Genomic DNA, 144,179 nt, shown 5'->3' on the forward strand with positions numbered 1-144,179 from the left:
GAAATCTCCCGTGGGTCGACGGAATCTTCCCCCTGCAACCGCAGGCACCAAAAAGCTGCATTACCGGTCCCTTGGGTCTCCTCTCAGCACGACGAGCGAGGTCCCTTGAATCCAGCGACGCTGTCCAAGTGACCCCCACAGTCCAGTGACTCTTCAGCCCAAGTTTGGTGGAGGTAAGTCCTTGCCTCACCTCGCTGGGCTGCATTGCTGGGAACCGCGACTTTGCAGCTACTCCGGCCCCTGTGCACTTCCGGCGGAAATCCTTCGTGCACAGCCAAGCCTGGGTCCACGGCACTCTAACCTGCATTGCACGACTTTCTAAGTTGGTCTCCGGCGACGTGGGACTCCTTTGTGCAACTTCGGCGAGCACCGATTCACGCATCCTTGTAGTGCCTGTTTCTGGCACTTCTCCGGGTGCTACCTGCTTCAGTGAGGGCTCTTTGTCTTGCGCGATGTCCCCTCTCTCTGCAGGTCTGATTTGCGACCTCCTGGTCCCTCCTGGGCCCCAGCAGCGTCCAAAAACGCCAAACGCACGATTTGCGTGTAGCAAGGCTTTTTGGCATCCTTCCGGTGGGAAAACACTTCTGCACGACTCTACAAGGCAAGAGGGATCCGTCCACCAAAGGGGAAGTCTCTAGCCCTTTTCGTTCCTGCAGAAACCTCAGCTTCTTCTGTCCAGTCGAAGCTTCTTTGCACCCGCAGCTGGCATTTCCTGGGCATCTGCCCATCTCCGACTTGCTTGTGACTTTTGGACTTGGTCCCCTTGTTCCACAGGTACCCTAGATTGGAAATCCACAGTTGTTGCATTGCTGGTTTGTGTCTTTCCTGCATTATTCCTCTAACACGACTCTTTTGTCCTTAGGGGAACTTTAGTGCACTTTGCACTCACTTTTCAGGGTCTTGGGGAGGGTTATTTTTCTAACTCTCACTAGTTTCTAATAGTCCCAGCGACCCTCTACAAGGTCACATAGGTTTGGGGTCCATTCGTGGTTCACATTCCACTTCTGGAGTATATGGTTTGTGTTGCCCCTATCCCTATGTTTCCCCATTGCATCCTATTGTAACTATACATTGTTTGCACTGTTTTCTAAGACTATACTGCATATTTTTGCTATTGTGTATATATATCTTGTGTATATTTCCTATCCTCTTACTGAGGGTACACTCTAAGATACTTTGGCATATTGTCATAAAAATAAAGTACCTTTATTTTTAGTATAACTGTGTATTGTGTTTTCTTATGATATTGTGCATATGACACTAAGTGGTACTGTAGTAGCTTCACACGTCTCCTAGTTCAGCCTAAGCTGCTCTGCTAAGCTACCATTATCTATCAGCCTAAGCTGCTAGACACCCTATACACTAATAAGGGATAACTGGGCCTGGTGCAAGGTGCAAGTACCCCTTGGTACTCACTACAAGCCAGTCCAGCCTCCTACAGTAAGTAGTCTCAAGCACTTATCCCACCACTGCACAACCAATGTAGGAGGCTGGAATGGCTTGTAGTGAGTACCAAGGGGTACTTGCACCTTGCACCAGGCCCAGTTATCCCTTATTAGTGTATAGGGTGTCTAGCAGCTTAAGCTGATAGATAATGGTAGCTTAGCAGAGCAGCTTAGGCTGAACTAGGAGACGTGTGAAGCTACTACAGTACCACTTAGTGTCATATGCACAATATCATAAGAAAACACAATACACAGTTATACTAAAAATAAAGGTACTTTATTTTTATGACAATATGCCAAAGTATCTTAGAGTGTACCCTCAGTAAGAGGATAGGAAATATACACAAGATATATATACACAATAGCAAAAATATGCAGTATAGTCTTAGAAAACAGTGCAAACAATGTATAGTTACAATAGGATGCAATGGGGAAACATAGGGATAGGGGCAACACAAACCATATACTCCAGAAGTGGAATGTGAACCACGAATGGACCCCAAACCTATGTGACCTTGTAGAGGGTCGCTGGGACTATTAGAAAATAGTGAGAGTTAGAAAAATAACCCTCCCCAAGACCCTGAAAAGTGAGTGCAAAGTGCACTAAAGTTCCCCTAAGGACAAAAGAGTCGTGTTAGAGGAATAATGCAGGAAAGACACAAATCAGCAATGCAACAACTGTGGATTTCCAATCTAGGGTACCTGTGGAACAAGGGGACCAAGTCCAAAAGTCACAAGCAAGTCGGAGATGGGCAGATGCCCAGGAAATGCCAGCTGCGGGTGCAAAGAAGCTTCGACTGGACAGAAGAAGCTGAGGTTTCTGCAGGAACGAAAAGGGCTAGAGACTTCCCCTTTGGTGGACGGATCCCCCTTGCCTTGGGAGTCGTGCAAAAGTGTTTTCCCGCCGGAAGGACGCCAAAAAGCCTTGCTACACGCAAATCGTGCATTTGGCGTTTTTGGACGCTGCTGGAGCCCAGGAGGGACCAGGAGGTCGCAAATCGGACCTGCAGAGAGAGGGACGTCGAGCAAGACAAAGAGCCCTCACTGAAGCAGGTAGCACCCGGAGAAGTGCCAGAAACAGGCACTACGAGGATGCGTGAAACGGTGCTCGCCGAAGTTGCACAAAGGAGTCCCACGTCGCCGGAGACCAACTTAGAAAGTCGTGCAATGCAGGTTAGAGTGCCGTGGAACCAGGCTTGGCTGTGCATGAAGGATTTCCGCCGGAAGTGCACAGGGGCCGGAGTAGCTGCAAAGTCGCGGTTCCCAGCAATGCAGCCCAGCGAGGTGAGGCAAGGACTTATCTCCACCAAACTTGGGCTGAAGAGTCACTGGACTGTGGGGGTCACTTGGACAGCGTCGCTGGATTCGAGGGACCTCGCTCGTCGTGCTGAGAGGAGACCCAAGGGACCGGTAATGCAGCTTTTTGGTGCCTGCGGTTGCAGGGGGAAGATTCCGTCGACCCACGGGAGATTTCTTCGGAGCTTCTGGTGCAGAGAGGAGGCAGACTACCCCCACAGCATGCACAAGCAGGAAAACAGTCGAGAAGGCGGCAGGATCAGCGTTACAGAGTTGCAGTAGTCGTCTTTGCTACTATGTTGCAGGTTTGCAGGCTTCCAGCGCGGTCAGCGGTCGATTCCTTATCAGAAGGTGAAGAGGGAGATGCAGAGGAACTCGGCTGAGCTCATGCATTCGTTATCTAAAGTTTCCCCAGAGGCAGAGACCCTAAATAGCCAGAAAAGAGGGTTTGGCTACCTAGGAGAGAGGAAAGGCTACTAACACCTGAAGGAGCCTATCAGCAGGAGTCTCTGACGTCACCTGGTGGCACTGGCCACTCAGAGCAGTCCAGTGTGCCTGCAGCACCTCTGTTTCCAAGATGGCAGAGGTCTGGAGCACACTGGAGGAGCTCTGGACACCTCCCAGGGGAGGTGCAGGTCAGGGGAGTGGTCACTCCCCTTTCCTTTGTCCAGTTTCGCGCCAGAGCAGGGGCTAAGGGGTCCCTGAACCGGTGTAGACTGGCTTATGCAGAATTGGGCACCTCTGTGCCCAACAAAGCATTTCCAGAGGCTGGGGGAGGCTACTCCTCCCCTGCCTTCACACCATTTTCCAAAGGGAGAGGGTGTCACACCCTCTCTCAGAGGAAGTTCTTTGTTCTGCCATCCTGGGCCAGGCCTGGCTGGACCCCAGGAGGGCAGCTGCCTGTCTGAGGGGTTGGCAGCAGCAGCAGCTGCAGTGAAACCCCAGGAAGGGCAGTTTGGCAGTACCAGGGTCTGTGCTACAGACCACTGGGATCATGGGATTGTGCCAACTATGCCAGGATGGCATAGAGGGGGCAATTCCATGATCATAGACATGTTACATGGCCATATTCGGAGTTACCATTGTGAAGCTACATATAGGTAGTGACCTATATGTAGTGCACGCGTGTAATGGTGTCCCCGCACTCACAAAGTTCAGGGAATTGGCTCTGAACAATGTGGGGGCACCTTGGCTAGTGCCAGGGTGCCCTCACACTAAGTAACTGTGCACCTAACCTTTACCAGGTAAAGGTTAGACATATATCAAATCAAATCAAATCATTAACATTTATAAAGCACGCTACTCACCCGTGCGGGTCTCAAGGCGCTAGGGGGGAAAGGGGGGATTATCGCTGCTCGAACAGCCAAGTCTTTAGGAGTCTCCGGAAAGCGGAGTGGTCCTGGGTGGTCCTGAGGCTGGTGGGGAGGGAGTTCCAGGTCTTGGCCGCCAGGAAGGAGAAAGATCTCCCACCCGCCGTGGAGCGGCGGGTGCGAGGGACGGCAGCAAGTGCGAGGCCAGCGGAGCGGAGGGGGCGGGTGGGGACGTAGAAGCTGAGGCGTCTGTTGAGGTATTCCGGTCCCTTGTTGTGGAGGGCTTTGTGTGCGTGGGTGAGAAGACGGAAGGTGATCCTTTTGCTGACTGGGAGCCAATGCAGGTGTCTCAGGTGTGCGGAGATGTGGCTGTTGCGGGGTACGTCGAGGATGAGGCGGGCCGAGGCGTTTTGAATGCGTTGCAGGCGGTTTTGGAGTTTGGCTGTGGTCCCGGCGTAGAGGGTGTTGCCGTAGTCCAGGCGGCTCGTGACGAGGGCGTGGGTCACGGTTTTTCTGGTGTCGGCGGGGATCCAGCGGAAGATCTTACGGAGCATGCGGAGAGTGAGGAAGCAGGCGGAGGACACGGCGTTGACTTGCTTGGTCATGGTGAGAAGAGGGTCCAAGATGAAGCCGAGGTTGCGGGCGTGGTCTGCGGGGGTCGGTGCGGTGCCGAGGGCCGTGGGCCACCAGGAGTCGTCCCAGGCGGACGGGGTGTTGCCGAGGATGAGGACTTCCGTTTTTTCAGAGTTCAGCTTTAGGCGGCTGAGCCTCATCCAATCTGCGACGTCCTTCATACCCTCTTGTAGGTTGGTCTTGGCGCTGGCGGGGTCCTTGGTGAGGGAGAGTACAAGTTGGGTGTCGTCGGCGTAGGAGGTGATGATGATGTCGTGCTTGCGTACGATGTCGGCGAGGGGGCTCATGTAGACATTGAAGAGTGTCGGGCTGAGCGATGAGCCTTGAGGTACGCCGCAGATGATCTTGGTGGGTTCTGAGCGAAACGGAGGGAGGTAAACTCTTTGGGAGCGGTTAGCGAGGAAGGAGGCGATCCAGTCCAGGGCCTGGCCTTGGATCCCGGTGGAGCGTAGGCGGGTGATTAGGGTGCGGTGACAGACGGTGTCAAAGGCAGCCGAGAGGTCGAGGAGAATGAGGGCGACTGTTTCACCGTTGTCCATCAGGGTTCTGATGTCGTCTGTGACTGAGATGAGGGCGGTTTCCGTGCTGTGGTTGGTTCGGAATCCGGTTTGTGAAGGGTCGAGCAGGTTGTTGTCTTCCAGGAAGGTGGTCAGCTGTTTGTTGACGGTCTTTTCTATTACCTTGGCTGGGAAAGGTAGAAGAGAGATGGGGCGGAAGTTTTTCAGGTCGCTTGGGTCAGCCATAGGTTTCTTTAGTAGGGCGTTGACTTCAGCGTGCTTCCAGCATTCGGGGAAGGTAGCAGAAGAAAAAGAAGAGTTGATGACGGTCTGGAGGTGCGGGGCGATGATGTCGTCGGCTTTGTTAAAGATGAAGTGCGGGCAGGGGTCCGAAGGGGCGCTGGAGTGGATAGAGTTCATGATGGATTTGGTTTCTTCCGTGTTGATGTGGGTCCAGTTGTTGAGGGTGATGTCCGGGGAAGCGGGTTCAGTGGTGTATGGTTGGGTCTGGTGTCCGAAGCTGTCGTGGAGGTCGCTGATCTTGCGATGGAAGAAAGTGGCGAGGGATTCGCACAAATCCTGTGAGGGCGTGACGGCGTTGGCGCTGGCGCTGGGGTTGGAGAACTCTTTGACGATGCTGAAGAGTTCTCTGCTGTTGTGGCTGTTTTTGTCTAGTCTGTCGGTGAAAAAGTTCCTTTTGGCAGTGCGGATCAGGTGGTGGTGTTCGCGTGTAGCGTTCTTGAGGGCGGTCATGTTGTCAGCGGTGTGGTCCTTGCGCCAGGCCTTCTCAAGGGCACGACAAGTTTTCTTTGATTCTTTGAGGGTGTCAGAGAACCAGAGAGGTTTTTTGGTGTTGGTCTGTCGATGCGTGCGTTTGAGGGGAGCAAGGTTGTCAGCGCAGTTGGAGATCCAGTTTGTGAGGTTGAGAGCTGCGTCGTTGGGGTCGGTGGTGAGGGTGGGTTGGTTGGCGGCGAGAGCGGAGAAGAGTTGCTCTTCAGGGATCTTGTTCCACTGTCGATGAGGGATGGGTTGAGTGCGGAGGTGGGAGGTCTCGCGTCGGAATGTGAAGTGGACGCAGCTGTGGTCGGTCCAGTGTAGGGCAGAGGTGTGGCTGAAGAAGACGTGTTTGCTGGCGGAGAAGATAGGGTCGAGCGTGTGTCCGGCGATGTGGGTGGCGGTGTTCACCAGTTGTTTGAGGCCGAGGTTGGCGAGGTTGTCGAGCAGGGTGGTGGTGTTGGGGTCGTTGTTTTGTTCCAGATGGAAGTTGAGGTCGCCTAGGAGGATGTAGTCCGGTGAGGCGAGGGCGTGCGGGGAGATGAAGTCGGCGATGGCGTCGCTGAAAGAGGCGCGAGGTCCGGGAGGACGGTAGACGAGGGATCCTCTGAGGGTGGTCCTTGGGTCGGTGCGAATCTGAAAATGCAGGTGTTCAGCGGCGAGGGGGGGGTCTTCGGTGGAGGTGGTGACGCTGATGGAGTCTTTGAAGATGATGGCGACACCTCCTCCTACTTGGTTGGTGCGGTCTTTTCTGGAGATCTTGTAGCCTTCGGGGATGGCGGGTAGCGATGTCTGGAGCAGAGGAGGCGTTCATCCATGTCTCCGTGATGAAGTCGACGTCCGGGGCTGTGGAGTCCAGGAGGTCCCAAAGTTCAACGGCGTGCTTGTGGACGGAACGAACGTTGATCAGGATGCACTTGAGGTGGTTGATGGCGCGTGGGCTTGTGGTCGTGGTAGTTGCGTGGTGGAAGATGCGTTTGCAGGAGTTGCAGGCGAAGGGTCCATGGGTGCGTTTGGGGTGAGCTAGGAAGCAGGTTTTGGAGCGCCCTGGGTTGAGGGCGTGGAGGGTGGTGGGGTCGTAGCGGATCAGCGGGGCTTGGGGGAGCTGGGGACCAGGGGTCGTGGCGCTGGGCGCGGGCCAGGCGCGGACGGGCGCAGACGGGCTTGCCTCTGGCGCGCCTCTGGCGCGCCAGCGGCGTGCCCGCTGCGCAGTCGCGCAGCGGCCGCCATAAGAGGTAGGAGGGGGGGGGAGGGGTCAGCTGGGGGCGAATGGGAGCTGGGGGGCGGGGGCGTGCAGGAGGTCGTGGCGGGAAAGCGCGAGGGAGGGGGGGGGACAGGTAGAGTGAGAGGAGCTGGGGGAGGGGGTTTAGGGTGGAGGAGGGTGAGTGTTAGGAGGTTTGGAGGTTAGGGAGAGAGATAGGAGTAGGGTTGTGAAGATAGGGGAGGGGGGGTTGTAGAGGTGGGTGAGGGAGAGAGGTAGAGTGAGAGGATAGGGAGATAGGTAGTAGAGGGGGTGGCGGGAGGGGGGGAGAGATAGAGAAATAGATAGAGAAAATAGATGGAGAAGTCGATAGATAGGGAAATAGATAGATAGACAGATAGGTAGGTAGGAGGAGGTGGAGAGTGGGGGAGTTAGATAGTGAGATAGGGAGCTAGAGAGATAGGAAGATAGGAGGAGTGAGGGAGGTAGATAGCGAACGGGTTAGCTAGGGTGAGAGAGGGGGAGGCGAGTGAGGGAGGGGGATGAGGAAGGAGCAGGAGGGCAGGCTCGGGGGAAGAAGACGGAGGAGGTAGAAGAGCCGAAGACAGGAGAACAGAAGACAGAAGAACAGAAGACAGAAGAACAGAAGACCGGAAGAGCAGAAGACAGAAGAACAGAAGAACAGAAGAACAGAAGAACAGAAGACAGAAGAACAGAAGACAGAAGAACAGAAGACCGGAAGAGCAGAAGACAGAAGAACAGAAGAACAGAAGAACAGAAGAACAGAAGAACAGAAGATCGGAAGAGCAGAAGAACAGAGAAGAACAGAGAAGAACACAGAAGAACACAGAAGAACCGAGAAGAAGAACACAGAAGCACCGAGAAGAACAGAGAAGAAGAACACAGAAGACCGGAAGAACACAGAAGAACAGAAGGGAAGAACAGAAGAACAGAAGAGAAGAACAGAAGAACACAGAAGAAGATTGCAGAGGGGGGGCGAGGAGGAAGAGACAGAGAGGAGGAAAAGAAGCAGGAGCAGGAGAGAAGGTGAGTGGCGCGGGGCAGGGCGAGGGGCTGGGAGGAGGGGGGTACTTACAGTTAGGTGGGTCTCAGGAACACAGGAACTCGGGAACTTGGAGGAGCTGCAGCGGCAGGGGGAGCGACCTACCCTTGGGTCAAGGGTCGCTACCACTGTCGCGCAGCGGCCGCCATAAGAGGTAGGAGGGGGGGGAGGGGTCAGCTGGGGGCGAATGGGAGCTGGGGGGCGGGGGCGTGCAGGAGGTCGCGGCGGGAAAGCGCGAGGGAGGGGGGGACAGGTAGAGTGAGAGGAGCTGGGGGAGGGGGTTTAGGGTGGAGGAGGGTGAGTGTTAGGAGGTTTGGAGGTTAGGGAGAGAGATAGGAGTAGGGTTGTGAAGATAGGGGAGGGGGGGTTGTAGAGGTGGGTGAGGGAGAGAGGTAGAGTGAGAGGATAGGGAGATAGGTAGTAGAGGGGGTGGCGGGAGGGGGGGAGAGATAGAGAAATAGATAGAGAAAATAGAGAGAAGTCGATAGATAGGGAAATAGATAGATAGACAGATAGGTAGGTAGGAGGAGGTGGAGAGTGGGGGAGTTAGATAGTGAGATAGGGAGCTAGAGAGATAGGAAGATAGGAGGAGTGAGGGAGGTAGATAGCGAACGGGTTAGCTAGGGGTGAGAGAGGGGGAGGCGAGTGAGGGAGGGGGATGAGGAAGGAGCAGGAGGGCAGGCTCGGGGGAAGAAGACGGAGGAGGTAGAAGAGCCGAAGACAGGAGAACAGAGACAGAAGAACAGAAGACAGAAGCACAGAAGATCGGAAGAGCAGAAGAACAGAGAAGAACAGAGAAGAACAGAGAAGAACACAGAAGAACCGAGAAGAAGAACACAGAAGCACCGAGAAGAACAGAGAAGAAGAACACAGAAGACCGGAAGAACACAGAAGAACAGAAGGGAAGAACAGAAGAACAGAAGAGAAGAACAGAAGAACACAGAAGAAGATTGCAGAGGGGGGGCGAGGAGGAAGAGACAGAGAGGAGGAAAAGAAGCAGGAGCAGGAGAGAAGGTGAGTGGCGCGGGGCAGGGCGAGGGGCTGGGAGGAGGGGGGTACTTACAGTTAGGTGGGTCTCAGGAACACAGGAACTCGGGAACTTGGAGGAGCTGCAGCGGCAGGGGGAGCGACCTACCCTTGGGTGACTTATAAGTTACTTAAGTGCAGTGTAAAATGGCTGTGAAATAACGTGGACGTTATTTCACTCAGGCTGCAGTGGCAGGCCTGTGTAAGAATTGTCAGAGCTCCCTATGGGTGGCAAAAGAAATGCTGCAGCCCATAGGGATCTCCTGGAACCCCAATACCCTGGGTACCTCAGTACCATATACTAGGGAATTATAAGGGTGTTCCAGTAAGCCAATGTAAATTGGTAAAAATGGTCACTAGCCTGTTAGTGACAATTTGGAAAGAAATGAGAGAGCATAACCACTGAGGTTCTGGTTAGCAGAGCCTCAGTGAGACAGTTAGGCACTACACAGGGAACATACACATGCACACCTATGAGCACTGGGGCCCTGTGTGACAGGGTCCCAGTGACACATACATATAGGCCACAAACCTATGAGCACTGGGGTCCTGACCAGCAGGATCCCAGTGACACATAACAACCATACTGAAAACATGGTGTTTTCACTATGAGCACTGAGGCCTGGCTATCAGGATCCCAGTGAGACAGTGAAAACAGTGACAAACACCCTGACATACACTCACAACCAGGCCAAAAGTGGGGGTAACAAGGCTAGAAAGAGGCTACCTTCTCACACAACCCCCCCCCAAACGAAGGACAATAAGGCTAACCTTGGCCAGTTGAGACTTTATTGTCTAAGTGGTGATAAGTAGAGAGTAGCTCTGCAATAGACTGGTTACTCCCTTTATCATCCACTATATGGTTACTTCCCTGTGGGGATGTAAACCACCCTGTTTGAAGTTTTTTAGCTAAGCAACAATGTGAAGATGTATTTTCAGAGTTTCTATCAGTAAGTTTTAGTTTAGAGCAGTGGGAATTGTCCACTGAACCTATTTGTAGTGATGGAAATGCCAGACAGGGATGCTGTCTCAGAAAAGCCATAGCTGGGCAAAAACTTTGTCCATCTGGCTGGAAGAGAGAACAGGGATGCTGTTTCTCTTGAGTTGGAGCAGGGCAGGGATGCTGTCCTATGAGCTCCACACTAGGGCAGGGATGCTGTCCTAAGTGTTGTGAGGTAGTGCAGGGTTTCTGCACTAAAGTTTCTCTGGGAGGGTTGGAGGGATGCTCCATGTTAACTAAAATGGTGCTGTTTTTCTCACCAATGTTAGTTATCCCACAGAGAGGTACTTCCACCTCAGGGAGTCCAGCTTTGCCAGCTGATGATTCCCTTGGAACAGGTGCCACCCCAGGAGAGGTTTCTCCCACCACAGGAATAGTATCCTGAATGGTAGGGTGGTTAGGGGATACTGTGATACCCTTTTTACCTGTTGATGGAGAGGGATCCTGAGTTTTCAGGCCTTCTCTCCTTTGCTTTTTCATTTCACTTGAAATGAGAGGGAACAATTCCTCAGGGATGCCCAGCATGGCTGCATGGGCATAAAACTCTACATCAGCCCAACCTGAGGCCTCTAGGTCATTACCTAAGAGACAGTCTACAGGTAAGCTAGGTGATACCACCACCTGCTTAGGGCCAGTAACTCCACCCCAACTAAACTGAATTATAGCTAAGGGAAGAAACTTAGTGGAGTTATGGACATCAATAATCTTATACTGGTGTCCAATGATGTGTTGTTCAGGAGGCACTAGGTTTTCAGTCACCAAAGTGAAACTGGCACCTGTGTCCCTGTAGGCCAAGGCCTCAACACCATTTATTGAAACTGTCTGCCTGTACTTATCCATTGTAAGGGGACAAGCAGCCAGTGTGGCAAGGCCAATGCCACTAGGTGTGACAGAAACTGTCTTGGGACTGATTACATCAGTTTCCACTATGGACCCATAAGTGAACCCAACTACACCCTTTGCTTGACTGTTGCCAGCAGTCCCACCACTAGTACCACTACTGCTAGGGGCACTAGAGCTTGATGTATTAGTGGTGGTAGGCTCAGGAGGTTTACCTGGACAGGACTTATCCCCTGGCCTATGGCCTCTGTTTTTACACACAAAGCACCAAGGCTTTTTAATGTGTGCAGGTTGGGAAGAAGAGGAAGAATTTGTTTTATCACCACCCTCTGAAGAGTGTTTAAGATTTGAAGTGGGATCTTTGGTTTTACCCTTATCCCCATGCTTATCTTGAGATTTTTCACCATCTTTCTTCTTATTGCCATCTTTGTCACCCCCTGTATGAACTTTTCTGTTCACCCTTGTTCTGACCCATTTGTCTGCCTTCTTTCCCAATTCTTGGGGAGAGGTCAGATCAGAGTCTACCAGGTACTAGTGCAACAAATCAGACACACAATTATTAAGTATATGCTCTCTCAGGATTGTGTTATACAGGCTTTCATAATCAGTAACTTTACTGCCATGTAACCACCCCTCCAAGGCCTTCACTGAATGGTCAATGAAATCAACCCAGTCTTGTGAAGACTCCTTTTTGGTCTCTCTGAACTTTATCCTGTACTGTTCAGTGGTTAAGCCATAACCATCCAGGAGTGCATTCTTAAGAACTTGGAAATTATTAGCATCATTTTCTTTTACAGTAAGGAGCCTATCCCTACCTTTTCCAGTAAATGATAGCCATAGGATAGCAGCCCACTGCTTTTGAGGGACATCCTGTACAGCACAGGCCCTCTCAAGTGCAGCAAACCACTTGTTAATGTCATCCCCCTCCTTATAAGGGGGAACTATCTTGTGCAGATTCCTGGAATCATGCTCTTTTGCAGGATGACTATGGGGAATACTGCTGCTGCCACCATGGGTATCTAAACCCAACTTCTCTCTTTCCTTCTCTAATTCTAAAGACTGTCTATCCAAATCCAGCTGTTGCTTCTTGAGCTTCAGTCTGGTTTGTTCCACTCTCAATCTATTGAGCTCCCTTTCTAACAATCTGTCATCAGGGTGGGTGGGAGGGACATTTCTAGATACAGAGGTATGATGGGAATGAACAGAAGGAGACCAGTCTCTTACAGAGGGCACCCTAACAGCTTGGCTAACAGTATAATGTGAGAGCACACCATCAGTATGGTGTGATTCAACCTCTGTACCAACTATGCTAGACTGTCTAGTAATGGGCAGGCTGAGAAGTTTCTTTCCTGAACTTTTTCCTGGGGGAGTCCCTGGATCAGATTGAGAACCATTAGCTGCTTTTTCACCAGATTGGGCACTTATGGCCTTATCCTGTACTCTAAGCATGTTAATTAACAGTTCTAAGGAAGGATTCTTCCCTACACTCAAACCTCTCTCTATGCAGAGACTCCTTGCTCCTTTCCAGCTAAGGTGATCATATGCAAGTTTGGACAGTTCAACATTTTGGCCTGTGCCAGACATTTTTTTTGAGAGAGTTAAAGTGATAGACAAAGAGAAAAAAGTTTTCAGAACTTTTTTGGAAAGACAGAAAAAAACTTTTTAAACTTTTAAGAACTTTTTGAAAGTTTAGAAGTACTTTTCAGCACTTTAGAAAAGAGTGAAAAGAGAAAATGCAAAACTTTTTGGCTATGTGTATATACACTGACCTTGTTTTGTATATTTTTCTCTTATGAAAAGTACAATGACAAGAGTGGTAAGTAGTCTCAAGCACTTATCCCACCACTGCACAACCAATGTAGGAGGCTGGACTGGCTTGTAGTGAGTACCAAGGGGTACTTGCACCTTGCACCAGGCCCAGTTATCCCTTATTAGTGTATAGGGTGTCTAGCAGCTTAGGCTGATAGATAATGGTAGCTTAGCAGAGCAGCTTAGGCTGAACTAGGAGACGTGTGAAGCTACTACAGTACCACTTAGTGTCATATGCACAATATCATAAGAAAACACAATACACAGTTATACTAAAAATAATTGTACTTTATTTTTATGACAATATGCCAAAGTATCTTAGAGTGTACCCTCAGTAAGAGGATAGGAAATATACACAAGATATATATACACAATAGCAAAAATATGCAGTATAGTCTTAGAAAACAGTGCAAACAATGTATAGTTACAATAGGATGCAATGGGGAAACATAGGGATAGGGGCAACACAAACCATATACTCCAGAAGTGGAATGTGAACCACGAATGGACCCCAAACCTATGTGACCTTGTAGAGGGTCGCTGGGACTATTAGAAAATAGTGAGAGTTAGAAAAATAACCCTCCCCAAGACCCTGAAAAGTGAGTGCAAAGTGCACTAAAGTTCCCCTAAGGACAAAAGAGTCGTGTTAGAGGAATAATGCAGGAAAGACACAAACCAGCAATGCAACAACTGTGGATTTCCAATCTAGGGTACCTGTGGAACAAGGGGACCAAGTCCAAAAGTCACAAGCAAGTCGGAGATGGGCAGATGATCAGGAAATGCCAGCTGCGGGTGCAAAGAAGCTTTGACTGGACAGAAGAAGCTGAGGTTTCTGCAGGAACGAAAAGGGCTAGAGACTGTCCCTTTGGTGGACGGATCCCACTTGCCTTGGAGAGTCGTGCAGAATTGTTTTCCTGCCGGAAGGATGCCAACAAGCCTTGCTACACGCAAATCGTACGTTTGGCGTTTTTGGACACTGCTGGGGCCCAGGAGGGACCAGGAGGTCGCAAATTGGACCTGCAGAGAGAGGGGACGTCGAGCAAGACAAAGAGCCCTCACTGAAGCAGGTAGCACCCGGAGAAGTGCCAGAAACAGGCACTACGAGGATGCGTGAAATGGTGCTCGCCGACGTTGCACAAAGGAGTCCCACGTCGCCGGAGACCAACTTAGAAAGTCGTGCAATGCAGGTTAGAGTGCCGTGGACCCAGGCTTGGCTGTGCACGAAGGATTTCCGCCGGAAGTGCACAGGGGCCGGAGTAGCTGCAAAGTCGCGGTTCCCAGCAATGCAGCCCAGCGAGGTGAGGCAAGGACTTATCTCCACCAAACTTGGGCTGAAGAGTCACTGGACTGTGGGGGTCACTTGGACAGCGTCGCTGGATTCGAGGGACCTCGCTCGTCGTGCTGAGAGGAGACCCAAGGGACCGGTAATGCAGCTTTTTGGTGCCTGCGGTTGCAGGGGGAAGATTCCGTCGACCCACGGGAGATTTCTTCGGAGCTTCTGGTGCAGAGAGGAGGCAGACTACCCCCACAGCATGCACAAGCAGGAAAACAGTCGAGAAGGCGGCAGGATCAGCGTTACAGAGTTGCAGTAGTCGTCTTTGCTACTATGTTGCAGGTTTGCAGGCTTCCAGCGCGGTCAGCGGTCGATTCCTTATCAGAAGGTGAAGAGGGAGATGCAGAGGAACTCGGCTGAGCTCATGCATTCGTTATCTAAAGTTTCCCCAGAGGCAGAGACCCTAAATAGCCAGAAAAGAGGGTTTGGCTACCTAGGAGAGAGGAAAGGCTACTAACACCTGAAGGAGCCTATCAGCAGGAGTCTCTGACGTCACCTGGTGGCACTGGCCACTCAGAGCAGTCCAGTGTGCCTGCAGCACCTCTGTTTCCAAGATGGCAGAGGTCTGGAGCACACTGGAGGAGCTCTGGACACCTCCCAGGGGAGGTGCAGGTCAGGGGAGTGGTCACTCCCCTTTCCTTTGTCCAGTTTCGCGCCAGAGCAGGGGCTAAGGGGTCCCTGAACCGGTGTAGACTGGCTTATGCAGAATTGGGCACCTCTGTGCCCAACAAAGCATTTCCAGAGGCTGGGGGAGGCTACTCCTCCCCTGCCTTCACACCATTTTCCAAAGGGAGAGGGTGTCACACCCTCTCTCAGAGGAAGTTCTTTGTTCTGCCATCCTGGGCCAGGCCTGGCTGGACCCCAGGAGGGCAGCTGCCTGTCTGAGGGGTTGGCAGCAGCAGCAGCTGCAGTGAAACCCCAGGAAGGGCAGTTTGGCAGTACCAGGGTCTGTGCTACAGACCACTGGGATCATGGGATTGTGCCAACTATGCCAGGATGGCATAGAGGGGGCAATTCCATGATCATAGACATGTTACATGGCCATATTCGGAGTTACCATTGTGAAGCTACATATAGGTAGTGACCTATATGTAGTGCACGCGTGTAATGGTGTCCCCGCACTCACAAAGTTCAGGGAATTGGCTCTGAACAATGTGGGGGCACCTTGGCTAGTGCCAGGGTGCCCTCACACTAAGTAACTGTGCACCTAACCTTTACCAGGTAAAGGTTAGACATATAGGTGACTTATAAGTTACTTAAGTGCAGTGTAAAATGGCTGTGAAATAACGTGGACGTTATTTCACTCAGGCTGCAGTGGCAGGCCTGTGTAAGAATTGTCAGAGCTCCCTATGGGTGGCAAAAGAAATGCTGCAGCCCATAGGGATCTCCTGGAACCCCAATACCCTGGGTACCTCAGTACCATATACTAGGGAATTATAAGGGTGTTCCAGTAAGCCAATGTAAATTGGTAAAAATGGTCACTAGCCTGTTAGTGACAATTTGGAAAGAAATGAGAGAGCATAACCACTGAGGTTCTGGTTAGCAGAGCCTCAGTGAGACAGTTAGGCACTACACAGGGAACATACACATGCACACCTATGAGCACTGGGGCCCTGTGTGACAGGGTCCCAGTGACACATACATATAGGCCACAAACCTATGAGCACTGGGGTCCTGACCAGCAGGATCCCAGTGACACATAACAACCATACTGAAAACATGGTGTTTTCACTATGAGCACTGAGGCCTGGCTATCAGGATCCCAGTGAGACAGTGAAAACAGTGACAAACACCCTGACATACACTCACAACCAGGCCAAAAGTGGGGGTAACAAGGCTAGAAAGAGGCTACCTTCTCACACAACCCCCCCCCCAAACGAAGGACAATAAGGCTAACCTTGGCCAGTTGAGACTTTATTGTCTAAGTGGTGATAAGTAGAGAGTAGCTCTGCAATAGACTGGTTACTCCCTTTATCATCCACTATATGGTTACTTCCCTGTGGGGATGTAAACCACCCTGTTTGAAGTTTTTTAGCTAACCAACAATGTGAAGATGTATTTTCAGAGTTTCTATCAGTAAGTTTTAGTTTAGAGCAGTGGGAATTGTCCACTGAACCTATTTGTAGTGATGGAAATGCCAGACAGGGATGCTGTCTCAGAAAAGCCATAGCTGGGCAAAAACTTTGTCCATCTGGCTGGAAGAGAGAACAGGGATGCTGTTTCTCTTGAGTTGGAGCAGGGCAGGGATGCTGTCCTATGAGCTCCACACTAGGGCAGGGATGCTGTCCTAAGTGTTGTGAGGTAGTGCAGGGTTTCTGCACTAAAGTTTCTCTGGGAGGGTTGGAGGGATGCTCCATGTTAACTAAAATGGTGCTGTTTTTCTCACCAATGTTAGTTATCCCACAGAGAGGTACTTCCACCTCAGGGAGTCCAGCTTTGCCAGCTGATGATTCCCTTGGAACAGGTGCCACCCCAGGAGAGGTTTCTCCCACCACAGGAATAGTATCCTGAATGGTAGGGTGGTTAGGGGATACTGTGATACCCTTTTTACCTGTTGATGGAGAGGGATCCTGAGTTTTCAGGCCTTCTCTCCTTTGCTTTTTCATTTCACTTGAAATGAGAGGGAACAATTCCTCAGGGATGCCCAGCATGGCTGCATGGGCATAAAACTCTACATCAGCCCAACCTGAGGCCTCTAGGTCATTACGTAAGAGACAGTCTACAGGTAAGCTAGGTGATACCACCACCTGCTTAGGGCCAGTAACTCCACCCCAACTAAACTGAATTATAGCTAAGGGAAGAAACTTAGTGGAGTTATGGACATCAATAATCTTATACTGTTGTCCAATGATGTGTTGTTCAGGAGGCACTAGGTTTTCAGTCACCAAAGTGAAACTGGCACCTGTGTCCCTGTAGGCCAAGGCCTCAACACCATTTATTGAAACTGTCTGCCTGTACTTATCCATTGTAAGGGGACAAGCAGCCAGTGTGGCAAGGCCAATGCCACTAGGTGTGACAGAAACTGTCTTGGGACTGATTACATCAGTTTCCACTATGGACCCATAAGTGAACCCAACTACACCCTTTGCTTGACTGTTGCCAGCAGTCCCACCACTAGTACCACTACTGCTAGGGGCACTAGAGCTTGATGTATTAGTGGTGGTAGGCTCAGGAGGTTTACCTGGACAGGACTTATCCCCTGGCCTATGGCCTCTGTTTTTACACACAAAGCACCAAGGCTTTTTAATGTGTGCAGGTTGGGAAGAAGAGGAAGAATTTGTTTTATCACCACCCTCTGAAGAGTGTTTAAGATTTGAAGTGGGATCTTTGGTTTTACCCTTATCCCCATGCTTATCTTGAGATTTTTCACCATCTTTCTTCTTATTGCCATCTTTGTCACCCCCTGTATGAACTTTTCTGTTCACCCTTGTTCTGACCCATTTGTCTGCCTTCTTTCCCAATTCTTGGGGAGAGGTCAGATCAGAGTCTACCAGGTACTGGTGCAACAAATCAGACACACAATTATTAAGTATATGCTCTCTCAGGATTGTGTTATACAGGCTTTCATAATCAGTAACTTTACTGCCATGTAACCACCCCTCCAAGGCCTTCACTGAATGGTCAATGAAATCAACCCAGTCTTGTGAAGACTCCTTTTTGGTCTCTCTGAACTTTATCCTGTACTGTTCAGTGGTTAAGCCATAACCATCCAGGAGTGCATTCTTAAGAACTTGGAAATTATTAGCATCATTTTCTTTTACAGTAAGGAGCCTATCCCTACCTTTTCCACTAAATGATAGCCATAGGATAGCAGCCCACTGCTTTTGAGGGACATCCTGTACAGCACAGGCCCTCTCAAGTGCAGCAAACCACTTGTTAATGTCATCCCCCTCCTTATAAGGGGGAACTATCTTGTGCAGATTCCTGGAATCATGCTCTTTTGCAGGATGACTATGGGGAATACTGCTGCTGCCACCATGGGTATCTAAACCCAACTTCTCTCTTTCCTTCTCTAATTCTAAAGACTGTCTATCCAAATCCAGCTGTTGCTTCTTGAGCTTCAGTCTGGTTTGTTCCACTCTCAATCTATTGAGCTCCCTTTCTAACAATCTGTCATCAGGGTGGGTGGGAGGGACATTTCTAGATACAGAGGTATGATGGGAATGAACAGAAGGAGACCTGTCTCTTACAGAGGGCACCCTAACAGCTTGGCTAACAGTATAATGTGAGAGCACACCATCAGTATGGTGTGATTCAACCTCTGTACCAACTATGCTAGACTGTCTAGTAATGGGCAGGCTGAGAAGTTTCTTTCCTGAACTTTTTCCTGGGGGAGTCCCTGGATCAGATTGAGAACCATTAGCTGCTTTTTCACCAGATTGGGCACTTATGGCCTTATCCTGTACTCTAAGCATGTTAATTAACAGTTCTAAGGAAGGATTCTTCCCTACACTCAAACCTCTCTCTATGCAGAGACTCCTTGCTCCTTTCCAGCTAAGGTGATCATATGCAAGTTTGGACAGTTCAACATTTTGGCCTGTGCCAGACATTTTTTTTGAGAGAGTTAAAGTGATAGACAAAGAGAAAAAAGTTTTCAGAACTTTTTTGGAAAGACAGAAAAAAACTTTTTAAACTTTTAAGAACTTTTTGAAAGTTTAGAAGTACTTTTCAGCACTTTAGAAAAGAGTGAAAAGAGAAAATGCAAAACTTTTTGGCTATGTGTATATACACTGACCTTGTTTTGTATATTTTTCTCTTATGAAAAGTACAATGACAAGAGTGGTAAGTAGTCTCAAGCACTTATCCCACCACTGCACAACCAATGTAGGAGGCTGGACTGGCTTGTAGTGAGTACCAATGGGTACTTGCACCTTGCACCAGGCCCAGTTATCCCTTATTAGTGTATAGGGTGTCTAGCAGCTTAGGCTGATAGATAATGGTAGCTTAGCAGAGCAGCTTAGGCTGAACTAGGAGACGTGTGAAGCTACTACAGTACCGCTTAGTGTCATATGCACAATATCATAAGAAAACACAATACACAGTTATACTAAAAATAAAGGTACTTTATTTTTATGACAATATGCCAAAGTATCTTAGAGTGTACCCTCAGTAAGAGGATAGGAAATATACACAAGATATATATACACAATAGCAAAAATATGCAGTATAGTCTTAGAAAACAGTGCAAACAATGTATAGTTACAATAGGATGCAATGGGGAAAGATAGGGATAGGGGCAACACAAACCATATACTCCAGAAGTGGAATGTGAACCACGAATGGACCCCAAACCTATGTGACCTTGTAGAGGGTCGCTGGGACTATTAGAAAATAGTGAGAGTTAGAAAAATAACCCTCCCCAAGACCCTGAAAAGTGAGTGCAAAGTGCACTAAAGTTCCCCTAAGGACAAAAGATTCGTGTTAGAGGAATAATGCAGGAAAGACACAAACCAGCAATGCAACAACTGTGGATTTCCAATCTAGGGTACCTGTGGAACAAGGGGACCAAGTCCAAAAGTCACAAGCAAGTCGGAGATGGGCAGATGCCCAGGAAATGCCAGCTGCGGGTGCAAAGAAGCTTCGACTGGACAGAAGAAGCTGAGGTTTCTGCAGGAACGAAAAGGGCTAGAGACTGTCCCTTTGGTGGACGGATCCCACTTGCCTTGGAGAGTCGTGCAGAAGTGTTTTCCTGCCGGAAGGACGCCAACAAGCCTTGCTACACGCAAATCGTACGTTTGGCGTTTTTGGACGCTGCTGGGGCCCAGGAGGGACCAGGAGGTCGCAAATTGGACCTGAAGAGAGAGGGGACGTCGAGCAAGACAAAGAGCCCTCACTGAAGCAGGTAGCTCCCGGAGAAGTGCCAGAAACAGGCACTACGAGGATGCGTGAAACGGTGCTCGCCGAAGTTGCACAAAGGAGTCCCACGTCGCCGGAGACCAACTTAGAAAGTCGTGCAATGCAGGTTAGAGTGCCGTGGACCCAGGCTTGGCTGTGCACGAAGGATTTCCGCCGGAAGTGCACAGGGGCCGGAGTAGCTGCAAAGTCGCGGTTCCCAGCAATGCAGCCCAGCGAGGTGAGGCAAGGACTTACCTCCACCAAACTTGGGCTGAAGAGTCACTGGACTGTGGGGGTCACTTGGACAGCGTCGCTGGATTCAAGGGACCTCGCTCGTCGTGCTGAGAGGAGACCCAAGGGACCGGTAATGCAGCTTTTTGGTGCCTGCGGTTGCAGGGGGAAGATTCCGTCGACCCACGGGAGATTTCTTCGGAGCTTCTGGTGCAGAGAGGAGGCAGACTACCCCCACAGCATGCACAAGCAGGAAAACAGTCGAGAAGGCGGCAGGATCAGCGTTACAGAGTTGCAGTAGTCGTCTTTGCTACTATGTTGCAGGTTTGCAGGCTTCCAGCGCAGTCAGCGGTCGATTCCTTATCAGAAGGTGAAGAGGGAGATGCAGAGGAACTCGGCTGAGCTCATGCATTCGTTATCTAAAGTTTCCCCAGAGGCAGAGACCCTAAATAGCCAGAAAAGAGGGTTTGGCTACCTAGGAGAGAGGAAAGGCTACTAACACCTGAAGGAGCCTATCAGCAGGAGTCTCTGACGTCACCTGGTGGCACTGGCCACTCAGAGCAGTCCAGTGTGCCTGCAGCACCTCTGTTTCCAAGATGGCAGAGGTCTGGAGCACACTGAAGGAGCTCTGGACACCTCCCAGGGGAGGTGCAGGTCAGGGGAGTGGTCACTCCCCTTTCCTTTGTCCAGTTTCGCGCCAGAGCAGGGGCTAAGGGGTCCCTGAACCGGTGTAGACTGGCTTATGCAGAATTGGGCACCTCTGTGCCCAACAAAGCATTTCCAGAGGCTGGGGGAGGCTACTCCTCCCCTGCCTTCACACCATTTTCCAAAGGGAGAGGGTGTCACACCCTCTCTCAGAGGAAGTTCTTTGTTCTGCCATCCTGGGCCAGGCCTGGCTGGACCCCAGGAGGGCAGCTGCCTGTCTGAGGGGTTGGCAGCAGCAGCAGCTGCAGTGAAACCCCAGGAAGGGCAGTTTGGCAGTACCAGGGTCTGTGCTACAGACCACTGGGATCATGGGATTGTGCCAACTATGCCAGGATGGCATAGAGGGGGCAATTCCATGATCATAGACATGTTACATGGCCATATTCGGAGTTACCATTGTGAAGCTACATATAGGTAGTGACCTATATGTAGTGCACGCGTGTAATGGTGTCCCCGCACACACAAAGTTCAGGGAATTGGCTCTGAACAATGTGGGGGCACCTTGGCTAGTGCCAGGGTGCCCTCACACTAAGTAACTGTGCACCTAACCTTTACCAGGTAAAGGTTAGACATATAGGTGACTTATAAGTTACTTAAGTGCAGTGTAAAATGGCTGTGAAATAACGTGGACGTTATTTCACTCAGGCTGCAGTGGCAGGCCTGTGTAAGAATTGTCAGAGCTCCCTATGGGTGGCAAAAGAAATGCTGCAGCCCATAGGGATCTCCTGGAACCCCAATACCCTGGGTACCTTAGTACCATATACTAGGGAATTATAAGGGTGTTCCAGTAAGCCAATGTAAATTGGTAAAAATGGTCACTAGCCTGTCAGTGACAATTTGGAAGTAATGAGAGAGCATAACCACTGAGGTTCTGGTTAGCAGAGCCTCAGTGAGACAGTTAGGCACTACACAGGGAACATACACATGCACACCTATGAGCACTGGGGCCCTGTGTGACAGGGTCCCAGTGACACATACATATAGGCCACAAACCTATGAGCACTGGGGTCCTGACCAGCAGGATCCCAGTGACACATAACAACCATACTGAAAACATGGTGTTTTCACTATGAGCACTGAGGCCTGGCTATCAGGATCCCAGTGAGACAGTGAAAACAGTGACAAACACCCTGACATACACTCACAACCAGGCCAAAAGTGGGGGTAACAAGGCTAGAAAGAGGCTACCTTCTCACACTTACCACTCTTGTCAGTGTACTTTTCATAAGAGAAAAATATACAAAACAAGGTCAGTGTATATACACATAGCCAAAAAGTTGTGCATTTCCTCTTTTCACTCTTGTCTAAGTGCTGAAAAGTACTTCTAAACTTTCAAAAAGTTCTTAAAAAGTTTAAAAAGTTTTTTTTCTGTCTTTCCAAAAAGTTCTGAAAACTTTTTTTCTTTTTCTATCACTTTAACTCTCTCTAAAAATGTCTGGCACAGGCCAAAACGTTGATCTGTCCAAACTTGCATATGACAACCTTAGCTGGAAAAGAGCAAGGAGTCTCTGTATAGAGAGAGGTTTGAGTGTAGGGAAGAATCCTTCCTTGGAACTGTTACTTAACATGCTTAGAGAACAGGATAAGGCCATAGGTGCCTCATCTGTTGAAAAAGTACCTAATAGTTCTCAATCTGATTCAGGGACTCCCCCAGGAAAAGATTCAGGAAAGAAACTTCCTAGCCTGCCCATTACTAGACAGTCTAGCATAGTTGGTAATGATGATGAGCCACACCATACAAATAGTGTTGTCTCACATCATAGCAAAAGCATTTATTCTCACCATACTGGTAGTAATGTTTCTGTTAACCAAGCTGTTAGGATGGCTTCTGTAAGGGACAAGTCTCCTTCTGTTCATTCCCATCATAGCTCTGTTTCTAGGAATGTCCCTCCCACCAACCCTGATGACAGAATGTTAGAGAGGGAACTCAATAAGTTGAGGGTGGAACAAACCAGACTGAAGCTTAAAAAGCAACAGCTGGATTTGGATAGACAGTCTTTTGAATTAGAGAAGGAAAGACAGAAGTTGGGTTTAGAAACCCATGGTGGCAGCAGCAGTATTCCCCATAGTCATCCTGCAAAAGAGCATGATTCCAGGAATCTGCACAAGATAGTTCCCCCTTATAAGGAGGGGGATGACATTAACAAGTGGTTTGCTGCACTTGAGAGGGCCTGTGTTGTACAGGATGTCCCTCAAAGGCAGTGGGCTGCTATCCTATGGCTATCATTTAGTGGAAAAGGTAGGGATAGGCTCCTTACTGTGAAAGAAAATGATGCTAATAATTTCCAAGTTCTTAAGAATGCACTCCTGGATGGTTATGGCTTAACCACTGAACAGTACAGGATAAAGTTCAGAGAGACCAAAAAGGAGTCTTCACAAGACTGGGTTGATTTCATTGACCATTCAGTGAAGGCCTTGGAGGGGTGGTTACATGGCAGTAAAGTTACTGATTATGACAGCCTGTATAACTTGATCCTGAGAGAGCATATTCTTAATAATTGTGTGTCTGATTTGTTGCACCAGTACTTGGTGGACTCTGATCTGACCTCTCCCCAAGAATTGGGAAAGAAGGCAGACAAATGGGTCAGAACAAGGGTGAACAGAAAAGTTCATACAGGGGGTGACAAAGATGGCAACAAAAAGAAGGATGGTAAGTCTTCTGACAAGGGTGGGGATAAATCTAAAAATGAGTCTTCATCAGGCCCACAAAAACACTCTGGTGGGGGTGGTGGGCCCAAATCCTCTTTTAATCAGAACAAGGAAAAGAAACCATGGTGCTATTTATGTAAAATAAAAGGCCATTGGACAACAGATCCCAGTTGTCCAAAGAAAGGCACCACTGCTCCTACCACTACAACCCCTACTGCTACACCTAGTGTCCCTACTAATAGCAGTGGTGGTGGGAGCAAACCTACTAATAGCCAATCCAAGGGAGTAGCTGGGCTCACTTTTGGTAATTTAGTTGGGGTTGGCCTTGTTAGGGAGGCCACAGAGGCTGTGTTAGTCTCTGAGGGGGCTATTGATCTAGCCACCTTAGTTGCTTGTCCCCTTAATATGGATAAGTACAAGCAGCTACCCCTAATAAATGGTGTTGAGGTTCAGGCCTACAGGGACACAGGTGCCAGTGTCACAATGGTGATTGAGAAACTGGTGCACCCTGAACAACTCATACATGGACACCAGTACCAAGTAACCGATGCTCACAACATAACACAAAGCCACCCCATGGCTGTTGTAAATCTCAACTGGGGGGGGGGTAACTGGTCCAAAGAAAGTTGTGGTAGCCACAGATTTACCTGTAGACTGTCTACTAGGGAATGATTTGGAGACATCAGCTTGGTCAGATGTGGAGTTGGAGGCCCATGCAGCAATGCTGGGCATCCCAGGGCATATTTTTGCTTTGACAAGGGCTCAGGCCAAAAAGCAAAAAGGACAGGGAAGCTTGGATCCTGGAACAATGGACCAAGTGCTCCCTAAAGCTAGGGCTAGTAGAAGCAAACCACTTCCTACTATCCCTCCCTCTACAGTGGATTCAACTTCTGAGGAAGAAGAATTCCCTCCCTGTGCAGAACCTACACCAGAGGAGCTGGAAGCAGACACTGCTGAGCTTTTGCGTGAAGGGGGGCCTGCCAGAGAGGAGCTGAGTGTGGCACAGCAAACCTGTCCCACATTAGAGGGTCTCAGACAGCAAGCTGTCAAACAGGCTAATGGGGATGTCAGTGACTCTCACAGAGTTTACTGGGAGGACAACCTCTTGTACACTGAGCATAGGGATCCTAAACCTGGAGCTGCCAGGAGATTAGTGATCCCTCAGGAGTACAGAAAGTTCCTCCTAACACTGGCACATGACATTCCCCTAGCTGGGCACCTGGGTCAAATGAAAACTTGGGACAGATTGGTTCCATTGTTTCATTGGCCTAGGATGTCTGAGGACACAAAGGAATTTTGTAAGTCCTGTGAAACCTGTCAAGCCAGTGGCAAGACAGGTGGCACTCCAAAGGCACCCCTTATCCCACTGCCTGTGGTTGGGGTTCCCTTTGAGAGGGTAGGGGTTGACATAGTTGGCCCCTTGACCCTCCTACTGCTTCAGGCAATAGGTATCTCTTGGTGGTAGTGGACCATGCCACAAGATATCCTGAAGCTATTCCTTTAAGGACCACTACAGCACCTGCAGTGGCAATGGCCCTCCTGGGAATATTTTCCAGGGTGGGCTTCCCAAAGGAAGTGGTATCAGACAGGGGAAGCAATTTCATGTCTGCATACTTAAAGGCCATGTGGAAGGAGTGTGTTGTAACGTACAAGTTCACAACACCCTATCATCCACAAACAAATGGACTGGTGGAGAGATTTAATAAAACTCTCAAAGGCATGATTATGGGTCTCCCTGAAAAACTCCGCAGGAGATGGGATATCCTTCTACCATGCCTCCTTTTTGCCTACAGGGAGGTACCCCAGAAAGGAGTGGGCTTCAGCCCCTTTGAACTTCTTTTTGGACACCCTGTTAGGGGTCCACTCACACTTGTAAAGGAGGGTTGGGAACAACCTTTAAAAGCTCCTAAGCAGGACATTGTGGATTATGTACTTGGCCTCAGATCAAGAATGGCTGAGTACATGAAAAAGGCCAGTAAAAACCTTCAGGCCAGCCAAGAGCTCCAGAAGCAATGGCATGATCAGAAGGCTGTTTTGGTTCAGTACCAACCAGGGCAGAAAGTGTGGGTCTTGGAGCCTGTGGCCCCAAGAGCACTCCAAGATAAATGGAGTGGACCCCACACAATTGTTGAAAAAAAGGGTGAAGTCACCTACTTGGTTGACTTAGGCACTGCCAGGAGTCCCCTTAGGGTGCTCCATGTCAACCGCCTGAAACCCTACTATGACAGGGCTGATCTCACCCTGCTCATGGCAACTGATGAGGGACAGAAAGAAGACAGTGATCCTCTACCTGATCTCTTCTCTTCCACAGAACATGATGCTCTTGTGGAAGGTGTAGTTTTGGCAGATTGTCTTACTGCTGAGCAGAAAGACCATTGCATAAATCTCCTAGGACAATTTTCAGAACTCTTCTCTACTGTGCCAGGGACCACTTCTTAGTGTGAGCACACTATAGATACTGGAGACAGTTTACCTGTCAAAAGTAAGATCTATAGGCAGCCTGACCATGTCAGGGACTGCATAAAGCAAGAAGTTCAGAAAATGTTGGAACTAGGAGTGGTTGAGCACTCTGACAGTCCATGGGCTTCTCCTGTTGTACTGGTACCAAAACCCAATTCTAAAGATGGAAAGAAAGAAATGCGGTTTTGTGTAGACTATAGAGGTCTCAACTTGGTAACCAAAACTGATGCTCACCCTATACCCAGGGCAGATGAGCTTATAGATACACTGGCATCTGCCAAGTATCTAAGCACTTTTGATTTGACTGCAGGGTATTGGCAGATCAAATTATCAGAAGATGCTAAACCTAAGACTGCATTTTCTACCATTGGAGGACATTACCAGTTTACTGTAATGACTTTTGGTTTGAAAAATGCACCTGCCACTTTTCAGAGGTTGGTGAACACGGTCCTGCAAGGGCTGGAAGCTTTCAGTGCAGCATATTTGGACAATATAGCTGTCTTTAGCTCCAGCTGGGATGATCACCTGGTCCACCTATGGAAAGTTTTGGAGGCTCTGCAAAAGGCAGGCCTCACTATCAAGGCTTCAAAGTGCCAGATAGGGCAGGGTAAGGTGGTTTATCTGGGACACCTTGTTGGTGGGGAACAGATTGCACCACTTCAGGGGAAAATCCAAACTATTATTGATTGGGTTCACCCTACCACTCAGACTCAGGTGAGAGCCTTCCTAGGCCTCACTGGGTATTACAGGAGGTTCAGAAGAACTATGGCTCCATTGCAGCCCCTCTTAATGACCTCACATCCAAGAAAATGCCTAAAAAGGTATTATGGACAGCAAACTGTCAGAAAGCTTTTGAGGAGCTGAAGCAGGCCATGTGCTCTGCACCTGTCCTGAAAAGCCCTTGTTACTCTAAAAAATTCTATGTCCAAACTGATGCATCTGAATTAGGAGTAGGGGCAGTCCTATCACAACTTAATTCTGAGGGCCAGGATCAACCTGTTGCTTTTATTAGTAGGAGGTTGACCCCTAGAGAAAAGCGTTGGTCTGCCATTGAGAGGGAGGCCTTTGCTGTGGTCTGGGCTCTGAAGAAGTTGAGGCCATACCTGTTTGGCACTCACTTCATTGTTCAGACAGACCACAAACCTCTACTTTGGCTAAAACAAATGAAAGGTGAAAATCCTAAATTGTTGAGGTGGTCCATATCCCTACAGGGAATGGACTATACAGTGGAACATAGACCTGGGAGTAGCCACTCCAATGCAGATGGACTCTCCAGATATTTCCACTTAGACAATGAAGACTCATCAGGTCATGGCTAGTCTTATTGTCCTTCGTTTGGGGGGGGGGTTGTGTAGGAAAGTACCATCTTGCCTGGCATGTTACCCCCATTTTTCACTGTATATATGTTGTTTTAGTTGTATGTGTCACTGGGACCCTGGTAACCCAGGGCCCCAGTGCTCATAAGTGTGCCTGAATGTGTTACCTGTGTAGTGACTGTGAGAAGGTAGCCTCTTTCTAGCCTTGTTACCCCCACTTTTGGCCTGTTTGTGAGTGTATGTCAGGGTGTTTGTCACTGTTTTCACTGTCTCACTGGGATCCTGATAGCCAGGCCTCAGTGCTCATAGTGAAAACACTATGGTTTCAGTATGTTTGTTATGTGTCACTGGGATCCTGCTGGTCAGGACCCCAGTGCTCATAGGTTTGTTGCCTATATGTATGTGTCACTGGGACCCTGTCACACAGGGCCCCAGTGCTCATAGGTGTGCATGTATATGTTCCCTGTGTGGTGCCTAACTGTCTCACTGAGGCTCTGCTAACCAGAACCTCAGTGGTTATGCTCTCTCATTACTTTCAAATTGTCACTAACAGGCTAGTGACCAATTTTACCAATTTACATTGGCTTACTGGAACACCCTTATAATTCCCTAGTATATGGTACTGAGGTCCCAGGGTATTGGGGTTCCAGGAGATCCCTATGGGCTGCAGCAATTCTTTTGCCACCCATAGGGAGCTCTGACAATTCTTACACAGGCCTGCCACTGCAGCCTGAGTGAAATAACGTCCACGTTATTTCACAGCCATTTTACACTGCACTTAAGTAACTTATAAGTCACCTATATGTCTAACCTTTACTTGGTAAAGGTTAGGTGCAAAGTTACTTAGTGTGAGGGCACCCTGGCACTAGCCAAGGTGCCCCCACATTGTTCAGAGCCAATTCACTGAACTTTGTGAGTGCGGGACACCATTACACGTGTGCACTACATATAGGTCACTACCTATATGTAGCTTCACCATGGTAACTCCGAATATGGCCATGTAACATGTCTATGATCATGGAATTGCCCCCTCTATGCCATCCTGGCATTGTTGGTACAATTCCATGATCCCAGTGGTCTGTAGCACAGACCCTGGTACTGCCAGACTGCCCTTCCTGGGGTTTCACTGCAGCTGCTGCTGCTGCCAACCCCTCAGACAGGCAGCTGCCCTCCTGGGGTCCAGCCAGGCCTGGCCCAGGATGGCAGAACAAAGAACTTCCTCTGAGAGAGGGTGTGACACCCGCTCCCTTTGGAAAATGGTGTGAAGGCAGGGGAGGAGTAGCCTCCCCCAGCCTCTGGAAATGCTTTGTTGGGCACAGATGTGCCCAATTCTGCATAAGCCAGTCTACACCGGTTCAGGGACCCCTTAGCCCCTGCTCTGGCACGAAACTGGACAAAGGAAAGGGGAGTGACCACTCCCCTGACCTGCACCTCCCCTGGGAGGTGTCCAGAGCTCCTCCAGTGTGCTCCAGACCTCTGCCATCTTGGAAACAGAGGTGCTGCTGGCACACTGGACTGCTCTGAGTGGCCAGTGCCACCAGGTGACGTCAGAGACTCCTGCTGATAGGCTCCTTCAGGTGTTAGTAGCCTTTCCTCTCTCCTAGGTAGCCAAACCCTCTTTTCTGGCTATTTAGGGTCTCTGTCTCTGGGGAAACTTTAGATAACGAATGCATGAGCTCAGCCGAGTTCCTCTGCATCTCCCTCTTCACCTTCTGATAAGGAATCGACCGCTGACCGCGCTGGAAGCCTGCAAACCTGCAACATAGTAGCAAAGACGACTACTGCAACTCTGTAACGCTGATCCTGCCGCCTTCTCGACTGTTTTCCTGCTTGTGCATGCTGTGGGGGTAGCCTGCCTCCTCTCTGCACCAGAAGCTCCGAAGAAATCTCCCGTGGGTCGACGGAATCTTCCCCCTGCAACCGCAGGCACCAAAAAGCTGCATCTCCGGTCCCTTGGGTCTCCTCTCAGCACGACGAGCGAGGTCCCTCGAATCCAGCGACACCGTCCAAGTGACCCCCACAGTCCAGTGACTCTTCAGCCCAAGTTTGGTGGAGGTAAGTCCTTGCCTCACCTCGCTGGGCTGCATTGCTGGGAACCGCGACTTTGCAAGGTTCTCCGGCCCCTGTGCACTTCCGGCGGAAATCCTCTGTGCACAGCCAAGCCTGGGTCCACGGCACTCTAACCTGCATTGCACGACTTTCTAAGTTGGTCTCCGGCGACGTGGGACTCCTTTGTGCAACTTCGGCGAGCACCGTTTCACGCATCCTCGTAGTGCCTGTTTCTGGCACTTCTCCGGGTGCTACCTGCTTCAGTGAGGGCTCTTTGTCTTGCTCGACGTCTCCTCTCTCTGCAGGTCCAATTTGCGACCTCCTGGTCCCTCCTGGGCCCCAGCAGCGTCCAAAAACGCCAAACGCACGATTTGCGTGTAGCAAGGCTTGTTGGCGTCCATCCGGCGGGAAAACACTTCTGCACGACTCTCCAAGGCGTGGGGGATCCATCCTCCAAAGGGGAAGTCTCTAGCCCTTGTCGTTCCTGCAGTATTCACAGTTCTTCAGCCTAGTAAGAGCTTCTTTGCACCAACCGCTGGCATTTCTTGGGCATCTGCCCCTCTCCGAGCTGCTTGTGACTTTTGGACTTGGTCCCCTTGTTCCACAGGTACCTTCAGACAGGAATCCATCGTTGTTGCATTGCTGATTTGTGTTTTCCTTGCATTCTCCCTCTAACACGACTATTTTGTCCTTAGGGGAACTTTGGTGCACTTTGCACTCACTTTTCAGGGTCTTGGGGTGGGTTATTTTGCTAACTCTCACTATTTTCTAATAGTCCCAGCGACCCTCTACAAGGTCACATAGGTTTGGGGTCCATTCGTGGTTCGCATTCCACTTCTGGAGTATATGGTTTGTGTTGCCCCTATCCCTATGTTTCCCCATTGCATCCTATTGTAACTATACATTGTTTGCACTGTTTTCTAAGACTATACTGCATATTTTTGCTATTGTGTATATATATCTTGTGTATATTTCCTATCCTCTCACTGAGGGTACACTCTAAGATACTTTGGCATATTGTCATAAAAATAAAGTACCTTTATTTTTAGTATAACTGTGTATTGTGTTTTCTTATGATATTGTGCATATGACACTAAGTGGTACTGTAGTAGCTTCACACGTCTCCTAGTTCAGCCTGAGCTGCTTTGCTAAGCTACCATTATCTATCAGCCTAAGCTGCTAGACACCCTATACACTAATAAGGGATAACTGGGCCTGGTGCAAGGTGCAAGTACCCCTTGGTACTCACTACAAGCCAGTCCAGCCTCCTACATTGGTTGTGCAGTGGTGGGATAAGTGCTTTGAGACTACTTACCACTCTTGTCATTGTACTTTTCATAAGAGAAAAATATACAAAACAAGGTCAGTGTATATACACATAGCCAAAAAGTTTTGCATTTCCTCTTTTCACTCTTTTCTAAGTGCTGAAAAGTACTTCTAAACTTTCAAAAAGTTCTTAAAAGTTTAAAAAGTTTTTTCTGTCTTTCCAAAAAGTTCTGAAAACTTTTTTCTCTTTTGCTATCACTTTAACTCTCTCTAAAAAATGTCTGGCACAGGCCAAAAAGTTGAACTGTCCAAACTTGCATATGATCACCTTAGCTGGAAAGGAGCAAGGAGTCTCTGCATAGAGAGAGGTTTGAGTGTAGGGAAGAATCCTTCCTTAGAACTGTTAATTAATATGCTTAGAGTACAGGATAAGGCCATAAGTGCCCAATCTGTAGAAAAAGTAGCTAATGGTTCTCAATCTGATCCAGGGACTCCCCCAGGAAAAGGTTCAGGAAAGAAACTTCTCAGCCTGCCCATTACTAGACAGTCTAGCATAGTTGGTACAGAGGTTGAATCACATCATACTGATGATGTGCTCTCACATTATGCTGGTAGCCAAGCTGTTAGGGTGCCCTCTGTAAGGGACAGGTCTCCTTCTGTTCATTCCCATCATACCTCTGTATCTAGAAATGTCCCTCCCACCCACCCTGATGACAGATTGTTGGAAAGGGAGCTCAATAGATTGAGAGTGGAACAAACCAGACTGAAGCTCAAGAAGCAACAGCTGGATTTGGATAGACAGTCTTTAGAAATAGAGAGGGAAAGACAGAAAATGGGTTTAGATACCCATGGTGGCAGCAGCAGTATTCCCCATAGTCATCCTGCAAAAGAGCATGATTCCAGGAATCTGCATAAGATAGTTCCCCCTTACAAGGAGGGGGATGACATTAACAAGTGGTTTGCTGCACTTGAGAGGGCCTGTGCTGTACAGGATGTCCCTCAAAGGCAGTGGGCTGCTATCCTATGGCTATCATTTACTGGAAAAGGTAGGGATAGGCTCCTTACTGTAAAAGAAAATGATGCTAACAATTTCCAAGTTCTTAAGAATGCACTCCTGGATGGTTATGGCTTAACCACTGAACAGTACAGGATCAAGTTCAGAGATACCAAAAAGGAGTCTTCACAAGACTGGGTTGATTTCATTGACCAGGCAGTGAAGGCCTTGGAGGGGTGGTTACATGGCAGTAAAGTTACTGATTATGACAGCCTGTATAACACAATCCTGAGAGAGCATATACTTAATAATTGTGTGTCTGATTTGTTGCACCAGTACCTGGTAGACTCTGATCTGACCTCTCCCCAAGAATTGGGAAAGAAGGCAGACAAATGGGTCAGAACAAGGGTGAACAGAAAAGTTCATACAGGGGGTGACAAAGATGGCAATAAGAAGAAAGATGGTGAAAAATCTCAAGATAAGCATGGGGATAAGGGTAAAACCAAAGATCCCACTTCAAATCTTAAACACTCTTCAGAGGGTGGGGATAAAACAAATTCTTCCTCTTCTTCCCAACCTGCACACATTAAAAAGCCTTGGTGCTTTGTGTGTAAAAACAGAGGCCATAGGCCAGGGGATAAGTCCTGTCCAGGTAAACCCCCTGAGCCTACCACCACTAATACATCAAGCTCTAGTGCCCCTAGCAGTAGTGATACTAGTGGTGGGACTGCTGGCAACAGTCAAGCAAAGGGTGTAGTTGGGTTCACTTATGGGTCCATAGTGGAAACTGATGTAATCAGTCCCAAGACAGTTTCTGTCACACCTAGTGGCATTGGCCTTGCCACACTGGCTGCTTGTCCCCTTACAATGGATAAGTACAGGCAGACAGTTTCAATAAATGGTGTTGAGGCCTTGGCCTACAGGGACACAGGTGCCAGTTTCACTTTGGTGACTGAAAACCTAGTGCCTCCTGAACAACACATCATTGGACAACAGTATAAGATTATTGATGTCCATAACTCCACTAAGTTTCTTCCCTTAGCTATAATTCAGTTTAGTTGGGGTGGAGTTACTGGCCCTAAGCAGGTGGTGGTATCACCTAGCTTACCTGTAGACTGTCTCTTAGGTAATGACCTAGAGGCCTCAGGTTGGGCTGATGTAGAGTTTTATGCCCATGCAGCCATGCTGGGCATCCCTGAGGAATTGTTCCCTCTCATTTCAAGTGAAATGAAAAAGCAAAGGAGAGAAGGCCTGAAAACTCAGGATCCCTCTCCAGCAACAGGTAAAAAGGGTATCACAGTATCCCCTAACCACCCTACCATTCAGGATACTATTCCTGTGGTGGGAGAAACCTCTCCTGGGGTGGCACCTGTTCCAAGGGAATCATCAGCTGGCAAAGCTGGACTCCCTGAGGTGGAAGTACCTCTCTGTGGGATAACTAACATTGGTGAGAAAAAGAGCACCATTTTAGTTAACATGGAGCATCCCTCCAACCCTCCCAGAGAAACTTTAGTGCAGAAACTCTGCTCTGCCTCACAACACTTAGGACAGCATCCCTGCCCTAGTGTGGAGCTGATAGGACAGCATCCCTGCCCTGCTCCAACCCAAGAGAAACAGCATCCCTGTTCTCTCTTCCAGCCATATGGACAAAGTTTTTGCCCAGCTATGGCTTTTCTGAGACAGCATCCCTGTCTGGCATTTCCATCACTACAAATAGGTTCAGTGGACAATTCCCACTGCTCTAAACTAAAACTTACTGATAGAAACTCTGAAAATACATCTTCACATTGTTGCTTAGCTAAAAAACTTCAAACAGGGTGGTTTACATCCCCACAGGGAAGTAACCATATAGTGGATGATAAAGGGAGTAACCAGTCTATTGCAGAGCTACTCTCTACTTATCACCACTTAGACAATAAAGTCTCAACTGGCCAAGGTTAGCCTTATTGTCCTTCGTTTGGGGGGGGGTTGTGTGAGAAGGTAGCCTCTTTCTAGCCTTGTTACCCCCACTTTTGGCCTGTTTGTGAGTGTATGTCAGGGTGTTTGTCACTGTTTTCACTGTCTCACTGGGATCCTGATAGCCAGGCCTCAGTGCTCATAGTGAAAACACTATGGTTTCAGTATGTTTGTTATGTGTCACTGGGATCCTGCTGGTCAGGACCCCAGTGCTCATAGGTTTGTTGCCTATATGTATGTGTCACTGGGACCCTGTCACACAGGGCCCCAGTGCTCATAGGTGTGCATGTATATGTTCCCTGTGTGGTGCCTAACTGTCTCACTGAGGCTCTGCTAACCAGAACCTCAGTGGTTATGCTCTCTCATTACTTTCAAATTGTCACTAACAGGCTAGTGACCAATTTTACCAATTTACATTGGCTTACTGGAACACCCTTATAATTCCCTAGTATATGGTACTGAGGTCCCAGGGTATTGGGGTTCCAGGAGATCCCTATGGGCTGCAGCAATTCTTTTGCCACCCATAGGGAGCTCTGACAATTCTTACACAGGCCTGCCACTGCAGCCTGAGTGAAATAACGTCCACGTTATTTCACAGCCATTTTACACTGCACTTAAGTAACTTATAAGTCACCTATATGTCTAACCTTTACTTGGTAAAGGTTAGGTGCAAAGTTACTTAGTGTGAGGGCACCCTGGCACTAGCCAAGGTGCCCCCACATTGTTCAGAGCCAATTCACTGAACTTTGTGAGTGCGGGACACCATTACACGTGTGCACTACATATAGGTCACTACCTATATGTAGCTTCACCATGGTAACTCCGAATATGGCCATGTAACATGTCTATGATCATGGAATTGCCCCCTCTATGCCATCCTGGCATTGTTGGTACAATTCCATGATCCCAGTGGTCTGTAGCACAGACCCTGGTACTGCCAGACTGCCCTTCCTGGGGTTTCACTGCAGCTGCTGCTGCTGCCAACCCCTCAGACAGGCAGCTGCCCTCCTGGGGTCCAGCCAGGCCTGGCCCAGGATGGCAGAACAAAGAACTTCCTCTGAGAGAGGGTGTGACACCCGCTCCCTTTGGAAAATGGTGTGAAGGCAGGGGAGGAGTAGCCTCCCCCAGCCTCTGGAAATGCTTTGTTGGGCACAGATGTGCCCAATTCTGCATAAGCCAGTCTACACCGGTTCAGGGACCCCTTAGCCCCTGCTCTGGCACGAAACTGGACAAAGGAAAGGGGAGTGACCACTCCCCTGACCTGCACCTCCCCTGGGAGGTGTCCAGAGCTCCTCCAGTGTGCTCCAGACCTCTGCCATCTTGGAAACAGAGGTGCTGCTGGCACACTGGACTGCTCTGAGTGGCCAGTGCCACCAGGTGACGTCAGAGACTCCTGCTGATAGGCTCCTTCAGGTGTTAGTAGCCTTTCCTCTCTCCTAGGTAGCCAAACCCTCTTTTCTGGCTATTTAGGGTCTCTGTCTCTGGGGAAACTTTAGATAACGAATGCATGAGCTCAGCCGAGTTCCTCTGCATCTCCCTCTTCACCTTCTGATAAGGAATCGACCGCTGACCGCGCTGGAAGCCTGCAAACCTGCAACATAGTAGCAAAGACGACTACTGCAACTCTGTAACGCTGATCCTGCCGCCTTCTCGACTGTTTTCCTGCTTGTGCATGCTGTGGGGGTAGCCTGCCTCCTCTCTGCACCAGAAGCTCCGAAGAAATCTCCCGTGGGTCGACGGAATCTTCCCCCTGCAACCGCAGGCACCAAAAAGCTGCATCTCCGGTCCCTTGGGTCTCCTCTCAGCACGACGAGCGAGGTCCCTCGAATCCAGCGACACCGTCCAAGTGACCCCCACAGTCCAGTGACTCTTCAGCCCAAGTTTGGTGGAGGTAAGTCCTTGCCTCACCTCGCTGGGCTGCATTGCTGGGAACCGCGACTTTGCAAGCTTCTCCGGCCCCTGTGCACTTCCGGCGGAAATCCTCTGTGCACAGCCAAGCCTGGGTCCACGGCACTCTAACCTGCATTGCACGACTTTCTAAGTTGGTCTCCGGCGACGTGGGACTCCTTTGTGCAACTTCGGCGAGCACCGTTTCACGCATCCTCGTAGTGCCTGTTTCTGGCACTTCTCCGGGTGCTACCTGCTTCAGTGAGGGCTCTTTGTCTTGCTCGACGTCTCCTCTCTCTGCAGGTCCAATTTGCGACCTCCTGGTCCCTCCTGGGCCCCAGCAGCGTCCAAAAACGCCAAACGCACGATTTGCGTGTAGCAAGGCTTGTTGGCGTCCATCCGGCGGGAAAACACTTCTGCACGACTCTCCAAGGCGTGGGGGATCCATCCTCCAAAGGGGAAGTCTCTAGCCCTTGTCGTTCCTGCAGTATTCACAGTTCTTCAGCCTAGTAAGAGCTTCTTTGCACCAACCGCTGGCATTTCTTGGGCATCTGCCCCTCTCCGAGCTGCTTGTGACTTTTGGACTTGGTCCCCTTGTTCCACAGGTACCTTCAGACAGGAATCCATCGTTGTTGCATTGCTGATTTGTGTTTTCCTTGCATTCTCCCTCTAACACGACTATTTTGTCCTTAGGGGAACTTTGGTGCACTTTGCACTCACTTTTCAGGGTCTTGGGGTGGGTTATTTTGCTAACTCTCACTATTTTCTAATAGTCCCAGCGACCCTCTACAAGGTCACATAGGTTTGGGGTCCATTCGTGGTTCGCATTCCACTTCTGGAGTATATGGTTTGTGTTGCCCCTATCCCTATGTTTCCCCATTGCATCCTATTGTAACTATACATTGTTTGCACTGTTTTCTAAGACTATACTGCATATTTTTGCTATTGTGTATATATATCTTGTGTATATTTCCTATCCTCTCACTGAGGGTACACTCTAAGATACTTTGGCATATTGTCATAAAAATAAAGTACCTTTATTTTTAGTATAACTGTGTATTGTGTTTTCTTATGATATTGTGCATATGACACTAAGTGGTACTGTAGTAGCTTCACACGTCTCCTAGTTCAGCCTGAGCTGCTTTGCTAAGCTACCATTATCTATCAGCCTAAGCTGCTAGACACCCTATACACTAATAAGGGATAACTGGGCCTGGTGCAAGGTGCAAGTACCCCTTGGTACTCACTACAAGCCAGTCCAGCCTCCTACAGTGACTAACTGTCTCACTGAGGCTCTGCTAATCAGAACCTCAGTGGTTATGCTCTCTCATTTCTTTCCAAATTGTCACTAACAGGCTAGTGACCATTTTTACCAATTTAGATTGGCTTACTGGAACACCCTTATAATTCCCTAGTATATGGTACTGGGGTACCCAGGGTATTGGGGTTCCAGGAGATCCCTATGGGCTGCAGCATTTCTTTTGCCACCCATAGGGAGCTCTGACAATTCTTACACAGGCCTGCCACTGCAGCCTGAGTGAAATAACGTCCACGTTATTTCACAGCCATTTTACACTGCACTTAAGTAACTTATAAGTCACCTATATGTCTAACCTTTACCTGGTAAAGGTTAGGTGCAAAGTTACTTAGTGTGAGGGCACCCTGGCACTAGCCAAGGTGCCCCCACATTGTTCAGAGCCAATTCCCTGAACTTTGTGAGTGCGGGGACACCATTACACGCGTGCACTACATATAGGTCACTACCTATATGTAGCTTCACAATGGTAACTCCGAATATGGCCATGTAACATGTCTATGATCATGGAATTGCCCCCTCTATGCCATCCTGGCATAGTTGGCACAATCCCATGATCCCAGTGGTCGGTAGCACAGACCCTGGTACTGCCAAACTGCCCTTCCTGGGGTTTCACTGCAGCTGCTGCTGCTGCCAACCCCTCAGACAGGCAGCTGCCCTCCTGGGGTCCAGCCAGGCCTGGCCCAGGATGGCAGAACAAAGAACTTCCTCTGAGAGAGGGTGTGACACCCTCTCCCTTTGGAAAATGGTGTGAAGGCAGGGGAGGAGTAGCCTCCCCCAGCCTCTGGAAATGCTTTGTTGGGCACAGATGTGCCCAATTCTGCATAAGCCAGTCTACACCGGTTCAGGGACCCCTTAGCCCCTGCTCTGGCGCGAAACTGGACAAAGGAAAGGGGAGTGACCACTCCCCTGACCTGCACCTCCCCTGGGAGGTGTCCAGAGCTCCTCCAGTGTGCTCCAGACCTCTGCCATCTTGGAAACAGAGGTGCTGCTGGCACACTGGACTGCTCTGAGTGGTTCAGTGCCACCAGGTGACGTCAGAGACTCCTGCTGATAGGCTCCTTCAGGTGTTAGTAGCCTATCCTCTCTCCTAGGTAGCCAAACCCTCTTTTCTGGCTATTTAGGGTCTCTGTCTCTGGGGAAACTTTAGATAACGAATGCATGAGCTCAGCCGAGTTCCTCTGCATCTCTCTCTTCACCTTCTGATAAGGAATTGACTGCTGACTGTAGGAGGCTGGACTGGCTTGTAGTGAGTACCAAGGGGTACTTGCACCTTGCACCAGGCCCAGTTATCCCTTATTAGTGTATAGGGTGTCTAGCAGCTTAGGCTGATAGATAATGGTAGCTTAGCAAAGCAGCTCAGGCTGAACTAGGAGACGTGTGAAGCTACTACAGTACCACTTAGTGTCATATGCACAATATCATAAGAAAACACAATACACAGTTATACTAAAAATAAAGGTACTTTATTTTTATGACAATATGCCAAAGTATCTCAGAGTGTACCCTCAGTGAGAGGATAGGAAATATACACAAGATATATATACACAATAGCAAAAATATGCAGTATAGTCTTAGAAAACAGTGCAAACAATGTATAGTTACAATAGGATGCAATGGGGAAACATAGGGATAGGGGCAACACAAACCATATACTCCAGAAGTGGAATGCGAACCACGAATGGACCCCAAACCTATGTGACCTTGTAGAGGGTCGCTGGGACTATTAGAAAATAGTGAGAGTTAGAAAAATAACCCTCCCCAAGACCCTGAAAAGTGAGTGCAAAGTGCACTAAAGTTCCCCTAAGGACAAAATAGTCGTGTTAGAGGGAGAATGCAAGGAAAACACAAATCAGCAATGCAACAACGATGGATTCCTGTCTGAGGGTACCTGTGGAACAAGGGGACCAAGTCCAAAAGTCACAAGCAGCTCGGAGATGGGCAGATGCCCAAGAAATGCCAGCGGTTGGTGCAAAGAAGCTCTTACTAGGCTGAAGAACTGTGAATACTGCAGGAACGACAAGGGCTAGAGACTTCCCCTTTGGAGGATGGATCCCCCACGCCTTGGAGAGTCGTGCAGAAGTGTTTTCCCGCCGGATGGACGCCAACAAGCCTTGCTACACGCAAATCGTGCGTTTGGCGTTTTTGGACGCTGCTGGGGCCCAGGAGGGACCAGAAGGTCGCAAATTGGACCTGCAGCGAGAGGGGACGTCGAGCAAGACAAAGAGCCCTCACTGAAGCAGGTAGCACCCGGAGAAGTGCCAGAATCAGGCACTACGAGGATGCGTGAAACGGTGCTCGCCGAAGTTGCACAAAGGAGTCCCACGTCGCCGGAGACCAACTTAGAAAGTTGTGCAATGCAGGTTAGAGTGCCGTGGACCCAGGCTTGGCTGTGCACACAGGATTTCCGCCGGAAGTGCACAGGGGCCGGAGAAGCTTGCAAAGTCGCGGTTCCCAGCAATGCAGCCCAGCGAGGTGAGGCAAGGACTTACCTCCACCAAACTTGGGCTGAAGAGTCACTGGACTGTGTGGGTCACTTGGACGGTGTCGCTGGATTCGAGGGACCTCGCTCGTCGTGCTGAGAGGAGACCCAAGGGACCGGTAATGCAGCTTTTTGGTGCCTGCGGTTGCAGGGGGAAGATTCCGTCGACCCACGGGAGATTTCTTCGGAGCTTCTGGTGCAGAGAGGAGGCAGACTACCCCCACAGCATGCACAAGCAGGAAAACAGTCGAGAAGGCGGCAGGATCAGCGTTACAGAGTTGCAGTAGTCGTCTTTGCTACTATGTTGCAGGTTTGCAGGCTTCCAGCGCGGTCAGCGGTCGATTCCTTATCAGAAGGTGAAGAGGGAGATGCAGAGGAACTCGGCTGAGCTCATGCATTCGTTATCTAAAGTTTCCCCAGAGACAGAGACCCTAAATAGCCAGAAAAGAGGGTTTGGCTACCTAGGAGAGAGGATAGGCTACTAACACCTGAAGGAGCCTATCAGCAGGAGTCTCTGACGTCACCTGGTGGCACTGGCCACTCAGAGCAGTCCAGTGTGCCAGCAGCACCTCTGTTTCCAAGATGGCAGAGGTCTGGAGCACACTGGAGGAGCTCTGGACACCTCCCAGGGGAGGTGCAGGTCAGGGGAGTGGTCACTCCCCTTTCCTTTGTCCAGTTTCGCGCCAGAGCAGGGGCTAAGGGGTCCCTGAACCGGTGTAGACTGGCTTATGCAGAATTGGGCACATCTGTGCCCAACAAAGCATTTCCAGAGGCTGGGGGAGGCTACTCCTCCCCTGCCTTCACACCATTTTCCAAAGGGAGAGGGTGTCACACCCTCTCTCAGAGGAAGTTCTTTGTTCTGCCATCCTGGGCCAGGCCTGGCTGGACCCCAGGAGGGCAGCTGCCTGTCTGAGGGGTTGGCAGCAGCAGCAGCTGCAGTGAAACCCCAGGAAGGGCAGTTTGGCAGTACCAGGGTCTGTGCTACAGACCACTGGGATCATGGGATTGTGCCAACTATGCCAGGATGGTATAGAGGGGGCAATTCCATGATCATAGACATGTTACATGGCCATATTCGGAGTTACCATGGTGAAGCTACATATAGGTAGTGACCTATATGTAGTGCACGCGTGTAATGGTGTCCCCGCACTCACAAAGTTCAGGGAATTGGCTCTGAACAATGTGGGGGCACCTTGGCTAGTGCCAGGGTGCCCTCACACTAAGTAACTTTGCACCTAACCTTTACCAGGTAAAGGTTAGACATATAGGTGACTTATAAGTTACTTAAGTGCAGTGTAAAATGGCTGTGAAATAACGTGGACGTTATTTCACTCAGGCTGCAGTGGCAGGCCTGTGTAAGAATTGTCAGAGCTCCCTATGGGTGGCAAAAGAAATGCTGCAGCCCATAGGGATCTCCTGGAACCCCAATACCCTGGGTACCTCAGTACCATATACTAGGGAATTATAAGGGTGTTCCAGTAAGCCAATGTAAATTGGTAAAAATGGTCACTAGCCTGTCAGTGACAATTTGGAAAGAAATGAGAGAGCATAACCACTGAGGTTCTGATTAGCAGAGCCTCATTGAGACAGTTAGTCACTACACAGGTAACACATTCAGGCACACTTATGAGCACTGGGGCCCTGGGTTACCAGGGTCCCAGTGACACATACAACTAAAACAACATATATACAGTGAAAAATGGGGGTAACATGCCAGGCAAGATGGTACTTTCCTACACAACCCCCCCCCAAACGAAGGACAATAAGACTAGCCATTACCTGATGAGTCTTCATTGTCTAAGTGGAAATATCTGGAGAGTCCATCTGCATTGGAGTGGCTACTCCCAGGTCTATGTTCCACTGTATAGTCCATTCCCTGTAGGGATATGGACCACCTCAACAATTTAGGATTTTCACCTTTCATTTGTTTTAGCCAAAGTAGAGGCTTGTGGTCTGTCTGAACAATGAAGTGAGTGCCAAACAGGTATGGCCTCAACTTCTTCAGAGCCCAGACCACAGCAAAGGCCTCCCTCTCAATGGCAGACCAACGCTTTTCTCTAGGGGTCAACCTTCTACTAATAAAAGCAACAGGTTGATCCTGGCCCTCAGAATTAAGTTGTGATAGGACTGCCCCTACTCCTAATTCAGATGCATCAGTCTGGACATAGAATTTTTTAGAGTAACAAGGGCTTTTCAGGACAGGTGCAGAGCACATGGCCTGCTTCAGCTCCTCAAAAGCTTTCTGACAGTTTGCTGTCCATAATACCTTTTTAGGCATTTTCTTGGATGTGAGGTCATTAAGAGGGGCTGCAATGGAGCCATAGTTCTTAATGAACCTCCTGTAATACCCAGTGAGGCCTAGGAAGGCTCTCACCTGAGTCTGAGTGGTAGGGGGAACCCAATCAATAATAGTTTGGATTTTCCCCTGAAGTCGTGCAATCTGTTCCCCACCAACAAGGTGTCCCAGATAAACCACCTTACCCTGCCCTATCTGGCACTTTGAAGCCTTGATAGTGAGGCCTGCCTTTTGCAGGGCCTCCAAAACTTTCCAAAGGTGGACCAGGTGATCATCCCAGCTGGAGATAAAGACAGCTATATCGTCCAAATATGCTGCACTGAAAGCTTCCAGCCCTTGCAGGACTGTGTTCACCAACCTTTGAAAAGTGGCAGGTGCATTTTTCAAACCAAAAGGCATTACAGTAAACTGGTAATGTCCTCCAATGGTAGAAAATGCAGTCTTAGGTTTAGCATCTTCTGACATTTTGATCTGCCAATACCCTGCAGTCAAATCAAAAGTGCTTAGATACTTGGCAGATGCCAGTGTATCTATTAGCTCATCTGCCCTGGGTATAGGGTGAGCATCAGTTTTGGTTACCAAGTTGAGACCTCTATAGTCTACACAAATCCTCATTTCCTTCTTTCCATCTTTAGAATTGGGTTTTGGTACCAGTACCACAGGAGAAGCCCATGGACTGTCAGAGTGCTCAACCACTCCTAGTTCCAACATCTTCTGAACTTCTTGCTTTATGCAGTCCCTGACATGGTCAGGCTGCCTATAGATCTTACTTTTGACAGGTAAACTGTCTCCAGTATCTATAGTGTGCTCACACCAAGAAGTGGTGCCTGGCACAATGGAGAAGAGTTCTGAAAATTGTCCTAGGAGATTTATGCAATTATCTTTCTGCTCAGCAGTAAGACAATCAGCCAAAACTACACCTTCCACAAGAGCATCTTGTTCTGTGGAAGAGAAGAGATCAGGTAGAGGATCACTGTCTTCTTCCTGTCCCTCATCTGTTGCCATGAGCAGGGTGAGATCAGCCCTGTCATAGTAGGGTTTCAGGCGGTTGACATGGAGCACCCTAAGGGGACTCCTGGCAGTGCCTAAGTCAACCAAGTAGGTGACTTCACCCTTTTTTTCAACAATTGTGTGGGGTCCACTCCATTTATCTTGGAGTGCTCTTGGGGCCACAGGCTCCAAGACCCACACTTTCTGCCCTGGTTGGTACTGAACCAAAACAGCCTTCTGATCATGCCATTGCTTCTGGAGCTCTTGGCTGGCCTGAAGGTTTTTACTGGCCTTTTTCATGTACTCAGCCATCCTTGATCTGAGGCCAAGTACATAATCCACAATATCCTGCTTAGGAGCTTTTAAAGGTTGTTCCCAACCCTCCTTTACAAGTGTGAGTGGACCCCTAACAGGGTGTCCAAAAAGAAGTTCAAAGGGGCTGAAGCCCACTCCTTTCTGGGGTACCTCCCTGTAGGCAAAAAGGAGGCATGGTAGAAGGATATCCCATCTCCTGCGGAGTTTTTCAGGGAGTCCCATAATCATGCCTTTGAGAGTTTTATTAAATCTCTCCACCAGTCCATTTGTTTGTGGATGATAGGGTGTTGTGAACTTGTAAGTTACACCACACTCCTTCCACATGGCCTTTAAGTATGCAGACATGAAATTGCTTCCTCTGTCTGATACTACTTCCTTTGGGAAGCCCACCCTGGAAAATATTCCCAGGAGGGCCTTTGCCACTGCAGGAGCTGTAGTGGTCCTTAAAGGAATTGCTTCAGGATATCTTGTGGCATGGTCCACTACCACCAAGATAAACCTATTGCCTGAAGCAGTAGGAGGGTCAAGGGGGCCAACTATGTCAACCCCTACCCTTTCAAAGGGAACCCCAACGACAGGCAGTGGGATAAGGGGTGCCTTTGGAGTGCCACCTGTCTTGCCAATGGCTTGACAGGTTTCACAGGACTTACAAAATTCTTTTGTGTCCTCAGACATCCTAGGCCAATGAAACAATGGTACCAATCTGTCCCAAGTTTTCATTTGACCCAGGTGCCCAGCTAAGGGAATGTCATGTGCCAGTGTTAGGAGGAACTTTCTGTACTCCTGAGGAATCACTAATCTCCTGGCAGCTCCAGGTTTAGGATCCCTATGCTCAGTGTACAAGAGGTTGTCCTCCCAGTAAACTCTGTGTGAGTCACTGACATCCCCATTAGCCTGTTTGACAGCTTGCTGTCTGAGACCCTCTAATGTGGGACAGGTTTGCTGTGCCACACTCAGCTCCTCTCTGGCAGGCCCCCCTTCACCCAAAAGCTCAGCAGTGTCTGCTTCCAGCTCCTCTGGTGTAGGTTCTGCACAGGGAGGGAATTCTTCTTCCTCAGAAGTAGAATCCACTGTAGAGGGAGGGATAGTAGGAAGTGGTTTGCTTCTACTAGCCCTAGCTTTAGGGAGCACTTGGTCCATTGTTCCAGGATCCAAGCTTCCCTGTCCTTTTTGCTTTTTGGCCTGAGCCCTTGTCAAAGCAAAAATATGCCCTGGGATGCCCAGCATTGCTGCATGGGCCTCCAACTCCACATCTGACCAAGCTGATGTCTCCAAATCATTCCCTAATAGACAGTCTACAGGTAAATCTGAAGCTACCACAACTTTCTTTGGACCAGATACCCCCCCCCAGTTGAGATTTACAACAGCCATGGGGTGGCTTTGTGTTATGTTGTGAGCATCGGTTACTTGGTACTGGTGTCCAAGTATGTGTTGTTCAGGGTGCACCAGTTTCTCAATCACCATTGTGACACTGGCACCTGTGTCCCTGTAGGCCTGGACCTCAACACCATTTATTAGGGTTAGTTGCTTGTACTTCTCCAAGTTATGGGGGCAAGCAACCAAAGTGGCTAAGTCAATAGCCCCTTCAGAGACTAAAGTAGCCTCTGTGGTCTCCCTAATCAGACCAACCCCAACCAAATTACCAAAAGTGAGCCCAGCTACTCCCTTGGATTGGCTATTAGTAGGTTTGCTCCCACCACCACTGCTATTAGTAGGGACACTAGGTGTAGCAGTAGGGGTTGTAGTGGTAGGAGCTGTGGTGCCTTTCTTTGGACAACTGGGATCTGTTGTCCAATGGCCTTTTATTTTACATAAATAGCACCATGGTTTCTTTTCCTTGTTCTGATTAAAGGAGGATTTGGGCCCACCACCCCCACCAGAGTGTTTTTGTGGGCCTGATGAAGACTCATTTTTAGATTTGTCCCCACCCTTGTCAGAAGACTTACCATCCTTCTTTTTGTTGCCATCTTTGTCACCCCCTGTATGAACTTTTCTGTTCACTCTTGTTCTGACCCATTTGTCTGCCTTCTTTCCCAATTCTTGGGGAGAGGTCAGATCAGAGTCCACCAAGTACTGGTGCAACAAATCAGACACACAATTATTAAGAATATGCTCTCTCAGGATCAAGTTATACAGGCTGTCATAATCAGTAACTTTACTGCCATGTAACCACCCCTCCAAGGCCTTCACTGCCTGGTCAATGAAATCAACCCAGTCTTGTGAAGACTCCTTTTTGGTATCTCTGAACTTTATCCTGTACTGTTCAGTGGTTAAGCCATAACCATCCAGGAGTGCATTCTTAAGAACTTGGAAATTGTTAGCATCATTTTCTTTTACAGTAAGGAGCCTATCCCTACCTTTTCCAGTAAATGATAGCCATAGGATAGCAGCCCACTGCTTTTGAGGGACATCCTGTACAGCACAGGCCCTCTCAAGTGCAGCAAACCACTTGTTAATGTCATCCCCCTCCTTGTAAGGGGGAACTATCTTATGCAGATTCCTGGAATCATGCTCTTTTGCAGGATGACTATGGGGAATACTGCTGCTGCCACCATGGGTATCTAAACCCATCTTCTGTCTTTCCCTCTCTATTTCTAAAGACTGTCTATCCAAATCCAGCTGTTGCTTCTTGAGCTTCAGTCTGGTTTGCTCCACTCTCAATCTATTGAGCTCCCTTTCTAACAATCTGTCATCAGGGTGGGTGGGAGGGACATTTCTAGATACAGAGGTATGATGGGAATGAACAGAAGGAGACCTGTCCCTTACAGAGGGCACCCTAACAGCTTGGCTACCAGCATAATGTGAGAGCACATCATCAGTATGATGTGATTCAACCTCTGTACCAACTATGCTAGACTGTCTAGTAATGGGCAGGCTGAGAAGTTTCTTTCCTGAACCTTTTCCTGGGGGAGTCCCTGGATCAGATTGAGAACCATTAGCTACTTTTTCTACAGATTGGGCACTTATGGCCTTATCCTGTACTCTAAGCATATTAATTAACAGTTCTAAGGAAGGATTCTTCCCTACACTCAAACCTCTCTCTATGCAGAGACTCCTTGCTCCTTTCCAGCTAAGGTGATCATATGCAAGTTTGGACAGTTCAACTTTTTGGCCTGTGCCAGACATTTTTTAGAGAGAGTTAAAGTGATAGACAAAGAGAAAAAAGTTTTCAGAACTTTTTGGAAAGACAGAAAAAACTTTTTAAACTTTTAAGAACTTTTTGAAAGTTTAGAAGTACTTTTCAGCACTTAGAAAAGAGTGAAAAGAGGAAATGCAAAACTTTTTGGCTATGTGTATATACACTGACCTTGTTTTGTATATTTTTCTCTTATGAAAAGTACAATGACAAGAGTGGTAAGTAGTCTCAAAGCACTTATCCCACCGCTGCACAACCAATGTAGGAGGCTGGACTGGCTTGTAGTGAGTACCAAGGGGTACTTGCACCTTGCACCAGGCCCAGTTATCCCTTATTAGTGTATAGGGTGTCTAGCAGCTTAGGCTGATAGATAATGGTAGCTTAGCAAAGCAGCTCAGGCTGAACTAGGAGACGTGTGAAGCTACTACAGTACCACTTAGTGTCATATGCACAATATCATAAGAAAACACAATACACAGTTATACTAAAAATAAAGGTACTTTATTTTTATGACAATATGCCAAAGTATCTCAGAGTGTACCCTCAGTGAGAGGATAGGAAATATACACAAGATATATATACACAATAGCAAAAATATGCAGTATAGTCTTAGAAAACAGTGCAAACAATGTATAGTTACAATAGGATGCAATGGGGAAACATAGGGATAGGGGCAACACAAACCATATACTCCAGAAGTGGAATGCGAACCACGAATGGACCCCAAACCTATGTGACCTTGTAGAGGGTCGCTGGGACTATTAGAAAATAGTGAGAGTTAGAAAAATAACCCTCCCCAAGACCCTGAAAAGTGAGTGCAAAGTGCACTAAAGTTCCCCTAAGGACAAAATAGTCATGTTAGAGGGAGAATGCAAGGAAAACACAAATCAGCAATGCAACAACGATGGATTCCTGTCTGAGGGTACCTGTGGAACAAGGGGACCAAGTCCAAAAGTCACAAGCAGCTCGGAGATGGGCAGATGCCCAAGAAATGCCAGCGGTTGGTGCAAAGAAGCTCTTACTAGGCTGAAGAACTGTGAATACTGCAGGAACGACAAGGGCTAGAGACTTCCCCTTTGGAGGATGGATCCTGCACGCCTTGGAGAGTCGTGCAGAAGTGTTTTCCCGCCGGATGGACGCCAACAAGCCTTGCTACACGCAAATCGTGCGTTTGGCGTTTTTGGACGCTGCTGGGGCCCAGGAGGGACCAGAAGGTCGCAAATTGGACCTGCAGCGAGAGGGGACATCGAGCAAGACAAAGAGCCCTCACTGAAGCAGGTAGCACCCGGAGAAGTGCCAGAAACAGGCACTACGAGGATGCGTGAAACGGTGCTCGCCGAAGTTGCACAAAGGAGTCCCACGTCGCCGGAGACCAACTTAGAAAGTTGTGCAATGCAGGTTAGAGTGCCGTGGACCCAGGCTTGGCTGTGCACACAGGATTTCCGCCGGAAGTGCACAGGGGCCGGAGAAGCTTGCAAAGTCGCGGTTCCCAGCAATGCAGCCCAGCGAGGTGAGGCAAGGACTTACCTCCACCAAACTTGGGCTGAAGAGTCACTGGACTGTGGGGGTCACTTGGACGGTGTCGCTGGATTCGAGGGACCTCGCTCGTCGTGCTGAGAGGAGACCCAAGGGACCGGTAATGCAGCTTTTTGGTGCCTGCGGTTGCAGGGGGAAGATTCCGTCGACCCACGGGAGATTTCTTCGGAGCTTCTGGTGCAGAGAGGAGGCAGACTACCCCCACAGCATGCACAAGCAGGAAAACAGTCGAGAAGGCGGCAGGATCAGCGTTACAGAGTTGCAGTAGTCGTCTTTGCTACTATGTTGCAGGTTTGCAGGCTTCCAGCGCGGTCAGCGGTCGATTCCTTATCAGAAGGTGAAGAGGGAGATGCAGAGGAACTCGGCTGAGCTCATGCATTCGTTATCTAAAGTTTCCCCAGAGACAGAGACCCTAAATAGCCAGAAAAGAGGGTTTGGCTACCTAGGAGAGAGGATAGGCTACTAACACCTGAAGGAGCCTATCAGCAGGAGTCTCTGACGTCACCTGGTGGCACTGGCCACTCAGAGCAGTCCAGTGTGCCAGCAGCACCTCTGTTTCCAAGATGGCAGAGGTCTGGAGCACACTGGAGGAGCTCTGGACACCTCCCAGGGGAGGTGCAGGTCAGGGGAGTGGTCACTCCCCTTTCCTTTGTCCAGTTTCGCGCCAGAGCAGAGGCTAAGGGGTCCCTGAACCGGTGTAGACTGGCTTATGCAGAATTGGGCACATCTGTGCCCAACAAAGCATTTCCAGAGGCTGGGGGAGGCTACTCCTCCCCTGCCTTCACACCATTTTCCAAAGGGAGAGGGTGTCACACCCTCTCTCAGAGGAAGTTCTTTGTTCTGCCATCCTGGGCCAGGCCTGGCTGGACCCCAGGAGGGCAGCTGCCTGTCTGAGGGGTTGGCAGCAGCAGCAGCTGCAGTGAAACCCCAGGAAGGGCAGTTTGGCAGTACCAGGGTCTGTGCTACAGACCACTGGGATCATGGGATTGTGCCAACTATGCCAGGATGGTATAGAGGGGGCAATTCCATGATCATAGACATGTTACATGGCCATATTCGGAGTTACCATGGTGAAGCTACATATAGGTAGTGACCTATATGTAGTGCACGCGTGTAATGGTGTCCCCGCACTCACAAAGTTCAGGGAATTGGCTCTGAACAATGTGGGGGCACCTTGGCTAGTGCCAGGGTGCCCTCACACTAAGTAACTTTGCACCTAACCTTTACCAGGTAAAGGTTAGACATATAGGTGACTTATAAGTTACTTAAGTGCAGTGTAAAATGGCTGTGAAATAACGTGGACGTTATTTCACTCAGGCTGCAGTGGCAGGCCTGTGTAAGAATTGTCAGAGCTCCCTATGGGTGGCAAAAGAAATGCTGCAGCCCATAGGGATCTCCTGGAACCCCAATACCCTGGGTACCTCAGTACCATATACTAGGGAATTATAAGGGTGTTCCAGTAAGCCAATGTAAATTGGTAAAAATGGTCACTAGCCTGTCAGTGACAATTTGGAAAGAAATGAGAGAGCATAACCACTGAGGTTCTGATTAGCAGAGCCTCAGTGAGACAGTTAGTCACTACACAGGTAACACATTCAGGCACACTTATGAGCACTGGGGCCCTGGGTTACCAGGGTCCCAGTGACACATACAACTAAAACAACATATATACAGTGAAAAATGGGGGTAACATGCCAGGCAAGATGGTACTTTCCTACACTGACCGCGCTGGAAGCCTGCAAACCTGCAACATAGTAGCAAAGACGACTACTGCAACTCTGTAACGCTGATCCTGCCGCCTTCTCGACTGTTTTCCTGCTTGTGCATGCTGTGGGGGTAGTCTGCCTCCTCTCTGCACCAGAAGCTCCGAAAAAATCTCTCGTGGGTCGACGGAATCTTCCCCCTGCAACCGCAGGCACCAAAAAGCTGCATTACCGGTCCCTTGGGTCTCCTCTCAGCACGACGAGGGAGGTCCCTCGAATCCAGCGACTCTGTCCAAGAGACCCCCACAGTCGAGTGACTCTTCAGTCCAAGTTTGGTGGAGGTAAGTCCTTGCCTCACCTCGCTGGGCTGCATTGCTGGGAACCGCGACTTTGCAGCTACTCCGGCCCCTGTGCTCTTCCGGCGGATATCCTTTGTGCACACCCAAACCTGGGTCCACGGCACTCTAACCTGCATTGCACGACTTTCTAAGTTAGTCTCCGGCGACGTGGGACTCCTTTGTGCAACTTCGGCGAGCATCGTTTCACGCATCCTCGTAGTGCCTGTTTCTGGCACTTCTCCGGGTGCTACCTGCTTCAGTGAGGGCTCTTTGTCTTGCTCGACGTCCCCTCTCTCTTCAGGTCCAATTTGCGATCTCCTGGTCCCTCCTGGGCCCCAGCAGCGTCCAAAAACGCCAAACGCACGATTTGCGACTAGCAAGGTTTGTTGGCGTCCTTCCGGCGGGAAAACACATCTGCTCGACTCTCCAAGGCGACAGGAATCCGTCCACCAAAGGAGAAGTCTCTAGCCTTTTTCGTTCCTGCAGAAACCTCAGCTTCTTCTGTCCAGCAGAAGCTTCTTTGCACCCGCAGCTGGCATTTCCCGGGCATTTGCCCATCTCCGACTTGCTTGTGACTTTTGGACTTGGTCCCCTTGTTCCACAGGTACCCTAGATTGGAAATCCACAGTTTTTGCATTGCTGGTTTGTGTCTTTCCTGCATTATTCCTCTAACACGACTTCTTTGTCCTTAGGGGAACTTTAGTGCACTTTGCACTCACTTTTCAGGGTCTTGGGGAGGGTTATTTTTCTAACTCTCACTATTTTCTAATAGTCCCAGCGACCCTCTACAAGGTCACATAGGTTTGGGGTCCATTCGTGGTTCGCATTCCACTTTTGGAGTATATGGTTTGTGTTGCCCCAATCTCTATGTTTCCCCATTGCATCCTATTGTAACTATACATTGTTTGCACTGTTTTCTAAGACTATACTGCATATTTTTGCTATTGTGTATATATATCTTGTGTATATTTCCTATCCTCTCACTGAGGGTACACTCTAAGATACTTTGGCATATTGTCATAAAAATAAAGTACCTTTATTTTTAGTATAACTGTGTATTGTGTTTTCTTATGATATTGTGCATATGACACTAAGTGGTACTGTAGTAGCTTCACACGTCTCCTAGTTCAGCCTAAGCTGCTCTGCTAAGCTACCATTATCTATCAGCCTAAGCTGCTAGACACCCTATTCACTAATAAGGGATAACTGGGCCTGGTGCAAGGTGCAAGTACCCCTTGGTACTCACTACAAGCCAGTCCAGCCTCCTACAGAAACCATGGTGCTATTTATGTAAAATAATAGGCCATTGGACAACTGATCCCAGTTGCCCAAAGAAAAGCACCAAGCCTCCTACCACTACAACCCCTGCTGCTACACCTAGTGCCCCTAGTAATAGCAGTGGTGGTGGGAGCAAGCCTACTAATAGCCAATCCAAGGGAGTAGCTGGGCTCACTTTTGGTAACTTAGCTGGGGTCGGTCTTGTAAGGGAGACCACAGAGGCTGTGTTAGTCTCTGAGGGGGGCATTGATTTGGCCACCTTGGTTGTGTGTCCCCTTAATATGGATAAGTACAAGCAACTGTGAGAAAGTAGCCTCTTTCTAGCCTTGTTACCCCCACTTTTGGCCTGTTTGTGAGTGTAAGTCAGGGTGTTTTCACTGTCTCACTGGGATCCTGCCAGCCAGGGCCCAGTGCTCATAGTGAAAACCCTATGTTTTCAGTATGTTTGTTGTGTCACTGTCACCCTGCTAGCCAGGACCCAGTGCTCATAAGTTTGTGACCTATACGTATGTGTTCCCTGTGTGGTGCCTAACTGTCTCACTGAGGCTCTGCTAACCAGAACCTCAGTGGTTATGATCTCTCTGTACAAATTATCACTAACAGGCTAGTGACCAATTTCACCAATTCATATTGGCAAACTGGAACACCCTTATAATTCCCTAGTATATGGTACTGAGGTACCCAGGGTATTGGGGTTCCAGGAGATCCCTATGGGCTGCAGCATTTCTTGTGCCACCCATAGGGAGATCTGACAATTCTTACACAAGCCTGCCAGTGCAGCCTGAGTGAAATAACGTCCACGTTATTTCACAGCCATTTACAACTGCACTTAAGTAACTTATAAGTCACCTATATGTCTAACCTTTACCTGGTAAAGGTTGGGTGCTAAGTTACTTAGTGTGTGGGCACCCTGGCACTAGCCAAGGTGCTCCCACATTGTTCAGGGCAAATTCCCCGGACTTTGTGAGTGCGGGGACACCATTACACGCGTGCACTATACATGTGTCACAACATATGTATAGCGTCACAATGGTAGCTCCGAACATGGCCATGTAACATGTCTAGGATCATGGAATTGTCACCCCAATGCCATTCTGGCATTGGGGACACAATTCCATGATTCCCCGAGTCTCTAGCTCAGACCCAGGTACTGCCAAACTACCTTTCCCGGGGTTTCACTGCAGCTGCTGCTGCTGCCAACCCGTCAGACAGGTTTCTGCCCTCCTGGGGTCCAGCCAGGCCTGGCCCAGGAAGGCAGAACAAAGGACTTCCTCAGAGAGAGGGTGTTACACCCTCTCCCTTTGGAAAAAGGTGTCCGGGCTGGGGAGGAGTAGCCTCCCCCAGCCTCTGGAAATGCTTTGATGGGAACAGATGGTGCCCATCTCTGCATAAGCCAGTCTACACCGGTTCAGGGATCCCTCAGCCCTGCTCTGGCGCGAAACTGGACAAAGGAAAGGGGAGTGACCACTCCCCTGACCTGCACCTCCCCTGGGAGGTGCCCAGAGCTCCTCCAGTGTGCTCCAGACCTCTGCCATCTTGGAAACAGAGGTGCTGCTGGCACACTGGACTGCTCTGAGTGGCCAGTGCCAGCAGGTGACGTCAGAGACTCCTTCTGATAGGCTCCTTCAGGTGTTGCTAGCCTATCCTCTCTCCTAGGTAGCCAAACCCTCTTTTCTGGTTATTTAGGGTCTCTGCTTTGGGGAATTCCTTAGATAACGAATGCAAGAGCTCATCAGAGTTCCTCTGCATCTCTCTCTTCACCTTCTGCCAAGGAATCAACTGCTGACTGCGCAGGAAGCCTGCAAAACTGCAACAAAGTAGCAAAGACGACTACTACAACCTTGTAACGCTGATCCTGCCGCCTTCTCAACTGTTTTCCTGTTGGTGCATGCTGTGGGGGTAGGCCGCCTCCTCTCTGCACTAGAAGCTCCGAAGAAATCTCCCGTGGGTCGACGGAATCTTCCCCCTGCAACCGCAGGCACCAAAGAAGTGCATCACCGGTCCTCTGGGTCTCCTCTCAGCACGACGAACGAGGTCCCTTGAACTCAGCAACTCTGTCCAAGTGACTCCCACAGTCCAGTGACTCTTCAGTCCAAGTTTGGTGGAGGTAAGTCTTTGCCTCCCCACGCTAGACTGCATTGCTGGGAACCGCGTGTTTTGCAGCTACTCCGGCTCCTGTGCACTCTTCCAGGATTTCCTTTGTGCACAGCCAAGCCTGGGTCTCCGGCACTCTAACCTGGAGTGCACGACCTCCTGAGTTGTCCTCCGGCGTCATGGGACCCTCTTTTGTGACTTATGGTGAGCTCCTGTTCACTCCACTTTGTAGTGCCTGTTCCGGCACTTCTCCAGGTGCTGCTTGCTTCTGAGTGGGCTCTTTGTCTTGCTGGATGCCCCCTCTGTCTCCTCACGCAATTGGCGACATTCTGGTCCCTCCTGGGCAACAGCAGCATCCAAAAACCCTAACCAAAACCCTTGCAGCTAGCAAGGCTTGTTTGCAGTCTTTCTGCACGGAAACACCTCTGCACGACTCTTCACGACGTGGGACATCCATCCTCCAAAGGGGAAGTTTCTAGCCCTTGTCGTTCTTGCAGAATCCACAGCTTCTAACATCCGGTGGCAGCTTCTTTGCACCCACAGCTGGCATTTCCTGGGCATCTGCCCACTCCCGACTTTATCGTGACTTTTGGACTTGGCCCCCTTGTTCCACAGGTACTCTCGTCAGGAAATCCATCGTTGTTGCATTGCTGGTGTTGGTCTTCCTTGCAGAATTCCCCTATCACTACTTCTGTGCTCTTTGGGGAACTTAGGTGCACTTTGCACCCACTTTTCAGGGTCTTGTGGTGGGCTATTTTTCTAACCCTCCCTGTTTTCTTACAGTCCCAGCGACCCTCTACAAGGTCACATAGGTTTGGGGTCCATTCGTGGTTCGCATTCCACTTCTAGAGTATATGATTTGTGTTGCCCCTATCCCTATGTGTCCCCATTGCATTCTATTGTGACTATACATTGTTTGCACTGTTTTCTATGGCTATTACTGCATATTTTGGTATTGTGTACATATATCTTGTGTATATTTGCTATCCTCATACTGAGGGTACTCACTGAGATACTTTGGCATATTGTCATAACAATAAAGTACCTTTATTTTTAGTATATCTGTGTATTGTGTTTTCTTATAATATTGTGCAAGTGACACTAGTGGTACTGTATGAGCTTCACTTGTCTCCTAGTTCAGCCTAAGCTGCTCTGCTAAGCTACCTTTTCTATCAGCCTAAGCTGCTAGACACCCCTCTACACTAATAAGGGATACCTGGGCCTGGTGCAAGGTGTAAGTACCTCTTGGTACCCACTACAAGCCAGTCCAGCCTCCTACATTGGTTGTGCAGCGGTGGGATAAGTACTTTGCAACTACTTACCACTTTGTCATATTGTACTTTTCATAAGAGAAAAATATACAAAACAAGTTCAGTGTATGTACACCTAACCAAAAAGTTTTGCTTTTCTTCTCTCACTTCTTTGCTAAGTGCTGAAATGTACCTCTAATCTTTCAAAAAGTTCTTAAAAGGTTTTTAAAAGTTTTTTTTCTGTCCTTTAAAAAGTTCTGAAAACTTTTCTTTCTTTTTCTGTCGCTTAAATACTTTCTATAATGTCTGGCACAGGTCAAACTGTTGATCTGTCCAAACTTGCTTATTATCACCTTAGCTGGAAAGGAGCAAGGAGTCTCTGCATTGAAAGAGGTCTAGGGGTAGGGAAGAATCCCTCTAGAGAACTGTTGGTTAATATCCTCATTGAACAAGATAAGACCTTAGTTTGCACTTCTGTTGAGAAATTAGCTGATGGTTCCCAATCTGACCCTGGGGCACCCCTAGCAAAAGACTTAGAAGGGAACCTTCCCAACCTGCCCATTAGCAGGCCACCTAGCAATGCTGGTACTAATGTGAGCTCTCATCACAGTAGGAGTGTTACTTCTGTTAGTCAGGTTGTTAGAGTGCCATCTGTTAGGGCCAGGTCTCCCTCTGTTCATTCTCACCATACTTCTGTTTCAAGGCATGCCCCACCCACCCACCCTGATGACAGAGTGTTAGAAAGGGAGCTCAATAGATTGAGAGTGGAAGAATCCAGGCTGAAGCTCAAGAAGCAACAGTTGGATTTAGATAGGCAGTCCTTTGATTTAGAAAAAAAAAGACAGAGGTTGGGGTTAGGACCCCATGGTGGAAGCAGCAGTATTACAGATAGTAATCGTGTTAGAGAGCATGATTCTAGGAATCTGCATAAGATAGTTCCCCCTTACAAGGATGGGAATGACATTAACAAGTGGTCTGCTGCACTTGAGAGGACCTGTAATGTACAGAGAGTCCCTCAAAGACAGTGGGCTGCCATCCTTTGGCTATCTTTCACTGGAAAGGGTAGGGATAGGCTCCTTACTGTTAAGGAAAGTGATGCCAACGATTTTGCAGTTCTTAAGAATGCACTCCTTGATGGTTATGGCTTAACCACTGAACAGTACAGGATCAAGTTCAGAGAAACCAAAAAGGAGTCTTCACAAGACTGGGTAGACTTTGTTGACCATTCAGTGAAGGCCTTGGAGGGGTGGTTAAATGGCAGTAAAGTTTCTGACTATGAAAGCCTGTATAACTTAATCCTGAGAGAGCATATTCTTAATAATTGTGTGTCTGATTTGTTACACCAGTACCGTGTAGACTCTTATCTGACCTCTCCCCAAGAATTGGGAAAGAAGGCAATTCAAATGGGTCAGAACAAGAGTGAACAGAAAAGTTCATACAGGGGGTGACAAGGATGGCAAGAAGAAGGATGGTAAGTCTGCTGACGAGGGTGGGGACAAATCTAAAAATGAGTCTTCAACATGCCCACAAAAACACTCTGGTGGGGGTGGTGGGCCCAAATCCTCTTCAAATCAAAACAAAGAAAAGAAACCATGGTGCTATTTATGTAAAATAAAAGGCCATTGGACAACTGATCCCAGTTGTCCAAAGAAAAGCACCAAGCCTCCTAGCACTACAACCCCTACTGCTACACCTAGTGTCCCTACTAATAGCAGTGGTGGTGGGAGCAAACCTACTAATAGCCAATCCAAGGGAGTAGCTGGGCACACTATTGGTAACTTAGTTGGGGTTGGTCTTGTAAGGGAGACCACAGAGGCTGTGTTAGTCTCTGAGGGGGCCATTGATTTGGCCACCTTGGTTGCTTGTCCCCTTAATATGGATAAGTACAAGCAACTACCCCTAATAAATGGTGTTGAGGTTCAGGCCTACAGGGACACAGGTGCCAGTGTTACAATGGTGATAGAGAAACTGGTCCACCCTGAACAACACCTACTTGGTCACCAGTACCAATTGACTGATGCTCATAAAAACACTCTCAGCCACCCCATGGCTGTTGTGAATCTCAACTGGGGGGGGGTTACTGGTACAAAGAAAGTTGTGGTTGCCTCAGATTTACCTGTAGACTGTCTACTAGGGAACGATTTAGAGACATCAGCTTGGGCAGAAGTGGAGTTGGAGGCTCATGCAGCAATGCTGGGCACTCCAGGTCATATTTTTGCTTTGACCAGGGCTCAGGCCAAAAAGCAAAAAGGACAGGGTGACTTGTGTAGTAGGCTTGTAGTGAGTACCAAGGGGTACTTACACCTTGCACCAGGCCCAGGTATCCCTTATTAGTGTATAGGGTGTCTAGCAGCTTAGGCTGATAGATAATGGTAGCTTAGCAGAGCAGCTTAGAATGAACTAGGAGACGAGTGAAGCTCCTACAGTACCACTAGTGTCACTTGCACAATATCATAAGAAAACACAATACACAGATATACTAAAAATAAAGGTACTTTATTTTTATGACAATATGCCAAAGTATCTCAGAGAGTACCCTCAGTATGAGGATAGCAAATATACACAAGATATATGTACACAATACCAAAAATATGCAGTATAGTCTTAGAAAACAGTGCAAACAATGTATAGTTACAATAGGATGCAATGGGGACACATAGGGATAGGGGCAACACAAACCATATACTCCAAAAGTGGAATGCGAGCCACGAATGGACCCCAAACCTATGTGACCTTGTAGAGGGTCGCTGGGACTGTAAGAAAACAGTGAGGGTTAGAAAAATAGCCCACCCCAAGACCCTGAAAAGTGAGTGCAAAGTGCACTAAAGTTCCCCAAAGGACATAGAAGTCGTGATAGGGGAATTCTGCAGGAAAGACACAAACCAGCAATGCAACAACAATGGATTTCCAGTCGAGGGTACCTGTGGAACAAGGGGACCAAGTCCAAAAGTCACAAGCAAGTCGGAGATGGGCAGATGCCGAGGAAATGCCAGCTGTGGGTGCAAAGAAGCTGCTACTGGACAGTAGAAGCTGAAGATTCTGCAGGAACGACAAAGGCTAGAGACTTCCCCTTTGGAGGATGAATCCCACACGCCGTGCAAAGTTGTGCAAAAGTGTTTTCCCGCCGAAAGACCGCCAACAAGCCTTGCTAGCTGCAAATTGTGCAGTTAGGGTTTTTGGATGCTGCTGTGGCCCAGGAGGGACCAGAATGTCGCTAATTGCGTCTGGGGACAGAGGGGGTGTCGAGCAAGACAAAGAGCCCTCTCAGAAGCAGGCAGCACCCGCAGAAGTGTCAGAACAGGCACTATGAAGAGGAGTGAAAAAGTGCTCTCCCAAAGTTGCACAAAGGAGTCCCGCGCCGCCGGAGGACAACTTAGAAAGTTGTGCAATGCAGGTTAGAGTGCCGTGGACCAAGGCGTGGCTGTGCACAAAGGATTTCCACCGGAAGTGCAAAGAGGCCGGAGTAGCTTCAAAAGTCGCAGTTCCCAGCAATGCAGTCTTGCGTGGGGAGGCAAGGACTTACCTCCACCAAATTTGGACTGAAGAGTCACTGGACTGTGGCAGTCACTTGGAGAGAGTTGCCGGATTCAAGGGACCTCGCTCGCTGTGCTGAGAGGAGACCCAGGGTACCGGTAATGCAGTTCTTTGGTGCCTGCGGTTGCAGGGGGTCGATTCCGTCGGCCCACAGGAGATTTCTTCGGAGCATCTAGTGCAGAGAGGATGCAGACTACCCCCACAGCATGCACCACCAGGAAAACAGTCGAGAAGGCGGCAGGATCAGCATTACAGAGTTGCAGTAGTCGTCTTAGCTACTTTGTTGCAGTTTTGCAGGCTTCCAGCGCGGTCAGCAGTCGATTCCTTGGCAGAAGGTGAAGAGAGAGATGCAGAGGAACTCTGATGAGCTCTTGCATTCGTTATCTAAGGAATTCCCCAAAGCAGAGACCCTAAATAGCCAGAAAAGAGGGTTTGGCTACTTAGGAGAGAGGATAGGCTAGCAACACCTGAAGGAGCCTATCAGAAGGAGTCTCTGACGTCACCTGCTGGCCCTGGCCACTCAGAGCAGTCCAGTGTGCCAGCAGCACCTCTGTTTCCAAGATGGCAGAGGTCTGGAGCACACTGGAGGAGCTCTGGGCACCTCCCAGGGGAGGTGCAGGTCAGGCGAGTGGTCACTCCCCTTTCCTTTGTCCAGTTTCGCGCCAGAGCAGGGCTGAGGGGTCCCTGAACCGTTGTAGACGGGCTTATGCAGAAATGGGCACCATCTGTGCCCATGAAAGCATTTCCAGAGGCTGGAGGAGGCTACTCCTCCCCTGCCTTAACACCTTTTTCCAAAGGGAGAGGGTGTAACACCCTCTCTCTGAGGAAGTCCTTTGTTCTGCCATCCTGGGCCAGGCCTGGCTGGACCCCAGGAGGGCAGAAACCTGTCTGAGGGGTTGGCAGCAGCAGCAGCTGCAGTTAAACCCCTGAAAAGGCAGTTTGGCAGTACCAGGGTCTGTGCTACAGACCAGTGGGATCATGGGATTGTGCCAAATATACCAGGATGGCATAGAGGGGGCAATTCCATGATCATAGACATGTTACATGGCCATATTCGGAGTTACCATTGTGAAGCTACACATAGGTAGTGACCTATGTGTAGTGCACGTGTGTAATGGTGTCCCCGCACTCACAAAGTCCGGGGAATTTGCCCTGAACAATGTGGGGCACCTTGGCTAGTGCCAGGGTGCCCACACACTAAGTAACTTTGCACCTAACCTTTACCAGGTAAAGGTTAGACATATAGGTGACCTATAAGTTACTTAAGTGCAGTGGTAAATGGCTGTGAAATAACGTGGACGTTATTTCACTCAGGCTGCAGTGGCAGGCCTGTGTAAGAATTGTTAGAGCTCCCTATGTGTGGCAAAAGAAATGCTGCAGCCCATAGGGATCTCCTGGAACCCCAATACCCTGGGTACCTCAGTACCATATACTCGGGAATTATAAGGGTGTTCCAGTATGCCAATGTGAATTGGTGAAATTGGTCACTAGCCTGTTAGTGACAATTTGGAAAGAAATGAGAGAGCATAACCACTGAGGTTCTGGATAGCAGAGCCTCAGTGAGACAGTTAGTCATAACACAGTTAACACTTTCAGGCACACTTATGAGCACTGGGGCCCTGGCTGGCAGGGTCCCAGTGACACATACAACTACAACAACATATATACAGTGAAAAATGGGGGTAACATGCCAGGCAAGATGGTACTTTCCTACACAACCCCCCCCCCAAACGAAGGACAATAAGACTAGTCATTACCTGATGGGTCTTCATTGTCTAAGTGGAAATATCTGGAGAGTCCATCTGCATTGGAGTGGGTACTCCCAGGTCTATGTTCCACTGTATAGTCCATTCCCTGTAGGGATATGGACCACCTCAACAATTTAGGATTTTCACCTTTCATTTGTTTTAGCCAAAGTAGAGGTTTGTGGTCTGTCTGAACAATGAAGTGAGTGCCAAACAGGTATGGCCTCAACTTCTTCAGTGCCCAGGCCACAGCAAAGGCCTCCCTCTCAATGGCAGACCAACGCTTTTCTCTAGGGGTCAACCTCATACTAATAAAAGCAACAGGTTGATCCTGGCCCTCAGAATTAAGTTGTGATAGGACTGCCCCTACCTCTAATTCAGATGCATCAGTTTGGACATAGAAGTTTTTAGAGTAACAAGGGCTTTTCAGGACAGGTGCAGAGCACATGGCCTGCTTCAGCTCCTCAAAAGCTTTCTGACAGTTTGCTGTCCATAATACCTTCTTAGGCATTTTCTTTGAAGTGAGGTCATTAAGAGGGGCTGCAATGGAGCCATAGTTCTTTATGAACCTCCTATAGTACCCAGTGAGGCCTAAAAAGGCTCTCACCTGAGTCTGAGCAGTAGGGGGAACCCAATCTATAATGATTGGATTTTCCCCTGAAGTGGTGCAATCTGTTCTCCACCAACCAGGTGTCCCAGATAAACCACCTTCTCCTGCCCTATCTGGCACTTTGAAGCCTTGATAGTGAGGCCTGCCTTTTGCAGGGCCTCCAAAACTTTCCATAGGTGGACCAGGTGATCATCCCAGCTAGAGCTAAAGACAGCTATATCGTCCAAATATGCTGCACTAAAAGCTTCCAGCCCTTGCAGGACTGTGTTCACCAACCTTTGAAAAGTGGCAGGTGTATTTTTCAATCCAAAAGGCATTACTGTGAATTGGTAATGGCCTCCAATGGTTGAAAATGCAGTTTTTGCTTTTGCATCTTCTGATAATTTGATCTGCCAATACCCTGCAGTCAAGTTAAAAGTGCTTAGATACTTGGCAGATGCCAGTGTATCTATGGGCTCATCTGCCCTGGGTATAGGGTGAGCATCAGTTTTGGTTACCTGATTGAGACCTCTGTAGTCAACACAAAACCGCATTTCCTTCTTTCCATCCTTGGAATGAGGTTTTGGTACAAGTACCACAGGAGAAGCCCATGGACTTTCAGAGTGCTCAACCACTCCTAGGCCCGTATTTATACTCCGTTTGCGCCGAATTAGCGTAGTTTTTTTCGACGCAAATTCGGCGCAAAACTAACGCCATATTTATACTTTGGCGTTAGACGCGTCTAGCGCCAAAGTATTGGCAAATAGCGTCATTTTTTTGCGTGAACGCCTTCCTTGCGTTAATGAGATGCAAGGAAGGCGTTCCTGTCTAAAAAAATGACGGCGACGCAAATGCGTCGTATTTATACTCCCGGGCAAAAATCACGCCCGGGAGTTGGCGGGTCAAAAAACCCTGCATTTGCGCCACTATTTAACGCCTGGGTCAGGGTAGGCGTTAAGGGGCCTGTGGGCTCAAAATGAGCCCACAGGTGCCCTCCCCTGCCCCCAGGGACCCCCCCTGCCACCCCTGCCCACCCCAGGAGGACACCCAAGGATGGAGGGACCCACCCCAGGGACATTCAGGTAAGTTCAGGTAAGTATAATTTTTCATATTTTTAAAAAAAAATTGGTGGCATAGGGGGGCCTTATTTGTGCCCCCCTACATGCCACTATGCCCAATGACCATGCCCAGGGAACATAAGTCCCCTGGGCATGGCCATTGGGCAAGGGGGCATGACTCCTGTCTTTTCTAAGACAGGAGTCATTTAAATGGCGTCTGGGCGTCGAAAAAAATGGCGCAAATCGGGTTGAGGCGATTTTTCTGCCTCAACCTCACTTGCCCCATTTTAAGACGCCCTAACGCCATTTTCCCCCTACGCCGGCGCTGCCTGGTCTACGTGGTTTTTTTCCACGCACACCAGGCAGCGCCGGTCTGCTAGCGCCGGCTAACGCCATTCCATAAATACGGCGCCCGCATGGCGCTTCAGAATGGCGTTAGACGGCGCTAAATTTTTTGACGCTAAACTGCGTTAGCGCAGTTTAGCGTCAAAAAGTATAAATATGGGCCCTAGTTCTAACATTTTCTGCACCTCTTGCTTTATGCAGTCTCTGACATGGTCAGGCTGCCTATAGATCTTACTTTTGACAGGCAACTGTCTCCAGTATCTATAGTGTGCTCACACCAAGAAGTGGTACCTGGCACAGTAGAGAAGAGTTCAGAAAACTGACCCAGGAGATTTATGCAGTGGTCTTTCTGCTCAGCAGTAAGACAGTCTGCCAGTACAACACCTTACACTAGAGCATCTTGTTCTGTGGAAAAGAAGAGATCAGGGAGAGGATCACTGTCTTCTTTCTGTCCCTCATCAGTTGCCATGAGCAGGGTGAGATCAGCCCTGTCATAGTAGGGTTTCAGGCGATTGACATGGAGCAACCTAAGGGGACTCCTGGCAGTGCCTAAGTCAACTAAGTAGGTGACTTCACCCTTTTTCTCAACAATTGTGTGGGGTCCACTCCATTTGTCTTGGAGTGCTCTTGGGGCCACAGGCTCCAAGACCCACACTTTCTGCCCTGGTTGGTACTGAACCAAAACAGCCTTCTGGTCATGCCATTGCTTTTGGAGCTCTTGGCTGGCCTGAAGGTTTTTACTGGCCTTTTTCATGTACTCAGCCATCCTTGATCTGAGGCCAAGTACATAGTCCACTGTGTCTTGCTTTGGAGCTTTTAAAGGTTGTTCCCAACCCTCCTTAACAAGTGTTATGGGACCTCTCACAGGGTGACCAAAAAGAAGTTCAAAGGGGCTGAAGCCCACTCCTTTCTGGGGTATCTCCATGTAAGCAAAAAGGAGGCATGGTAAAAGGATATCCCATCTCCTGTGGAGTTTTTCAGGGAGCCCCATAATCATGCCTTTGAGAGTTTTGTTAAATCTCTCCACCAGTCCATTTGTTTGTGGATGATAGTGTGTAGTGAACTTGTATGTCACACCACACTCCTTCCACATGGCCTTTAAGTAAGCAGACATGAAATTGCTTCCCCTGTCTGATACCACCTCTTTTGGGAAGCCCACCCTGGAAAAGATTCCCAGGAGGGCCTTTGCCACTGCAGGAGCTGTAGTGGTCCTTAGAGGAATTGCTTCAGGATATCTGGTGGCATGGTCCACTACCACCAAGATAAACCTATTGCCTGAAGCAGTAGGAGGGTCAAGGGGGCCAACTATGTCAACCCCTACCCTTTCAAAGGGAACCCCAACCACAGGTAGTGGAATAAGGGGTGCCTTTGGAGTGCCACCTGTCTTGCCACTGGCTTGACAGGTTTCACAGGACTTACAAAAATCTTGTGTGTCCTCTGACATTCTAGGCCAATGAAACAGGGGAACAAGCCTGTCCCAAGTTTTCAATTGCTCCAAATGTCCAGCTAAGGGAAATGCGTGAGCAAGAGTTAGGAGGACGTTTCTGTACTCCTGAGGAATCACCAATCTCTTGGCAGCTCCAGGTGTTGGATCCCTTGCTTCAGTGTACAGAAGATTGTCCTCCCAGTAAACTCTGTGAGAGTCACTGACATCACCATTTGCTTGTTTGACAATTTGTTGTCTTAGACCCTCTAGTGTGGGACAGGTCTGCTGTGCCACACTCAGCTCCTCCCTGGCAGGCCCCCCTTCACCCAAAAGCTCAGCAGTGTCTGCTTCCAGCTCCTCTCGTGTAGGTTCTGCAAAGGGTGGAAATTCTTCTTCCTCAGAAGTAGAATCCACTGTAAAGGGAGCGATAGTAGGTAGTGCTTTACTTCTACTAGCCCTAGCATTAGGGAGCACTTGGTCCATTCTTCCAGGATCCAAGTCACCCTGTCCTTTTTGCTTTTTGGCCTGAGCCCTGGTCAAAGCAAAAATATGCCCTGAAATGCCCAGCATTGCTGTATGAGCCTCCAACTCCACTTCTGCCCAAGCTGATGTCTCTAAATCATTCCCTAATAGACAGTCTACAGGTAAATCTGAGGCAATCACAACTTTCTTTGGGCCAGTAACCCCCCCCCCCAGTTGAGATTCACAACAGCCATGGGGTGGCTAAGGGTGTTGTTATGAGCATCGGTTACTTGGTACTGGTGACCAAGTAGGTGTTGTTCAGGGTGGACCAGTTTCTCTATTACCATTGTAACACTGGCACCAGTGTCCCTGTAGGCCTGAACCTCAACACCATTTATTAGGGGTAGTTGCTTGTACTTATCCATATTAAGGGGACAAGCAACCAAGGTGGCTAAATCAATAGCCCCCTCAGAGACTAACACAGCCTCTGTGGTCTCCCTAATCAGACCAACCCCAACTAAGTTACCAAAGGTGAGCCCAGCTACTCCCTTAGATTGGCTATTAGTAGGTTTGCTCGCACCACCACTGCTATTAGTAGGGACACTAGGTGTAGCAGTAGGGGTTGTAGTGGTAGGAGGCTTGGTGCTTTTCTTTGGACAACTGGGATCTGTTGTCCAATGGCCTTTTATTTTACATAAATAGAACCATGGTTTCTTTTCTTGGTTTTGATTAGAAGAGGATTTGGGCCCACCACCCCCACCAGAGTGTTTTTGTGGGCCTGATGAAGACTCATTTTTAGATTTGTCCCCACCTTTGTCAGAAGACTTACCATCCTTCTTCTTATTGCCATCTTTGTCACCCCTTGTATGAACTTTTCTGTTCACCCTTGTTCTGACCCATTTGTCTGCCTTCTTTCCCAATTCTTGGGGAGAGGTCAGATCAGAGTCCACCAAGTACTGGTGCAACAAATCAGACACACAATTATTAAGAATATGCTCTCTCAGGTTCAAGTTATACAGGCTTTCATAATCAGTAACTTTACTGCCATGTAACTACCCCTCCAAGGCCTTCACTGAATGGTCAATAAAATCAACCCAGTTTTGTGAAGACTCCTTTTTGGTCTCTCTGAACTTCATCCTGTATTGTTCAGTGGTTAAGCCATAACCATCCAGGAGTGCATTCTTAAGAACTGTAAAATTATTGGCATCACTTTCTTTCACAGTAAGGAGCCTATCCCCACCCTTTTCACTAAATGATAGCCATAGGATAGCAGCCCACTGCCTTTGAGGGACATCCTGTACAACACAGGCCCTCTCAAGTGCAGCAAACCACTTGTTAATGTCATCCCCCTCCTTATAAGGGGGAACTATCTTGTGCAGATTCCTAGAATCATGCTCTCTTGCAGGATGACTATGGGCAATACTGCTGCTGCCACCATGGGTTTCAAACCCAATTTTCTGTCTTTCTCTTTCAATTTCTAAGGACTGCCTATCTAAATCCAGCTGTTGCTTCTTGAGCTTCAGCCTGGATTCCTCCACTCTCAATCTATTGAGCTCCCTTTCTAACACTTTGTCATCAGGGTGGGTGGGAGGGATATGCCTAGAAACAGAAGTATGGTGAGAATGAACAGAAGGAGACCCATCCCTTACAGAAGGCATCCTAACAGCTTGGTTAACAGAAACATCACGTCTACTGTGGTGAGAAGGAATACTCTTGCTATGATGTGAGACTACACTATCAGTATGGTGTGAGTCTACATCAGTACCAACTATGCTAGGCTGTCTAGTAAAGGGCAGGCTAGGAAGTTTCTTTCCTGAATCTTTTTCTAGGGGAGTCCCTGGATCAGATTGGGAACCATTAGCTACTTTTTCAACAGATGGGGCACTTCTGGCCTTATCTTGTTATTTAAGCATGTTAACCAACAGTTCTCTAGAAGTATTCTTCCTTACACTTAAACCTCTATCTATGCAGAGACTCCTTGCTTCTTTCCAGCTAAGGTTATCATAAGCAAGTTTTGACAGACCAACAGTTTGGCCTGTGCCAGACATTTTAGAAAGAATTTTAAGTGATAGAAAAAGTGAAGAAAAAGTTTTTCAAAACTTTTGGAAAGACAGAAATAAACTTTTTAAACTTTTAAAGAACTTTTAGAAAGTTTAGAGGTACTTTTCAGCACTTAGAAAAGAGTGAAAAGAGGAAATGCAAAACTTTTTGGTTAGGTGTACACACACTGAACTTGTTTTGTATATTTTTCTCTTATGAAAAGTACAATGACAAAAGTGGTAAGTAGTTACAAAGCACTTATCCCACCGCTGCACAACCAATGTAGGAGGCTGGACTGGCTTGTAGTGAGTACCAAGGGGTACTTGCACCTTGCACCGGGCCCAGTTATCCCTTATTAGTGTATAGGGTGTCTAGCAGCTTAGGCTGATAGATAATGGTAGCTTAGCAGAGCAGCTTAGGCTGAACTAGGAGACGTGTGAAGCTACTACAGTACCACAAGTGTCACTTGCACAATACCATAAGAAAACACAATACACAGTTATACTAAAAATAAAGGTACTTTATTTTTATGACAATATGCCAAAGTATCTCAAAGTGTACCCTCAGTATGAGGATAGCAAATATACACAAGATATATGTACACAATACCAAAAATATGCAGTATAGTCTTAGAAAACAGTGCAAACAATGTATAGTTACAATAGGATGTAATGGGGACACATAGGGATAGGGGCAACACAAACCATATACTCCAAAAGTGGAATGCGAACCATGAATGGACCCCAAACCTATGTGACCTTGTAGAGGGTCGCTGGGACTGTAAGAAAACAGTGAGGGTTATAAAAATAGCCCACCCCAAGACCCTGAAAAGTGAGTGCAAAGTGCACTAAAGTTCCCCAAAGGACATAGAAGTCGTGATAGAGGAATTCTACAGGAAAGACACAAACCAGCAATGAAACAACAATGGATTTCCAGTCGAGGGTACCTGTGGAACAAGGGGGCCAAGTCCAAAAGTCATAAGCAAGTCGGAGATGGGCAGATGCCCAGTAAATGCGAGCTGTGGGTGCAAAGAAGAAGCTGAGGATTGTGCAAGAACGACCATGGCTAGAGACTTCCCCTTTGGAGGATAGATCCCACACGCCGTGGAGAGTCGTGCAGAAGTGTTTTCCGCCGAAAGACCACCAACAAGCCTTGCTAGCTGCAAATTGTGCGGTTATGGTTTTTGGATGCTGCTGTGGTCCAGGAATGACCAGGATATTGACAATTGCGTCTGGGGACAGAGGGGGCGTCGAGCAAGACAAGGAGCCCTCTCAGAAGCAGGCAGCACCCGAAGAAGTGCTGGAACAGGCACTACAAAGAGGAGTGAAACAGTGCTCACCTGAAGTTGCACAAAGGAGTCCCACGCCACCTGAGGACAAATTAGAAAGTCGTGCAATGCAGGTTAGAGTGCCATGGACCCATGCTTGGCTGCATGGGTCCATGGTTTCTGCATAAGCCAGTCTACACCGGTTCAGGGACCCCTTAGCCCCTGCTCTGGCGCGAAACTGGACAAAGGAAAGGGGAGTGACCACTCCCCTGACCTGCACCTCCCCTGGGAGGTGTCCAGAGCTCCTCCAGTGTGTTCCAGACCTCTGCCATCTTGGAAACAGAGGTGCTGCTGGCACACTGGACTGCTCTGAGTGGCCAGTGCCACCAGGTGACGTCAGAGACTCCTTGTGATAGGCTCCTTCAGGTGTTAGTAGCCTCTCCTCTCTCCTAGGTAGCCAAACCCTCTTTTCTGGCTATTTAGGGTCTCTGTTTCTGAGGAAACTTTAGATAACGAATGCAAGAGCTCATCCGAGTTCCTCTGCATCTCTCTCTTCACCTTCTGATAAGGAAACGACTGCTGACCGCGCTGGAAGCCTGCAAACCTGCAACATAGTAGCAAAGACGACTACTGCAACTCTGTAACGCTGATCCTGCCGCCTTCTCAACTGTTTTCCTGCTTGTGCATGCTGTGGGGGTAATCTGCCTCCTCTCTGCACCAGAAGCTCCGAAGAAATCTCCCGTGGGTCGACGGAAACTTCCCCCTGCAACCGCAGGCACCAAAAAGCTGCATTACCGGTCCCTTGGGTCTCCTCTCAGCATGACGAGCGAGGTCCCTTGAATCCAGCAACTCTGTCCAAGAGACTGCCACAGTCCAGTGACTCTTCAGTCCGAGTTTGGTGGAGGTAAGTCCTTGCCTCCCCGCTCCAGACTGCATTGTTGGTAACCGCGACTTTTGCAACTTCTCCAGCCCCTGTGCACTTCCGGCGGAAATCCTTTGTGCACAGCCAAGCCTGGGTCCACGCCACTCTAACCTGCATTGCACGACTTTCTAAGTGGGTCTCCGGCGACGGGGGACACCTTTGTGCAACTTCGGCGAGCACCATTTCACGCATCCTCGTAGTGCCTGTTTCTGGCACTTCTCCGGGTGCTACCTGCTTCAGTGAGGGCTCCTTGCTTGCTCGACGTCCCCTCTCTCTGCAGGTCCAATTTGCGACCTCCTGGTCCCTCCTGGGCCACAGCAGCGTCCAAAAACGCCAACCGCATGATTTGCAGCTAGCAAGGCTTGTTGGCGTCCTATTGGCGGGAAAACACTTCTGCACGACTCTCCCAGGCGAGAGGGATCCGTCCACCAAAGGGGAAGTCTCTAGCCCTTTTCATTCCTGCAGAAACCGCAGCTTCTTCTGTCCAGTCGAAGCTTATTTGCACCCGCAGCTGGCATTTCCTGGGCATCTGCCCATCTCCGACTTGCTTGTGACTTTTGGACTTGGTCCCCTTGTTCCACAGGTACCCTAGATTGGAAATCCACAGTTGTTGCATTGTTGGTTTGTGTCTTTCCTGCATTATTCCTCTATTACGACTTCTTTGTCTTCTGGGGAACTTTAGTGCAATTTGCACTCACTTTTCAGGGTCTTGGGGAGGGCTAGTTTTCTAAAGTCTCACTATTTTCTAATAGTCCCAGCGACCCTCTACAAGGTCACATAGGTTTGGGGTCCATTCGTGGTTCGCATTCCACTTTTGGAGTATATGGTTTGTGTTGCCCCTATCCCTATGTGTCTCCATTGCATCCTATTGTAACTATACATTGTTTGCACTGTTTTCTAAGACTATACTGCATATTTTTAGTACTGTGTACATATAACTTGTGTATATTTGCTATCCTCACTCTGAGGGTACACTCTGAGATACTGTGACATATTGTCATAAAAATAAAGTACCTTTATTTTTAGTATAACTGTGTATTGTGTTTTCTTATGGTATTGTGCAAGTGACACTTGTGGTACTGTAGTAGCTTCACACGTCTCCTAGTTCAGCCTAAGCTGCTCTGCTAAGCTACCATTATCTATCAGCCTAAGCTGCTAGACACCCTATACACTAATAAGGGATAACTGGGCCTGGTGCAAGGTGCAAGTACCCCTTGGTACTCACTACAAGCCAGTCCAGCCTCCTACATTGGTTGTGCAGTGGTGGGATAAGTGCTTTGAGACTACTTACCACTCTTGTCATTGTACTTTTCATAAGAGAAAAATATACAAAACAAGTTCAGTTTGTGTACACATAGCTAAAAAGTTTAGCATTTCCTCTTTTCACTGTTTTCTAAGTGCTGAAAAGAACTTCTAAACTTTCAAAAAGTTCTTAAAAGTTTAAAAAGGTTTTTTCTGTCTTTCCAAAAAAAAGTTCTGAAAACTTTTTTCTCTTTTTCTATCACTTTAACTCTCTCTAAAAATGTCTGGCACAGGCCAAAATGTTTATCTGTCCAAACTTGCATATGACAACCTTAGCTGGAAAAGAGCAAGGAGTCTCTGGGTAGAGAGAGGTTTGAGTGTAGGGAAGAATCCTTCCTTGGAATTGTTAGTTAACATGCTTAAAGAACAAGATAAGGCAATAGGTGCCTCATCTGTTGAAAAAGTACCTAATAGTTCCCAATCTGATTCAGGGACTCCCCCAGGAAAAGATTTAGGAAAGAAACTTCCTAGCCGGCCCCTGACTAGACAGTCTAGCATAGTTGGTCCAGAGGTGGAGTTACTTCATCCAGATGATGTGCTCTCACATTACACTGTCAGCCAAGCTGTTAGGGTGGCTTCTGTAAGGGACAGGTCTCCTTCTGTTCATTCCCATCATACCTCTGTTTCTAGGAATGTCCCTCCCACCAACCCTGATGACAGAATGTTAGAGAGGGAACTCAATAAGTTGAGGGTGGAACAAACCAGACTGAAGCTTAAAAAGCAACAGCTGGATTTGGATAGACAGTCTTTTGAATTAGAGAAGGAAAGACAGAAGTTCGGTTTTGATACCCATGGTGGCAGCAGCAGTATTCCCCATAGTCATCCTGTTAAAGAGCATGATTCCAGGAATCTGCACAAGATAGTTCCCCCTTACAAGGAGGGGGATGACATTAACAAGTGGTGTGCTGCACTTGAGACGGCCTGTGTTGTACAGGATGTCCCTCAAAGGCAGTGGGCTGCTATCCTATGGCTATCATTTAATGGAAAAGGTAGGGATAGGCTCCTTACTGTGAAAGAAAGTGATGCCAATAATTTCCAAGTTCTTAAGAATGCACTCCTGGACGGTTATGGCTTAACCACTGAACAATACAGGATAAAGTTCAGAGAAACCAAAAAGGAGTCTTCACAAGACTGGGTTGATTTCATTGACCATTCAGTGAAGGCCTTGGAGGGGTGGTTACATGGCAGTAAAGTTACTGATTATGACAGCCTGTATAACTTGATCCTGAGAGAGCATATTCTTAATAATTGTGTGTCTGATTTGTTGCACCAGTACTTGGTGGACTCTGATCTGACCTCTCCCCAAGAATTGGGAAAGAAGGCAGACAAATGGGTCAGAACAAGGGTGAACAGAAAAGTTCATACAGGGGGTGACAAAGATGGCAACAAAAAGAAGGATGGTAAGTCTTCAGACAAGTGTGGGGACAAATCTAAAAATGAGTCTTCATCAGGCCCACAAAAACACTCTGGTGGGGGTGGTGGGTCCAAATCCTCCTTTAATCAGAACAAGGAAAATAAACCATGGTGCTATTTATGTAAAGTAAAAGGCCATTGGACAACAGATGCCAGTTGTTCAAAGAAAGGCACCAGTGCTCCTACCACTACAACCCCTACTGCTACACCTAGTGTCCCTACTAATAGCAGTGGTGGTGGGAGCAAACCTACTAATAGCCAATCCAAGGGAGTAGCTGGGCTCACTTTTGGTAATTTAGTTGGGGTTGGCCTTGTTAGGGAGGCCACAGAGGCTGTGTTAGTCTCTGAGGGGGCTATTGATTTAGCCACCTTAGCTGCTTCTCCCCTTAATATGGATAAGTACAGGCAGCTACCCCTAATAAATGGTGTTGAGGTTCAGGCCTACAGGGACACTGGTGCCAGTGTGACTATGGTCATAGAGAAACTGGTCCACCCTGAACAACACCTACTTGGTCACCAGTACCAAGTAACCGATGCTCACAACAACACACTTAGCCACCCCATGGCTGTTGTTAATCTCAACTGGGGGGGGGTTACTGGTCCAAAGAAAGTTGTGGTAGCCTCAGATTTACCTGTAGACTGTCTACTAGGGAATGATTTGGAGACATCAGCTTGGTCAGATGTGGAGTTGGAGGCCCATGCAGCAATGCTGGGCATTCCAGGGCATATTTTTGCTTTGACAAGGGCTCAGGCCAAAAAGCTAAAAGGACAGGGAAGCTTGGATCCTGGAACAATGGACCAAGTGCTCCCTAAAGCTAGGGCTAGTAGAAGCACACCACTTCCTACTATCCCTCCCTCTACAGTGGATTCGACTTCTGAGGAAGAAGAATTCCCTCCCTGTGCAGAACCTACACCAGAGGAGCTTTAAGCAGACACTGCTGAACTTTTGGGTGAAGGGGGGCCTGCCAGAGAGGAGCTGAGTGTGGCACAGCAAACCTGTCCCACATTAGAGGGTCTCAGACAGCAAGCTGTCAAACAGGCTAATGGGGATGTCAGTGACTCACACAGAGTTTACTGGGAGGACAACCTCTTGTACACTGAGCAAAGGGATCCTAAACCTGGAGCTGCCAGGAGATTAGTGATTCCTCAGGAGTACAGAAAGTTCCTCCTAACACTGGCACATGACATTCCCCTAGCTGGGCACCTAGGACAAATGAAAACTTGGGACAGGCTTGTTCCCTTGTTTCTTTGGCCTAGGATGTCTGAGGACACAAAAGATTTTTGTAAGTCCTGTGAAACCTGTCAAGCCAGTGGCAAGACAGGTGGCACTCCAAAGGCACCCCTTATTCCACTGCCTGTGGTTGGGGTTCCCTTTGAAAGGGTAGGGGTTGACATAGTTGGCCCCCTTGACCCTCCTACTGCTTCAGGCAATAGATTCATCTTGGTGGTAGTGGACCATGCCACAAGATACCCTGAAGCTATTCCTTTAAGGACCACTACAGCTCCTGCAGTGGCTAAGGCCCTCCTGGGAATATTTTCCAGGGTGGGCTTCCCAAAGGAAGTAGTATCAGACAGAGGAAGCAATTTCATGTCTGCATACTTAAAGGCCATGTGGAAGGAGTGTGTGGTAACGTACATGTTCACCACACCCTATCATCCACAAACAAATGGACTGGTTGAGAGATTTAACAAAACTCTCAAAGGCATGATTATGGGTCTCCCTGAAAAACTCCGCAGGAGATGGGATATCCTTCTACCATGCCTCCTTTTTGCCTACAGGGAGGTACCCCAGAAAGGAGGGGGCTTCAGCCCCTTTGAACTTCTTTTTGGACACCCTGTTAGGGGTCCACTCACACTTGTTAAGGAGGGTTGGGAACAACCTTTAAAAGCTCCTAAGCAGGATATTGTGGACTATGTACTTGGCCTCAGATCAAGGATGGCTGAGTATATGAAAAAGGCCAGTAAGAACCTTCAGGCCAGCCAAGAGCTCCAGAAGCAATGGCATGACCAGAAGGCTGTTTTGGTGCAGTACCAACCAGGACAGAAAGTGTGGGTCTTGGAGCCTGTGGCCCCAAGAGCACTCCAAGATAAATGGAGTGGTCCCCACACAATTGTTGAGAAAAAGGGTGAAGTCACCTATTTGGTTGACTTAGGCACTGCAAGGAGTCCCCTTAGGGTGCTCCATGTAAACCGCCTGAAACCCTACTATGACAGGGCTGATCTCACCCTGCTCATGGCAACTGATGAGGGACAGGAAGAAGACAGTGATCCTCTACCTGATCTCTTCTCTTCCACAGAACAAGATGCTCTTGTGGAAGGTGTAGTTTTGGCTGATTGTCTTACTGCTGAGCAAAAAGACAATTGCATAAATCTCCTGGGTCAGTTTTCTGAACTCTTCTCTACTGTGCCAGGTACCACTTCTTGGTGTGAGCACACTATAGATACTGGACACAGCTTGCCTGTCAAAAGTAAGATCTATAGGCAGCCTGACCATGTCAGGGACTGCATAAAGCAAGAAGTCCAGAAAATGTTAGAACTGGGAGTGTTGAGCACTCTGAAAGTCCATGGGCTTCTCTTGTGGTACTTGCACCAAAACCCCATTCCAAAGATGGAAAGAAGGAAATGCGGTTTTGTGTCGACTATAGAGGTCTCAACCTTGTAACCAAAACAGATGCTCACCCTATACCCAGGGCAGATGAGCTCATAGATACACTGGCATCTGCCAAGTATCTAAGCACTTTTGATTTGACTGCAGGGTATTGGCAGATTGTAGGAGGCTGGACTGGCTTGTAGTGAGTACCAAGGGGTACTTGCACCTTGCACCAGGCCCAGTTATCCCTTATTAGTGTATAGGGTGTCTAGCAGCTTAGGCTGATAGATAATGGTAGCTTAGCAGAGCAGCTTAGGCTGAACTAGGAGACGTGTGAAGCTACTACAGTACCACTTAGTGTCATATGCACAATATCATAAGAAAACACAATACACAGTTATACTAAAAATAAAGGTACTTTATTTTTATGACAATATGCCAAAGTATCTTAGAGTGTACCCTCAGTGAGAGGATAGGAAATATACACAAGATATATATACACAATAGCAAAAATATGCAGTATAGTCTTAGAAAACAGTGCAAACAATGTATAGTTACAATAGGATGCAATGGGGAAACATAGGGATAGGGGCAACACAAACCATATACTCCAAAAGTGGAATGCGAACCACGAATGGACCCCAAACCTATGTGACCTTGTAGAGGGTCGCTGGGACTATTAGAAAATAGTGAGAGTTAGAAAAATAACCCTCCCCAAGACCCTGAAAAGTGAGTGCAAAGTGCACTAAAGTTCCCCTAAGGACAAAATAGTCGTGTTAGAGGGAGAATGCAAGGAAAACACAAATCAGCAATGCAACAACGATGGATTCCTGTCTGAGGGTACCTGTGGAACAAGGGGACCAAGTCCAAAAGTCACAAGCAGCTCGGAGATGGGCAGATGCCCAAGAAATGCCAGCGGTTGGTGCAAAGAAGCTCTTACTAGGCTGAAGAACTGTGAATACTGCAGGAACGACAAGGGCTAGAGACTTCCCCTTTGGAGGATGGATCCCCCACGCCTTGGAGAGTCGTGCAGAAGTGTTTTCCCGCCGGATGGACGCCAACAAGCCTTGCTACACGCAAATCGTGCGTTTGGCGTTTTTGGACGCTGCTGGGGCCCAGGAGGGACCAGAAGGTCGCAAATTGGACCTGCAGAGAGAGGGGACGTCGAGCAAGACAATGAGCCCTCACTGAAGCAGATAGCACCCGGAGAAGTGCCAGAAACAGGCACTACGAGGATGCGTGAAACGGTGCTCGCCGAAGTTGCACAAAGGAGTCCCACGTCGCCGGAGACCAACTTAGAAAGTCGTGCAATGCAGGTTAGAGTGCCGTGGACCCAGGCTTGGCTGTGCACACAGGATTTCCGCCGGAAGTGCACAGGGGCCGGAGAAGCTTGCAAAGTCGCGGTTCCCAGCAATGCAGCCCAGCGAGGTGAGGCAAGGACTTACCTCCACCAAACTTGGGCTGAAGAGTCACTGGACTGTGGGGGTCACTTGGACGGTGTCGCTGGATTCGAGGGACCTCGCTCGTCGTGCTGAGAGGAGACCCAAGGGACCGGAGATGCAGCTTTTTGGTGCCTGCGGTTGCAGGGGGAAGATTCCGTCGACCCACGGGAGATTTCTTCGGAGCTTCTGGTGCAGAGAGGAGGCAGGCTACCCCCACAGCATGCACAAGCAGGAAAACAGTCGAGAAGGCGGCAGGATCAGCGTTACAGAGTTGCAGTAGTCGTCTTTGCTACTATGTTGCAGGTTTGCAGGCTTCCAGCGCGGTCAGCGGTCGATTCCTTATCAGAAGGTGAAGAGGGAGATGCAGAGGAACTCGGCTGAGCTCATGCATTCGTTATCTAAAGTTTCCCCAGAGACAGAGACCCTAAATAGCCAGAAAAGAGGGTTTGGCTACCTAGGAGAGAGGAAAGGCTACTAACACCTGAAGGAGCCTATCACAAGGAGTCTCTGACGTCACCTGGTGGCACTGGCCACTCAGAGCAGTCCAGTGTGCCAGCAGCACCTCTGTTTCCAAGATGGCAGAGGTCTGGAGCACACTGGAGGAGCTCTGGACACCTCCCAGGGGAGGTGCAGGTCAGGGGAGTGGTCACTCCCCTTTCCTTTGTCCAGTTTCGCGCCAGAGCAGGGGCTAAGGGGTCCCTGAACCGGTGTAGACTGGCTTATGCAGAATTGGGCACCTCTGTGCCCAACAAAGCATTTCCAGAGGCTGGGGGAGGCTACTCCTCCCCTGCCTTCACACCATTTTCCAAAGGGAGAGGGTGTCACACCCTCTCTCAGAGGAAGTTCTTTGTTCTGCCATCCTGGGCCAGGCCTGGCTGGACCCCAGGAGGGCAGCTGCCTGTCTGAGGGGTTGGCAGCAGCAGCAGCTGCAGTGAAACCCCATGAAGGGCAGTTTGGCAGTACCAGGGTCTGTGCTACAGACCACTGGGATCATGGGATTGTGCCAACTATGCCAGGATGGCATAGAGGGGGCAATTCCATGATCATAGACATGTTACATGGCCATATTCGGAGTTACCATGGTGAAGCTACATATAGGTAGTGACCTATATGTAGTGCACGCGTGTAATGGTGTCCCCGCACTCACAAAGTTCAGTGAATTGGCTCTGAACAATGTGGGGGCACCTTGGCTAGTGCCAGGGTGCCCTCACACTAAGTAACTTTGCACCTAACCTTTACCAGGTAAAGGTTAGACATATAGGTGACTTATAAGTTACTTAAGTGCAGTGTAAAATGGCTGTGAAATAACGTGGACGTTATTTCACTCAGGCTGCAGTGGCAGGCCTGTGTAAGAATTGTCAGAGCTCCCTATGGGTGGCAAAAGAATTGCTGCAGCCCATAGGGATCTCCTGGAACCCCAATACCCTGGGTACCTTAGTACCATATACTAGGGAATTATAAGGGTGTTCCAGTAAGCCAATGTAAATTGGTAAAATTGGTCACTAGCCTGTTAGTGACAATTTGAAAGTAATGAGAGAGCATAACCACTGAGGTTCTGGTTAGCAGAGCCTCAGTGAGACAGTTAGGCACCACACAGGGAACATATACATGCACACCTATGAGCACTGGGGCCCTGTGTGACAGGGCCCCAGTGACACATACATATAGGCCACAAACTTATGAGCACTGGGGTCCTGACCAGCAGGATCCCAGTGACACATAACAAACATACTGAAAACATAGTGTTTTCACTATGAGCACTGAGGCCTGGCTATCAGGATCCCAGTGAGACAGTGAAAACAGTGACAAACACCCTGACATACACTCACAAACAGGCCAAAAGTGGGGGTAACAAGGCTAGAAAGAGGCTACCTTCTCACACAACCCCCCCCCAAACGAAGGACAATAAGGCTAACCTTGGCCAGTTGAGACTTTATTGTCTAAGTGGTGATAAGTAGAGAGTAGCTCTGCAATAGACTGGTTACTCCCTTTATCATCCACTATATGGTTACTTCCCTGTGGGGATGTAAACCACCCTGTTTGAAGTTTTTTAGCTAAGCAACAATGTGAAGATGTATTTTCAGAGTTTCTATCAGTAAGTTTTAGTTTAGAGCAGTGGGAATTGTCCACTGAACCTATTTGTAGTGATGGAAATGCCAGACAGGGATGCTGTCTCAGAAAAGCCATAGCTGGGCAAAAACTTTGTCCATTTGGCTGGAAGAGAGAACAGGGATGCTGTTTCTCTTGAGTTGGAGCAGGGCAGGGATGCTGTCCTATGAGCTCCACACTAGGGCAGGGATGCTGTCCTAAGTGTTGTGCGGCAGTACAGGGTTTCTGCACTAAAGTTTCTCTGGGAGGGTTGGAGGGATGCTCCATGTTAACTAAAATGGTGCTCTTTTTGTCACCAATGTTAGTTATCCCACAGAGAGGTACTTCTACCTCAGGGAGTCCAGCTATGCCAGCTGATGATTCCCTTGGAACAGGTGCCACCCCAGGAGAGGTTTCTCCCACCACAGGAATGGTATCCTGAATGGTAGGGTGGTTAGGGGATACTGTGATACCCTTTTTACCTGTTGATGGAGAGGGATCCTGAGTTTTCAGGCCTTCTCTCCTTTGCTTTTTCATTTCAGTAGAAATGAGAGGGAACAATTCCTCAGGGATGCCCAGCATGGCTGCATGGGCATAAAACTCTACATCAGCCCAACCTGAGGCCTCTAGGTCATTACCTAAGAGACAGTCTACAGGTAAGCTAGGTGATACCACCACCTGCTTAGGGCCAGTAACTCCACCCCAACTAAACTGAATTATAGCTAAGGGAAGAAACTTAGTGGAGTTATGGACATCAATAATCTTATACTGTTGTCCAATGATGTGTTGTTCAGGAGGCACTAGGTTTTCAGTCACCAAAGTGAAACTGGCACCTGTGTCCCTGTAGGCCAAGGCCTCAACACCATTTATTGAAACTGTCTGCCTGTACTTATCCATTGTAAGGGGACAAGCAGCCAGTGTGGCAAGGCCAATGCCACTAGGTGTGACAGAAACTGTCTTGGGACTGATGACATCAGTTTCCACTATGGACCCATAAGTGAACCCAACTACACCCTTTGCTTGACTGTTGCCAGCAGTCCCACCACTAGTACCACTACTGCTAGAGGCACTAGAGCTTGATGTATTAGTGGTGGTAAGCTCAGGGGGTTTACCTGGACAGGACTTATCCCCTGGCCTATGGCCTCTGTTTTTACACACAAAGCACCAAGGCTTTTTAATGTGTGCAGGTTGGGAAGAAGAGGAAGAATTAGTTTTATCCCCACCCTCTGAAGAGTGTTTAAGATTTGAAGTGGGATCTTTGGTTTTACCCTTATCCCCATGCTTATCTTGAGATTTTTCACCATCTTTCTTCTTATTGCCATCTTTGTCACCCCCTGTATGAACTTTTCTGTTCACCCTTGTTCTGACCCATTTGTCTGCCTTCTTTCCCAATTCTTGGGGAGAGGTCAGATCAGAGTCTACCAGGTACTGGTGCAACAAATCAGACACACAATTATTAAGTATATGCTCTCTCAGGATTGTGTTATACAGGCTTTCATAATCAGTAACTTTACTGCCATGTAACCACCCCTCCAAGGCCTTCACTGAATGGTCAATGAAATCAACCCAGTCTTGTGAAGACTCCTTTTTGGTCTCTCTGAACTTTATCCTGTATTGTTCAGTGGTTAAGCCATAACCATCCAGGAGTGCATTCTTAAGAACTGTAAAATTATTGGCATCATTTTCTTTCACAGTAAGGAGTCTATCCCTACCCTTTCCACTAAATGATAGCCATAGGATAGCAGCCCACTGCCTTTGAGGGACATCCTGTACAGCACAGGCCCTCTCAAGTGCAGCAAACCACTTGTTAATGTCATCCCCCTCCTTATAAGGGGGAACTATCTTATGCAGATTCCTGGAATCATGCTCTTTTGCAGGATGACTATGGGGAATACTGCTGCTGCCACCATGGGTATCTAAACCCATCTTCTGTCTTTCCCTCTCTATTTCTAAAGACTGTCTATCCAAATCCAGCTGTTGCTTCTTGAGCTTCAGTCTGGTTTGCTCCACTCTCAATCTATTGAGCTCCCTTTCTAACAATCTGTCATCAGGGTGGGTGGGAGGGACATTTCTAGATACAGAGGTATGATGGGAATGAACAGAAGGAGACCTGTCCCTTACAGAGGGCACCCTAACAGCTTGGCTACCAGCATAATGTGAGAGCACATCATCAGTATGATGTGATTCAACCTCTGTACCAACTATGCTAGACTGTCTAGTAATGGGCAGGCTGAGAAGTTTCTTTCCTGAACCTTTTCCTGGGGGAGTCCCTGGATCAGATTGAGAACCATTAGCTACTTTTTCTACAGATTGGGCACTTATGGCCTTATCCTGTACTCTAAGCATATTAATTAACAGTTCTAAGGAAGGATTCTTCCCTACACTCAAACCTCTCTCTATGCAGAGACTCCTTGCTCCTTTCCAGCTAAGGTGATCATATGCAAGTTTGGACAGTTCAACTTTTTGGCCTGTGCCAGACATTTTTAGAGAGAGTTAAAGTGATAGACAAAGAGAAAAAAGTTTTCAGAACTTTTTGGAAAGACAGAAAAAATCTTTTTAAACTTTTAAGAACTTTTTGAAAGTTTAGAAGTACTTTTCAGCACTTAGAAAAGAGTGAAAAGAGGAAATGCAAAACTTTTTGGCTATGTGTATATACACTGACCTTGTTTTGTATATTTTTCTCTTATGAAAAGTACAATGACAAGAGTGGTAAGTAGTCTCAAAGCACTTATCCCACCGCTGCACAACCAATGTAGGAGGCTGGACTGGCTTGTAGTGAGTACCAAGGGGTACTTGCACCTTGCACCAGGCCCAGTTATCCCTTATTAGTGTATAGGGTGTCTAGCAGCTTAGGCTGATAGATAATGGTAGCTTAGCAGAGCAGCTTAGGCTGAACTAGGAGACGTGTGAAGCTACTACAGTACCACTTAGTGTCATATGCACAATATCATAAGAAAACACAATACACAGTTATACTAAAAATAAAGGTACTTTATTTTTATGACAATATGCCAAAGTATCTTAGAGTGTACCCTCAGTGAGAGGATAGGAAATATACACAAGATATATATACACAATAGCAAAAATATGCAGTATAGTCTTAGAAAACAGTGCAAACAATGTATAGTTACAATAGGATGCAATGGGGAAACATAGGGATAGGGGCAACACAAACCATATACTCCAAAAGTGGAATGCGAACCACGAATGGACCCCAAACCTATGTGACCTTGTAGAGGGTCGCTGGGACTATTAGAAAATAGTGAGAGTTAGAAAAATAACCCTCCCCAAGACCCTGAAAAGTGAGTGCAAAGTGCACTAAAGTTCCCCTAAGGACAAAATAGTCGTGTTAGAGGGAGAATGCAAGGAAAACACAAATCAGCAATGCAACAACGATGGATTCCTGTCTGAGGGTACCTGTGGAACAAGGGGACCAAGTCCAAAAGTCACAAGCAGCTCGGAGATGGGCAGATGCCCAAGAAATGCCAGCGGTTGGTGCAAAGAAGCTCTTACTAGGCTGAAGAACTGTGAATACTGCAGGAACGACAAGGGCTAGAGACTTCCCCTTTGGAGGATGGATCCCCCACGCCTTGGAGAGTCGTGCAGAAGTGTTTTCCCGCCGGATGGACGCCAACAAGCCTTGCTACACGCAAATCGTGCGTTTGGCGTTTTTGGACGCTGCTGGGGCCCAGGAGGGACCAGAAGGTCGCAAATTGGACCTGCAGAGAGAGGGGACGTCGAGCAAGACAAAGAGCCCTCACTGAAGCAGATAGCACCCGGAGAAGTGCCAGAAACAGGCACTACGAGGATGCGTGAAACGGTGCTCGCCGAAGTTGCACAAAGGAGTCCCACGTCGCCGGAGACCAACTTAGAAAGTCGTGCAATGCAGGTTAGAGTGCCGTGGACCCAGGCTTGGCTGTGCACACAGGATTTCCGCCGGAAGTGCACAGGGGCCGGAGAAGCTTGCAAAGTCGCGGTTCCCAGCAATGCAGCCCAGCGAGGTGAGGCAAGGACTTACCTCCACCAAACTTGGGCTGAAGAGTCACTGGACTGTGGGGGTCACTTGGACGGTGTCGCTGGATTCGAGGGACCTCGCTCGTCGTGCTGAGAGGAGACCCAAGGGACCGGAGATGCAGCTTTTTGGTGCCTGCGGTTGCAGGGGGAAGATTCCGTCGACCCACGGGAGATTTCTTCGGAGCTTCTGGTGCAGAGAGGAGGCAGGCTACCCCCACAGCATGCACAAGCAGGAAAACAGTCGAGAAGGCGGCAGGATCAGCGTTACAGAGTTGCAGTAGTCGTCTTTGCTACTATGTTGCAGGTTTGCAGGCTTCCAGCGCGGTCAGCGGTCGATTCCTTATCAGAAGGTGAAGAGGGAGATGCAGAGGAACTCGGCTGAGCTCATGCATTCGTTATCTAAAGTTTCCCCAGAGACAGAGACCCTAAATAGCCAGAAAAGAGGGTTTGGCTACCTAGGAGAGAGGAAAGGCTACTAACACCTGAAGGAGCCTATCACAAGGAGTCTCTGACGTCACCTGGTGGCACTGGCCACTCAGAGCAGTCCAGTGTGCCAGCAGCACCTCTGTTTCCAAGATGGCAGAGGTCTGGAGCACACTGGAGGAGCTCTGGACACCTCCCAGGGGAGGTGCAGGTCAGGGGAGTGGTCACTCCCCTTTCCTTTGTCCAGTTTCGCGCCAGAGCAGGGGCTAAGGGGTCCCTGAACCGGTGTAGACTGGCTTATGCAGAATTGGGCACCTCTGTGCCCAACAAAGCATTTCCAGAGGCTGGGGGAGGCTACTCCTCCCCTGCCTTCACACCATTTTCCAAAGGGAGAGGGTGTCACACCCTCTCTCAGAGGAAGTTCTTTGTTCTGCCATCCTGGGCCAGGCCTGGCTGGACCCCAGGAGGGCAGCTGCCTGTCTGAGGGGTTGGCAGCAGCAGCAGCTGCAGTGAAACCCCATGAAGGGCAGTTTGGCAGTACCAGGGTCTGTGCTACAGACCACTGGGATCATGGGATTGTGCCAACTATGCCAGGATGGCATAGAGGGGGCAATTCCATGATCATAGACATGTTACATGGCCATATTCGGAGTTACCATGGTGAAGCTACATATAGGTAGTGACCTATATGTAGTGCACGCGTGTAATGGTGTCCCCGCACTCACAAAGTTCAGTGAATTGGCTCTGAACAATGTGGGGGCACCTTGGCTAGTGCCAGGGTGCCCTCACACTAAGTAACTTTGCACCTAACCTTTACCAGGTAAAGGTTAGACATATAGGTGACTTATAAGTTACTTAAGTGCAGTGTAAAATGGCTGTGAAATAACGTGGACGTTATTTCACTCAGGCTGCAGTGGCAGGCCTGTGTAAGAATTGTCAGAGCTCCCTATGGGTGGCAAAAGAATTGCTGCAGCCCATAGGGATCTCCTGGAACCCCAATACCCTGGGTACCTTAGTACCATATACTAGGGAATTATAAGGGTGTTCCAGTAAGCCAATGTAAATTGGTAAAATTGGTCACTAGCCTGTTAGTGACAATTTGAAAGTAATGAGAGAGCATAACCACTGAGGTTCTGGTTAGCAGAGCCTCAGTGAGACAGTTAGGCACCACACAGGGAACATATACATGCACACCTATGAGCACTGGGGCCCTGTGTGACAGGGCCCCAGTGACACATACATATAGGCCACAAACTTATGAGCACTGGGGTCCTGACCAGCAGGATCCCAGTGACACATAACAAACATACTGAAAACATAGTGTTTTCACTATGAGCACTGAGGCCTGGCTATCAGGATCCCAGTGAGACAGTGAAAACAGTGACAAACACCCTGACATACACTCACAAACAGGCCAAAAGTGGGGGTAACAAGGCTAGAAAGAGGCTACCTTCTCACACAGATCAAATTGTCAGAAGATGCTAAACCTAAGACTGCATTTTCGACCATTGGAGGACATTACCAGTTTACTGTAATGCCTTTTGGTTTGAAGAATGCACCTGCCACTTTTCAAAGGTTGGTGAACACAGTCCTGCAAGGGCTGGAAGCTTTCAGTGCAGCATATCTGGACGATATAGCTGTCTTTAGCTCCAGCTGGGATGATCACCTGGTCTACCTATGGAAAGTTTTGGAGGCCCTGCAGAAGGCAGGCCTCACTATCAAGGCTTCAAAGTGCCAGATAGGGCAGGGTAAGGTGGTTTATCTGGGACACCTTGTTGGTGGGGAACAGATTGCACCACTACAGGGGAAAATCCAAACAATTGTTGATTGGGTTCCCCCTACCACACAGACTCAGGTGAGAGCCTTCCTAGGCCTCACTGGGTATTACAGGAGGTTCATTAAGAACTATGGCTCCATTGCAGCCCCTCTTAATGACCTCACTTCAAAAAAGATGCCTAAAAAGGTATTATGGACAGCAAACTGTCAGAAAGCTTTTGAGGAGCTGAAGCAGGCCATGTGCTCTGCACCTGTCCTGAAAAGCCCTTGTTACTCTAAAAAATTCTATGTCCAGACTGATGCATCTGAATTAGGAGTAGGGGCAGTCCTATCACAACTCAATTCTGAGGGCCAGGATCAACCTGTTGCTTTTATTAGTAGGAGGTTGACCCCTAGAGAAAAGCGTTGGTCTGCCATAGAGAGGGAGGCCTTTGCTGTGGTCTGGGCACTGAAGAAGTTTAGGCCATACCTGTTTGGCACTCACTTCATTGTTCAGATAGACCACAAACCTCTACTTTGGCTAAAACAAATGAAAGGTGAAAATCCTAAATTGTTGAGGTGGTCCATATCCCTACAGGGAATGGACTATACAGTGGAACATAGACCTGGGAGTAGCAACTCCAATGCAGATGGACTCTCCAGATATTTCCACTTAGACAATGAAGACTCATCAGGTAATGGCTAGTCTTATTGTCCTTCGTTTGGGGGGGGGGGTTGTGTAGGAAAGTACCATCTTGCCTGGCATGTTACCCCCATTTTTCACTGTATATATGTTGTTTTAGTTGTATGTGTCACTGGGACCCTGTTCTCCAGGGCCCCAGTGCTCATAAGTGTGCCTGACTGTGTTACCTGTGTAGTGACTAACTGTCTCACTGAGGCTCTGCTAATCAGAACCTCAGTGGTTATGCTCTCTCATTTCTTTCAAATTGTCACTAACAGGCTAGTGACCAATTTTACCAATTTACATTGGCATTCTGGAACACCCTTATAATTCCCTAGTATATGGTACTGAGGAACCCAGGGTATTGGGGTTCCAGGAGATCCCTATTGGCTGCAGCATTTCTTTTGCCACCCATAGGGAGCTCTGACAATTCTTACACAGGCCTGCCACTGCAGCCTGAGTGAAATAACGTCCACGTTATTTCACAGCCATTTTACACTGCACTTAAGTAACTTATAAGTCACCTATATGTCTAACCTTTACCTGGTAAAGGTTAGGTGCAAAGTTACTAAGTGTGAGGGCACCCTGGCACTAGCCAAGGTGCCCCCACATTGTTCAGAGCCAATTCCCTGAACTTTGTGAGTGCGGGGACACCATTACACGCGTGCACTACATATAGGTCACTACCTATATGTAGCTTCACAATGGTAATTCCGAATATGGCCACGTAACATGTCTAAGATCATGGAATGGCCCCCTCTATGCCATCCTGGCATTATTGGGACAATTCCATGATCCCAGTGGTCTGTAGCACAGACCCTTGTACTGCCAAACTGCCTTTCCTGGGGTTTCACTGCAGCTGCTGCTGCTGCCAACCCCTCAGACAGGTTTCTGCCCTCCTGGGGTCAAGCCAGGCTTGTCCCAGGATGGCAGAACAAAGGACTTCCTCTGAGAGAGGGTGTTACACCCTATCCCTTTGGAAAATGGTGTGAAGGCAGGGGAGTGGTAGCTTCCCCCAGCCTCTGTAAATGCTTTCTTGGGCACAGATGTGCCCAATTCTGCATAAGCCAGTCTACACCGGTTGAGGGACCCCTTAGCCCCTGCTCTGGCGCGAAACTGGACAAAGGAAAGGGGAGTGACCACTCCCCTGACCTGCACCTCCCCTGGGAGGTGTCCAGAGCTCCTCCAGTGTGCTCCAGACCTCTGCCATCTTGGAAACAGAGGTGCTGCTGGCACACTGGACTGCTCTGAGTGGCCAGTGCCACCAGGTGACGTCAGAGACTCCTTGTGATAGGCTCCTTCAGGTGTTAGTAGCCTCTCCTCTCTCCTAGGTAGCCAAACCCTCTTTTCTGGCTATTTAGGGTCTCTGTCTCTGGGGAAACTTTAGATAACGAATGCAAGAGCTCATCCGAGTTCCTCTGCATCTCTCTCTTCACCTTCTGATAAGGAAACGACTGCTGACCGCGCTGGAAGCCTGCAAACCTGCAACATAGTAGCAAAGACGACTACTGCAACTCTGTAATGCTGATCCTGCCGCCTTCTCGACTGTTTTCCTGCTTGTGCATGCTGTGGGGGTAGTCTGCCTCCTCTCTGCACCAGAAGCTCCGAAGAAATCTCCCGTGGGTCGACGGAATCTTCCCCCTGCAACCGCAGGCACCAAAAAGCTGCATTACCGGTCCCTTGGGTCTCCTCTCAGCACGACGAGCGAGGTCCCTTGAATCCAGCAACTCTGTCCTAGAGACTGCCACAGTCCAGTGACTCTTCAGTCCGAGTTTGGTGGAGGTAAGTCCTTGCCTCCCCGCTCCAGACTGCATTGTTGATAACCGCGACTTTTGCAACTTCTCCGGCCCCTGTGCACTTCCGGCGGAAATCCTTTGTGCACAACCAAGCCTGGGTCCACGCCACTCTAACCTGCATTGCACGACTTTCTAAGTTGGTCTCCGGCGACGTGGGACTCCTTTGTGCAACTTCGGCGAGCACCGTTTCACGCATCCTCGTAGTGCCTGTTTCTGGCACTTGTCCGGGTGCTACCTGCTTTAGTGAGAGCTCTTTGATTTGCTCGACGTCCCCTCTCTCTGCAGGTCCAATTTGCGACCTCCTGGTCCCTCCTGGGCCTCAGCAGCGTCCAAAAACGCCAACCGCACGATTTGCAGCTAGCAAGGCTTGTTGGCGTCTTTTTGGTGGGAAAATACATCTGCACGACTCTCCAAGGCAACAGGGATCCGTCCACCACAGGGGAAGTCTCTAGCCCTTTTCGTTCCTGCATAAAACGCAGCTTCTTCTGTCCAGTCGAAGCTTCTTTGCACCCGCAGCTGGCATTTCCTGGGCATCTGCCCATCTCCGACTTGCTTGTGACTTTTGGACTTGGTCCCCTTGTTCCACAGGTACCCTAGATTGGAAATCCACAGTTGTTGCATTGTTGGTTTGTGTCTTTCCTGCATTATTCCTCTATTACGACTTCTTTGTCTTCTGGGGAACTTTAGTGCACTTTGCACTCACTTTTCAGGGTCTTGGGGAGGGCTAGTTTTCTAACTCTCACTATTTTCTAATAGTCCCAGCGACCCTCTACAAGGTCACATAGGTTTGGGGTCCATTCGTGGTTCGCATTCCACTTTTGGAGTATATGGTTTGTGTTGCCCCTATCCCTATGTGTCTCCATTGCATCCTATTGTAACTATACATTGTTTGCACTGTTTTCTAAGACTATACTGCATATTTTTAGTACTGTGTACATATAACTTGTGTATATTTGCTATCCTCACTCTGAGGGTACACTCTGAGATACTGTGACATATTGTCATAAAAATAAAGTACCTTTATTTTTAGTATAACTGTGTATTGTGTTTTCTTATGGTATTGTGCAAGTGACACTTGTGGTACTGTAGTAGCTTCACACGTCTCCTAGTTCAGCCTAAGCTGCTCTGCTAAGCTACCATTATCTATCAGCCTAAGCTGCTAGACACCCTATACACTAATAAGGGATAACTGGGCCTGGTGCAAGGTGCAAGTACCCCTTGGTACTCACTACAAGCCAGTCCAGCCTCCTACAGACACTTGTAAGAGGTCCTCTAACACTTGTTAAGGAGGGTTTTTGAACAACCTTTAAAAGCTCCAAAGCAAGACATAGTGGACTATGTACTTGGCCTAAGATCTATAATGGCTGAATACATGAAAAAGGCCAGTAAAAACCTTCAGGCCAGCCAGGAGCTCCAAAAGCAATGGCATGATGAGATGGCTGTTTTGGTTCTGTACCAACCAGGGCAGAAAGTGTGGGTCTTGGAGCCTGTGGCCCCAAGAGCACTCCAAGACAAATGGAGTGGACCCCACATAATTGTTGAGAAAAAGGGTGAAGTCACCTACTTAGTTGACTTAGGCACTGCCAGGAGTCCCCTTAGGGTGCTCCATGTCAATCGCCTGAAACCCTACTATGACAGGGCTGATCTCACCCTGCTCATGGCAACAGATGAGGGACAGGAAGAAGAGAGTGACCCTCTCCCTGATCTCTTCTCTTCCACAGAACAAGATGCTCTAGTGGAAGGTGTAGTTTTGGCAGATTGTCTTACTGCGGAGCAGAAAGACCACTGCATAAGTCTCCTGGGTCAGTTTTCTGAACTCTTCTCTACTGTGCCAGGCACCACTTCTTGATGTGAGCACACTATAGATACTGGAGACAGCTTGCCTGTCAAAAGTAAGATCTATAGGCAGCCTGACCATGTCAGAGACTGCATATAGCAAGAGGTGCAGAAAATGCTTGAACTGGGAGTGGTTGAGCACTCTGAAAGTCCATGGGCCTCTCCTGTGGTACTTGTACCAAAACCTCATTCCAAAGATGGTAAAAGGGAAATGAGATTTTGTGTTGATTGTAGAGGTCTCAACCAGGTAACCAAAACTGATGCTCACCCTATACCCAGTGCATATGAGCTAATAGATACACTGGCATCTGCCAAGTATCTAAGCACCTTTGATTTGACTGCAGGGTACTGTCAGATCAATTTATCAGAAGATGCAAAAGCAAAAACTGCATTTTCAACCATTGGAGGCCATTACCAATTCACAGTAATGCCTTTTGGATTGAAAAATGCACCTGCCACTTTTCAAAGGTTGGTGAACACAGTCCTGCAAGGGCTGGAAGCTTTTAGTGCAGCATATCTAGATGATATAGGTGTTTTTAGCTCCAACTGGGATGATCACCTGGTCCACCTATGGAAAGTTTTGGAGGCCCAGCAAAAGGCAGGCCTCACTATCAAGGCTTCAAAGTGCCAGATAGGGCAGGGTAAAGTGGTTTATCTGGGACACCATGTAGGTGGAGAACAGATTGCACCACTTCATGGGAAAATCCAAACTATTACAGTATAGATTGGGTTCCCCCTACAACTCAGACTCAGGTGAGAGCCATTTTAGGCCTCACTGGGTACTACAGGAGGTTCATAAAGAACTATGGCTCCATAGCAGCCCCTCTTAATGACCTGACATCTAACAAAATGCCTATGAAGGTATTATGGACAGCAAACTGTCAGAAAGCTTATCAGGAGCTGAAGCAGGCCATGTGCTCTGCACCTGTCCTGAAAACCCCTTGTTACTCCAAAAAATTAATTGTCCAAACTGATGCATCTGAATTAGGGGTAGGGGCAGTCTTATCACAACTTAATTCTGAGGGCCAGGATCAACCTGTTGCTTTTATCAGCAGGAGGTTGACCCCTAGAGAAAAGCGTTGGTCTGCCATAGAAAGGGAGTCCTTTGCTGTGGTCTGGGCACTGAAGAAGTTGAGGCCATACCTGTTTGGCACTCACTTCATTTTTCAGACAGACCACAAACCTCTACTTTGGCTAAAACAAATGAAAGGTGAAAACCCTAAATTGTTGAGGTGGTCCATATACCTACAGGGAATGTACTATACAGTGGAACACAGACCTGGGAGTACCCACTCCAATGCAGATGGACTCTCCGGATATTTCCACTTAGACAATGAAGACTCATCAGGTCATGGCTACTCTTATTGTCCTTCGTTTGGGGGGGGGTTGTGTAGGAAAGTACCATCTTGCCTGGCATGTTACCCCCATATTTCACTGTATATATGTTGCTTTAGTTGTATGTGTCACTGGGACCCTGCCAGCCAGGGCCCCAGTGCTCATAAGTGTGCCCTGTATGTGTTACCTGTGTTATGACTAACTGTCTCACTGAGGCTCTGCTATACAGAACCTCAGTGGTTATGCTCTCTCATTTTCTTTCCAAATTGTCACTAAGAGGCTAGTGACCAATTTCGCCAATTTACATTGGCATACTGGAACACCCTTATAATTCCCTAGTATATGGTACTGATGTACCCAGGGTATTGGGGTTCCAGGAGATCCCTATGGGCTGCAGCATTTCTTGTGCCACCCATAGGGAGATCTGACAATTCTTACACAGGCCTGCCAGTGCAGCCTGAGTGAAATAACGTCCACGTTATTTCACAGCCATTTACCACTGCACTTAAGTAACTTATAAGTCACCTATATGTCTAACCTTTACCTGGTAAAGGTTGGGTGCTAAGTTACTTAATGTGTGGGCACCCTGGCACTAGCCAGGGTGCTCCCACATTGTTCAGGGCAAATTCCCCAGACTTTGTGAGTGCGGGGACACCATTACACGCGTGCACTATACATATGTCACGACATATGTATAGCGTAACAATGGTAACTCCGAACATGTCTAAGATCATGGAATTGTCACCCCAATGCCATTCTGGCATTGGGGAGACAATTCCATGATCCCTGAGTCTCTAGCTCAGACCCGGGTACTGCCAAACTGCCTTTCCCGGGGTTTCACTGCAGCTGCTGCTGCTGCCAACCCCTCAGATAGGTTTCTGCCCTCCTGAACAAAGGACTTCCTCAGAGAGAGGGTGTTACACCCTCTCCCTTTGGAAAAAGGTGTCAGGGCTGGGGAGGAGTAGCCTCCCCCAGCCTCTGGAAATGCTTTGATGGGCACAGATGGTGCCCATCTCTGCATAAGCCAGTCTACACCAGTTCAGGGATCCCTCAGCCCTGCTCTGGCGCGAAACTGGACAAAGGAAAGGGGAGTGACCACCCCCCTGACCTGCACCTCCCCTGGGAGGTGCCCAGAGCTCCTCCAGTGCGCTCCAGACCTCTGCCATCTTGGAAACAGAGGTGTTGCTGGCACACTGGACTGCTCTGAGTGGCCAGTGCAGCAGGTGACGTCAGAGACTCCTTCTGATAGGCTCCTTTAGGTGTTGCTAGCCTATCCTCTCTCCTAAGTAGCCAAACCTCCTTTTATGGCTATTTAGGGTCTCTGCTTTGGGGAATTCCTTAGATAACGAACGCAAGAGCTTATCAGAGTTCCTCTGCATCTCTCTCTTCACCTTCTGACAAGGAACCGACTGCTGACCGCGCTGGAAGCCTGCAAAACTGCAACAAAGTAGCAAAGACGACTACTGCAACCTTGTAACGCTGATCCTGCCGCCTTCTCGACTGTTTTCCTGGTGGTGCATGCTGTGGGGGTAGTCTGCCTCCTCTCTGCTCTAGAAGCTCCGAAGAAATCTCCCATGGGTCGACGGAATCTTCCCCCTCCAACCGCAGGCACCAAAGAACTGCATCACTGGTCCTCTGGGTCTCCTCTCAGCACGACGAGCGAGGTCCCTTAAACTCAGCAACTCTGTTCAATTGACTCCCACGGTCCAGTGACTCTTCAGTCCAAGTTTGGTGGAGGTAAGTCCTTGCCTGCCCACGCTAGACTGCATTGCTGGGAACCGCGTGTTTTGCAGCTACTCCGGCTCCTGTGCGCTCTTCCAGGATTTCCTTTGTGCACAGCCAAGCCTGGGTCCCCGGCACTCTAACCTGCATTGCACGACCTCCTGAGTTGCCCTCCGGCTTAGTGGGACCCTCTTGTGCAACTTTGGGTGAGCTCCGGTTCACTCCACTTTGTACCGCCTGCTCTGGCACTTCTGTGGGTGCTGCTTGCTTCTGAGAGGACTCCTTGTCTTGCTGGACGCCCCCTCTGTCTCCTCACTCAATTGGCGACATCCTGGTCCCTCCTGGGCCACAGCAGCATCCAAAAACCCTAACCGCGACCCTTGCAGCTCACAAGGCTTGTTTGCTGTCTTTCTGCACGGAAACACCTCTGCACAACTCTTCACGACGTGGGACATTCATCCTCCAAAGGGGAAGTTTCTAGCCCTTGTTGTTCTTGCAGAATCCACAGCCTCTACCATCCAGTGGCAGCTTCTTTGCTCCCACAGCTGGCATTTCCTGGGCATCTGCCCACTCCCGACTTGATCGTGACTTTTGGACTTGGTCCCCTTGTTCCACAGGTACTCTCGTCTGGAAATCCATCGTTGTTGTATTGCTGGTATTGGTCTTTCCTGCAGAATACCCCTATCACGACTTCTGTGCTCTTTGGGGAACTTAGGTGCACTTTGCACCCACTTTTCAGGGTCTTGGGGTGGGCTATTTTTCTAACCCTCACTGTTTCCTTACAGTCCCAGCAACCCTCTACAAGGTCACATAGGTTTGGGGTCCATTCGTGGTTCGCATTCCACTTCTAGAGTATATGGTTTGTGTTGCCCCTATCCCTATGTGCCCCCATTGCATCCCATTGTAACTATACATTGTTTGCACTGTTTTCTAAGACTATACTGCATATTTTTGGTATTGTGTACATATATCTTGTGTATATTTGCTATCCTCATACTGAGGGTACTCACTGAGATACTTTGGCATATTGTCATAAAAATAAAGTACCTTTATTTTTAGTATATCTGTGTATTGTGTTTTCTTATGATATTGTGCAAGTGACACTAGTGGTACTGTAGGAGCTTCACTCGTCTCCTAGTTTAGCCTAAGCTGCTCTGCTAAGCTGCTAGACACCCCTCTACACTAATAAGGGATACCTGGGCCTGGTGCAAGGTGTAAGTACCTCTTGGTACCCACTACAAGCCAGTCCAGCCTCCTACAGACGCCCCCTCTGTCTCCTCACGCAATTGGTGACATCCTGGTCCCTCCTGGGCCACAGCAGCATCCAAAAAACCCTAACTGCGACCCTTGCAGCTAGCAAGGCTTGTTTGCGGTCTTTCTGCACGGGAACACCTCTGCAAGCTTCTTCACGACGTGGGACATCCATCCTCCAAAGGGGAAGTTCCTAGTCCTCTTCGTTCTTGCAGAATCCTCAGCTTCTACCATCCAGTGGCAGCTTCTTTGCACCCACAGCTTGCATTTCCTGGGCATCTGCCCACTCCCGACTTGATCGTGACTTTTGGACTTGGTCCCCTTGTTCCACAGGTACTCTCGTCTGGAAATCCATCATTGTTGCATTGCTGGTGTTGGTCTTCCTTGCAGAATTGCCCTATCACGACTTCTGTGCTCTTTGGGGAACTTAGGTGCACTTTGCACCCACTTTTCAGGGTCTAGGGGTAGGCTATTTTTCTAACCCCCACTGTTTTCTTACAGTCCCAGTGACCCTCTACAAGCTCACATAGGTTTGGGGTCCATTTGTGGTTCGCATTCCACTTCTAGAGTATATGGTTTGTGTTGCCCCTATACCTATGTGCTTTCATTGCAATCTATTGTGACTGTACATTGCTTGCATTGCTTTCTATTGCTATTACTGCATATTTTTGGTATTGTGTACATATATCTTGTGAATATTTGCTATGCTCATACTGAGGGTACTCACTGAGATACTTTTGGCATATTGTCATAAAAATAAAGTACCTTTATTTTTAGTATATCTGTGTATTGTGTTTTCTTTTGATATTGTGCATATGACATCAGTGGTATGGTAGGAGCTTTACACGTCTCCTAGTTCAGCCTAAGCTTCTCTGCTAAGCTACCCTTTTCTATCAGCCAAAGCTGCTAGACACCTCTTCTACACGAATAAGGGATACCTGGACCTGGAGCAGAGTGTAAGTACCCCTTGGTACTCACTACAAACCAGGCCATCCTCCTACACCGCCCATCAGATTAAGACATAGCAAACTGTCAGGATTTCCAGGGCAGTACCAACGCCATCAAAACACTTGCAGAAACAGAACACAGAAGACCAAAGACTCACCATCTGTGCTGCTTTACTCTTCAGAATATCAAAACTATGCACTTCAGGATATTTTAAGGCACAATGTAAAGCAATCACTCTCAAACACCTTCGTAAGTAGAATAATCAAGTTTATTTAAGGGGCAAGTTCTCAGCTAGCAAAACTAAACCACACTAATATATATATATATACATCAGGAGAATAACATGAGAATAATGATAAAGATATAAGCACTCTGTGAATAATTGCAAGAGTAAGTGCATATAATACAAGCACACACAATATACCTCAATGCTCAATAGCATGAAAATGACTGCAAGAATAAGTGCATATTACGCGCGCACACACAATATACTTCAATGCTCAATAGCATGAAAATGACTGCAAGAATAAGTGCATATTACGCGCGCACACACAATATACTTCAATGCTCAATAGCATGAAAATGACTGCAAGAATAAGTACATATTACGCGCGCACACACAATACACTTAATAAATTGAAAAGCTTCACCGAAAAGAGCGTCTGCATCCCTCCGCCGTACACAAAGCTGGGGAACCCAAATCAGCTGGCACAGGGAGCCTCTGTTCGGGACAATCAGTCCTCCTGGCGTTGCGTCCAACCCAGATGAGAGTTCCTAAACCAGCCCATCCAGGCCCCCAACTTTTATAGTATTTACTAACGCCCAGGAGTCTTTTCTAGAAAAAGACCCCCTCCTTTACAAATTGTGCAATCGGCGGTACCTTGTTCACCCTTCGAGACGTCTCCTCAGAACGGGCCAAGTTCCCAGGAGAGGACTCCAAGGTGAAGCTTGCATTCCTCCTTGTGTACAGGCGCATCCCCCTGTTGTTCTAACTGATAGCTCGTGGAATGTAAATAGCGCCCTTCGTACCAGGCAGATGGAGCGAAGTTGAGCAGAAAAACACCCCACCCTTCAGCTTGCCGAAGCTTGTGGAAAAACACAGAACAGTGCCTTACGCACCGAACCAGACTCAACAAAATGGAGTCGTGAACCAAAATGGAAGCAAAGGCCAATGAAAGCAGAGGCCAATGGTCCACACCCTGCACCACTGTTTACCTTGCACGTAGTGCTGCCACATGCACGTAGTGTATGTAGCAATACACCATCAGAGACACAGAGAAGACCAACGCCGCCATGGAACCGTAAATGCAAGTCTTCCTGATGTTCTTCTATGCCATGCTCCACCTGGAACACCAAAGCCAATGAAGGCGATGACGGTGAGTACAGCTGCTTAGCACAAAAGGGAGGGAGGAAGGAAAAGGAGAGAGACACACACATGCACGACACACACCAGACACACACACCAAACACACAACCAGTTGCAGAGGAAAAACAATGGCACACAACACACAACATAATAATGCAAGGACTACAGTAAGGCAGAACTGAGAATGTATTGTATGGAAACAGCAAAAAATAAACCAATTGGATAAACAAGAGATATGTACAATTGTCCACAAAGGGCCAATGCCCAGTCCACAGTACAAAGGGCCCTCAAGGCCTCAGGCCACATTCCAAGGCCCAACTCGACTTCTGACAACATCCGCACTACACTGTGCAGGGTCATCAAATGGGAATGGTCAGGCACGTCAGGGGGAAGGTGGTGGGGGGCACCTCATCTGAAGTGGGGAACTTGCCCACTGGTACTGGAGTGAGCTCCATGCCCATTAGCCTTTGCTGGGGAGTGCAAGGTCCCAGTCTCTCAGGTGGGGAACTTGCCCACTGGTTCTGGAGGGGTCTCCTTGTACAGCAGTTCCTGGAGGGTGGCCTACATGCCCTCTGCAGGAGGTGAGGGCTGCTGTGTCCCAGCAGGGGATGAGGGCCCCATGGCCACTGGTGGTGGTGGTGTTGGTACCCTGCCAGCCTCTGCAGGAGGTGAGGGCTGCTGTGTCTCAGCTGGAGGTCAGGGCTTCTTCACTGTCATGGCAGGAGATGAGGGCTTCTTCCCTTTCATGGCAGGAGGTGAGGGCGTCTTCCCCTTCCTGGCTGGTGGAGTGGGATCCTTCCCCTTCCCAGCTGGTGGAGTGGGATCCTTCCCCTTCCCAGCTGGTGGAGTGGGATCCTTTAATGTCTTGCCTTCACGACTAGTAGGTACCTCCACCGTCCCGTGGACTGTTTGGATGAGGTGCTGGGCCATTGGGACCCTGCTCTTACGGGCAAGACAGGGGGAAGGGGGAGGTAAGCGGTCAAGTTGGGAAAGGAAAAGCTTCTTAGGGACAGTGGGGCAGGATGAGGGAGGAGGGATGGGAGAGGCGGTTGAGGGAGTGGTTGTTGGAGGAGTACGTCTGCTGGACTTGGGTGCAGGTGCATGGGCAGTGTGCTGATGTGAGGTGGACGGCTGTTGGGTGTCTGAGTGCCTGCGTTTGTGTCCTTTAGGAGGGGGAACAGACAGGGTGGGAGGGGACACAGGGGACGCGTGGATGGATGTTGTGGAGGTGTCTCCTAGTGAGGTGTGTGTACTGCTTGGTGTGGTGATGCTGGTGGTGGATGTTGAAGCAGTGCATGGAGGTGTGAGTGTGGACGTGACTAAGAGAGAGGTGGAAGAAGAGGAGGAGAGGGAGAGTGGAGACAGTGGATTTGGTTGTGTGTGCAACTATCTGGTGTTTGCGCGAGTGCTTGTGGCCTGAAGTGTGGTGCCTGTGTTTGACTGTGCCACTCTTGACTGATGTATTGTGTGCATGCTTGTCTGTATGTGTGCATGGGATGGATTGGGGTTAAGGAGACTGGGACTGGTAAGTGGTAGTTGGAGGGGGGGTGGTAGGAACAGGGACAATGGCTGCCTTCAGAGAGGAGGCCAGAGCCTGAATCGATCTCTGTTAGGACACCAATTAATTGTGAATGCCCTCCAGGAATACATTGCATTGCTGCATCTGGGATGCCAGCCCCTGGATGAAATCCACAATGGTTGACTGCCCTATTGAGATGGATCTCAGGAGGTCAATAGCCTCCTCATTCAGGGCAGCAGGGCTCACTGGAGCAGGGCATGAGGTGCCTGGGGTGAAGGAGAAGCCCACCCTCCTGGATGAGCACGCACGGGCAACTCGCTGAGGGGCAACTGGGAGGGCGGTGCTTGTATGGAGGGTGGCGGCTGTACCTGCAGCTGGAGTGGTCACAGAGGTATCCACCACCACCAGGGAGCCTCCATCGAAGGAGGTATCTGAGTCTGTGTTGTCATCTCCTGTCTCCTCTGTGGTGCTCCCCTCGCCCTCCGTACCACTGGTTCCCTCAGCGTCGGTGGACTCTGCCTCCTGGGTCCTGTGGGATGCAGCTCCCTCTGTTGGTGGAGTCCCTGCTCCTCTGCCAGATGAAGCTAATGCACACATTGTACGAGGCTGGCCGGGTTTTTAGTGGGTACCTTGGGTACTTACACCTTATACCAGGTCCAGTTATCCCTTATTGGTGAAGTAGTAGTGTTCTAGTAGCTTAGGCTGATAGAGGTAGCTATAGTGGAGCAGCTTAGGCTGAACTAGGAGACATGCAAAGCTCATAGAATACCACTTATACTTACACAGGACTTATGCACAAGTAAAGACAATACTCATGTTACCAAAAATAAAGGTAGTTATTTTGGTGACACAGTACCAAGAATATCTTAGAAACAATACTCCTTCTGGAGGTAAGTATTATACACAATATATACACTAGACATCAAAATTAGACAAGTAAATAGTCATGGAACAATGCAAACAGTAGGAAATCCTAAAGAATGCAATGGGAGAAAATAGGTCTAGGGGCAATTGTAGGAGGCTGGCCTTGCTTATAGTAGGTACCTAATGGTACTTACACCTTGTGCCAGGTCCAGTTATCCTTTATTAGTAGATTAGTAGTGTTCTAGCAGCTTAGGCTGATAGAGGTAGTTATAGCAGAGCAGCTTAGGCTGAACTAGGAGACATGCAAAGCTCCTACTATACCACTTATAACATATAGCACTATATCATAAGAAAACACAATACGCCAAAAGTATCTCAGAGGATATACTCCCTTAGGAGGTAAGTAATATACACAAAATATACACACAACCCAAAATAAGGTAAGTACACAGTTAGAAAAGTAGTGCAAACACTGTAGAATACAATAGAATGCATTAGGAGACAAGAGGCCTTGGGGCAACACAAATCATATACTCCAAAAGTGGAATGCGAGCCACGAATGGACCCCAGGCCTAGTGTAGTGTTTAGAGGGTCACTGGGAGTGTAAGAAAGCACTAAGGATGTCCAAGATACCCTACCCCAAGACCCTGAAAAGTAGGAGTAAAGTTAACCAACTACCCCAGAAAGACAGTAAAGACGAGATAGCGGATTCTGCAAAGACAACAACTGACTGCAAAGCTCTGATAACAGATTCCTGGACCTGAGGAAGGGCAAAGGAAGGGGACCAAGTCCAAGAGTCACGCAAGTGTCCGGGGGGGGGGGGGGCAGGAGCCCACTAAACCCTGGATGAAGGTGCAAAAGGGCTGCCTCCGGGTGGAAGAAGCCAAAGATTCTGCAACAACGGAAGGTGCCAGGAACTTCTCCTTTGCACAGAAGGTGTCCCACATCGTGCTGGAGGATGCAGCGTTGTTTCCACACAGAAAGACTACAAACAGTCTTGCTAGGTGCAAGAATCACAGTTGAGGATTTTGGGTGCTGACAGGGCCCAGGAAGGACCAGGAGGTCGCCCCTTCGAGGAGCAGACAGAGGGGGTGCTCAGCAATACAGAGAGCCCATGCAGAAGCAAACAACACCCGCAGAAGCACCTGAACAGGCGTTCAGAAGATCTGAGCACAGCGGTCATCTCAGCACAACAAAAGATAGTTTAGCAGTACCCGGGTCTGTGCTTGAGACTCAGGGGATCATGGAATTGTCTCCCAAATGCCAGAATGGCATTGGGGTGACAATTCCATAATCTTAGACATGTTACATGGCCATGTTCGGAGTTACCACTGTGAAGCTATACATAGGTAGTGACCTAAGTATAGTGCACGCGTGAAATGGTGTCCCCGCACTCACAAAGTCCGGGGAATTTGCCCTGAACAATGTGGGGGCACCTTGGCTAGTGCCAGGGTGCCCACACACTAAGTAACTTTGCACCCAACCTTCACCAGGTGAAGGTTAGACATATAGGTGACTTATAAGTTACTTATGTGCAGTGTAAAAATGGCTGTGAAATAATGTGGGCATTATTTCACTCAGGCTGCAGTGGCAGGCCTGTGTAAGAATTGTCAGAGCTCCCTATGGGTGGCAAAAGAAATGCTGCAGCCCATAGGGATCTCCTGGAACCCCAATACCCTGGGTACCTCAGTACCATATACTAGGGAATGATAAGGGTGTTCCAATATGCCAATGTGAATTGGTAAAATTGGTCACTAGCCTGTTAGTGACAATTTGTACAGCAGAGAGAGCATACCCACTGAGGTTCTGGTTAGCAGAGCCTCAGTGAGACAGTTAGGCATCACACAGGGAACACATACATATAGGCCACAAACTTATGAGCACTGGGGTCATGGCTAGCAGGGTCCCAGTGACACATAACAAAACATACTGAAAACATAGGGTTTTCACTATGAGCACTGGGCCCTGGCTAGCAGGATCCCAGTGAGACAGTGAAAACACCCTGACATATACTCACAAACAGGCCAAAAGTGGGTGTAACAAGGCTAGAAAGAGGCTACTTTCTCACACAACCCCCCCCCAAACGAAGGACAATAAGGCTAGCCTTGGCCAGTTGAGACTTTATTGTCTAAGTGGTGATAAGTAGAGAGTAGCTCTGCAATAGACTGGTTACTCCCCTTATCATCCACTATATGGTTACTTCCCTGTGGGGATGTAAACCACCCTGTTTGAAGTTTTTTAGCTAACCAACTGTAGACGGGTCTCTTCGACCGTGTCTACCGATTCCAGAAGCAGGCGTCCATTGCCCCTCCTCTCGACACGACGGGCGCGTTCCCATGACAACATGGGAACGCTATTGGAAGCGTCGGACCCGGACTTTCGGGTCCGACAGAGAAAAGAGACGACGGACTCCCCAGAAGGGGCCGTCGAACGCCGGGAGACAGAAGACGCGGGCGGGACGAAGGAGAAGACGCCGAACAAAGAAACAAGGTCGCTGGGTCCAAAGGAGGAGCGGAATACCGGAAAAGAGGTCCCGAAGAGCCCATGAACCAACGCTAAAAAGCCCAGCCACGACCCTGGAGGGTCGTGGCTCAGCAAGGTACGGTCCTTTATAGGACTCTCTGATATATATCACATTAAAGGGAAGCAAGGAAGGGAAACCGGGCATGAGGGGAAGGCTGGGGATGGGAATGGGGAAAAGGGCACGGGGTGCACACTAAGAGCACGGTCAGTCTAACAAAGAAAAGAGAGTGGCAACGCCTGACAAAAAGCACGTGTGACCTAAACCCTGCACCATTGGACACTCCCTGTTTTTCCTTTTCCCCTACAACCCAGAATACTTTTCTCCTTGCATGCTACTAACAACTGAACCCCAGAACACCCCACAGTTGACTTACCTGCTCCTGCTATTTCTTTTCTTTTCCTGTATCCTCGGGGACAAGACGCGCGGACATCCACCACACCTTAAAAGAACAGAGAAGAAGAGACAGTTAACAATGGGATAAAGAAGACTCAATAAATCTATGTTTCCAGAAATCCGTTCCCTTTTCCTTTCCCATCCATAAAACTGCATCAGAACTCACAGAAAATAAACACCTCTTACCGTATTACCGTGTCCGAGTCCTCTGTACCTACCGTAGCCTACCACAGTGGTGTCAGAAGTGGGATATATACGACCTACAAGGCTACGGAGGGGTATAAAAATGGAGGAAAAACCAACAATAGAGGACATGATAAAGCAGCTGGCGGAGGGTCAGCAACACCTCCAATTAGTCTGGGAAGCCTAGCAAAGAGAGGCGAAAGAAGATAGAGAGGCCTTTGCAAATGGCTTTAAAAAGTCAAGCCACAATCATGGCAAATAACCAGCTCGTACACGAGACTGGGCTGAAAAAACTAACGGACACCATAGCAGCCAGCAAGGTCCATCCCAATGTCCCAAGCTCGGTTTTACAAAAATTTCAGGAAGGAGAAGATCCCGACTCCTTCTTTAGAAACTTCGAGCGGGTGGCCTCGTCAGCACAATGGCCTGAAGAGCGGTGGGGACAGTATATTGCACCACTGCTAACAGGATTCCTGCAGACTGCCTACCAGGCCGCTAATCCAGGAGGCACCACACCCTACAAGGATATCAAGCATAGCATCCTAGAATGGGTTGGACACGATGCAGAATACTACGGAATGAAATTCTGAAAAGTGAAATGGGGACAGAGTGAAGATCCCCGTACTTTCTATTTCAGAGTGAAAGACTTGGGGTTAAAGTAGCTGGGTCCTCTGGGAACAAGTAGAGAAGACGTAATCAAAACGATTATTCTAGAACAGTACCTAGACTCACTCCCGAACAGCACCCGGAATTGGATAAGGCAGCTTCCCAAGGTCGATACAGAAATGGCCATAGACTTGGCTTGTGCCTATCACCGATCTACGGATGTTAAAGCAATGACTCCTGGACCCACTGTTAAACCACCCATGGCCCCACTTAAATATACGCCCAGGAATTCTATGGAAGAGACAGTGACATATAAACAGGGGGAGGGTAGCCACCTGCAACAACCACAATGTTTCTGTTGTGGTGAATGGGGTCATATCACGAGAATGTGACCCAAGAAACATGAAGGGGTTGAACCCATGGAAATCGGGGTTTCCCGGCGTAGAGTATTATGTACAGGGGGGGGACATTATAAGTTCAGACAGGTTATACAAATCAAAGGCCAACCCACTGAAGCCTTAGTGGATTCAGACTGTAGCCAGTCAGTGATAAGGAAGGATCTAGTGGAACCCTTAGACCAGGCATCGAATCAGAGTGTCACTATTTGTTGTATTCATGGAGACAAGAGACAGTATCCACTAGGCTTGGTCAGGATAGAATGGGATGACTACTACGATTTCCTTCCAGTAGGGATCATGGACAAGCTGATAGAAGATTGTATTATCGGAACTGATTATATCCTGTTTTCTCAATTGTTAGAGAAGACAAAAGTACCCCGACAAAACCCGGACTGGTGGGCAGAAGCACCTTTCGCCAATAGTATTGAGAGCCCTCCCGCTCGCATCAAACTAACACGAAAGGAGAAAAGACAAGTGTAGGAGGCTGGACTGGCTTGTAGTGAGTACCAAGGGGTACTTGCACCTTGCACCAGGCCCAGTTATCCCTTATTAGTGTATAGGGTGTCTAGCAGCATAGGCTGCTAGATAATGGTAGCTTAGCAGAGCAGCTTAGGCTGAACTAGGAGACGAGTGAAGCTCCTACAGTACCACTAGTGTCACTTGCACAATATCATAAGAAAACACAATACACAGTTATACTAAAAATAAAGGTACTTTATTTTTATGACAATATGCCAAAGTATCTCAGAGTGTACCCTCAGTAAGAGGATAGCAACTATACACAAGATATATGTACACAATACCAAAAATATGCAGTATAGTCTTAGAAAACAGTGCAAACAATGTATAGTTAGAATAGGATGCAATGGGGACACATAGGGATAGGGGCAACACAAACCATATACTCCAAAAGTGGAATGCGAACCACGAATGGACCCCAAACCTATGTGACTTTGTAGAGGGTCGTGGGGACTATTAGAAAATAGTAAGGGTTAGAAAAATAGCCCACCCCAAGACCCTGAAAAGTGAGTGCAAAGTGCACTAAAGTTCCCCAAAGGACATAGAAGTCGTGATAGGGGAATTCTGCAGGAAAGACACAAACCAGCAATGCAAAAACAATGGATTTCCAGTCGAGGGTACCTGTGGAACAAGGGGACCAAGTCCAAAAGTCACAAGCAAGTCGGAGATGGGCAGATGCCCAGGAAATGCCAGCTGTGGCTGCAAAGAAGCTGCTATTGGTCAGTAGAAGCTTAGGTTTCTGCAGGAACGACAAGGGCTAGAGACTTCCCCTTTGGAGGACGGATCCCTCACGCCGTGGACAGTCGTGCAGAAGTGATTTCCCGCCGAAAGACCGCCAACAAGCCTTGCTAGCTGCAAATCGTGCAGTTAGTGTTTTTGGATGCTGCTGTGGCCCAGGAGAGACCAGGATGTCGCCAATTGCGTCAGGGGACAGAGGGGACATCGAGCAAGAAAATGAGCCCTCTCAGCAGCAGACAGCACCCAAAGAAGTGCCAGAAACAGGCACTACAAGGATGCGTGAAATGGTGCTCACCCGAAGTCGCACAAAGGAGTCCCACGTCGCCGGAGACCAACTTAGAAAGTCGTGCAATGCAGGTTAGAGTGCCGTGGACCCAGGCTTGGAGGTGCATAAAGGATTTCCGCCGGAAGTGCACAGAGGCCGGAATAGCTGCAAAAGTCGCGGTTCCCAGCAATGCAGTCTGGCGTGGGGAGGCAAGGGCTTACCACCACCAAACTTGGACTGAAGAGTCACTGGACTGTGGGGGTCACTTGGACACAGTTGCTGGATTCGAGGAACCTCGCTCGTCGTGCTGAGAGGAGACCCAAGGGACTGGTAATGCAGTTCTTTGGTGCCTGCGGTTGCAGGGGGAAGATTCCGTCGACCCACGGGAGATTTATTCGGAGCTTCTAGTGCAGAGAGGAGGCAGACTACCCCCACAGCATGCACCACCAGGAAAACAGTCGAGAAGGCGGCAGGATCAGCGTTACAGAGTTGCAGTAGTCGTCTTTGCTACTATGTTGCAGTTTTGCAGGCTTCCAGCGCGGTCAGCAGTCGATTCCTTGGCATAAGGTGAAGAGAGAGATGCAGAGGAACTCGGATGAGCTCTTGCATTCGTTATCTAAAGAATCCCCAGAGACAGAGACCCTAAATAGCCAGAAAAGAGGGTTTGGCTACCTAGGAGAGAGGATAGGCTAGCAACACCTGAAGGAGCCTATCAGAAGGAGTCTCTGACGTCACCTGGTGGCACTGGCCACTCAGAGCAGTCCAGTGTGCCAGCAGCACCTCTGTTTCCAAGATGGCAGAGGTCTGGAGCACACTGGAGGAGCTCTGGACACCTCCCAGGGGAGGTGCAGGTCAGGGGAGTGGTCACTCCCCTTTCCTTTGTCCAGTTTCGCGCCAGAGCAGGGCTAAGGGGTCCCTGAACCGGTGTAGACTGGCTTATGCAAAAATGGGCACCAAATGTGTCCATGAAAGCATTTCCAGAGGCTGGGGGAGGCTACTCCTCCCCTGCCTTCGCACCATTTTCCAAAGGGAGAGGGTGTCACACCCTCTCTCAGAGGAAGTCCTTTGTTCTGCCATCCTGGGACAAGCCTGGCTTGACCCCAGGAGGGCAGAAACCTGTCTGAGGGGTTGGCAGCAGCAGCAGCTGCAGTGAAACCCCAGGAAAGGCAGTTTGGCAGTACCAGGGTCTGTGCTACAGACCACTGGGATCATGGGATTGTGCCAATTATGCCAGGATGGCATAGAGGGGGCAATTCCATGATCATAGACATGTTACATGGCCATATTCGGAGTTACCATTGTGAAGCTACATATAGGTAGTGACCTATATGTAGTGCACGCGTGTAATGGTGTCCCCGCACTCACAAAGTCCGGGGAATTGGCCCTGAACAATGTGGGGGCACCTTGGCTAGTGCCAGGGTGCCCTCACACTAAATAACTTTGCACCTAACCTTTACCAGGTAAAGGTTAGACATATAGGTGACTTATAAGTTACTTAAGTGCAGTGTAAAATGGCTGTGAAATAACGTGGACGTTATTTCACTCAGGCTGCAGTGGCAGGCCTGTGTAGGAATTGTCAGAGCTCCCTATGGGTGGCAAAAGAAATGCTGCAGCCCATAGGGATCTCCTGGAACCCCAATACCCTGGGTACCTCAGTACCATATACTAGGGAATTGTAAGGGTGTTCCAGTAAGCCAATGTAAATTGGTAAAATTGGTCACTAGCCTGTTAGTGACAATTTGAAAGAAATGAGAGAGCATAACCACTGAGGTTCTGATTAGCAGAGCCTCAGTGATACAGTTAGTCAATACACAGGTTACACATTCAGGCACACTTATGAGCACTGGGGCCCTGGCTGACAGGGTCCCAGTGACACATACAACTAAAACAACATATATACAGTGAAAAATGGGGGTAACATGCCAGGCAAGATGGTACTTTCCTACACAACCCCCCCCCCCCCAAACAAAGGACAATAAGACTAGCCATGACCTGATGAGTCTTCATTGTCTAAGTGGAAAGATCTGGAGAGTCCATCTGCATTGGAGTGGCTACTCCCAAGTCTATGTTCCACTGTATAGTCCATTCCCTGTAGGGATATGGACCACCTCAACAATTTAGGATTTTCACCTTTCATTTGTTTTAGCCAAAGTAGAGGTTTGTGGTCTGTCTGAACAATCAAGTGAGTGCCAAACAGGTATGGCCTCAACTTCTTCAGTGCCCAGACCACAGCTAAGGCCTCCCTCTCAATGGCAGACCAACACTTTTCTCTAGGGCTCAACCTTCTACTAATAAAAGCAACAGGTTGATCCTGGCCCTCAGAATTAAGTTGTGATAGGACTGCCCCTACTCCTAATTCAGATGCATCAGTTTGGACATTGAATTTTTTAGAGTAACAAGGGCTTTTCAGGACAGGTGCAGAGCACATGGCCTGCTTCAGCTCCTCAAAAGCTTTCTGACAGTTTGCTGTCCATAATACCTTTTAAGGCATTTTCTTGGATGTGAGGTCATTAAGAGGGGCTACAATGGAGCCATAGTTGTTAATGAACCTCCTGTAATACCCAGTGAGGCCTAGGAAGGCTCTCACCTGAGTCTGAGTAGTAGGGGGAACCCAATCTATAATAGTTTGGATTTTCCCCTGAAATGGTGCAATCTGTTCCCCACCAACAAGGTGTCCCAGATAAACCACCTTAACCTGCCCTATCTGGCACTTTGAAGCCTTGATAGTGAGGCCTGCCTTTTGCAGGGCCTCTAAAACTTTCCATAGGTGGACCAGGTGATCATCCCAACTGGAGCTAAAGACAGCTATATCGTCCAAATATGCTGCACTAAAAGCTTCCAGCCCTTGCAGGACTGTGTTCACTAACCTCTGAAAAGTGGCAGGTGCATTTTTCAATCCAAAAGGCATTACTGTGAACTGGTAATGGCCTCCAATGATTGAAAATGCTGTTTTAGGTTTAGCATCTTCTCATAATTTGATCTGCCAATACCCTGCAGTCAAATCAAAAGTGCTTAGATACTTGGCAGATGCCAGTGTATCTATGAGCTCATCTGCCCTGGGTATAGGGTGAGCATCAGTTTTGGTTACCTGGTTGAGACCTCTGTAGTCTACACAAAACCGCATTTCTTTCTTTCCATCCTTGGAATGAGGTTTTGGTACAAGTACCACAGGAGAAGCCCATGGACTTTCAGAGTGCTCAACCACTCCCAGTTCTAACATTTTCTGCACCTCTTGTTTTATGCAGTCTCTGACATGGTCAGGCTGCCTATAGATCTTACTTTTGACAGGTAAGCTGTCTCCAGTATCTATAGTGTGCTCACACCAAGAAGTGGTACCTGGCACAGTAGAGAAGAGTTCAGAAAACTGACCCAGGAGATTTATGCAATGGTCTTTCTGCTCAGCAGTAAGACAATCAGCCAAAACTACCCCTTCCACCAGAGCATCTTGTTCTGTGGAAGAGAAGAGATCAGGAAGAGGATCACTGTCTTCTTCCTGTCCCTCATCAGTTGCCATGAGCAGGGTGAGATCAGCCCTGTCATAGTAGGGTTTCAGGCGATTGACATGGAGCACCCTAAGGGGACTCCTGGCAGTGCCTAAGTCAACTAAATAGGTGACTTCACCCTTTTTCTCAACAATTGTGTGGGGTCCACTCCATTTATCTTGGAGTGCTCTTGGGGCCACAGGCTCCAAGACCCACACTTTCTGCCCTGGTTGGTACTGAACCAAAACAGCCTTCTGGTCATGCCATTGCTTCTGGAGCTCTTGGCTGGCCTGAAGGTTTTTACTGGCCTTTTTCATATACTCAGCCATCCTTGATCTTCGGCCAAGTACATAATCCACAATATCTTTTTTTGGAGCTTTTAAAGGTTGTTCCCAACCCTCCTTGACAAGTGTTAGTGGACCCCTAACAGGGTGTCCAAAGAGGAGTTCAAAGGGGCTGAAGCCCACTCCTTTCTGGGGACCTCCCTGTAGGCAAAAAGGAGGCATGGTAACAGGATATCCCATCTCCTGCGGAGTTTTTCAGGGAGACCCATAATCATGCCTTTGAGAGTTTTGTTAAATCTCTCCACCAGTCCATTTGTTTGTGGATGATAGGGTGTGGTGAACTTGTAAGTCACACCACACTCCTTCCACATGGCCTTTAAGTATGCAGACATGAAATTGCTTCCCCTGTCTGATACTACTTCCTTTGGGAAGCCCACCCTGGAAAATATTCCCAGGAGGGCCTTTGCCACTGCAGGTGCTGTAGTGGTCCTTAAAGGAATTGCTTCAGGATATCTTGTGGCATGGTCCACTACCACCAAGATAAACCTATTGCCTGAAGCAGTAGGAGGGTCAAGGGGGCCAACTATGTCAACCCCTACCCTTTCAAAGGGAACCCCAACCACAGGCAGTGGAATAAGGGGTGCCTTTGGTGTGCCACCTGTCTTGCCACTGGCTTGACAGGTTTCACAAGACTTACAAAACTCTTTTGTGTCCTCAGACATTCTAGGCCAATGAAACAAGGGAACAAGCCTGTCCCAAGTTATTATTTGTCCCAGATGTCCAGCTAGGGGAATGTCGTGGGCTAGAGTTAGGAGGAACTTCCTGTACTCCTGAGGAATCTGGCAGTTCCAGGTTTAGGATCCCTTGCTTCAGTGTACAAGAGGTTGTCCTCCCAGTAAACTCTGTGAGAGTCACTGACATCCCCATTAGCTTGTTTGACAGCTTGCTGTCTTAGACTCTCTAGTGTGGGACAGGTTTGCTGTGCCACACTCAGCTCCTCCCTGGCAGGCCCCCCTTTACCCAAAAGCTCAGCAGTGTCTGCTTCCAGCTCCTCGGGTGTAGGTTCTGCACAGGGTGGAAATTCTTCTTCCTCAGAAGTAGAATCCACTGTAGAGGGAGGGATAGTAGGAAGTGGTTTACTTCTACTAGCCCTAGCTTTAGGGACCACTTGGTCCATTGTTCCAGGATCCAAGCTTCCCTGTCCTTTTTGCTTTTTGGCCTGAGCCCTGGTTAAAGCAAAAATATGCCCTGGGATGCCCAGCATTGCTGCATGTGCCTCCAACTCCACATCTGACCAAGCTGATGTCTCCAAATCATTTCCTAGTAGACAGTCTACAGGTAAATCTGTGGCTACCACAACCTTTGGACCAGTAACCCCCCCCCCAGTTGAGATTTACAACAGCCATGGGGTGGCTAAGTGTGTTGTTGTGAGCATCGGTTACTTGGTACTGGTGACCAAGTAGGTGTTGTTCAGGGTGGACCAGTTTCTCTATGACTATAGTCACACTGGCACCAGTGTCCCTGTAGGCCTGAACCTCAACACCATTTATTAGGGGTAGCTGCTTGTACTTATCCATATTAAGGGGACAAGCAACTAAGGTGGCTAAATCAATAGCCCCCTCAGAGACTAACACAGCCTCTGTGGTCTCCCTAACCAGACCAACCCCAACTAAGTTACCAAAAGTGAGCCCAGCTACTCCCTTGGATTGGCTATTAGTAGGTTTGCTCCCACCACCACTGCTATTAGTAGGGACACTAGGTGTAGCAGTAGGGGTTGTAGTGGTAGGAGGCTTGGTGCTTTTCTTTGAACAACTGGGATCTGTTGTCCAATGCCCTTTCATTTTACATAAATAGCACCATGGTTTCTTTTCTTTGTTTTGATTAGAAGAGGATTTGGGTCCACCACCTCCACCAGAGTGTTTTTGTGGGCCTGATGAAGACTCATTTTTAGATTTGTCCCCACCCTTGTCAGAAGACTTACCATTCTTCTTCTTGTTGCCATCTTTGTCACCCCCTGTATGAACTTTTCTGTTCACCCTTGTTCTGACCCATTTGTCTGCCTTCTTTCCCAATTCTTGGGGAGAGGTCAGATCAGAGTCCACCAAGTACTGGTGCAACAAATCAGACACACAATTATTAAAAATATGCTCTCTCAGGATCAAGTTATACAGGCTGTCATAATCAGTAACTTTACTGCCATGTAACCACCCCTCCAAGGCCTTCACTGAATGGTCAATGAAATCAACCCAGTCTTGTGAAGACTCCTTTTTGGTCTCTCTGAACTTTATCCTGTATTGTTCAGTGGTTAAGCCATAACCATCCAGGAGTGCATTCTTAAGAACTTTGTAATCATTGGCTTCACTTTCTTTCACAGTAAGGAGGCTATCCCTACCTTTTCCACTAAATGATAGCCATAGGATAGCAGCCCACTGCCTTTGAGGGACATCCTGTACAGCACAGGCCCTCTCAAGTGCAGCAAACCACTTGTTAATGTCATCCCCCTCCTTATAAGGGGGAACTATCTTGTGCAGATTCCTGGAATCATGCTTTTTTGCAGGATGACTATGGGGAATACTGCTGCTGCCACCATGGGTTTCTAAACCCAGTTTTTGTCTCTCCTTCTCTACTTCTAAAGTCTGTCTCTCCAAATCCAGCTGTTGCTTCTTGAGCTTCAGTCTGGTTTGTTCCACTCTCAATCTATTGAGCTCCCTTTCTAACAATCTGTCATCATGGTGGTTGGGAGGGACATGTCTTGAAACAGAAGTATGGTGAGAATGGACAGAAGGAGACCTGTCCCTTACAGAAGGCACCCTAACAGCTTGGTTAACAGAAACATCACTTCTACTGGGGTGAGAATTAATGCTTTTGCTATGATGTGAGACAACACTATCTGTATGGTGTGACTCATCATCATTCCCAACTATGCTAGACTGTCTAGTAATGGGCAGGCTCTGAAGTTTCTTTCCTGAATCTTTTCCTAGGGGTGTCCCTGGATCAGATTGGGAACCATTAGCTACTTTTTCAACAGATAGGGCCCTTTTGGCCTTATCTTGTTCTCTAAGCATGTTAAGTAACAATTCCAAGGAAGGATTCTTCCCTACACTCAAACCTCTCTCTATGCAGAGACTCCTTGCTTCTTTCCAGCTAAGGTGATCATATGCAAGTTTGGACAGATCAACATTTTGGCCTGTGCCAGACATTTTTAGAGAGAGTTACAGTGATAGAAAAAGTGAAAAAAGTTTTCAGAACTTTTAGAAAGACAGAAAAAACTTTTAAAACTTTTAAGAACTTTTTAGAAAGTTTAGAAGTACTTTTCAGCACTTAGAAAAGAGTGAAAAGAGGAAATGCAAAACTTTTTAGTTATGTGTACACACACTGAACTTGTTTTGTATATTTTTCTCCTATGAAAAGTACAATGACAAGAGTGGTAAGTAGTCTCAAAGCACTTATCCCACCGCTGCACAACCAATGTAGGAGGCTGGACTGGCTTGTAGTGAGAACCAAGGGGTACTTGCACCTTGCACCAGGCCCAGTTATCCCTTATTAGTGTATAGGGTGTCTAGCAGCATAGGCTGATAGATAATGGTAGCTTAGCAGAGCAGCTTAGGCTGAACTAGGAGACGAGTGAAGCTCCTACAGTACCACTAGTGTCACTTGCACAATATCATAAGAAAACACAATACACAGTTATACTAAAAATAAAGGTACTTTATTTTTATGACAATATGCCAAAGTATCTCAGAGTGTACCCTCAGTAAGAGGATAGCAACTATACACAAGATATATGTACACAATACCAAAAATATGCAGTATAGTCTTAGAAAACAGTGCAAACAATGTATAGTTACAATAGGATGCAATGGGAACACATAGGGATAGGGGCAACACAAACCATATACTCCAAAAGTGGAATGCGAACCACGAATGGACCCCAAACCTATGTGACCTTGTAGAGGGTCACTGGGAATATTAGAAAATAGTAAGGGTTAGAAAAATAGCCCACCCCAAGACCCTGAAAAGTGAGTGCAAAGTGCACTAAAGTTCCCCAAAGGATATAGAAGTCGTGATAGGGGAATTATGCAGGAAAGACACAAACCAGCAATGCAACAACGATGGATTTCCAGTCGAGGGTACCTGTGGAACAAGGGGACCAAGTCCAAAAGTCACAAGCAAGTCGGAGATGAGCAGATGCCCAGGAAATGCCAGCTGTGGGTGCAAAGAAGCTGCTACTGGTCAGTAGAAGCTTAAGTTTCTGCAAGAACGACAAGGGCTAGAGACTTCCCCTTTGGAGGACAGATCCCGCACGCTGTGGAGAGTCGTGCAGAAGTGTTTTCCCGCCGAAACACCGCCAACAAGCCTTGCTAGCTGCAAATAATGCAGTTAGTGTTTTTGGATGCTGCTGTGGCCCAGGAGGGACCAGGATGTTGCCAATTGCGTCAGGTGACAGAGGGGACATCGAGCAAGACAAGGAACCCTCTCAGCACCAGGCAACACCCAGAGAAGTGCCAGAAACAGGCACTACAAGGATGCATGAAACAGTGCTCACCCGAAGTTGCACAAAGGAGTCCCACGTCGCCGGAGACCAACTTAGAAAGTCGTGCAATGCAGGTTAGAGTGCCGTAGACACAGGCTTGGCTGTGCACAAAGAATTTCCGCCGGAAAGGCACAGAGGCCGGAGTAGCTGCAAAAGTCGTGGTTCCCAGCAATGCAGTCTGGCGTGGGGAGGCAAGGACTTACCTCCACCAAACTTGGACTGAAGAGTCGCTGGACTGTGAGGGTCACTTGGACATAGTTGCTGGATTCGAGGGACCTCGCTCGTCGTGCTGAGAGGAGACCCAATGGACCGGTAATGCAGTTTTTTGGTGCCTGCGGTTGCAGGGGGAAGATTCAGTCGACCCACGGGAGATTTCTTCGGAGCTTCTAGTGGAGAGAGGAGGCAGACTACCAGCACAGCATGCACCACCAGGAAAACAGTCGAGAAGGCGGCAGGATCAGCGTTACAGAGTTGCAGTAGTCGTCTTTGCTACTATGTTGCAGTTTTGCAGGCTTCCAGCGCGGTCAGCAGTCGATTCCTTGGCAGAAGGTGAAGAGAGAGATGCAGAGGAACTCGGATGAGCTCTTGCATTCGTTATCTAAAGAATCCCCAGAGACAGAGACCCTAAATAGCCAGAAAAGAGGGTTTGGCTACCTAGGAGAGAGGATAGGCTAGCAACACCTGAAGGAGCCTATCAGAAGGAGTCTCTGACGTCACCTGGTGGCACTGGCCACTCAGAGCAGTCCAGTGTGCCAGCAGCACCTCTGTTTCCAAGATGGCAGAGGTCTGGAGCACACTGGAGGAGCTCTGGACACCTCCCAGGGGAGGTGCAGGTCAGGGGAGTGGTCACTCCCCTTTCCTTTGTCCAGTTTCGCGCCAGAGCAGGGCTAAGGTGTCCCTGAACCGGTGTAGACTGGCTTATGCAGAAATGGCCACCATCTGTGCCCATGAAAGCATTTCCAGAGGCTGGGGGAGGCTACTCCTCCCCTGCCTTCACACCATTTTCCAAAGGGAGAGGGTGTCACACCCTCTCTCAGAGGAAGTCCTTTGTTCTGCCATCCTGGGACAAGCCTGGCTTGACCCCAGGAGGGCAGAAACCTGTCTGAGGGGTTGGCAGCAGCAGCAGCTGCAGTGAAACCCCAGGAAAGGCAGTTTGGCAGTACCAGGGTCTGTGCTACAGACCACTGGGATCATGGGATTGTGCCAATTATGCCAGGATGGCATAGAGGGGGCAATTCCATGATCATAGACATGTTACATGGCCATATTCGGAGTTACCATTGTGAAGCTACATATAGGTAGTGACCTATATGTAGTGCACGTGTGTAATGGTGTCCCCGCACTCACAAAGTCCGGGGAATTGGCCCTGAACAATGTGGGGGCACCTTGGCTAGTGCCAGGGTGCCCTCACACTAAGTAACTTTGCACCTAACCTTTACCAGGTAAAGGTTAGACATATAGGTGACTTATAAGTTACTTAAGTGCAGTGTAAAATGGCTGTGAAATAACGTGGACGTTATTTCACTCAGGCTGCAGTGGCAGGCCTGTGTAAGAATTGTCAGAGCTCCCTATGGGTGGCAAAAGAAATGCTGCAGCCCATAGGGATCTCCTGGAACCCCAATACCCTGGGTACCTCAGTACCATATACTAGGGAATTGTAAGGGTGTTCCAGTAAGCCAATGTAAATTGGTAAAATTGGTCACTAGCCTGTTAGTGACAATTTGAAAGAAATGAGAGAGCATAACCCCTGAGGTTCTGATTAGCAGAGCCTCAGTGAGACAGTTAGTCACTACACTGGTAACACATTCAGGCACACTTATGAGCACTGGGACCCTGGCTGACAGGGTCCCAGTGACACATACAACTAAAACAACATATATACAGTGAAAAATGGGGGTAACATGCCAGGCAAGATGGTACTTTCCTACAACAAGAAAAACTAAAATATCAAGAATCGCAGAGTGAACCAAACTCTAGTAAAGTGGTGGCAGAAGTTGGGGATGCTGTTCTTTCCTTCAGGGATAGCCAAAGACAGGACCCTACGCTCAGCCATTCCTGGAAAGTAGCCAAAACAGAACCATCTACTGAGGTGGGTCCCTAATTCCTGGTTCAAAAAAACCTTCTATATAGAGTCACTAACTCCACAAAGGGGGAAAAAAAGCAATTGGTGGTTCCAGAATCCTATCGCAAACAGGTCCTGTTTTTAGCTCATAACCAGCCAGGGGGTGGTCATTACGGCCTGGACAAGACAGAAGAGTACCTCTTACGAAGGTTCTATTGGCCAGGGATTTATGCACAGCTGAGACTTTATTGTTTGCAGTGCCCTAGGTGTCAACTGACGGTACCTGGAGTTCCTAGGAAAGCCCCGCTACAACCTCTACCTATTATAGATGTTCCATTCAGCTGCATGGGTATGGATCTCATTGGTCCTCTCATACCCTCCTCCCGAGGTCACACATATATTCAGGTACTCGTTGATTACGCCACAAGGTATCCAGAAGCTATTCCCTTATCTAGTATGACTACCAAAACAGTAGCTCAGGCCATGATAACTGTCTTTTCCAGAACGGGTTTTCCCCAGGAACTTCTTACTGATCAAGGAACCCCTTTCATGTCAGGCCTTATGAAGCAAATATGCAAGTTACTAGGGATCAGTCAGGTAAAAACCTCTGTATATCACCCCCAAACAGACGGTTTGGTAGAACGATATAACTGTACCATTAAAACCCTATTGCGAAAAATAGTGGATGAGTCCGGAAGGGATTGGGACCAGAAATTACCCCTGGTCCTTTACGCCATCCGGACTCATGAACAATCCTCCACGGGACACAGTCCATTCGAATTGGTATTCGGGAGGCAACCATGTAGTCTCCTGGATATGGCTGTGGAAACCTGGGAAGAGGAAGCGGAGGAAGGGAAACCCCTATTGGAATATGTCAACCAACTGAAATCTCAGTTGCAGTCCATATGGGAAGATGTACGAATTAATCTAGAAAAAGCACAGACCAACCAAAAAACGTATTATGACCAAGGAACCAAATTACGATACTTCCGCCCCGAGAACCAGGTTCTTCTAATGCGGCCAACCTCTGAAAACAAGCTGTTAGCGAAATGACAGGGTCCCTATAAAATAATAAAAGCCGTCTCCCCCGTCACCTATCTCATTGAGGTAAACCGACATCCAAGGAAAACCCAAATATACCATGTCAATCTGCTAAAGAAATTGGAACAGCCAGACGATAGCAGTAACCCCACCGCTACCGGGTTCCTCGTTACACCATCCACAACACTAGGATTAGAGCTATTCCCCACTACGCGCATAAAAGAGGAAGCAGTCCCAGAGATAAACAAATCGATTACAGACAGGAAGAAATCACAACTGTCCACCCTCTTGCAGAATCACTCATTGTTCTTTTCTGAGACCCCAGGTAGGACGACATTAATCCACCACCAAATCAAAACCCCAGAGGGAAAAGTTGTGCGACTCCGTCCTTATCGGATTACAGAAGCCCGGAAACACCTTATTGAGGAAGAAATTAAATAAATGCTGGCACTGGAAGTAATCGAACCCTCGGTGAGTCCATGGTGCTCCCCAGTGGTTCTTGTTCCAAAACCCGATGGATCTGTTTGATTCTGCATCAATTTTCGCAAATTAAATGACATATCGTTTTTTTACACTTATCCAATCCCTCGGTTAGACGATGTATTAGAAAAGCTAGGTAAAGCTAAATATCTGTCTACCCTCGACCTCACGAAGGGGCACTGGCAAATTCCCCTCTCACCAGAAGACAAAGAAAAGACCGCCTTTACGACCCCATCAGGCCTATATCACTTTACCGTCCTTCCTTTTGGTCTCCACGGGGCCCCAGCTACTTTCCAACGACTCATGGACCGATTGTTGAAACCGTTCCATGACTTTGCGGCTGCCTACCTAGATGACATTGTGATCTATAGTGATACATGGGAAGATCATTTACACCACCTAGATGAGGTATTTAGAGCCTTAACCAAAGCAGGACTCACGGCTAATCCAAAAAAATGTACCCTGGGAAACACCCAAATATCCTACCTAGGGTATTTAATTGGTAACAGAACTCTAAAACCCCAACAAAGCAAAATTGAGGCCATTTCACGAGTACCAACGCCAAAGACTAAGAAAGATCTACGATCCTTTTTGGGCTTAGTAGGATATTATCGCAGGTTTATCCCACAGTACTCCACCATTGCTGCCCCCCTTACCGACCTCCTACAAAAACGACACCCCTCGACATTAGCCCCGTTATCTGTCCCTCAACTGACCAGTTTTGAAACCTTAAAACAATCCCTTACCACCGAACCAGTCCTTCAGTGTCCGGATTTTTCCACCCCTTTCCATCTATATACTGACGCCTCTAATGTTGGTTAAGGTGCGGTCCTCACACAGCCTGATGGGGAGGGTCAGGATCACCCCGTTGTTTTCATTAGCAGGAAACTCCTCCCTCGCGAGTGTCATTACCCTGCTATTGAAAAGGAGTGTCTCGCCATTAAGTGGGCTGTAGAGAGTTTACAATATTACCTCTTGGGCAGGCCTTTCATTCTTTATACAGACCATGCCCCTCTTACTTGGCTCGCCTCTCACAAAGACACCAATTCTCGAATCCTTCGCTGGTTCCTTGAGCTCCAACCTTTTACATTTCAGGTCCGCCACGTCCCGAGTTCCCAACAGGGCCCAGCTGATTATCTGTCCCGCTTTCCTACCTTTTCGGTCCTCTACCAGTCCCGATCTTGGGATGGGGAGTGTAGACGGGTCTCTTCGACCGTGTCTACCGATTCCCGAAGCTGGCGTCCATTGCCCCTCCTCTCGACACGACGGGCGCGTTCCCATGACAACATGGGAACGCTATCGGAAGCGTCGGACCCGGACTTCCGGGTCCGACAGAGAAAAGAGACGACGGACTCCCCAGAAGGGGCCGTCGAACGCCGGGAGACAGAAGACGCGGACGGGACGAAGGAGAAGATGCCGAACAAAGAAACAAGTTCGCTGGGTCCAAAGGAGGAGCGGAATACCGGAACCGAGGAGCGCGCTTTGAAGGTCCAGAAGAGCCCAGGAACCAACGCTAAAAAGCGCAGCCACGACCCTGGAGGGTCGTGGCTCATCAAGGTACGGTCCTTTATAGGACTCTCTGATATATATCACATTAAAGGGAAGCAAGGAAGGGAAACCGGGCACAAGGGGAAGGCTGGGGATGGGAACGGGGAAAAGGGCACGGGGTGCACACTAAGAGCACGGTCAGTCTAACAAAGAAAAGAGAGTGGCAACGCCTGACAAAAAGCATGTGTGACCTAAACCCTGCACCATTGGACACTCCCTGTTTTTCCTTTTCCCCTACAACCCAGAATACTTTTCTCCTTGCATGCTACTAACAACTGAACCCCAGAACACCCCACAGTTGACTTACCTGCTCCTGCTATTTCTTTTCTTTTCCGGTATCCTCGGGGACAAGACGCGCGGACATCCACCACACCTTAAAAGAACAGAGAAGAAGAGACAGTTAACAACGGGATAAAGAAGACTCAATAAATCTATGTTTCCATAAAACCGTTCCCTTTTCCTTTCCCATCCATAAAACTGCATCAGAACTCACATAAATAAACACCTCTTACCGTATTACCGTGTCCGAGTCCTCTGTACCTACCGTAGCCTACCACAGTGGTGTCAGAAGTGGGATATTTACGACCTACAAGGCTACGGAGGGGTACAGAAATGGAGGAAAAACCAACAATAGAGGACATGATAAAGCAGCTGGCGGAGGGTCAGCGACACCTCCAATTAGTCTGGGAAGCCCAGCAAAGAGAGGCGAAAGAAGATAGAGAGGCCTTGCAAACGGCTTTAAAAAGTCAAGCCACAATCATGGCAAATAACCAGCTCGTACACGAGACTGCGCTGAAAAAACTAACGGACACCATAGCAGCCAGCAAGGTCCATCCCAATGTCCCGAGCTCGGTTTTACAAAAATTTCAGGAAGGAGAAGATCCCGACTCCTTCTTTACAAACTTCGAGTGGGTGGCCTCGTCAGAACAATGGCCTGAAGAGCGGTGGGGACAGTATATTGCGCCACTGCTAACAGGATTCCTGCAGACTGCCTACCAGGCCGCTAATCCAGGAGGCACCACACCCTACAAGGATATCAAGCATAGCATCCTAGAACTGGTTGGACACGATGCAGAATACTACCGAATGAAATTCAGAAAAGTGAAATGGGGACAGAGTGAAGATCCCCGTACTTTCTATTTCAGAGTGAAAGACTTGGGTTAAAGTAGCTGGGTCCTCTGGGAACAAGTAGAGAAGACATAATCAAAACGATTATTCTAGAACAGTACCTAGACTCACTCCCGAACAGCACCCGGAATTGGATAAGGCAGCATCCCAAGGTCGATACAGAAATGGCCATAGACTTGGCTTGTGCCTATCACCGATCTACGGATGTTAAAGCAATGACTCCTAGACCCACTGTGAACCCACCCATGGCCCCACTTAAATATACGCCCAGGAATTCCATGGAGGAGACAGTGACATATAAACAGGGGGAGGGTAGCCACCTGCAACAACCACAATGTTTCAGTTGTGGTGAATGGGGTCATATCGCTAGAATGTGTCCCAGGAAACATGAAGAGGTTGAACCCATGGAAATCGGGGTTACCTGGCGTAGAGTATTATGTACAGGGGGGGGGACATTATAAGTTCAGACAGGTTATACAAATCAATGGCCAACCCACTGAAGCCTTAGTGGATTCAGGCTGTAGCCAGTCAGTGATAAGGAAGGATCTAGTGGAACCCTTAGACCAGGCATCGAATCAGAGTGTCACTATTTGTTGTATTCATGGAGACAAGAGACAGTATCCACTAGGCTTGGTCAGGATAGAATGGGATGACTACTACGATTTCCTTCCAGTAGGGATCATGGACAAGCTGATAGAAGATTGTAATATCGGAACTGATTATATCCGGTTTTCTCAATTGTTAGAGAAGACAAAAGTACCCCGACAAAACCCGGACTGGTGGGCAGAAGCACCTTTCGCCAATAGTATTATTGAGAGCCCTCCCGCTCGCATCAAACTAACACGAAAGGAGAAAAGACAAGAAAAACTAAATTATCAAGAATCGCAGAGTGAACCAAACTCTAGTAAAGTGGTGGCAGAATTTGGGGATGCTGTTCTTTCCTTCAGGGATAGCCAAAGACAGGACCCTACGCTCAGCCATGCCAGGAAAGTAGCCAAAACAGAACCATCTACTGAGGTGGGTCCCTAATTCCTGGTTCAAAAAAACCTTCTATATAGAGTCACTAACTCCACAAAGGGGGAAAAAAAGCAATTGGTGGTTCCAGAATCCTATCACAAACAGGTCCTGTTTTTAGCTCATAACCAGCCAGGGGGTGGTCATTACGGCCTGGACAAGACAGAAGAGTACCTCTTACGAAGGTTCTATTGGCCAGGGATTTATGCACAGCTGAGACTTTATTGTTTGCAGTGCCCTAGGTGTCAACTGACGGAACCTGGAGTTCCTAGGAAAGCCCCGCTACAACCTCTACCCATTATAGATGTTCCATTCAGCCGCATGGGTATGGATCTCATTGGTCCTCTCATACCCTCCTCCCGAGGTCACACATATATTCTGGTACTCGTTGATTACGCCACAAGGTATCCAGAAGCTATTCCCTTATCTAGTATGACTACCAAAACAGTAGCTCAGGCCATGATAACTGTCTTTTCCAGAACGGGTTTTCCCCAGGAACTTCTTACTGATCAAGGCACCCCTTTCATGTCATGCCTTACGAAGCAAATATGCAAGTTACTAGGGATCAGTCAGATAAAAACTTCTGTATATCACCCCCAAACAGACGGTTTGGTAGAACGATATAACCGTACCATTAAAACCCTATTGCGAAAAATAGTGGATGATTTCGGAAGGGATTGGGACCAGAAATTACCCCTGGTCCTTCTACGCCATCCGGACTCATGAACAATCATCCACGGGACACAGTCCATTCGAATTGGTATTCGGGAGGCAACCATGTAGTCTCCTGGATATGGCTGTGGAAACCTGGGAAGAGGAAGCGGAGGAAGGGAAACCCCTATTGGAATATGTCAACCAACTGAAATCTCAGTTGCAGTCCATATGGGAAGATGTACGAATTAATCTAGAAAAAGCACAGACCAACCAAAAAACGTATTATGACCAAGGAACCAAATTACGATACTTCCGCCCGAGAACCAGGTTCTTCTACTGCGGCCAACCTCTGAAAACAAACTGTTAGCGAAATGACAGGGTCCCTTTAAAGTAATAAAAGCCGTCTCCCCCGTCACCTATCTCATTGAGGTAAACCGACATCCAAGGAAAACCCAAATATACCATGTCAATCTGCTAAAGAAATTGGAACAGCCAGACGATAGCAGTAACCCCACCGCTACCGGGTTCCTCGTTACACCATCCACGACACTAGGATTAGAGCTATTCCCCACTATGCGCATAAAAGAGGAAGCAGTCCCAGAGATAAACAAATCGCTTACAGACAGGAAGAAATCACAACTGTTAACCCTCTTGCAGAATCACTCATTGTTCTTTTCTGAGACCCCAGGTAGGACGACATTAATCCACCACCAAATCAAAACCCCAGAGGGAAAAATTGTGCGACTCCGTCCTTATCGGATTCCAGAAGCCTGAAAACACCTTATTGAGGAAGAAATAAAAAAAATGCTGGCACTGGAAGTAATCGAACCCTCGGTGAGTCCATGGTGCTCCCCAGTGGTTCTTGTTCCAAAACCCGATGGATCTGTTTGATTCTGCATCGATTTTCGCAAATTAAATGACATATCGCTTTTTGACACTTAACCAATTCCTCGGGTAGACGATGTATTAGAAAAGCTAGGTAAAGCTAAATATCTGGCTACCCTTGACCTCACGAAGGGGTACTGCAAATTGCCCTCTCACCCGAAGACAAAGAAAAGACCGCCTTTACGACCCCATCAGGCCTATATCACTTTACCGTCCTTCCTTTTGGTCTCCACGGGGCCCCAGCTACTTTCCAACGACTCATGGACCGATTGTTGAAACCGTTCCATGACTTTGCGGCTGCCTACCTAGATGACATTGTGATCTATAGTGATACATGGGAAGATCATTTACACCACCTAGATGAGGTATTTAGAGCCTTAACCAAAGCAGGACTCACGGCTAATCCAAAAAAATGTACCCTGGGAAACACCCAAATATCCTACCTAGGGTATTTAATTGGTAACAGAACTCTAAAACCCCAACAAAGCAAAATTGAGGCCATTTCACGAGTACCAACGCCAAAGACTAAGAAAGATCTACGATCCTTTTTGGGCTTAGTAGGATATTATCGCAGGTTTATCCCACAGTACTCCACCATTGCTGCCCCCCTTACCGACCTCCTACAAAAATGACACCCCTCGACATTAGCCCCGTTGTCTGTCCCTCAACTGACCAGTTTTGAAACCTTAAAACAATCCCTTACCACCGAACCAGTCCTTCAGTGTCCGGATTTTTCCACCCCTTTCCATCTATATACTGACGCCTCTAATGTTGGTTTAGGTGCGGTCCTCACACAGCCTGATTGGGAGGGTCGGGATCACCCCGTTGTTTTCATTAGCAGGAAACTCCTCCCTCGCGAGTGTCATTACCCTGCTATTGAAAAGGAGTGTCTCGCCATTAAGTGGGCTGTAGAGAGTTTACAATATTACCTCTTGGGCAGGCCTTTCATTCTTTATACGGACCATGCCCCTCTTACTTGGCTCACCTCTCACAAAGACACCAATTCTCAAATCCTTCGCTGGTTCCTTGAGCTCCAACCTTTTACATTTCAGGTCCACCACGTCCCGGGTTCCCAGTCCAGGGAAGACCTGGCCTAGCAGTTCGGGCTGGACTGTTCCAATGGGGAACAGGGTCAAGACTGATTTGCATATGGCTGGGTCCGAACTGGAATGGAATGGCCAGCAAAAAAACGATGGATTTAGGCCCAGATCACTGTACTGGGGGTGAATGTTTGACAATGTTCAGCATTCCGTCCATCACTTGTTGTTTTTGCATTTGTCGCCCTAAGTGGGAAGGGTATGCCCAGCCGTGGGTCCCGTGCTTCCCATGCCCCTGGATTCAAGCTAGCCTGGCTGATGAGGGGTGAAACCCCGAAACCGGTCCCAGGATGCTTGTTTCCAGTCCAGGGAAGACCTGGCCTAGCAGTTCGGGCTGGACTGTTCCCACGGGGAACAGGGTCAAGACTGATTTGCATATGGCTGGGTCCGAACTGGAATGGCATGGGCAGCAAAGAAACGATGGATTTAGGCCCAGATCACTGTACTGGGGGTGAATGTTTGACAATGTTCAGCATTCCGTCCATCACTTGTTCTTTTTGCATTTGTCGCCCTAAGTGGGAAGGGTATGCCCAGACGTGGGTCCAGTGCTTCCCATGCCACTGGATTCAAGCTAGCCTGGCTGATGAGGGGTGAAACCCTGAAACCGGTCCCAGGATGCTTGTTTCCAGTCCAGGGAAGACCTGGCCTAGCAGTTCGGGCTGGACTGTTCCCATGGGGAACAGGGTCAAGACTGATTTGCATATGGCTGGGTCCGAACTGAACTGGAATGGCATGGGCAGCAAAAAAATGATGGATTTAGGCCCAGATCACTGTACTGGGGGTGAATGTTTGACAATGTTCAGCATTCCGTCCATCACTTGTTGTTTTTGCATTTGTTGCCCTAAGTGGGAAGGGTATGCCCAGACGTGGGTCCCGTGCTTCCCATGCCACTGGATTCAAGCTAGCCTGGCTGATGAGGGGTGAAACCCCCGAAACCGGTCCCAGGATGCTTGTTTCCAGCCCAGGGAAGACCTGGCCTAGCAGTTCGGGCTGGACTGTTCCCATGGGGAACAGGGTCAAGACTGATTTGCATATGGCTGGGTCCGAACTGGAATGGCATGGGCAGCAAAAAAACGATGGATTTAGGCCCAGATCACTGTACTGGGGGTGAATGTTTGACAATGTTCAGCATTCCGTCCATCACTTGTTGTTTTTGCATTTGTCGCCCTAAGTGGGAAGGGTATGCCCAGACGTGGGTCCCGTGCTTCCCATGCCACTGGATTCAAGCTAGCCTGGCTGATGAGGGGTGAAACCCCGAAACCGGTCCCAGGATGCTTGTTTCCAGTCCAGGGAAGACCTGGCCTAGCAGTTCGGGCTGGACTGTTCCCATGGGGAACAGGGTCAAGACTGATTTGCATATGGCTGGGTCCGAACTGGAATGGCATGGGCAGCAAAAAAACGATGAATTTAGGCCCAGATCACTGTACTGGGGGTGAATGTTTGACAATGTTCAGCATTCCGTCCATCACTTGTTGTTTTTGCATTTGTCGCCCTAAGTGGGAAGAGTATGCCCAGACGTGGGTCCCGTGCTTCCCATGCCACTGGATTCAAGCTAGCCTGGCTGATGAGGGGTGAAACCCCGAAACTGGTCCCAGGATGCTTGTTTCCAGTCCAGGGAAGACCTGGCCTAGCAGTTCGGGCTGGGCTGTTCCCATGGGGAACAGGGTCAAGACTGATTTGCATATGGCTGGGTCCGAACTGGAATGGCATGGGCAGCAAAAAAACGATGGATTTAGGCCCAGATCACTGTACTGGGGGTGAATGTTTGACAATGTTCAGCATTCCGTCCATCACTTGTTGTTTTTGCATTTGTCGCCCTAAGTGGGAGGGTCCCGTGCTTCCCATGCCACTGGATTCAAGCTAGCCTGGCTGATGAGGGGTGAAACCCCGAAACCGGTCCCAGGATGCTTGTTTCCAGTCCAGGGAAGTCCTGGCCTAGCAGTTCGGGCTGGACTGTTCTCATGGGGAACAGGGTCAAGACTGATTTGCATATGGCTGGGTCCGAACTGGAATGGCATGGGCAGTAAAAAAACGATGGATTTAGGCCCAGATCACTGTACTGGGGTGAATGTTTGACAATGTTCAGCATTCTGTCCATCACTTGTTGTTTTTGCATTTGTCGCCCTAAGTGGGAAGGGTATGCCCAGACGTGGGTCCCGTGCTTCCCATGCCACTGGATTCAAGCTAGCCTGGCTGATGAGGGGTGAAACCCCGAAACCGGTCCCAGGATGCTTGTTTCCAGTCCAGGGAAGACCTGCCCTAGCAGTTCGGGCTGGACTGTTCCCATGGGGAACAGGGTCAAGACTGATTTGCATATGGCTGGGTCCGAACTGGAATGGCATGGGCAGCAAAAAAACGATGGATTTAGGCCCAGATCACTGTACTGGGGGTGAATGTTTGACAATGTACAGCATTCCGTCCATCACTTGTTGTTTTTGCATTTGTCGCCCTCAGTGGGAAGGGTATGCCCAGACGTGGGTCCCGTGCTTCCCATGCCACTGGATTCAAGCTAGCCTGGCTGATGAGGGGTGAAACCCCGAAACCGGTCCCAGAATGCTTGTTTCCAGTCCAGGGAAGACCTGGCCTAGCAGTTCGGGCTGGACTGTTCCCATGGGGAACAGGGTCAAGACTGATTTGCATATGGCTGGGTCCAAACTGGAATGGCATGGGCAGCAAAAAAACGATGGATTTAGGCCCAGATCACTGTACTGGGGGTGAATGTTTGACAATGTTCAGCATTCCGTCCATCACTTGTTGTTTTTGCATTTGTCGCCCTCAGTGGGAAGGGTATGCCCAGACGTGGGTCCCGTGCTTCCCATGCCACTGGATTCAAGCTAGCCTGGCTGATGAGGGGTGAAACCCCGAAACCGGTCCCAGGATGCTTGTTTACAGTCCAGGGAAGACCTGGCCTAGCAGTTCGGGCTGGACTGTTCCCATGGGGAACAGGGTCAAGACGGATTTGCATATGGCTGGGTCCGAACTGGAATGGCATGGGCAGCAAAAAAACGATGGATTTAGGCCCAGATCACTGTACTGGGGGTGAATGTTTGACAATGTTCAGCATTCCGTCCATCACTTGTTGTTTTTGCATTTGTCGCCCTAAGTGGGAAGGGTATGCCCAGACGTGGGTCCCGTGCTTCCCATTCCAGTCCAGGGAAGACCTGGCCTAGCAGTTCGGGCTGGACTGTTCCCATGGGGAACAGGATCAAAACTGATTTGCATATGGCTGGGTCCGAACTGGAATGGCATGGGCAGCAAAAAAACGATATGCCCAGACGTGGGTCCCGTGCTTCCCATGCCACTGGATTCAAGCTAGCCTGGCTGATGAGGGGTGAAACCCCGAAACCGGTCCCAGGATGCTTGTTTCCAGTCCAGGGAAGACCTGGCCTAGCAGTTCGGGCTGGACTGTTCCCATGGAGAACAGGGTCAAGACTGATTTGCATATGGCTGGGTCCGAACTGGAATGGCATGGGCAGCAAAAAAACGATGGATTTAGGCCCAGATCACTGTGCTGGGGGTGAATGTTTGACAATGTTCAGCATTCCGTTCATCACTTGTTGTTTTTGCATTTGTCGTCCCAACAGGGCCCCGCTGATTATCTGTCCTGCTTTCCTACCTCTTCGGTCCTCTACCAGTCCCGATCTTGGGATGGGGAGTGTAGACGGGTCTCTTCGACCGCGTCTACCGATTCCAGAAGCTGGCGTCCATTGCCCCTCCTCTCGACACGACGGGCGCGTTCCCATGACAACATGGGAACGATACCGGAAGCGTCGGACCCGGACTTCTGGGTCCGACAGAGAAAAGAGACAACGGACTCCCCAGAAGACGCCGTCGAATGCCGGGAGACAGAAGACACAGACGGGACGAAGGAGAAGACGCTGAACAAAGAAACAAGGTCGCTGCGTCCAAAGGAGGAGCGTAATACCGGAACCGAGGAGCGCGCTTTGAAGGTCCAGAAGAGCCCAGGAACCAAAGCTAAAAAGCCCAGCCACGACCCTGGAGGGTCGTGGCTCAGCAAGGTACGGTCCTTTATAGGACTCTCTGATATATATCACATTAAAGGGAAGCAAGGAAGGGAAACCGGGCACGAGGGGAAGGCTGGGGATGGGAACGGGGAAGAGGGCACGGGGTGCACACTAAGAGCACGGTCAGTCTAACAAAGAAAAGAGAGTGGCAACGCCTGACAAAAAGCACGTGTGACCTAAACCCTGCACCGTTGGACACTCCCTGTTTTTCCTTTTCCCCTACAACCAGGAATACTTTTCTCCTTGCATGTTACTAACAACTGAACCCCAGAACACCCCACAGTTGACTTACCTGCTCCTGCTATTTCTTTTCTTTTCCGGTATCCTCGGGGACAAAAAGCGCGGACATCCACCACACCTTAAAAGAACAGAGAAGAAGAGACAGTTAACAACAGGATAAAGAAGCCTCAATAAATCTATGTTACCATAAAACCGTTCCCTTTTCCTTTCCCATCCATAAAACTGCATCAGAACTCACATAAATAAACACCTCTTACCGTATTACCGTGTCCGAGTCCTCTGTACCTACCGTAGCCTACCACAGTGGTGTCAGAAGTGGGATATTTACGACCTACAAGGCTACGGATGGGTACAAAAATGGAGGAAAAACCAACAATAGAGGACATGATAAAGCAGCTGGCGGAGGGTCAGCGACACCTCCAATTAGTCTGGGAAGCCCAGCAAAGAGAGGCGAAAGAAGATAGAGAGGCCTTGCAAACGGCTTTAAAAAGTCAAGCCACAATCATGGCAAATAACCAGCTCGTACACGAGACTGCGCTGAAAAAACTAACGGACACCATAGCAGCCAGCAAGGTCCATCCCAATGTCCCGAGCTCGGTTTTACAAAAATTTCAGGAAGGAGAAGATCCCGACTCCTTCTTTACAAACTTCGAGCGGGTGGCCTCGTCAGCACAATGGCCTGAAGAGCGGTGGGGACAGTATATTGCGCCACTGCTAACAGGATTCCTGCAGACTGCCTACCAGGCCGCTAATCCAGGAGGCACCACACCCTACAAGGATATCAAGCATAGCATCCTAGAATGGGTTGGACACGATGCAGAATACTACTGGATGAAATTCAGAAAAGTGAAATGGGGACAGAGTTAAGATCCCCGTACTTTCTATTTCAGAGTGAAAGACTTGGGGTTAAAGTAGCTGGGTCCTCTGGGAACAAGTAGAGAAGACATAATCAAAACGATTATTCTAGAACAGTACCTAGACTCACTCCCGAACAGCACCCGGAATTGGATAAGGCAGCATCCCAAGGTCGATACAGAAATGGCCATAGACTTGGCTTGTGCCTATCACCGATCTACGGATGTAAAAGCAATGACTCCTAGACCCACTGTGAACCCACCCATGGCCCCACTTAAATATACGCCCAGGAATTCCATGGAGGAGACAGTGACATATAAACAGGGGGAGGGTAGCCACCTGCAACAACTACAATGTTTCAGTTGTGGTGAATGGGGTCATATTGCGAGAATGTGTCCCAAGAAACATGAAGAGGTTGAACCCATGGAAATCTGGGTTACCTGGCGTAGAGTATTATGTACAGGGGGGGGGACATTATAAGTTCAGACAGGTTATACAAATCAATGGCCAACCCACTGAAGCCTTAGTGGATTCAGGCTGTAGCCAGTCAGTGATAAGGAAGGATCTAGTGGAACCCTTAGACCAGGCATCGAATCAGAGTGTCACTATTTGTTGTATTCATGGAGACAAGAGACAGTATCCACTAGGCTTGGTCAGGATAGAATGTGATGACTACTGCGATTTCCTTCCAGTAGGGATCATGGACGAGCTGATAGAAGATTGTAATATCGGAACTGATTATATCCGGTTTTCTCAATTGTTAGAGAAGACAAAAGTACCCCGACAAAACCCAGACTGGTGGGCAGAAGCACCTTCCGCCAATAGTATTATTGAGAGCCCTCCCGCTCGCATCAAACTAACACGAAAGGAGAAAAGACAAGAAAAACTAAAATATCAAGAATCGCAGAGTGAACCAAACTCTAGTAAAGTGGTGGCAGAAGTTGGGGATGCTGTTCTTTCCTTCAGGGTTAGCCAAAGACAGGACCCTACGCTCAGCCATGCCAGGAAAGTAGCCAAAACAGAACCATCTACTGAGGTGGGTCCCTAATTTCTGCTTCAAAAAAACCTTCTATATAGAGTCACTAACTCCACAAAGGGGGAAAAAAAGCAATTGGTGGTTCCAGAATCCTATCACAAACAGGTCCTGTTTTTAGCTCATAACCAGCCAGGGGGTGGTCATTACGGCCGGGACAAGACAGAAGAGTACCTCTTACGAAGGTTCTATTGGCCAGGGATTTATGCACAGCTGAGACTTTATTGTTTGCAGTGCCCTAGGTGTCAACTGACGGAACCTGGAGTTCCTAGGAAAGCCCCGCTACAACCTCTACCCATTATAGATGTTCCATTCAGCCGCATGGGTATGGATCTCATTGGTCCTCTCATACCCTCCTCCCGAGGTCACACATATATTCTGGTACTCGTTGATTACGCCACAAGGTATCCAGAAGCTATTCCCTTATCTAGTATGACTACCAAAACAGTAGCTCAGGCCATGATAACTGTCTTTTCCAGAACGGGTTTTCCCCAGGAACTTCTTACTGATCAAGGCACCCCTTTCATGTCATGCCTTATGAAGCAAATATGCAAGTTACTAGGGATCAGTCAGATAAAAACTTCTGTATATCACCCCCAAACAGACGGTTTGGTAGAACGATATAACCGTACCATTAAAACCCTATTGCGAAAAATAGTGGATGATTTCGGAAGGGATTGGGACCAGAAATTACCTCTGGTCCTTTTACGCCATCCGGACTCATGAACAATCCTCCACGGGACACAGTCCATTCGAATTGGTATTCGGGAGGCAACCATGTAGTCTCCTGGATATGGCTGTGGAAACCTGGGAAGAGGAAGCGGAGGAAGGGAAACCCCTATTGGAATATGTCAACCAACTGAAATCTCAGTTGCAGTCCATATGGGAAGATGTACGAATTAATCTAGAAAAAGCACAGACCAACCAAAAAACGTATTATGACCAAGGAACCAAATTACGATACTTCCGCCCCGAGAACCAGGTTCTTCTACTGCGGCCAACCTCTGAAAACAAACTGTTAGCGAAATGACAGGGTCCCTATAAAGTAATAAAAGCCGTCTCCCCCGTCACCTATCTCATTGAGGTAAACCGACATCCAAGGAAAACCCAAATATACCATGTCAATCTGCTAAAGAAATTGGAACAGCCAGACGATAGCAGTAACCCCACCGCTACCGGGTTCCTCGTTACACCATCCACGACACTAGGATTAGAGCTATTCCCCACTATGCGCATAAAAGAGGAAGCAGTCCCAGAGATAAACAAATCGCTTACAGACAGGAAGAAATCACAACTGTCCACCCTCTTGCAGAATCACTCATTGTTCTTTTCTGAGACCCCAGGTAGGACAACATTAATCCACCACCAAATCAAAACCCCAGAGGGAAAAATTGTGCGACTCCGTCCTTATCGGATTCCAGAAGCCTGAAAACACCTTATTGAGGAAGAAATACAAAAAATGCTGGCACTGGAAGTAATCGAACCCTCGGTGAGTCCATGGTGCTCCCCAGTGGTTCTTGTTCCAAAACCCGATGGATCTGTTTGATTCTGCATCGATTTTCGCAAATTAAATGACATATCGCTTTTTGACACTTATCCAATCCCTCGGGTAGACGATGTATTAGAAAAGCTAGGTAAAGCTAAATATCTGTCTACCCTTGACCTCACGAAGGGGTACTGCAAATTCCCCTCTCACCCGAAGACAAAGAAAAGACCGCCTTTACGACCCCATCAGGCCTATATCACTTTACTGTCCTTCCTTTTGGTCTCCACGGGGCCCCAGCTACTTTCCAACGACTCATGGACCGATTGTTGAAACCGTTCCATGACTTTGCGGCTGCCTACCTAGATGACATTGTGATCTATAGTGATACATGGGAAGACCATTTACACCACCTAGATGAGGTATTTAGAGCCTTAACCAAAGCAGGACTCACGGCTAATCCAAAAAAATGTACCCTGGGAAACACCCAAATATCCTACTTAGGGTATTTAATTGGTAACAGAACTCTAAAACCCCAACAAAGCAAAATTGAGGCCATTTCACGAGTACCAACGCCAAAGACTAAGAAAGATCTACGATCCTTATTGGGCTTAGTAGGATATTATCGCAGGTTTATCCCACAGTACTCCACCATTGCTGCCCCCCTTACCGACCTCCTACAAAAATGACACCCCTCGACATTAGCCCCGTTGTCTGTCCCTCAACTGACCAGTTTTGAAACCTTAAAACAATCCCTTACCACCGAACCAGTCCTTCAGTGTCTGGATTTTTCCACCCCTTTCCATCTATATACTGACGCCTCTAATGTTGGTTTAGGTGCGGTCCTCACACAGCCTGATGGGGAGGGTCGGGATCACTCCGTTGTTTTCATTAGCAGGAAACTCCTCCCTCGCGAGTGTCATTACCCTGCTATTGAAAAGGAGTGTCTCGCCATTAAGTGGGCTGTAGAGAGTTTACAATATTACCTCTTGGGCAGGCCTTTCATTCTTTATACTGACCATGCCCCTCTTACTTGGCTCACCTCTCACAAAGACACCAATTCTCAAATCCTTCGCTGGTTCCTTGAGCTCCAACCTTTTACATTTCAGGTCCGCCACGTCCCGGGTTCCCAACAGGGCCCCCGCTGATTATCTGTCCTGCTTTCCTACCTCTTCGGTCCTCTACCAGTCCCGATCTTGGGATGGGGAGTGTAGACGGGTCTCTTCGACCGCGTCTACCGATTCCAGAAGCTGGCGTCCATTGCCCCTCCTCTCGACACGACGGGCGAGTTCCCATGACAACATGGGAACGCTATCGGAAGCGCCGGACCCGGACTTCCGGGTCCGACAGAGAAAAGAGACAACGGACTCCCCAGAAGACGCCGTCGAACGCCGGGAGACAGAAGACGCAGACGGGACGAAGGAGAGGACGCTGAACAAAGAAACAAGGTCACTGCGTCCAAAGGAGGAGCGGAATACCGGAACCGAGGAGCGCACTTTGAAGGTCCAGAAGAGCCCAGGAACCAAAGCTAAAAATCCCAGCCACGAACCTGGAGGGTCGTGGCTCAGCAAGGTACGGTCCTTTATAGGACTCTCTGATATATATCACATTAAAGGGAAGCAAGGAAGGGAAACCGGGCACGAGGGGAAGGCTGGGGATGGGAACGGGGAAAAGGGCACGGGGTGCACACTAAGAGCACGGTCAGTCTAACAAAGAAAAGAGAGTGGCAACGCCTGACAAAAAGCACGTGTGACCTAAACCCTGCACCGTTGGACACTCCCTGTTTTTCCTTTTCCCCTACAACCAGGAATACTTTTCTCCTTGCATGTTACTAACAACTGAACCCCAGAACACCCCACAGTTGACTTACCTGCTCCTGCTATTTCTTTTCTTTTCCGGTATCCTCGGGGACAAGAAGCGCGGACATCCACCACACCTTAAAAGAACAGAGAAGAAGAGACAGTTAACAACGGGATAAAGAAGACTCAATAAATCTATGTTTCCATAAAACCGTTCCCTTTTCCTTTCCCATCCATAAAACTGCATCAGAACTCACATAAATAAACACCTCTTACCGTATTACTGTGTCCGAGTCCTCTGTACCTACCGTAGCCTACCACACCAACAATGTGAAGATATATTTTCAGAGTTTCTATCAGTAAGTTTTAGTTTAGAACAGTGGGAATTATCCACTGTACCTATTTCTAGTGATGAGAATGCCAGACTGTGATACCCTTTTTACCTGTTGTTGGAGAGGTATCCTGAGTTTTCAGGCCTTCTTCTCTCTTTTGCTTTTTCATTTCAGTAGCAATGAGAGGGAACAATTCCTCAGGGATGCCCAGCATGGCTGCATGGGTATAAAACTCTACCTCAGCCCAACCCGAGGTCTCTAGGTCATTACCTAAGAGACAGTCTACAGGTAAGCTAGGTGATACTACCACCTGCTTAGGGCCAGTAACTCCATCCCAACTAAGCTGAACTATGTATAGCTAAGGAAAGAAACTTTGTGGAGTTATGGACATCAATAATCTTATACTGTTGTCCAATGATGTGTTGATCAGGATGCACTAGGTTTTCAGTCACCAACGTGATACTGGCACCTGTGTCCCTGTAGGCCAAGGCCTCAACACCATTTATTGAAACTGTCTGCCTGTACTTATCCATTGTAAGGGGACAAGCAGCCAGTGTGGCAAGGCCAATGCCACTAGGTGTGACAGAAACTGTCTTGGGACTGACTACCCCAGTTTCTATTATGGACCCATAAGTAAACCCAACTACACCCTTAACTTGACTGTTGCCAGCAGTCCCACCACTATTACCACTACTGCTAGGGGCACTAGAGCCTGATGTATTAGTGGTGGTAGGCTCAGGGGGTTTACCTGGACAGGACTTATCCCCTGACCTATGGCCTTTATTTTTACACACAAAGCACCAAGGCTTTTTAATGTGTGTAGGTTGTGAAGAAGAGGAAGACTTTGTTTTATCCCCACCCCCTGAAGAGTGTTTAGTATTTGAAGAAAGATCTTTGGTTTTACCCTTATCCCCATGCTAATCCTGAGATTTCTCACCATCCTTCTTCTTGCCATCCTTGTCACCCCCTGTATGAACTTTTCTGTTCACTCTTGTTCTGACCCATTTGTCTGCCTTCTTTCCCAGTTCTTGGGGAGAGGTCAGATCTGAGTCCACTAGATATTGGTGTAACAAGTCAGACACACAGTTATTCAGAATATGCTCTCTCAGAATAAGATTATACATGCTTTCATAGTCAGAAACTTTACTGCCATGTAACCACCCCTCCAAGGCCTTCACTGAATGGTCAACAAAGTCTACCCAGTCTTGTGAGGACTCTTTTCTGGTTTCTCTGAACTTAATCCTGTATTGTTCAGTGGTTAAGCCAAATCCATCCAAGAGTGCATTCTTCAAAACTGTAAAATTATTGGCATGACTTTCCTTCACAGTAAGGAGCCTATCCCTACCCTTTCCACTGAAAGATAGCCATAGGATAGCAGCCCACTGCCTTTGAGGGACCCCCTGTACAACAAAGGCCCTCTCAAGTGCAGCAAACCACTTGTTAATGTCATCCCCCTCCTTGTAAGGGGGAACTATCTTATGCATATTCTTAGAATCATGCTCTTTCACAGGATTACTATCAGGAATACTGCTGCTGCCACCATGGGGTCCTACCCCCAATCTCTGTCTCTCTTTTTCTAAGTCTAGGGATTCCCTGTCTAGAGCTAGCTGATGCTGTTTAAGCTTCAGCCTGGGCTCTTCCACTCTCAATCTATTGAGTTCCTTTTCTAACATTCTGTCATCAGGGTGGGTGGGTTGGTTGGGAATGCTTTGACACAGAAGAATGATGTGATGAACAGAGGGAGACCTGTCCCTAACAGTTGGCACCCTAACAACCTGGTCTCCAGGAACAAAAACATCCCTACTGTGATGGGAGCTTCCATTACTACCAGCAATGCTAGGTGGTCTGCTAAGGAGCTGATTAGGAAGGGCTCCCTCTAACAATCTTACTGGGGGCTCCCCTGAGTCAGAGTGTGAGCTACCTCCTACCTTCTCAATTGAAGTGCCAGCTGTGCCTTATCATTTTCAATAAGCATGTTAGACAATAATTCTCTAGAGGGGTTCATTCCTACCACTAAACCTCTATCAATGCAGAGACTCTTTAGGCCCTTAAAGTTAAGGTGGTCATAAGCTGTATTGACCAAATTAAGAGAAGTTCCTACATCAGACATGATAGAAAAAGGTTTAGAGACAGATAAAAAAGAGAAAAAGTTTCAGGACTTTTTAAGGAAACAAAAAGAAAACATTATCAACTTTTTAGTAACTTTTTGAAAGTTTAGGAGTACTTTTCAGCACTTAGCAAATAGTGTAAGAGAAGAAAAGCAAAACTTTTTGGTTAGGTGTACATACACTGAACTTGTTTTGTATATTATTCTCTTATGAAAAGTACAAAATGACAAAGTGGTAAGTAGTTACAAGTACTTGTCCCACCGCCGCACAACCAATGTAGCAGGCTGGCCTGGCTTGTAGTGGGTACCAAGGGGTACTTACACTCTGTACCAGGTCCAGTTATCCCTTATTAGTGTAGAAGAAGTGTTTCTAGCTGCTTAGGCTGATAGAAGGTAGCTATAGCAGAGCAGCTTAGGTTGAACTAGGAGACATGCAAAGCTCCTAATATACCACTGGTGTCATATGCACAATATCATAAGAAAACACAATACACAGATATACTAAAAATAAAGGTACTTTATTTTTATGACAATATGCCAAAGTATCTCAGTGAGTACCCTCAGTATGAGGATGCCAAATATACACAAGATATATGTACACAATACCAAAAATATGCAGTAATAGCAAAAGGAAATAATGCAAGCAGTGTAAAGTTACAATAGATTGCAATAGGAGCACATAAGTATAGGGGCAACACAAACACATACTCCAAAAGTGGAATGCGAACCACGAATTGACCCCAAGCCTATGTGAGCTTGTAGAGGGTCGCTGGGGCTGTAAGAAAACAGTGAGGGTTAGAAAAATAGCCCACCCCAAGACCCTGAAAAGTAGGTGTAAAGTGTACCTATAACTCCCAGAGAGCACAGAAGTCGTGATAGGGGGTTTCTGCAAGGAAGACCAACACCAGCAAAGCAACCAAAGTGGATTTCTGGACCTGAGTACCTGTGGAACAAGAGGACCAAGTCCAAGAGTCGCGACAATGTCGAGAGTGGGCAGATGCCCAGGAAATGCCAGCTGAGGGTGCAAAGAAGCTGCCACCGGATGGTAGAAGCTGTGGATTCTGCAAGAACGAAGAGGGCTAGAAACTTCCCCTTTGGAGGATGGATGTCCCATGTTGTGAAGAAGCTTGCAGAGGTGTTCCCATGCAGAAAGACCGCAAACAAGCCTTGCTAGCTGCAAGGGTCGCGGTGAGGATTTTTGCATGCTGCTGTGGCCCAGGAGGCACCAGGATGTCGCCACTTGGATGAGGAGACAGAGGGGGCACCCAGCAAGTCAGGGAGCCTTCACAGAAGCAGGCAGCACCAGCAGAAGTACCAGAACAGGCATTTGGAAGAGGAATGAACTGGAGTCCACCCGAAGACACAAAAGGGAGTCCCACGACGCCAGAGGACAACTCAGAAGGTTGTGCACTGCAGGTTAGAGTGTCAGGGACCCAAGCTTGGCTGTGCATGAAGGAAATCCTGGAAGAGTGCACAGGAGCCGGAGCAGCTGCAAATCACGCGGTACCCAGCAATGCAGTCTAGCGTGGGGAGGCAAGAACTTACCTCCACCAAACTTGGACTGAAGAGTCACTGGACTGTGGGAGTCACTTGGACAGAGTTGCTGAGTTCCAGAGTCCACGCTCATCGTGCTGAGAGGGGACCCAGAGGACCAGTGATGCAGTCTTTTGTTGCCTGCGGTTGCAGGGGGAAGATTCCATCGTCCCACGGGAGATTTCTTCAGAGTTCCTGGTGCAGAAAGGAGGCAGGCTACCCCCAGAGCATGCACCACCAGGAAACAGTTGAGAAGGCGGCAGGAGAAGCGATACAAGGTTGCAGTAGTCGTCTTTGCTACTTTGTTGCGGTTTTGTAGGCGTCCTGAGCAGTCAGCGGTCGATACTTTGGTAGAAGGTGAAGAGAGAGATGCAGAGGAACTCGGATGAGCACTTGCATTCGTTATCTAAAGAATTCACCAAAGCAGAGACCCTAAATAGCCAGAAAGGGAGGTTTGGCTACCTAGGAAGGAGGATAGGCTAGTAACACAGGTAAGAGCCTATCAGAAAGAGTCTCTGACGTCACCTGCTGGCACTGGCCACTCAGAGCAGTCCAGTGTGCCAGCAACACCTCTGTTCCCAAGATGGCAGAGGTCTGGAGCACACTGGAGGAGCTCTGGGCACCTCCCCTGGGAGGTGCAGGTCAGGGGAGTGGTCACTCCCCTTTCCTTTGTCCAGTTTCGTGCCAGAGCAGGGCTGGGGGATCCCTCAAGTGGTGTAGACTGGCTTATGCAGAGATGGGCACCATCTGTGCCCATCAAAGCATTTCCATAGGCTGGGGGAGGCTACTCCTCCCCAGCCCCGACACCTTTTTCCAAAGGGAGAGGGTGTAACACCCTCTCTCTGAGGAAGTCCTTTGTTCTGCCTTCCTGGGCCAGGCCAGCTGGACCCCAGGAGGGCAGAAACCTGTCTGAGGGGTTGGCAGCAGCAGCAGCTGCAGTGAAACCCGGGAAAGGTAGTTTAGCAGTACCCGGGTCGTTGCTAGAGACTCTGGGGATCATGGAATTGTCACCCCAATGTCAGAATGGCATTGGGGTGACAATTCCACGATCTTAGACATGTTACATGGCCATGTTCGGAGTTACCACTGTGACGCTACACATAGGTAGTGACCTATGTATAGTGCACGCGTGAAATGGTGTCCCCGCACTCACAAAGTCCGGAGAATTTGCCCTGAACAATGTGGGGCACCTTGGCTAGTGCCAGGGTGTTCACACTCTAAGTAACTTTGCACCCAACCTTCACCAGGTGAAGGTTAGACATATAAGTGACTTATGAGTTACTTATTGTAGGAAAGTACCATCTTGCCTGGCATGTTACCCCCATTTTTCACTGTATATATGTTGTTTTAGTTGTATGTGTCACTGGGACCCAGGTAACCCAGGGCCCCAGTGCTCATAAGTGTGCCTGAATGTGTTACCTGTGTAGTGACTAACTGTCTCACTGAGGCTCTGCTAATCAGAACCTCAGTGGTTATGCTCTCTCATTTCTTTCCAAATTGTCACTAACAGGCTAGTGACCATTTTTACCAATTTACATTGGCTTACTGGAACACCCTTATAATTCCCTAGTATATGGTACTGAGGTACCCAGGGTATTGGGGTTCCAGGAGATCCCTATGGGCTGCAGCATTTCTTTTGCCACCCATAGGGAGCTCTGACAATTCTTACACAGGCCTGCCACTGCAGCCTGAGTGAAATAACGTCCACGTTATTTCACAGCCATTTTACACTGCACTTAAGTAACTTATAAGTCACCTATATGTCTAACCTTTACCTGGTAAAGGTTAGGTGCAAAGTTACTTAGTGTGAGGGCACCCTGGCACTAGCCAAGGTGCCCCCACATTGTTCAGAGCCAATTCCCTGAACTTTGTGAGTGCGGGGACACCATTACACGCGTGCACTACATATAGGTCACTACCTATATGTAGCTTCACCATGGTAACTCCGAATATGGCCCTGTAACATGTCTATGATCATGGAATTGCCCCCTCTATGCCATCCTGGCATAGTTGGCACAATCCCATGATCCCAGTGGTCTGTAGCACAGACCCTGGTACTGCCAAACTGCCCTTCCTGGGGTTTCACTGCAGCTGCTGCTGCTGCCAACCCCTCAGACAGGCATCTGCCCTCCTGGGGTCCAGCCAGGCCTGGCCCAGGATGGCAGAACAAAGAACTTCCTCTGAGAGAGGGTGTGACACCCTCTCCCTTTGGAAAATGGTGTGAAGGCAGGGGAGGAGTAGCCTCCCCCAGCCTCTGGAAATGCTTTCTTGGGCACAGATGTGCTCAATTCTGCATAAGCCAGTCTACACCGGTTCAGGGACCCCTTAGCCCCTGCTCTGGCGCGAAACTGGACAAAGGAAAGGGGAGTGACCACTCCCCTGACCTGCACCTCCCCTGGGAGGTGTCCAGAGCTCCTCCAGTGTGCTCCAGACCTCTGCCATCTTGGAAACAGAGGTGCTGCTTGTAGGAAAGTACCATCTTGCCTGGCATGTTAACCCCATTTTTCACTGTATATATGTTGTTTTAGTTGTATGTGTCACTGGGACCCTGGTAACCCAGGGCCCCAGTGCTCATAAGTGTGCCTGAATGTGTTACCTGTGTAGTGACTAACTGTCTCACTGAGGCTCTGCTAATCAGAACCTCAGTGGTTATGCTCTCTCATTTCTTTCCAAATTGTCACTGACAGGCTAGTGACCATTTTTTACCAATTTACATTGGCTTACTGGAACACCCTTATAATTCCCTAGTATATGGTACTGAGGTACCCAGGGTATTGGGGTTCCAGGAGATCCCTATGGGCTGCAGCATTTCTTTTGCCACCCATAGGGAGCTCTGACAATTCTTACACAGGCCTGCCACTGCAGCCTGAGTGAAATAACGTCCACGTTATTTCACAGCCATTTTACACTGCACTTAAGTAACTTATAAGTCACCTATATGTCTAACCTTTACCTGGTAAAGGTTAGGTTCAAAGTTACTTAGTGTGAGGGCACCCTGGCACTAACCAAGGTGCCCCCACATTGTTCAGAGCCAATTCACTGAACTTTGTGAGTGCGGGGACACCATTACACGCGTGCACTACATATAGGTCACTACCTATATGTAGCTTCACCATGGTAACTCCGAATATGGCCATATAACATGTCTATGATCATGGAATTGCCCCCTCTATGCCATCCTGGCATTGTTGGTACAATTCCATGATCCCAGTGGTCTGTAGCACAGACCCTGGAACTGCCAGACTGCCCTTCCTGGGGTTTCACTGCAGCTGCTGCTGCTGCCAACCCCTCAGACAGGCAGCTGCCCTCCTGGGGTCCAGCCAGGCCTGGCCCAGGATGGCAGAACAAAGAACTTCCTCTGAGAGAGGGTGTGACACCCTCTCCCTTTGGAAAATGGTGTGAAGGCAGGGGAGGAGTAGCCTCCCCCAGCCTCTGGAAATGCTTTGTTGGGCACAGATGTGCCCAATTCTGCATAAGCCAGTCTACACCGGTTCAGGGACCCCTTAGCCCCTGCTCTGGCGCGAAACTGGACAAAGGAAAGGGGAGTGACCACTCCCCTGACCTGCACCTCCCCTGGGAGGTGTCCAGAGCTCCTCCAGTGTGCTCCAGACCTCTGCCATCTTGGAAACAGAGGTGCTGCTGGCACACTGGACTGCTCTGAGTGGCCAGTGCCACCAGGTGACGTCAGAGACTCCTGCTGATAGGCTCCTTCAGGTGTTAGTAGCCTTTCCTCTCTCCTAGGTAGCCAAACCCTCTTTTCTGGCTATTTAGGGTCTCTGTCTCTGGGGAAACTTTAGATAACGAATGCATGAGCTCAGCCGAGTTCCTCTGCATCTCCCTCTTCACCTTCTGATAAGGAATCGACCGCTGACCGCGCTGGAAGCCTGCAAACCTGCAACATAGTAGCAAAGACGACTACTGCAACTCTGTAACGCTGATCCTGCCGCCTTCTCGACTGTTTTCCTGCTTGTGCATGCTGTGGGGGTAGTCTGCCTCCTCTCTGCACCAGAAGCTCCGAAGAAATCTCCCGTGGGTCGACGGAATCTTCCCCCTGCAACCGCAGGCACCAAAAAGCTGCATTACTGGTCCCTTGGGTCTCCTCTCAGCACGACGAGCGAGGTCCCTCGAATCCAGCGACACCGTCCAAGTGACCCCCACAGTCCAGTGACTCTTCAGCCCAAGTTTGGTGGAGGTAAGTCCTTGCCTCACCTCGCTGGGCTGCATTGCTGGGAACCGCGACTTTGCAAGCTACCCCGGCCCCTGTGCACTTCCGGCGGAAATCCTTCGTGCACAGCCAAGCCTGGGTCCACGGCACTCTAACCTGCATTGCACGACTTTCTAAGTTGGTCTCCGGCGACGTGGGACTCCTTTGTGCAACTTCGGCAAGCACCGTTTCACGCATCCTCGTAGTGCCTGTTTCTGGCACTTCTCAGGGTGCTACCTGCTTCAGTGAGGGCTCTTTGTCTTGCTCGACGTCCCCTCTCTCTTCAGGTTCAATTTGCGACCTCCTGGTCCCTCCTGGGCCCCGGCAGCGTCCAAAAACGCCAAACGCACGATTTGCGTGTAGCAAGGCTTGTTGGCGTCCATCCGGCGGGAAAACACTTCTGCACGACTCTCCAAGGCGTGGGGGATCCATCCTCCAAAGGGGAAGTCTCTAGCCCTTGTCGTTCCTGCAGTATTCACAGTTCTTCAGCCTAGTAAGAGCTTCTTTGCACCAACCGCTGGCATTTCTTGGGCATCTGCCCATCTCCGAGTTGCTTGTGACTTTTGGACTTGGTCCCCTTGTTCCACAGGTACCCTTAGTCAGGAATCCATCGTTGTTGCATTGCTGATTTGTGTTTTCCTTGCATTTTCCCTCTAACACGACTATTTTGTCCTTAGGGGAACTTTAGTGCACTTTGCACTCACTTTTCAGGGTCTTGGGGAGGGTTATTTTTCTAACTCTCACTATTTTCTAATAGTCCCAGCGACCCTCTACAAGGTCACATAGGTTTGGGGTCCATTCGTGGTTCGCATTCCACTTCTGGAGTATATGGTTTGTGTTGCCCCTATCCCTATGTTTCCCCATTGCATCCTATTGTAACTATACATTGTTTGCACTGTTTTCTAAGACTATACTGCATATTTTTGCTATTGTGTATATATATCTTGTGTATATTTCCTATCCTCTCACTGAGGGTACACTCTAAGATACTTTGGCATATTGTCATAAAAATAAAGTACCTTTATTTTTAGTATAACTGTGTATTGTGTTTTCTTATGATATTGTGCATATGACACTAAGTGGTACTGTAGTAGCTTCACACGTCTCCTAGTTCAGCCTGAGCTGCTCTGCTAAGCTACCATTATCTATCAGCCTAAGCTGCTAGACACCCTATACACTAATAAGGGATAACTGGGCCTGGTGCAAGGTGCAAGTACCCCTTGGTACTCACTACAAGCCAGTCCAGCCTCCTACATTGGTTGTGCAGCGGTGGGATAAGTGCTTTGAGACTACTTACCACTCTTGTCATTGTACTTTTCATAAGAGAAAAATATACAAAACAAGGTCAGTGTATATACACATAGCCAAAAAGTTTGCATTTCCTCTTTTCACTCTTTTCTAAGTGCTGAAAAGTACTTCTAAACTTTCAAAAAGTTCTTAAAAAGTTTAAAAAGTTTTTTTTCTGTCTTTCCAAAAAGTTCTGAAAACTTTTTTATCTTTTACTATCACTTTACCTCTCTAAAAAATGTCTGGCACAGGCCAAAAAGTTGAACTGTCCAAACTTGCATATGATCACCTTAGCTGGAAAGGAGCAAGGAGTCTCTGCATAGAGAGAGGTTTGAGTGTAGGGAAGAATCCTTCCTTAGAACTGTTAATTAATATGCTTAGAGTACAGGATAAGACCATAAGTGCCCAATCTGTAGAAAAAGTAGCTAATGGTTCTCAATCTGATCCAGGGACTCCCCCAGGAAAAGGTTCAGGAAAGAAACTTCTCAGCCTGCCCATTACTAGACAGTCTAGCATAGTTGGTACAGAGGTTGAATCACATCATACTGATGATGTGCTCTCACATTATGCTGGTAGCCAAGCTGTTAGGGTGCCCTTGGTAAGGGACAGGTCTCCTTCTGTTCATTCCCATCATACCTCTGTATCTAGAAATGTCCCTCCCACCCACCCTGATGACAGATTGTTAGAAAGGGAACTCAATAGATTGAGAGTGGAACAAACCAGACTGAAGCTCAAGAAGCAACAGCTGGATTTGGATAGACAGTCTTTAGAAATAGAGAGGGAAAGACAGAAAATGGGTTTAGATACCCATGGTGGCAGCAGCAGTATTCCCCATAGTCATCCTGCAAAAGAGCATGATTCCAGGAATCTGCATAAGATAGTTCCCCCTTACAAAGAGGGGGATGACATTAACAAGTGGTTTGCTGCACTTGAGAGGGCCTGTACAGTACAGGATGTCCCTCAAAAGCAGTGGGCTGCTATCCTATGGCTATCATTTACTGGAAAAGGTAGGGATAGGCTCCTTACTGTAAAAGAAAATGATGCTAACAATTTCCAAGTTCTTAAGAATGCACTCCTGGATGGTTATGGCTTAACCACTGAACAGTACAGGATAAAGTTCAGAGATACCAAAAAGGAGTCTTCACAAGACTGGGTTGATTTCATTGACCAGGCAGTGAAGGCCTTGGAGGGGTGGTTACATGGCAGTAAAGTTACTGATTATGACAGCCTGTATAACTTAATCCTGAGAGAGCATATTCGTAATAATTGTGTGTCTGATTTGTTGCACCAGTACTTGGTGGACTCTGATCTGACCTCTCCCCAAGAATTGGGAAAGAAGGCAGACAAATGGGTCAGAACAAGAGTGAACAGAAAAGTTCATACAGGGGGTGACAAAGATGGCAACAAAAAGAAGGATGGTAAGTCTTCTGACAAGGGTGGGGACAAATCTAAAAATTAGTCTTCATCAGGCCCACAAAAACACTCTGGTGGGGGTGGTGGGCCCAAATCCTCCTTTAATCAGAACAAGGAAAAGAAACCATGGTGCTATTTATGTAAAATAAAAGGCCATTGGACAACAGATCCCAGTTGTCCAAAGAAAGGCACCACAGCTCCTACCACTACAACCCCTACTGCTACACCTAGTGTCCCTACTAATAGCAGTGGTGGTGGGAGCAAACCTACTAATAGCCAATCCAAGGGAGTAGCTGGGCTCACTTTTGGTAATTTAGTTGGGGTTGGTCTGATTAGGGAGACCACAGAGGCTACTTTAGTCTCTGAAGGGGCTATTGACTTAGCCACTTTGGTTGCTTGCCCCCATAACTTGGAGAAGTACAAGCAACTAACCCTAATAAATGGTGTTGAGGTCCAGGCCTACAGGGACACAGGTGCCAGTGTCACAATGGTGATTGAGAAACTGGTGCACCCTGAACAACACATACTTGGACACCAGTACCAAGTAACCGATGCTCACAACATAACACAAAGCCACCCCATGGCTATTGTAAATCTCAACTGGGGGGGGGGTACCTGGTCCAAAGAAAGTTGTGGTAGCTTCAGATTTACCTGTAGACTGTCTATTAGGGAATGATTTGGAGACATCAGCTTGGTCAGATGTGGAGTTGGAGGCCCATGCAGCAATGCTGGGCATCCCAGGGCATATTTTTGCTTTGACAAGGGCTCAGGCCAAAAAGCAAAAAGGACAGGGAAGCTTGGATCCTGGAACAATGGACCAAGTGCTCCCTAAAGCTAGGGCTAGTAGAAGCAAACCACTTCCTACTATCCCTCCCTCTACAGTGGATTCAACTTCTGAGGAAGAAGAATTCCCTCCCTGTGCAGAACCTACACCAGAGGAGCTGGAAGCAGACACTGCTGAGCTTTTGGGTGAAGGGGGGCCTGCCAGAGAGGAGCTGAGTGTGGCACAGCAAACCTGTCCCACATTAGAGGGTCTCAGACAGCAAGCTGTCAATCAGGCTAATGGGAATGTCAGTGACTCACACAGAGTTTACTGGGAGGACAACCTCTTGTACACTGAGCATAGGGATCCTAAACCTGGAGCTGCCAGGAGATTAGTGATTCCTCAGGAGTACAGAAAGTTCCTCCTAACACTGGCACATGACATTCCCTTAGCTGGGCATCTAGGACAAATGAAAACTTGGGACAGGCTTGTTCCCCTGTTTCATTGGCCTAGAATGTCTGAGGACACAAAGGAATTTTGTAAGTCCTGTGAAACCTGTCAAGCCAGTGGCAAGACAGGTGGCACCCCAAAGGCACCCCTTATCCCACTGCCTGTGGTTGGGGTTCCCTTTGAAAGGGTAGGGGTTGACATAGTTGGCCCCCTTGACCCTCCTACTGCTTCAGGCAATAGGTTTATCTTAGTGGTAGTGGACCATGCCACAAGATATCCTGAAGCTATTCCTTTAAGGACCACTACAGCACCTGCAGTGGCAAAGGCCCTCCTGGGAATATTTTCCAGGGTGGGCTTCCCAAAGATAGTAGTATCAGACAGAGGAAGCAATTTCATGTCTGCATACTTAAAAGCCATGTGGAAGGAGTGTGGTGTAACGTACAAGTTCACAACACCCTATCATCCACAAACAAATGGACTGGTGGAGAGATTTAATAAAACTCTCAAAGGCATGATTATGGGTCTCCCTGAAAAACTCCGCAGGAGATGGGATATCCTTCTACCATGCCTCCTTTTTGCCTACAGGGAGGTACCCCAGAAAGGAGTGGGCTTCAGCCCCTTTGAACTTCTTTTTGGACACCCTGTTAGGGGTCCACTCACACTTGTAAAGGAGGGTTGGGAACAACCTTTAAAAGCTCCTAAGCAGGATATTGTGGATTATGTACTTGGCCTCAGATCAAGGATGGCTGAGTACATGAAAAAGGCCAGTAAAAACCTTCAGGCCAGCCAAGAGCTCCAGTAGCAATGGCATGATCAGAAGGCTGTTTTGGTTCAGTACCAACCAGGACAGAAAGTGTGGGTCTTGGAGCCTGTGGCCCCAAGAGCACTCCAAGATAAATGGAGTGGACCCCACACAATCGTTGAAAAGAAGGGTGAAGTCACCTACTTGGTTGACTTAGGCACTGCCAGGAGTCCCCTTAGGGTGCTCCATGTCAACCGCCTGAAACCCTACTATGACAGGGCTGATCTCACCCTGCTCATGGCAACAGATGAGGGACAGGAAGAAGACAGTGATCCTCTACCTTATCTCTTCTATTCCACAGAACAAGATGCTCTTGTGGAAGGTGTAGTTTTGGCAGATTGTCTTACTGCTGAGCAGAAAGACCATTGCATAAATCTCCTAGGACAATTTTCAGAACTCTTCTCTACTGTGCCAGGCACCACTTCTTGGTGTGAGCACACTATAGATACTGGAGACAGTTTACCTGTCAAAAGTAAGATCTATAGGCAGCCTGACCATGTCAGGGACTGCATAAAGCAAGAAGTTCAGAAAATGTTGGAACTAGGAGTGGTTGAGCACTCTGACAGTCCATGGGCTTCTCCTGTGGTACTGGTACCAAAACCCAATTCTAAAGATGGAAAGAAGGAAATGCGGTTTTGTGTAGACTATAGAGGTCTCAACTTGGTAACCAAAACTGATGCTCACCCTATACCCAGGGCAGATGAGCTCATAGATACACTGGCATCTGCCAAGTATCTAAGCACTTTTGATTTGACTGCAGGGTATTGGCAGATCAAAATATCAGAAGATGCTAAACCTAAGACTGCATTTTCTACCATTGGAGGACATTACCAGTTTACTGTAATGCCTTTTGGTTTGAAAAATGCACCTGCCACTTTTCAGAGGTTGGTGAACACAGTCCTGCAAGGGCTGGAAGCTTTCAGTGCAGCATATTTGGACGATATAGCTGTCTTTAGCTCCAGCTGGGATGATCACCTGGTCCACCTATGGAAAGTTTTGGAGGCCCTGCAAAAGGCAGGCCTCACTATCAAGGCTTCAAAGTGCCAGATAGGGCAGGGTAAGGTGGTTTATCTGGAACACCTTGTTGGTGGGGAACAGATTGCACCACTTCAGGGGAAAATCCAAACTATTATTGATTGGGTTCCCCCTACCACTCAGACTCAGGTGAGAGCCTTCCTAGGCCTCACTGGGTATTACAGGAGGTTCATTAAGAACTATGGCTCCATTGCAGCCCCTCTTAATGACCTCACATCCAAGAAAATGCCTAAAAAGGTATTATGGACAGCAAGCTGTCAGAAAGCTTTTGAGGAGCTGAAGCAGGCCATGTGCTCTGCACCTGTCCTAAAAAGCCCTTGTTACTCTAAAACATTCTATGTCCAAACTGATGCATCTGAATTAGGAGTAGGGGCAGTCCTATCACAACTTAATTCTGAGGGCCAGGATCAACCTGTTGCTTTTATTAGTAGGAGGTTGACCCCTAGAGAAAAGCGTTGGTCTGCCATTGAGAGGGAGGCCTTTGCTGTGGTCTGGGCTCTGAAGAAGTTGAGGCCATACCTGTTTGGCACTCACTTCATTGTTCAGACAGACCACAAACCTCTACTTTGGCTAAAACAAATGAAAGGTGAAAATCCTAAATTGTTGAGGTGGTCGATATCCCTACAGGGAATGGACTATACAGTGGAACATAGACCCGGGAGTAGCCACTCCAATGCAGATGGACTCTCCAGATATTTCCACTTAGACAATGAAGACTCATCAGGTCATGGCTAGTCTTATTGTCCTTCGTTTGGGGGGGGGTTGTGTAGGAAAGTACCATCTTGCCTGGCATGTTACCCCCATTTTTCACTGTATATATGTTGTTTTAGTTGTATGTGTCACTGGGACCCTGGTAACCCAGGGCCCCAGTGCTCATAAGTGTGCCTGAATGTGTTACCTGTGTAGTGACTAACTGTCTCACTGAGGCTCTGCTAATCAGA

Source organism: Pleurodeles waltl, chromosome 5 (assembly GCF_031143425.1).
Source record: "Pleurodeles waltl isolate 20211129_DDA chromosome 5, aPleWal1.hap1.20221129, whole genome shotgun sequence".
Classification (NCBI taxonomy): Eukaryota; Metazoa; Chordata; class Amphibia; order Caudata; family Salamandridae; genus Pleurodeles; species Pleurodeles waltl.